This window comes from Canis lupus, chromosome 11, assembly GCF_011100685.1.
Source record: "Canis lupus familiaris isolate Mischka breed German Shepherd chromosome 11, alternate assembly UU_Cfam_GSD_1.0, whole genome shotgun sequence".
In the NCBI taxonomy this organism is placed as follows: Eukaryota; Metazoa; Chordata; class Mammalia; order Carnivora; family Canidae; genus Canis; species Canis lupus.
Window position 1 is genome coordinate 48,290,893 of NC_049232.1, and position 144,179 is coordinate 48,435,071.

Below are 144,179 nucleotides of genomic sequence, written 5' to 3' on the forward strand. Positions count from 1 at the left end.
GTCTTAAGAGGTCTTAAGATGTCTGTAAGATGCCTGCTCTAACTCTGGAGTAGGCTTCCGGGCAGATCCAGCTGATAAGGTGTATGGAGTCCTGGGAGGTACCAGGATGACTAGCTTGGTAAGAAGGACTGGTAGGTTGCATTAACGACAAATACTAATTGGCACAACCACATTGCTGCAAACTAATTTTGTAATTCTAATTATGCTTTCCTAATCTAAAACCCATTTTGATTATTTATATTATTCTTATCTCCTCACCTTTAAATAATGTGCCTAAAATTCTATTATTTAACTTATGAAATTTAACTTAACTGATCGACTCTCCAGAAATAGAAGATGAGAACTTTCAGTTCACTTGTAATACTCCAGCAATGTTTTACACATCCAATTACATTCCTAAGTTATTGTTAAAGTATGTAACCAGATTGAAGCCATGACTCAAGTTGTCTAATCTGTTAGAGCTTCTTCCACAATTAAAATAATAGCAATGTGACATAGTATCCAAAATAATATCAAAATTACAGAAACTCTTCATTTGCATGTTTCTTTTTTTTTTTTAATTTTTTTTTATTTTTTTTTATGATAGGCATACAGTGAGAGAGAGAGAGGCAGAGACACAGGCAGAGGGAGAAGCAGGCTCCATGCACCGGGAGCCTGACGTGGGATTCGATCCCGGATCTCCAGGATCGCGCCCTGGGCCAAAGGCAGGCGCTAAACCACTGCGCCACCCAGGGATCCCCATTTGCATGTTTCTAACACCAATAATTTTATATCACATGGCAATAGTTCTAAGAATTTTCTTTTATCACTTATTAGTTTTTATTATACTCCACATCCATCATAGTACCTCTTTTATCAAACTCTTTTACCCACAACTTAATTATGTTTGTTTTGGTCATACCTTGTTTTCTTATTTTATTTTATTTTATTTTATTATTTTATTTTATTTTATTTATTTTATTTTATTTATTTTATTTTATTTTATTTATTCATGAGAGACACAGAGAGAGAGGGAGAGGCAGAGACACAGGCAGAGAGAGAAGCAGGCTCCATGCAGGGAGCCTGACGTGGGACTCAATCCCGGGTCTCCAGGATCACACCACGGGCTGAAGGCAGGCGCTAAACCACTGAGCCACCCAGGGATCCCCATTTTGTTTTCCTTTTTAAAAGCCAGTATCTCCCCAAGGTCAAACCTACACACCATTTTTCACTTCTCTACTAACTTCTATTTCAGTTTTTTTTTTTTTTCCTATTTTACTTTTGAAACATGTCACTGCTAACTACCAAAGAATAGCTAGGCATGGGCCCCATAGAAGACAGGTAAAGATCTATATCTTTTATAAGCAGAAAAAAAAGAGAAAATTTAATATATCCACTCAATGATAATAATGATCAAATCACAAAGATAGTATTATATATTATATATAATTATATTATTTAAACATTATATATTATATATTATATGAATATAATATATATATTTAGAATGGCCATCATCAAAAACAAGAAATAGCAAGTATTAGTGAGGATGTGGAGTAAAGGAAAGCCTTGCACATTGTTGGTGGGAATATAAATTGGTGCAGCCACTATAGATAATTATACCATATGATCCAGCAATTCCACTTCTGGAAAAGGAAATGAAAAGACTAACTTGAAATGATATCTGCACCTCCATGTTCATAGCAACATTATTTATGATAACAAGACATAGAAATAACCTAAGTGTCCACCGGATAAAGACGGTGTGGAATTTTTGTACAATGGGATATGATTCAGCCATAAAACACACACACACACACACACACACACACACACACACACACAAGGAAATCCTACCATTTGTGATAACATGGATTGGCCTTGAAGGTATTGTGCTAAGTGAAATATAAATTAGACAAAGACAAATACTATATGCTCTCACTTATATATGGTATCTAAAAAACAACAAAAGAAACAAATCAAACAAAACAAAACAAAACCCACCAAACTCACAGAAGAAGAGATCCAGATTTGTGGTTACCAGAAGTAGTATGTGGGAAGAAGAGGAATTGGGGGAAGATGGTCAAAAGGTACTAACTTTCGGTTTTAAAATAAGTAAGTACTGGGGATGTAATGTACACCATGATGACTACAGTTAACTCTGCTGTATGCAAGTAACTTGTTAAGAGTAAATCCTGAGTTCTCATCACAAGGGAAAATATTTCCTCTTTTCTTTTTATTGTATCAATATGCGAGATGGATGTTAATAAAGCTATAGTAATTATTTCACAAAATATATAAATCAAATTATCCTGCTGTATGCCTTAAACTTATACAGTTATATATGTCAGCTGTTTCTCAATAGAACTAGGAAAAATGCCTTTTTTTTTTTCTTGTTTTTCTTCATCAGTGACTTTCTGGAGCTTGCTTACAGATAGTAAGTTTTCTATGGGGAAAAAAAACCTCAAGAGGTTAAGATAATTTCTCCTGCTTATGAAAATCTTCATTGTTCTTCTTGACTCTGATTACTATACAAGTTTTTCATTAACCTCTAAAAGTGGAAATCATGTTATTTTAATAGTTTCTGATATTAATCATTTAATTTTTTTTAAGAGAGAGAGAAAGCACGAGTGGGAGCAGTAGAGAGACATGGGTGAGAAACTCAAGCAGACTTTGCACTTAGCATGCAGCCCTGCCCATGACCATGAGACCACAAACTGAGCTGATAACTGAGAGTTGGACACTTAACTGACTGTGCCACCCAGGCACCCCTGATGTTAATCATTTTTTTTACTTTCTTTAAAAATGTTTTTTAAATCTATGGATCCATGTCTTTCATTCAAGAGGAAAAAGCTTTCTTTCTGGTTTATTTTGGTATGTTACCTTCAATTTTTCTATTCACTGGGTATATAAATTAGGTGTGCAGAGATTCTTCTTTATCTGTTTTCTATATCTATTTTTTATCCTATTTTTTTTTCTTTTCAGTGAACTTGGCTTTATTTGCCTTGAGTCCTTCCTCTGTGCTTCTGATGTTTTAGGATGTCTTTGCTTCCTTTTGACGCTTCTCATGCTGTATTCATTTTGTTTTTACTTTCTTTTAAATTTTTTCTAAGTTCTATAATTCAAATTTTTCTCTCCACTTTGTGTACTAACTAACCTTTCCTGCTTGATCCTCCCCCCTCCTTTTCTGGATATGTTTTAAAGAGATTTTATTTAAGTTTTCTTTATTTCATAGTAAAATATTTATCCCAAATTAACATCTGTTCTCAGAAAATTTTCCTTCCACTTGCTATGTTTCTTCCTTTAGAGTAGATTATAAGTGGGAGCATTATTTAAGGACCAATTATATGTTGAATGAGAGTGTATGTGGGCGAATGGAACAGCCTCACAACTTAGATTTAAATTAGATATCTTATATACTATCTTACAAACTATGTACTGCTGTGTATCTAGAATATCTTATATAGTGATTTACTATTATTTATATCTATGACCAAGATACAAGTTTACAAGCTATCGGTACATTTTCTCTCTTGTCTTTTCATATCTATAGAATACAAAGATAATATATAAATATGTCATCTGTTAGCTCAACCATTTATTTCTCCTTCATATTTTCAGTAAGGAATCAAGTATATTTGGACAGCCTACTCTAACATGCTGGCATGGATTTTCAAGCAATGGGTTATTAAAATGAGTCTCCAAAGGCTTCTCATATATATATATTTTTAGAGGAATTTTCCTGCTTCTGGTGAGCTACAAAGGCAAATATGTAGCCTTAGCCAAGTTCAATTTTTACTGACTTTAAAAGCTCTTCTTGGGGTGCCTGAATAGTATAGTCAGTTAAGCATGCAACTCTTGGTTTCAGCTCAGGTCATGATCTTAGGGTCGTGAGATCAAGCCCTGTGTCAGGTTCTTTCTGTGTTCAGCATGGCATCTGCTTAGTTTCTCTCTCTTTCTGCCCCTCTCTGCCCCTGCTGTCTTTCTCTCTCTCTCTCTCTCTCTCTCAAAATAAATAAATCTAAGAAAAAAGCTATTCTTTTTATATCGATTTTTAGTATCTGGATGTTTTCCAATTTTCCCAAAGGTGTCATTTGTTTTTCTTTTATCCTAAATGTTACCAAGGAGAACAAGGGAAAGACATCTTTACTCTAAATTCTTTAACAGGAATACCCCAGTAAGTTGTATAAATGTCAGTTAGCATCCTAATCAGAACAGACTCCATAGTTTGGAAGGAAATGTACTAATTCTAAGCTAAAAGTTATTTTTTCAGATTTAGGAAAAAAAAAAAAACAATAACAGGAGAGGTATAAAATGCTATATTCATTGATAGAAGAGTGGGATTTAGAGGGACAGAGAGAATGAAGTCAGATATTTAAGTCCTGGAAGTAAAAAAAAAAAAAAAAAAAAGAAAAATGCTTAGCAAAGTCTTGAAAGCTGTACTTTGAGAAGCCTGATGTGTTAATTAATATTCAAATGGGCTAGTAATTCACACAGTCGAGTTCAGTTTGACATTTTCTTTTATTTTTCTTAAAGATTTTATTTAATTATTTGAGAGAGAAAGAGAACAAGACAGAAAAGGAGCATGAGAAGGGGAAGGGGCAGAGGGAGAAGCAGACTCCCCACTGAGCAGCGAACCTGACTGAGGCTGGAGGGTTCTGGGATCATGACCTGAGCTGAAGCCAGACGCTTAACTGACTGGACCACCTAAATGCCCCAGTTTGACATTTTAAATTAATTTGTCTTAAGTGAATTTAAATATAACAACTTGTATGTTAGTGACATTTATTTTATAAAGCTGTTTTGTAAATATGTTACATAAATATCTTCTCTTTAGAACAGAAATTTAATTTATGTATTTGGCCCTAACCTCAATCTATGTAAATAATCAATATCAATTAATGGGTAATGTATTACTAATCAATTATTAATCAATGTATTATATTCATCATTATAAAAGAGCTTCCTAAATTCAGGGCTGTCCAAATATCGAATGCACTGTACATTTGTCAGAGGTTTTGTACAGAGTATTACCAAAATGACAGCCGGTTTTGAGGAGATTCAGATACCGAGTAGGTAATATGTCTTACAATCATGAGATGATATGGATTATTATTTTTTAGATTTATTTATTTATATATTTATGATATATATATAGACATAGAGAGAGAGAGGCAGAGACACTGGAGGAGGGAGAAGCAGGCTCTATGCCGGGAGCCCGACGGACTCGATCCTGGGACTCCAGGATCGCGCCCTGGGCCAAAGGCAGGCACGCTAAACTGCTGAGCCACCCAGGGATCCCCGATATGGATTATTTTTGCTGTCCTATTAAATATAATCTCTCCCTGGGAAAACTGAGGTACATGGAAGTTAAGTGACTTGTTTAAATTTTGTAAGACTGACAGATCATAAGACAAATCAAGCTCTGAGGCCACAGCACAAAAATTAAAGTGTCATGAGATTCATGTTTCCTAAATCACTTTTAAAATGAATTGTATTGCAAACTAAAAATACAGATTACTAACTACACAGAGGTTTTAAAAATATTAACATGCTAAGCATTCCAGTTTGCTTAAAATAATGCTTTAAATGGAGGATTAAAACAAGATTATTATGAACAAAAATTTAGGAAAAACAAGAATACAGTCGTTTTGATATATTTTGAAATTGATACCATTCCAAGTTTTTTTTTTTTTTCCTTAATGTAGTTTAGAATCCATGGTTATAGTCAATTGCTACTACAGGCTCAATTATTACCAGTTATATATTCATCTATTCCTTTCACTGATCCCTGGAAAGCCTGGAAAGTCTATGTCAAACTGACCTGTTTTGACTATTCTTAGCCAGTAGGAACTGGACTTTCAGAAGTATTAAACTTCTCTTTCATTTTTAAACACCATTTCAAATATGAGTTTTAACCTAAAAGACAAGTTTGTCCTTTTTTTTTTTTTTTTTTTTTTTTTTAATGCTCTGCAAGGAATAGTGATTCTATCACAATCCTCAATGCAATAGTAAGTTTACTTTAAGGTAACCACACACATTTTCATTACATAGCATTTACTGCATGCCATAGCTCTTCATAGTCTTTTACTCATTTTTTCTAAATCCAGTCCCTTTTTGTTCCAACCATCCATTCAAGTGGCATTTCAAAGATTTGTGCCTAAACTGTAAACTAAGAAGTAAGTTTTAAGCTTTGCAAATGATTTACGAGTTATGAGGTAAAATAATGCATATTATTGTGTGAAGAGTTCAGGGAGGACTACTTTTGCCCAGTTAAGGACAAACAGGTATAATTGTTTCCTCACGCTTTTGTCTTTTTTTTTTTCCCCTTAACCTTCTGAAAGTCATTCTGTAATATTTTAAAACCTCTCTTTTGCTTGAAGAAAATTTAAGTCATATAAGTAGGTAATAACATTCAAATTATTGAACTTTTTTCTCTGTGTGATTTATAATGGTTCATGAATGGGGTGCCTGAATGGCTCAGTCAATTGTCTGACTCTTGATTTCAGCTCATGAACTCAGAGTCATGAGATGGAGCCCCACATCAGGCTCTGTGCTCATGGGGAGTCTTTTGGAAATTCTCTTTCCCTCTGCCCCTCCCCTGGCTCAGGCATGTGCTCTTCCTCTCTAAAATAAATCTTTAAAAAATATTGCATGTATCATAATGTGTACTTCATCAAATATGATGCAAGATTTTATGCCAAATGTAGAATTTATTTCTTAAACTTTTAATGGGGGAAGAAAAAAATGATGGTTGAAAGTAGAACAAGTGTCTCATAACTTCTTCATGGCATCTCCAAAAGGTATTTCTTACTTTCCATTTTTAAGCTACCAACCTAATTATATTTTTAGCCTCATGCAGAGATTAGTGCAGGAATCAAGGTGTTATGTGTTCAGTTTATTCTTCCAACAAACATTTTCATTATTACTACTATTGTCATTCTTACAATCACAGTACCATACAATTTTCAGTTCCTTGACAGTTTGAAAAGTTGACACTTTTCAATGACAGAGTTTTATTGACTCTGGATGGAAGCCATTGCATCCTTTAAGTAGCTTTCATTGACCATCTGAACAAAAAGGAATTACCATCCTTTGAGCTCCTATGGTCACTCATTCTCATATGACTTTTGCCATAAACTAGGCCAAGTAGTACTTTAGTTGTAGGTGAAGATTATGACACACTTTTAAGGGATTCCATAACAGAATATACAAATAATGATGATGCCAATATAGAGGGCAACCGCCAGGAGTGAAAATTATCAAAGATCCCTTGAACCATTATACACATTTGTTAACAATGATTACTATACACACACACACACACACACACATATAGGTGGGTCAGCATGTTTTAAAATACATCTCTATTGAAGTGTAATTCATATGTCATTTGGTGAACTCGCTTAAAGTATATGACCCAGTGGTTTTTAGTATGTTTTCAATCCTTAGACCAAAATGAACAAATTTCTGCCAACCCTCTGAATGAACAAGGAGAGGGCCCCTTCCTTAGAGCATCCAGAATGGAACATAACTTGCTAATCCTTTGATTTTAGACAGTGGGACCACTGAAATAGATAACTGTAAGACAATGTATTTGTGTTGTCTGAGACACAAATGTGTAGTAATTTATAACAGAAGCTCTCCTCTGGCCTGCAAAGTTTCTGTTGAAACATTTATTGACAGTCTTAGGGGTGTTCCCTTGAATGTAACAAGTTGCTTTGCTCTGTTGCTTTTAAAATCATCTTTAACTGTTTACAACTTAATTATAATATGTATTGGTGTGTATGGATTCATCTTTATTTATTTTTTTAATAATAAATTCATTTTTTATTGGTGTTCAATTTGCCAACATACAGAATAACACTCAATGCTCATCCCGTCAAGTGCCCCACTCAGTGCCCATCACCCATTCACTCCCACCCCCCACCCTCCTCCCCTTCCACTACCCCTAGTTCATTTGCCAGAGTTAGGAGTCTTCATGTTCTGTCTCCCTTTCTGATATTTCCTACCCATTTCTTCTCCCTTCCCTTCTATTCCCTTTCACTATTCTTTACATTCCCCAAATGAATGAGAACATATAATGTTTGTCCTTCTCCGACTGACTTATTTCACTCAGCATAATACCCTCCAGTTCCATCCACGTTGAAGCAAATGGTGGGTATTTGTCATTTCTAATGGCTGAGTAATATTCCATTGTATACATAAACCACATCTTCTTTATCCATTCATCTTTCGATCGACATCGAGGCTCCTTCCACAGTTTGGCTATTGTGGACATTGCTGCTATAAACATCGGGGTGTAGGTGTCCCAGCGTTTCATTGCGTCTGAATCTTTGGGGTAAATCCCCAGCAGTGCAATTGCTGGGTCGTAGGGCAGGTCTATTTTTAACTCTTTGAGGAACCTCCACACAGTTTTCCAGAGTGGCTGCACCAGTTCACATTCCCACCAACAGTGTAAGAGGGTTCCCTTTTCTCCGCATCCTCTCCAACATTTGTGGTTTCCTGCCTTGTTAATTTTCCCCATTCGCACTGGTGTGAGGTGGGATCTCATTGTGGTTTTGATTTGTATTTCCCTGATGGCAAGTGATGCGGAGCATTTTCTCATGTGCATGTTGGCCATGTCTATGTCTTCCTCTGTGAGATTTCTGTTCATGTCTTTTGCCCATTTCATGATTGGATTGTTTGTTTCTTTGGTGTTGAGTTTAAGAAGTTCTTTATAGATTTGGAAACTAGCCCTTTATCTGATATGTCATTTGCAAATATCTTCTCCCATTCTGTAGGATTTATCTTATTTGGTAACTTTGGGGCTTGCTAGTTCTGGATCTCCCAGGCAGGGAAATTTATAGCCATTATTTCTTTGAAAAAGCTTTCTGCTTTCTCTCTCTCTCTTCTTCTGGAATGCTATGGTGTGCACAGTGGTCTATCTTTTGGCATTCAATAAGTACTTTAAGCTCTATTTATTCTTTTTAAAAATTTTTTTGCCCCTCTAATTGGATGACTCCCAGCATCCAACCTTTGAACTCACTGGCCCTTTCATCTCATCTAGTCTAATGTTGAACCTCTGCATTGAATTTTTCAGTTCAATTATTGTACTCTTTAGTTCTAGGACTTTCATTCAATACTTTATATTTTTTATGTCTTTAGTGAAATTATCACTTTGCTTATGCACTAGTATCCTGACCTCAGTAAGCATCATTATGACTGTAATTTTGAACTTGAACTCTCTATAGAATAAATCACTTATCTTTCTTTTATTAAGATCATTTCCTGGAGAATTATCTTGTTCTTTTGTTTCAAACAGAGTCTGCTATTTTTCATTTTCCTTGATTCCTTGTGTTGGTTTCTACACATTGGATAACAAAGCTACCTCTCTTAGTCTTGACAGACTGGTCTTGTGCAGGAGATGAATGTTGTCAATCAGCCCATCCTGAGCTCCTAGTTGTTTAATTTTTTTTAATTGTCTAAACCATCATCTTTGTTCTTACTGGCTTCCTGAGAGCTGAGAATGTGCCAAAACCTGTCAGTGTCCCAAAGTTGAGAATATCAGTGGACATCTAGAAGCAAGCTGATTAGAAGCTGGACTCTCCGATAGCACTTGGTTAAGTATATGATTAAGTCTCTTGCAGGTAGAAACTGGGAGATGGCAATTTTTTACCTTTGCCCTTTAGGCTGGCCCTGATGTATAGCAGGAAGGGAGGTGTGGGGTTTGAAGTTTAAAATTGTATCTTTGTTTATATAGTGTTGTGGGACTCGTGAATGTGAGACCCTTTGACTATCAACCAGAGCTAGGTGATTTGACAGGCCATCTTCGCTTGGATGTTAACTTAAGACTTGTCAATGTATGGAAAGCTCCCTCTATAGAAATATTAGCAACTTGGTCTTATTGTTGGAGTGAGCCAGAGGGAGAAGGTGGGAGAAATGCTTCCTGGCTCTTTCAGGCTTCTGAGAGGATTGCAATAAGCCCCATATGCATGCTAATTAGAAGCCAGATCCTCTGATAGCAGCTTGTAAAGTGTGCCATCCCTTTCAGCGAAAACTAGGAGATGCACATTTTTGCCTGCCTCCTTTGCATTGAGCCCTGGCAGGCTAAAGCTAGGACTCTCATGCCCATTAATAACCACTTTTTTGTTCTACTCCTATGGGATCTGTAAAGGTAAGGTCCCTAAGCTATCAGAGCTAGGTAATTTGGGGGCCCAGTCCTTTGGTAGCAGCTATAAGAGTTGGGGCACTAGATATTTGGACAAGCTACTTCCAGGGAGATGCTGGCAATATAGTTTTATTGCTAGAATGGGCTCAAGGAATAATGCAGATAAAGTGGTCACCAACTCTTTCAGGCTCTAGGGAGAATCACTGTCAGTAATCCTGGGATCTGGGGGCTCCCACCTAATCGTCTGGCACTGTACCAGGGGTGTGGTTTATGGCAAGGGGATGTCTTAGCCTTTCCTATCCATTCCAATGTGGGTATTTTCTTATTTGCTTGATGTGTAGAATTCATTCAGCTAGTTTCTGAATTTCTTTCAGAGGGAATTGCTTTCTGTATAGCTGTATTTGGTGCATCAGTAGGAGGAGACAGTCAGGAAGTTCCTGAAGGAGGCTCTCCTGATACCTCATGAAGCCTAGGTGGTGATATTCAACACTACTGTATCTTTATATTAAATTCTTCTTTTTGTTTATCTTAGTTTAAATTGAGATCTTTTTTTAAGCAAACAGGGTTTCTGGTTATATGACAGTCACTTTCATTGACATCAAATATGGAACTGAAGGATTAGAAACACTCTATTATGTTAAATGGGATGTGCACCCTATTTAGTTGAGACATTGCTTAACCTTAAAAGAATGATTGGTTCTGATAATAAAACACCTGGTTTGCTGATGAAGATGATAAATATTGCTTATCTAATTATCATTTTATCAGCAGACAAATAACTCTGGCCAAAACACTTAAAATTAAATCAAATGCTCAAGATATTTCAAGTGTTCTGAGATTAGGACTCTGCCATTTCATAACTAAATGTCATAGGCAGCTAGACTATGGAAATGAAACTCATATTAAAGGAAAGTTTAGGTTCTGGATTAGTAGAATATTTAACTGTGATTTGAGAAACACTCTTGTGTGACATTTGAGCCCTCTGTGATATATATAAGCCACATGTGGTTAATAGAGATTCCATTTTAATGCCTCATAATATTGCCCTGAGTATGTGGCAGTATTGCTATATTTAGTTGTTAATCTATTTTAATACATCAAATTTGAATATTCATTAAAACATGTCAACAAGATAAAATGCAAATAGATAAGAATTTGAAAGGGTGTTAATAAATGGATGACACTGGTAAAATAACATGAAATTTATTAAATTAAGCTTAGATCCAATTAAAATCTTTCTAAGACTTTCAACTTTGCTTTTCAAGGTATTTCTATATTCAGGAGTATGCAAACAGATTTTTTTTTTAGGTCTCCATTTCTTTCTGAGATCCTGTCTTAATATCTACAGTACATGATGCCTTTAGGAAGAATTTTTTATCATTATGGGCTATCATTATACAGAAAACACTCAGGTTTATGTCTCTATTTGATAATTTAGCTTTGGCAGCAGATGATCTGATTCAGAGTCTGTCTACAGTGAATAATTGAATGTCAGAAATGTTTTAAATTAAATTCTGACAAAGATGAAATGCTTTGTGGGGGAATCTAAATGTTTGTTAAGTTCTTTGTCCTTTTTTTCATGGCCTCTTAACGGTAGCAATCTTGTATCTGCTTTTCCAAAGAAGTCTGTGTGCTATTTAAGATTCTGTGTGGGGAGACTTCAGTCACATTAAATCTGTTCTTCTGTATTCTTTCACCATCTTAAATATATAGTAAGTATAAAATAAAAAGAATAGCAATGAAAGAGTTTCTGACAGGATGGCATAGTTAGTGTCAATGTATATTTCACTTCCTGTTAACAGTTATATATATAAGAAATAGGGCTCACAAATGGTCTTGAATTGATAAATAAAAAGAAAACTTTGGTTGAATTTAAGAGTCACTGTCCTCTGACGTACAACTGGATTACAGATTAATTATACTGCAGAACCAGTAAGAAATATTTAAGTTTTCCTGTATATGGTTTACACATATCCCCATTTTTTAATTTATAGACTCAATATGGACCCTTAAGGAATTAAAATACAGGGGAATTCCACATTTTCAGGCATTGATCTTGGTAAAACAAAGACTGTTAGAGGAATAACTCCAATTCCATATTTCTTACAAAGCTAGGACATAGTATTTTATGAAACTAGAGAAGAAAAAAATCTAGAAATAAAGGTATATTCTGTTTATTGAAATACATGCAAAGGGATGCCAATTACACAAGAAGAAATGCTACTGAAGACAGGAGAAATTGTCGATTCCCTATGACTAAAGATTCTGGATCTAGCATGTGTTATTATTCCTTTTGTAACTAAAGAAGATTTTCAAGAAGAAAGTTTGCCCCGCTTGCTCTTCTTCATCTGTTCCTGTTTCCCTCCTCTTATCAAGACATATGATCCAATAAGCATATCTTTATTGTATAGATAGAATCTCTGTACATACTTGATGACTACTAAAATGAGAGTGAATATGCCTTTTCTCCTAGACCCCACTATTTAATGTCTAACCTCTTATTACTTACATTCCTTTACAAAAACATCATTGCTGTAGAGAACAAAATTAAACTTCAAGAGTCATTTTCATTGTCAAGATTTTAGATGTAAACTATGTACTTTTTTTTGGGGGGGGGGCTTCCTTATTTTAATTAACAAAGACTGGTAAGTAAACCACCAAACACACACTGATCATTATTGTAAACATCTCTGTATTTTCTTCCAGTGAGCATCTGAAAATATATTTGTGTTTAAAATCAGGACATATAAAGGCACCTGGGTGGCTCAGTTAGTCGAGCCTCTGACTTGGTTTTGGCTCAGGTCATGATCTCAGAATCCTAGGATCAAGCCCCTCATAGGTCTCTATGCTCAACGTGGCATCTCCTAAAGATTCTGTCTTTTCCTCTGTCCCTCTTCACTGCTTGCTCTCTCTCTCTCTTTCAAGCATATGTGCATGCTCTAAACATAAACAATAAATCTTAAAAAAAAAAAAAGAGGTCAGGACATATAGAATCATTTTACCTAAGTAAAGATATAGGAGGAAGAAAAGATCCCTAAGTAGTAATGGGTACTGTGCATGATGATGATGATGATGATGATGATGATGATTGTTCTTCTGTATTTTTATTTTAAAAATATTTGCTATTTTTAAAAAAGTCTTAGACTACTTAGCAGAAATTTGTTTTACTAATCAAAATAACTAACTGCAACACTAAGATAAGAAAATTGAAATGAAAATTCTCTACAATGGTAGCTGCTTTCACTATCATTTCCTTGTATTTTAACTTCCCTATAATGAGCATATAGATTGCCTTATATTCCAAATAAGTTTGATTTTAATAGCAAGTTTTATTTTATCATTATTTATCTGGTAGATATATAATAATATCTTAAATAAATTAGATTCAATAATGTCTTATGATGATTCCCTTCCCATTAACTAAATATCAAGTGTCAGAACTATTATGAACCTTGGCATGTCCTTGCTGTTCACCAATAATTACACTCAGATTCATTATACAGAATATAGATTCCAAGAGCCAATTATCTAACACCAATCCCAATGTCACTACCACCTAGTTAGCTACCTGCTTTACCTTCCATAGTAGTTATCTGCTATTGATTGCAATCAGTATCAGCAATGAGAGGTCTTTAATCCCAGAGCCAGACTGAGACCAACACCAGTGTCATTTCCAGAGTTATTCTTAGCTACATCCAGGTCCTAGAAACAATACGGATGAGGACCCATGGAGAAGTCTTGATAGTTTGGAGTAAGTGATCTGTGTACAGATTCTGTGGAGTCTTCTTCAAGAGTGCCTCACGGATTCAGGATTTTTTTTCAGTATTATTGCATTTCAAACTAAACCAAACCTGACACTCCAAAAGGAGTCCTAAAAGAAACCATTTAGAAGTAGAGAGAGCAGCCAGCTAGAAGTGAGATTGGTGGGACTAAAACTCTCACCTGTCCCCAGGCTCTCCTGGGTAAACCTCCCATGCCACCTGGTTCAAGGGAGTTCCCATATTAGTATTTCTTTTTAAGTCAGACCTGCTCAAGGTTTCTGGGTCTGGCATTCAGGAACAATTAAGAACCTGCCTGGAAGTTAAAAAAAAATAGCAGGAGAAGAGATATGGAATTTTATAGCCCTCTGTGAAGAAAGCCTATGGTATCTGCTGGATCCAATGGCAATGCCACAGCTAAACTGGATCTGTCTATGAATTCCAGGTCTTGAACTGGGCTCTGAAAAGGTACAGAATGTGCAAAGTTCATCACCCCAATAGAGTGTTTTGACAGCACTTTTGGCTAGGTCTTTACCATCCCTGGGCAAAGCCCCACAGATCCAAATACATCCTAGAGACCCTGTATTGAGAAAGGCTGTGAGCACAGCTCACCCATTCCTCTGGCAGGTGCTTCCCAGCTCATCCCACTTTGGACCCTTTCAGAACCTGGATTGTAATATGGGACCTCTGGACAGAGTTAAGAAAAAGCTGTACTCAGGGGCATCACAATAGATCATAAAGTAAACCACAAGGATTAGAACTATGTCACATTCTCTTACCTGTATACTTAACTTTGAGTCTGTATTTAAAATTTGTTTTTACTGGTGAAATTAAATTGAATAAAGCCCTCCTCATCATTTGCTCCAATATTTGAAATTATTAGTACACTTGAGTCTCCTTACAGAAAATGTTTTTGTCCCTATTGTTCTTTTTGTCAATTACTTGGACTAGTAACTTTCTTTGTAGTGAGTTACTTTTATAGTACATGTATGTATTTGATAGGGAAAGATAAATTCTAGAATCAAATTTCTAGGTTCCATTTTCAAAAGTCTTTCAATTTTGTTTACAAGTTGATTTAGAAAGAACAGGTATCTTTACAATGAGTGTTCTTTCCCAGACACTCAGTATGTCATTCCATTTTTAAAATCCTCTTTAAAAGCTTTTACAGATTTACAGATTTTAATCACAAAAGTCAAATTCTTGGTTAAAATATTCAGTATATATTTATATTTTGTTGCTATTAAAATATGGCATTATTTATGTCCAAAATCATTGTCTTTTTAAAAAAATGTGTTTGATTTTTAAATGGGTTATACATGCTTATTGTAAACTTTTAAAAGTGCTCTCCATTTAGATCTTATATTCTGATATAAATGGGATCTATCCTTTCCTTCTTTATTCAAACTCACTGTCTGTACATTTGAAGCTAATTTTTGTATTTAAATTTAAAGTCTCTACATTGCTTCCTTCTTTGTTCTAATTGCATTTACTATGCTTTCCAGTAGAATATTCAGTATTTTTTTAAACTTTTATTTTATTATTTTTTTAAAGATTTTTATTTATTTATTCATGAGAGACACACACACACACACACACACACACAGAGGCAGAGACACAGGCAGAGGGAGAAGCAGGCTCCATGCAGGGAGCCCGACGTGAGACTCGATTCCGGGACTCCAGGATCAGGCCCTGGGCCAAAGGCAGACACTAAACCGCTGAGCCACCAGGGAGTCCCTAGAATATTCAGTATTAACAATGAACATCCTAGTTAATCCTCCTGCCTTTTGTGGTAATTCCTATGTTACTATACATGAATCTGGGTTATATATTAATATATGTTTATAAATCCATTATTTTTATTTAATTAAAAGCTTTTAAATCAAGAATACCTTTCCTTTTTGAACTTTATAAAATAAATTTTCAAATAAATGATTTAATGAATTTTGTGCGACCTCACAGTTTACTATGTTAAACTCTTAATATATTTTCTTATATTGAACCATGTTTGGATTTCTGAGATAAAGCGGTTTGTTGAGTTTTTCATAATAATTTTTTCACCAATATTAGTGGCAAGATTTAGTTTGGTATTTTATCACTGTAGGAAGTTTATGAATGTATTATTAATGTTTTCTGATTTCAAAAATTAATTTTGAGGCTTTTAATTATAATTTTCCTTAGAAAACTCTGAAAATATTGGAATTAAAGATTCTTAAAAGTTTTGTAGAATTTCTCTTATTAAACTGTCTGCATTTGGTGACTGTTGAGCTGTTATCCAGGGCATTTTAAACCAAAATTCTGAAATGTAAGTTTATGAATGCTGTTATAAAAATATGATGGACATAATATTACTATCATTGCCTTGTTATATTTTTAGCCTTTAAAAATTATTTCTCCTGTCCATTATCTCTCTAATTAATATTAAGTCAGTTTATATAATTTATAATTTCTTAGGAAATCATTCATTTAGATCCTCAAAAAGTTTAAATAGGACTTAGCAAATAATTTACTAACTGTCTGTAAACCAGAAGCTTATCTCTACTTATTTCAGATGTGCATTTTTATAAATGGAATAACTTGGTGTGCTATTTTTATTTTACTATTTGGTCACTGAGTTTTATAATTAATGAAAGTTTCTAATTCTGTCAATTATTTTTTCATTTTCTGTTTTCAAAGGTATTTTGGTAGAAATTGAAGAAAACTTTTTTAAAGGCTGTTATCCAGAGCACTTTTTAAAAAGTTAGAAATGGAGATTTATTAATATTCTTATTAAAATATTATGGATACAATCATAGTAGCATTGGTTGCCTTTCTCATGCTTTCTAGTCATAAATCCAAGTCTTAATTCTTAAGCATGCTATTTAGATATACATTAAATGAGATTATTCAACTATAATTATTTTCATCTAAAGTATCAATATTAGCTTTAATGCTTATTTTCATGTGAATTTTAAAGTCAAAGTCATTGAATTTTATGGACTTTCAGTATGTATATTCTTCTCATATTTATTCTAAATAAATCTTGATTTGCATTCTACCTAGAACATTTTAAAGTCATCCTCCTCAAAAGGAAGTTACACTCATACATTTACTTGTATCTCAAGGAGAAAATTTTTAGAAAGGAAATAAATTGCAGGAATCAATGCTATTTTTGAAACTACAAAAGAGAAATCCTAGAAATTCAGGATTGAATATAATAGTTCTGGGTTACAGATGTATCTGTATAGATTAATTAGCATTTTTTCTATTTTGTTCAATAAAATTTTTGAATATCTATCCCAAAACAAGATGTAAAAATAACACCATGATAATACAAGTTTTAGGAAGATTTGTACAATTTTAAACTATGCATATTTGTAATTTTTCTCTCTTTTATTCCCTTAAAAGTTGAGTGTTTAATATGATGTCATTTTGGCTTATTATTATTTAAAGAATCTTGGCCAAAGATATAATAGACTGACTTGAGTCTATACCTCAAATTATAAAGCATAGAACAATTAAAGACTGACAGACGAGGAACGGGCAGATAAATGTCAGCCCAGAATTGATATGCTTTTCACTTCCTTTACAACAGATAAATGGATATGTTAATTTCAGTCTAGGACAGTACTCTTTGCATGGTATAAACTCAAACATCTTTATGTTTTCAGTAACTTCCTTTCTGAGAGATAGGAATGCAGCAAACTTGTAGAGGAGGTCATTTCAAGCAGGGATGAACTGATGTGCATTTACTCCAGGTGGTTATAATTCCTTCAGTTCCTACTCCGATAGGAAACCAATTAGCCAATTTTAATTTTTTCCTCTTCTTTTCAGATGTTATCTAACTTTGAAGAAAACGTGAAAGGTACCTGAACAGTCATAAGTTCAGTCTCTAAACTGTCCCACTAACAATCCTAGAATAACTACATAAGCATTTGCTATATAAAATGTGTAAAAATAAATATATTATTATGCATAAAATATATGAATTTATGTTTCTCATTTCACTTAGACGTTGACTCCTAAATAAATTTCCATTTCTATAGATTCCAGGTGCCTCACCTATATATGCTCCAGGATTGAGCTATTTCCATTTACTTTAGGAAATTATTTAAGAAGCCTCTTTAAATTAGTGTCCAAATTCAACTAGAGAGATTAAGAGATTTAGAGATATTGAAATTTTCAAGCCTGGCTTAATTTATAAAGCCAATTTTTTTTAACCTTACAACCTTATTTATACTTTCTTGTTATGCTGTGCTATCTAAGCACAGTTTGTTAATACACGGAGGTTTTCTTGCCTGTTACTTCGGCTTAATTTTTTTGTTCATGATGGCATAGGTGTATACCATCTAGTAAGAATCCTAGATATTGTGCTCAGAGTACTATTTATAGCTACTTTCCTAAAATTCCAGCAGATCCAGTTGGTTAAATCAATTTCTGGTGAAGAAAAGAAATGGTGTGAGTTACTGGTGCCCATCACCAGCACACATATGACCCATGTGCTAGCTGCTGATAACAGCGACTAACCAGGTGAAACAGTTTTTTTTTTTTTTTTTTTTTTAATCTTCAGGTCAGTGGTCACTAAAACAACCCTGAAGCAAAAGCAAGTGTGATTCCAGAGTATTAGCTCCAGACTACCATTAAACTAAACAGGTTCCCACACTGATTAATTTAATGTCATCTTTTCAAGATTAATGCTATGCACTTCTTTGTGAGTGTTCTTCTTAAAGATTTATTTATTTATTTATTCATAGAGAGAGAGAGAGAGAGAGAGAGAGAGAGAGGCAGAGACACAGGCAGAGGGAGAAGTAGGCTCCATGCAGGGAGCCTGACATGGGACTTAATCCCAGGTCTCTGGGATCATACCCTGGGCTGAAGGCAGCGCTAAACTGCGGAGCCACTGGGGCTGCCCTGTGAGTGTTCTTCTAATCACTTATATGACCCTTACTAAAAGTAGAAGTTAAAATTAAATTTTATTACAGATCCTAATAATGCTCAGAGAAATCTAATCTACTATGTTGGTGAATGCTTCCTGGTATTTCAGTAAGTACATAATTTGTTTTTTTGGAAATTCTATAGCATATATCGAATACTCCAATACAAAATGCAAAACTCCATCTGGTGGCATAATATTCAAACCTAGGTTATAAAAGATTTATTCAAATTGTCTAATATAATTTAATGATGATGATGACACATTTGGAAGCCCCCCTACCTAAACATCACTATTTAATCCTGGACTCTGAAATATTAATACTTCTCACAAATATCATTGGCTTTTAAAAACCATGAAAATAAGACTGATCTTTAAAAGAATATTGTCTATGATAAAAGAATGCTATTAAGGTTAACAATTTGGAGAATCAGAACAGGCGTGTAGATGACTATATTTCACAACATGAAAAAATTAACCAGAGGAAGGTTTATGGGATTTTTATTATGCTTGTGCAGTTTTCAAGTTTTAGAGAAAGCAGTCAAAAAATATCTTATCATTGGCTTGGATTAAAATTAGCTCTGAATGTAAGTATTTTCACTCAAAGACACATCCTTCCTAACACCCAACCCCCTGATTAACTCTGAGTATGGTTAATTCAAATCCATCCAATAATGGATTTTAAGAAGTGACAATGTTAGAAATGTGCAAATTTCCAGATACCTCTGGCATAAGAAATATCATACACATGTTAGTTTATTAAAGTACCTGTTAAGTTTGAACACTGGACACACTATTTTCACAGCGGCTGATAATTACTTTTTAGTGTCATACTAACTAGTAAAAAATGCTTTAGAATAGTACTGAGTTATTGAAATTGTTTACTCCAATTTTGACATGGTGTGCAATATCATTATACTGCTTTACAATCAGATAATAAATGAAAAGTGATCCTCTAAATTGATTTTCGAGACTGCATTCTCTATATTTGCTGTCAATCCTCATTATATGAGCAATTTTTCTGGTACACTGGCAAAATGACAAAAATGACGAAAATAATACTTCCTACCTGCTAATGACAACTTTCTTCCATCTCGAGGAAGAACAAATACATATAAACCAAAATTAGCATGTTAAAAGAAGATGCAGGATAATAAATGACAGTAAAATAAAAGGAGAAAGAAGTAAGAACAATGTGGATGGGAAAAGTGCGATTTAATATTATGCTCTAATACCTGACACATCAAATTGCAAACATGAAAACAAATATTAAAATGTCTTCACTCTAATATGAAATGACAAGACCCCGTCTTATGAAAAACAGCAATTTTAATCATTAAATCGAACTCATAATAGCTCTTCTAAATTCCTGTTATTTTTTAAAAAATGTTCAATGTAACAGTTATTACTAATAGAGCCAGGCTAAGGTATACTGATGCTAACCTGGGCAGCCTGGGTGGCTCAGTGGTTTAGCGCTGCCTTCAGCCCAGGGCATGATCCTGGAGACCCGGGATCGAGTCCCACATTGGGCTCCCTACATGGAACCTGCTTCTCTCTCTGCCTATGTCTCTGTCTCTGCCTCTCTCTCTCTCTCTCTGTCTCTCATGAATAAATAAAATCTTTTAAAAAATGCTAACCTGTTAGTTTCTACATATTAGGAAAAATTGAGGATATCTTTCGTAATTCTCCTGACAGATATTTTGGTTTTAAGCAATTATTGGTATTTTAGTATGTTTTCAATACATGTTTACATATTAATTTCTTTTATGAATTGTTCATTTACTTTGCATATCTATAGAGTATTTTACATACAAGTACTCATACTTCATTTTCGGACATGTTCTATAATTTTAGGATGGTAATTTTAATATTATTGAAAATTCTCATTTTTACTTTTCTTTTGACTTTTTTTCAAGTCACATAAAATATATTCTCTCTATGAATTAGTCAAGACTTGGTCAATTTGCTCCCTTACTGATTTCATGTTTTTATATGAAATTTTTATTTTAAAAACTAATTTAAATTAATCATGGGTGAAAAAAAGTAATAATTTATCACACTAAAAAATAGTTGGGCAAATATTTGACTTACAACCACCACTAGATCACTGAATAAACCTACCAGACAGAATCCTGAAAATTATTTAGTGTTTTGTTGTCAAACTGTTGCTTAGTGACATGAACTGTCACTTTCTAATCAATATCCTAAAGCTATGACAAAATGAATTTTGTGATCATGAAGCTACACTTACCTTAATTGTTTTTTACTACTCTGTTTCTAACTCTTACTTGAAAAAAAATTTCTCAAGGCCTGAATGCTTTAACAGCTTTTGAAATATATGTCCTAGAAGTTGAATCATTCTTCCCATATTTATATTTTGACACCCTAACACCCAATATGGTGGTCAGAGATGGGTCTTTTGAGATCATGGGGTATAGATGAGGTCATGAGACCTTCCTGATGGGATTAGTGCCCTTCCAGGAAGGGGCATCAGAAAGCTTATTTTCGCTCTCTGTCTCCACCTGCATGCACTAAGAAAAGGTCATGTGAGAACACAAATGACTTCAACCCAAGGAAAGAGCCCTCAACAGACAATGATGCTGATGCCATCTTGATTTTGGCCTTTCAGTCTCCAGAACTGTGAGAAATAAATTTCTGTTTCTTCAGCTATCCAGCCTATGATATTTTGTTATGGCAGCATGAGCTGACCAATACAATATACATTTATTCTAAAATCGTGGAAGCACCATTCATATACTACTGCATCTATTATAAGGACATTTTTAAAAATGTCTCATTGAAGTTATCTCTTAACTAACAACTCTAGAACTAATGAGATATGCAGTAGTTTGAAAGATCCTATGGGAATTATGAGAATGGGTTGTAATTGTCAACTTATATAGCAACCAGTGAGAAAAACTATATTTATATAAATTCTGATCAAAGTTTCAATTCTTTTTACTCTATCTTCATTTGGAAGTCAAATAAGATAGATAATATACATATGAGTATGTACATACTCCCATGTGCATATACTCACTTTAGATTTTAATTCCACAGAAGTCATTATTTCTTGTAGATTTGTTTGGATTATTGATGCAATTATTCTACAGCTCTTAACAAAAGTTTTTTTTTTCTTTTTTCCTAGTTTTTATGTCAACCAGTCTTAGTTATTTTAACTCCTATTATAATCTCTATTTCATATAACTATTAGAAAATTGAGTAAAACAGATGAGAAATTATTGGCCAATATTCCCATATACCTGCATATTATTTAAAAAAAAATACATGAGTTTGTGCTTACATCATAATCAGAACATATCCTTTATGTGTCCACCCTTGTGCTTACAACTGCAAAAGATACTACATAATGATAATGCTTAACTGCTACAGTTAAAGATCTTACAATTTATTTGAAAAAATAAGGCTACATAATAATTAAATTCTAAACTTCCATCTAACAAAAATTATAATAGTGACATAGGGAATGGAGAGTTATTAGATGCCTGGGCTATAGTAATTGGAAAAAATTTATGTGGAAGAGATATAACACTGAAAATGCAATGTTTGAGGAAGATAAAAGGCAGTATTTATGGTTTATAACCTCTCACACTTTTAGGGAAGCTGTGATCAATCAGATATTTAACAATCACATATCACAGGCACAAACAATAAAGAGTAGAAAAGGAATCTTGCTGTGCTAGGTTTTATTTCTTTGGTTCCTCAATCAATTACTTGATAATGTTAACAAATTTTATACAACTCTGGCTAATCTCAAGCAATGTACAAATTTGAACACATGTCCTGTGTCAAAACCAACATAAAATACTAATTTATTTCTTGTAACAATAGACATGGTTTGAATCATTGCTCATGGTTCCATAAAATTGATTGGATTGAATAGGTTAAGTCATATTTTATATGTAGGACTTGCCATTTCATTATCTATTTAAGAGCAAGAAAATTATATTTGATGGAATATTACTCAGCCATATAAAATAATGAGATCTTGCCATTCATGACAATATGGATAGATCTAGAGGGTATTATACTAAGTGAAATAACTCAGACTAAGAAAGACAAATAGCATATGATTTTAAAAAGTACAAATGAATAAAACAAACAAAAAGCAGAAATAGACTCATAAATACAGAGAACAAACTTATGGTTGCCAGAGGAAGAGGTGGAGAAGATGAGCAAAATAAGGGGAGCATGGAGATACTGGCTTCGAGTTATGGAATAATAAGTCATTGGGATAAAAGGGACATCATAGAGACTGTAGTCAAGATGGTATCATATCAGCATTGTATGGTAACAGATGAAAGCCACATTTGTACTGTGCATAGCATAATGCAGAGACTTGAAATCAGTAAGCTGTACACCCAAAACTAATGTAACATCATGTGTCAACTATAGTTCAATTAAAAAAAAAACAAAAATAAATGAAAGCCATCGTTCAGAGATCAGGACAAAGTGCCACTAAATCAGTCACTAGTTTTATAAATTGGTCATTTTGCCAGGCATCATACATACTTTACCCTATTTTGTTCTCAACACAAACATCAAATTGGAAATTGTCATATCTGTTTAAAAATAGGGGAACAGTTTCAAAGTAAAGACCTTGACTTGTTAATATAGAGGCATGGTTTATATCCTATTTTCTGGACTCCAAAGTCATATACAATAAAGAAAAACAATACAATTTGATTAAGGGAACTTTCACTTTTTGTTATTCAGACCCATTTAACTTGGAATATCACCTTGGAAATACTTACATCATCTTGGAAATATTACATCACGTAATACATCTCTCATTGAAATTAACTGCTGTTCTCCCAGACTTGCTTATTCTGTCTTAAGACAGCATTTGATAATTCTACCTCCCACCAATGCCCAAGGAAAAACACTTGGTATCAAAATTGATATCTCTTTGTCCACCATTTTTTACTATGTTTGCTTAATTCTAACTCCTATCTTTCTCATCCTTAAAGTAAAAATAAACAGAGACCAACCTTGAAAGTTCCCTGAGCAGACAAAATCAGTTAAATTACATGAGCAAAACTTAATTTAACTATTTTGCAAGACTAACTTCACCCGGGTCATTTCTTGTTTATGCCTCTGGAAATCATAAGCAAAACTGAAACTGTTGCCCCAAAATAATATGAAGTAACCTCTAACTAATTCCCTATCATTTAAAGAAAACTTAACATTATAACCAATCGCTATGAAGAACAAACAGCCACTGCCTCCTCAATGTATAAACTGCCTGAGAACAACATACCCGGGAGCCTCACTCCATGTTCAAGTATTTCCTGTTCTCCCAGCTGTCTTTTTGGTGTGTGCACAATAAACTTTTACTAATTACTACTTCGGTGATTCACTGGTTTTACTTCTATTATTTCTGAACTTTTGACAGTTCAAATAAAGCATTTCTTAGTGATAGTCAATAGCTCTTTAAAAGCTCTTGTGCAGATGCTTGGAAATCAATTCCCTTTTCTGTTTTTCCAAATGTAGTACACCTGTACCAGGCTGATACACTTAGCTGACTAGAGAGATTCCAATTTGCAATTCTTTTATCTTTGTTCCTCTAACAGTCTATTACTTCTATCTAATATTATCACGTGGCTATAAAATTTCTATTCTAGTTTCTATATGAGTATCTACTGCAAAATATCATAAATAGTTCAACAGCAGAAACACAATATGAAATTTATTTCAATTTAGCCATAAATATTTATGCCCCAAATAGTGGAGAAAAATATGGAACTTACTTGTCACAGGTTGGTTTTCTTGAGAAGTAGACTCTGGGAAAGAGGAGCAGGAGATTTATTAATGGATTTTCCTGGGGTCAACAGCCTTGGATGAGGGGAAAGGAAGTTGAACCAGAGGAAGAAGTCAAGCTGCAAAACAGCTTCAATGAAATGGCTCAGCCATCTTTTCAAGGAATGCTGAAGATAGGAAGATTCATCAGAGACATCCAGAAATGAGATGAAAACAAGAAAGCAGGATATCTTTACCTATTGTTGAGCAATGACTGGATGTGAATCAATCAAGGATGAGGTGTCATGAGCTTTGGTGATGATTTGCAACTGAGGCAATCACACAACATCAAGAAAGTAATCCCTGATAAGGGCTGACAGCTGATGCTGGATGCCAGCAGCACTCATAGCAGCTGGGCTAGTAAAAACTTTATTTCTGGAGAGGAAGGAATAAAGGCATTACAGCTCAAGATTATCACACTGCTAAAAGAAGTATTTATTGCTCAAAATAACATGGTAATGTAAATAACACTTAATAAACTATTTCTAAATTAAATATATAAAGTCCACATACAGGTATTTCTTTTGAAAATTCATCTGTCAACCTTATGATCACCTATTTGAAGATAGGATTGAGATTTCTCTGCTTTTCAATTTTTTTTTTTTTTAAGCAATTTACAAGAATTTTCCTAGGTGTTTTCTTTGCACTCATCATGTTTGAGTATTGTAGCTTCCTCTGAATCTTTGATTTTTTGTTTTTGTTTTTATTGTTTTTTCCTGCTTCACTCCACTTGGCATTTTCTCCTAGTACTTTAATCAGGATAGTTGGCACTTTCATTTTTGTCCCAAATGTTTCTTATGCTCTTTTCTCCATTTTCCATCATTTTTCTTCCTGGCTATGCTAACTTATCTTATAGTTTATTAATTCTCTCTTTTTGTGTTTCCAATTTGCTGTTAAAACCATTTATTGAGTTATTAATCACTGTACTTTATTTTCCTATTTCTAGATTATTCAATTTATTATTTTCCGTGTTCTGCTTCTCTAAAGAAAGTTTTCATCTTGTTCTGTACAGTGAGTTACAGCTATTTTAACATTTTTAATAACTCCCAAGTCTTGATCATATGTGGGTCTGTTTCTGTTGAATGTACTTTTGTTGGTTTTAGATAACTTAGTACTGCATTTAGATGTCTAGTAGTTTTTCATGTAGTGATGGTCACTGTATATAAATAATTTTATAGTTTCTGACTGTTGTATTCCTCTAGAAAGTGTTTAATTTTTATCTGACAATTGTAATAGTTAGCTAGAACCTGAAATTCAGACTTCATGAGTCTGGTCGATTTATGTTTCTTTACTAGTAGTACATAGTTTTTAGGGGGCTCAACTAGAGGCCCAGAATACAGATTAGAAGTACTCATACTGAGCATCTTCAGTACCTTTTAACACCAAATTCTATAAGACAACCAAAGATTCTGCTTAATTCCCAAGGATCTTAGCTTTCACTTTGTCTGCCATCTTGGCCTTTTATTCCATGCAGATACAAAATATGAAAATGCCACAAAAGGATAAATGGAATTGAGTATTGAACTGTCCTTTCTGTTCTCTTTTCTTTAGAACCTTGGTCTTTAAGTTTCTACCTATTTTTGATGCCCTGGCATTCAATGTTTGTACCCCTATGATGGTACAAAAAACTCTAGGCTTCTATTTCTTCTTGGTCTGCCAGCTCTCTGCTGTTTATAGATAAGCAAATTTGCTGGGGGGGGCGGGCAGGGATTGACAGAAAATGTCTGGTGTATCTTAATGAACCTCCCACTAAAGAAAATAAATATTCACTTTTGAGCTCTTCATGAGATGAGCATGAGGGTTTGTGACCTATCTGGCTTTGAATTAGGAACAAGTAATATAAAACAGCAGTGAATACTGAAAGAGTGAGAGTTAGAGCAACAACCAAACTATAGGGCAAGATTATATCCATCAATTTTGGCAGCACTGTCGTAATTCCAGCAGAGATGATGAGTGTCTAGTGCCTCTAATATTGGGTCAGCTGAATCTAGTGCTCAGAGTTCTGAGCAGTGATGTGCTCAATAGACTCATTCTATGACACATTTTGCTTGTGGTTCTGATGATGAGTAGCCTCCAAACTACTCTAAAAATTTCCAGCAATTTGGTGTGATATCCAGTAAACTCTCAATAAATTACTTTCTGCTATTTGTGCAGAATGAATTTTATTGCATTCAACTAACTTGTATACTCACTAATAATATATGACTACTTCCCAATACTCTATTATTGGACATTTAGACTATTGTCCAATGAATAGGTGGAAGACTACATTATTGTGTTAATTTTTATCCAATTAAAAATTGAAATGTGAGTTAACTCAATTGCATTTATGTATTTTATAAAAAGTCACCATTTATTGATTGCTTATTATATGTAAGGATTCAGTGAAATATTTTACATTAATCTTCCCATTTAACATTCATTAAAATCTTTTGATGCAGCATAATCTAACATCATCTCTGTTCTACAACTGAGAAAACAAATGTTTGGAAATATGAAGTGTTTTGCCCAGTATACTATAGCAAATGAGTGGGGAACTAGGATTTCAACCCAGGTAACCTGACTACATAGTTTAGGTACTGAGCTTCAGTGGTTCATTTAATATAAAATAACTTTATTTATTCTTTGTACTGATGGGTTATTTTTTCATTTTATTGATTTATAATGATCATATTTTAAAAATAAGAACACATAATAAAGATAATTTCATTTTATAATTATAATGGAGACAATAAAATTGAATTATTATTATAGAACCTTAAGTATATGATTAATGGATAACAATTATATAATATAAAAAAGTTCAAATTAATTAGAAAACTAAATGAACATATAAATACAATAATAGATAAATTTGGTCTAATATTTTAATATTAGAATATTTAATATTTAATATTTAATATTTTTGGAGTGCCAAACTAGTAAAATGTATAAAACAAATACATAACTGCTAAATACCAATGTTTTCTAAACCAATTTTTCTTTATATATATTTAGAAAATGTACTTGTGTATATATTCACCCAAATATATTTGATGTATGCATGCATATATGTATATTTATATATATTTTGGCAAATCTTTTGAACTATAATCTTGTAATCATACAATTAGAGTATGTTTTTAAAATACTAGAAACAAAAAAACGAATGAATGAATGAATAAATAAAATTATCTTAGCCTGAAAGGATTTCTTGTGGACTAGGCTTGAAAGCAATGATCTACTCTGCTAGAGAAACAAATCACAATAGTAATTCTTTGGTAAATGAATCAAGACTATAGATCCTCTATGTCGGAACCAAATAAGAATATGTTCTCTGAAGATATCTCCAATCTCTAGTGAATTATAGATGCTATTCATGTTTATATGTTTTATGTATGCCCTAAAGCCATTTTGGGGTTACACTGATGCAATGTAACTCATTATTTTTCCTCAACTTAATGTTTGTCCATTGTTAAAATTCTGAGCATAACATCCAGAACAAGATCTCAGTCTTATCATTCCATTGTTTTCCTTTCCTTGAACATATCTTATCACATTAAAACTTTCTATTATGACAAGCACCAAAGCTATGTAATGTTTGTAAATGGCTTATTCTTTTGAAAATATGACCATTCTTATTGCCATGAACTATGTTCTTACTCAGCCTGCTCCTTCATATCCACCATATGTGAAGAAACAAAATAACCTGCCAACTAGCAGCAAACTAGCCCTTCTTCTCAATTCATACATTACATCCATCTTTACTTTTTACCAGAATTCTACCAATATTTTAGTTTTTAATGAAAAGAGAAAGTGGTGAGAAAACATGATTCTAACACACTACTGGATGTGGAAGGAAACATGTTTTCTATTTCTTTTGAGTATAACACATTTCTGTCTTCCTAAGAAAAGACTGATTGCTTTTGGCCATAGCAATAAGTAACAACCTGAATCAGTTTTAAGCCCATCATATTTGATCAATGACAACTTCCTTCAGTAGTACATTTCTTAGTAATCAGCCAAGCAGCAATAGCCTTTTTCCACAGTCCAGCCTTTTAAAGCGTCAGCCAATTAGAAAGACACTCCACTTGATAATATACTTTCATAGCTAGGGTTCGACCAATCCCTAAACATTCCCACTTCTCAAGGTCTGCCAATCTTTGAGAGCCTCACTTCCTTGAAGTCTATGTAAGATTAGCTCTTGGGTTTTCCTTTTCTTTCTAGGAAAGGAAACAAAATAATACAGCTTTTCTTTCAGGCAGTGAGTCTCTTCCCTTCTGTACTCTTCAATTAAATTATAACTAAATATTCTCTACTTTCAATGTCATACTGTGCAAGAAAAGGTTATGGGTTCCTTGATTGAAGATATCCACTCCTATACCTAGATTTCTTCCTATATCGTTTGGCATAACTTATCGTACATTGTGGGCTGTAGGTAATTCAACTTGTTGAAAAATGTTTGAGTCTCAAGGTATCTTAGGTATCATATAATCCAGTGGTGTCCAAATTTTGGATTTTAGCAAAAGTTTTCTTAGAAGAAAATTTCATACCAAAGTAACTTCTAACTTAGAAGGCATAATGTCTCTGGGAGAACTATGGAAGAGGAAGCTAATCCTCTCCCATATGTTCTGTTATGTATTCTACCTCTGTGGGCTCTAAGAGACTTTGCTGAATAGAGTTTTAACCATTGATAGGTTTCTGTCCCCTCAATTTACAAATATAGACTTTCAGGCCCCAGTGACTTCCTCACAACCACATTAATTACATACAAATAAAAATATTTCTCTCTTGTGCCTGATAGAATATCCATTTCAGGCAACTCTTTTGATGATGCCTTTCTAAAATATGTGATCATTTTTATTCATATGGATTCATTGATGTATATGATGTTAGGTATATTTTGCTTAATGTTATCCTTTGAAACCATATTTTAAAAACCATAATAATCAAAACAGTATGGTAGTTGCATGAAGATAGATCAATAGAATAGAATGAAGATCACGGAAATAAACATAGACATATATGATCAACTAATATTTGACAAGGGAGTCAAGAATACTCAATGGATAAGAGATAGTTAAAAATATAGTGCTGAGAAAAGATAGTTAAATAAATAGTGTTGGGAAATGTTTACATAATAAAAAATAAAACTAGACTCCTACTTTACACCACTCATAAAAATTAACTCAAAATAGATTATAGAGTAAAAGGTAAGACCTGAAACTGTAAACCTCTTACAAGAAAACATACGGGGGAAAGCTCCTTGACATTGAATAAGGGCCAGGTGGCACTAGATAGGAAGAGCTAGACAGGTGGTTATTGATCAGGCTCACAGAAATCCAAAAATGGAGAGATGTAAGGAAACCAGAGAAAGGAATAGACCATACCACCTGGCCCCATATGTTAGGGAGTATTTTCCTTTGGTGGCTACAGTGTAATTGCAGAAAATAACCAGACTACAAAGAAGTCATTATGGGTGTTATCAATAGTCCTTGCTCAAACTAAGATGACACAAGAATCTCAAGGCCACAAGCTCCCTGGTCAAGTTTTCAATAAAATACCAGCCTAAAAAACCTTAAGTAGCAACCTTGTCAGGACCCCACTCACTTCTGAGAGGTTTCTCTCTATTCACTTAATAAACATCTACTGCTTTATTCACTTTCCTTAGTCCGTGAGATTCATTCTTTAACTCTGTGAGAAAAGAATGTGGCTCTTCTGATTCAACATTGGCCTTGACCTTTGTGGACATGACACCTAAAGCAGATACAACAAAATAAAAAATAAGAGAGAGACTATATTGAACTAAAAATCTTCTACAATGAAAAAGAAATAATCAACAAAATGAAAAGACAACTTAGGAAATGGAAGAAAAATTTTGCAAAGTACATATCTGACAAGATGTTAATATCCAAAATATGTAAAGAACTTAACAACTCAATCGCAAAAAAACAAAAAGACAATTTAAAAATTGACAAAGGACCAAAGAGAAGCTTTCTCAAAGAAGATATATGAATGGTAAAACAGGTACATGAAAAGGTGCTTAATATCACTAATCATCAGAGAAATGAAAATATGAACCATCATGAGGTATTAGAATGGCTGTCATCAAAAAGACAAGAGAGAATTGTTGGCAAGGATGTAGAGGAAAGGAGATTCTTTTGCACTGTCAGTGAGTATGTAAAGTGGCACAGCCACTGTGGAAAATAGTATGGTATTTCCTCAAAAAGTTTAAAATAGAACTACCATATGATCCAGCAATTCCACTTCTGGGAATATAGCCAAAAGAAATGAACACATTGGCTAATGTATATTATTATCCTACATATTACATATATATTATTACATATAATGGAATACTGTTCAACCATAAAAAAGAAGGAAATACTACCTGCCATTTGTGACAACATAGATGAATGCTGACGGCATTATGCTAAGTAAAATAAGTTAGAGAGAGAAAGACAAATACTGTATGATCTCACTTTTATGTGGAATCTAGAAAAAAATGAATCCATAGAAACAATAGATTGATGGTTTCCAGAGGCAAGGCCTGAGGTGTGAGGAAAATGAGTGAAAGTGGTCAAGAAGTACCAATTTCCACTGATAAGTAAGTTCTGAAGATGTAATGTATACTAAGTGACTGCAATCAACAACACTGCATTGCATATTTTAAATTGCTAAGGGAGTATATCTTAAAAGTTCTCATCACAAGAAACAAATTTCTAACTATGTGAGGTGATAGAGGTTAACTAAAATTATTGTGGTGATCATTTCACAAAATATACATCTATCAAATCATATGGTCTACCCCTTAAATGCATACAATGTTATATGTTAATTATATCTCAATAAAACTGGAAAAAAATGGAAAAATGGAATACATCCTAGAATATTTATTTACTTCCTCTATTTACTCACATATTTTAAGTAAGTTTATTGTGATTTTCAAATCTTCATTCATATTATCTAAAATTAAAATTGATAATAATTTTGCATTGTATCTCTGTTAAATCTCATTGTATTGAGGAAAACATCACAGTATTAATAACAATGAAAGTTGAAAAAAATTGAATCACATTTTGTTTGTAATTCCAGTAAGAAGTATATCATTTGGTATATGTATTTTCATTATTTTGAAAAAACCTGTATTTTTCTCTTAGGAGATTTTATCAAGTACTAAATAAATTAATGAATAAATTTTAACTTATGTATTCAACAAATACATATTGACCATATCTCATGTACTAGGAACTGTTATAAGCACTTGAAATATGTCATTGAGCCAGACAGAGGAAACCAGTATGGCTGTGGAGAGTATACAAGGGGGAGAAAATAAGACGTGAGTTGGAAATGGTGAAATGAGGCCAGACTATGTAGCACCAGTCCTATATGCAGGTTTTTAATCTGGGTAAAATGGTAAATGAGTGCAGGATATAGGACTCTGAGCTAAAGAGTGATCTGATATGCTCAAAACTATTAGGAAGTTATTAAACTAGTTGAAAGAGAAGAGATCATTGTAGTACGGATCAGAATGGTCAATAAGGTTTATACATGGGTTGGGTGTAGGGTGTGATGGGGAAACTGTCCAGAGAGACAGAGAGAGGTCAAAGATGGCTTGAGGTTTGTGGTTTGATGGAGTTACTAACATGTGAAGAGAAGGAATGTACAGGTGGATCAGGCTTATGGTGACAAGATTAGGAGACCAGCTAGATATGCTGAGTAGAGGTATTAATTAGGCACACAAAAGGAGATGTTAGTTGACAAACCTGTGTTAATTTCAGGCTGGAGATAACATAAAATGTATGGACAATCAACAGATAAATAGAATTTTTAGTGATAATAATAGACAACAGTAAAAGACCAAATGAGTCCTAAGTAACTCTGACTCCAAGAGGTCTGTGACATCTGGAACTACTAAGGAGACTGAGAGGCAACCAGGGAAAGAAGAAAACCAGAGAGTGAGTGGGTCCAAGAAGCCAAGTGAGGGACTTTTTTTTTTTTTTTTTTTTTTTTTTTTTTTTTTTTTTGTGAGTGACTGTATAAGGATTAGATGTCATAGAAGGGTATACTTGAGAAATATTCACTAAATCTAATAACTTGAATGAATAAATTATCATTGATAATTTTGACAAAAAAAAAGATTTGATGGTCTCATTAGAGAGAATGGGCATACAAATGGTTCTTTCAAGGAGTTAAAGATGATAAGATACAAATGGAAAAATATTAATTTGTCAAGTGAGTTTGAGCAATGCTGTGTTAAATAATATTGAGCACATCTCTTTTGAATAATGCTAAACAGACTTTCCAATATATGAATGTTGTGAATTTCCCTGGAGCTTCTAGTAAACAGTTTTGGTGACACTTACTCAATGGCAAAATTTTTTTGGATTCCAAAACATATGTAGAAATAGCGTTCAATACATTTTGAAATCATAATCTTGTAGTTACTCATGTCTTTGGATTTTAAGAGAATCATATTAAATGAATGATTGGCAAAGCAAAGCCAGTTTAAATACTTACAGTTTTCTAATTATGTTCAATTGGCTATATAAATTATATGTTTTTAAATTACTTGCCAAGTCTTTCGTTCATACCATGGTGTAGGTTTAATTCACCTAATCAATTATACTTATGTCCGTAAATTTCTGAATTTAAATAATACCTCTAGGTATTGCTAAGTAACGGTACATAAGCAAAACAGCAACAACCTGGTTCCTCAGGTGGGAGGATAACTAATCAAATGTCTGACATAATGACATTCCAATGATCTCTTAATTCCATCAGTTCTTCACAAAATCCCTTAAGTTTCATGCTCTCAAGGTCATAGATTTTTTTCCATCTTGAATTAAATATACACAATGTATCACTTCTCATCAGATGTACTAGTTTTAAAATGGAAATTCTATTATTCAAGGCAGGAACTCATAATTGTGTTTCTAATAGCAACACTAGTCACTTTCTGATGTTGGCACTGATCTCTTTTCAGTTCATCTCCCACTCAGTATATGATGGAGCATTTACTATGCATTCTCCTGGGTGTACATAAGTATCAGACTACCTGTTCTCATAGATAATAATAAAACTATGCTCAAGTGAACTTTTGCAGCAAGGCAGCAATCTGTGTTTTCAAGTCACAGATGTTAAAGGGGAAAGTAAAGGATGTGAACAGGATTTCACATGTAGATAAATTTGCCTTTTAGTTATATTTAAGATCCTAGGGAGGGGTTATGCAAATAAAAGAAAATGCAAATTGAGAAAATGAATTCAGAAAACTACCATATACTTTGTTATGCCCAAATATCTCCAATAGAATCAAATTTTTCCAATTTAGGACAATGGAAGGGAAAGCCAGTCTCCATTAATAAAAGAAAGCAGAAATTCACATATTCATTTATCCACATATACATGCATTATGTATGTATGAATTCATCTACACATATAGATTGTCCTGAGGCATAGTAAAAAGCATACTAACTTATGTAATAATCACAATGGCCCTTTCAGGCAGACATTATTCTCACTTAAAATGAAGAAAGGGAATATTTAAATTGTGTAATATTCAACATCAATATTTCAACAGACATTGGTTGCTTAATCTGTAAGTTCATGTCACCAAATTCCTTTTTTTAAAAAATACAACTCTAATTTTGATGAGTTATTGGAATATGTATGTTTCCTGGTCCCTCCCCAGACCAAGGGGTTAAATGTTACTGGAAACCAGTCTTGGTAATTCTATTCCTCTGATCATAGAGATGACATAGCCTAAACTAATGAGATAGAAAGGAGAGTTTTAGGAATATTTTCTTTGCTTTTATAAGCAACACAAAATAAAGGCTATCTTTTAGGCTTTGCACATATTTTTGTTCAGATATGATGTTGAGAGCTGGTATATCCAAGGAGCAACCATACAACACATGTCAAGAGAATTACATAGAAGTTGATCAGACTCTTGTATCATTAACTTACTTTATATTAATTGTATTAACTTATCCTATAACAGATTATCTCTGGACATCTGATTATTTGAGATTATAGGTATCTTTAATATATCATCAGAATTTCTTTTACTTTCCAGTAGAAGCACCTAACATAGACACTAAATGTTGGAAAAATAACTTAAAACAATGACTTGTGATTCAAATTAGTGGGTTCTTGACTTTGCAAAATGTTAACTTATTTTGACATTTAACATCTACATATATATTGAAATGGCATATTGATTAAAATAGGGTTTTTTTCTGATTTTCAGTTCATATACTACAATTAATGAATTTTGGTGCTTATAAAGAACATACATATGAATAACCCCAGGCACCTCTATTTAACTAAAAGAAAACTTATACCCAAATCTAGTTAGTTGAAAAGCCACTTCTTTTGTCCCTATGTCACTAAGTAAAACTTGGGTTTAAACCACAGTGCTTGAAAAAAATAACTATGGTTTATCAGGTAAAAAATACTTTTATCTTTTATCCATATCATTATTAAGTTCTAAGTGGGATAAATAATATATTATTTGATGAGATTAAATGATATTACACATATAAAATTACTGGCACATATTAGCTGCCAATAAATATTATTTTTATATATACTCTTTTTTATGCAAAGAATGTTCTACAAAATTATAATTCCAAGAAATGGGCTTGAGGAATGGGTACTACGGTTCAATATATTTGCACTAGACAATGCATTGTAGGTCTTTCCTTTAGAATTAAAAATCAACATGTTAGGAGAACCTGGGTAGCTCAGTTGGTTAAGTGTCTAACTCTTGATCTCTGCTCAGATCTCAAGCTCTTGATCTCAAAGTCCTGAGTTCAAGTTTCCCATTGGGCTCCACATTGGGTGTAGAACCTCCTTAAAACAACAACACACCAATATTAAAGTCTCTGAGAAGTTTCAGAGTACCAGTATCTGTATTTATTATCTATTGCTGCATATTTTTGTTACTTCAAAACTTAGCATTGAAAAACAATAAACGTAATATCTCCCACAGGTTCTCTGGATCAGAAATCTGGGAACAGTTTGGTTAACTGGTTCTGGATCAGTCCCTGGTGAGATTGTCACCTGAAGGCTTGACTGAAGCTGGAGGATCTGATTTCAAAATCGTTCATTCACTCATCTGGCAAATCTGTGCAGATCATTGGCATAAGGACTCAGTTGTTACATGGATCTCTCCACAGAGTTGCTTAAGTTTTCACAACATTATAGTTAAATTCTTTGAAAGCAAGCAATCTATAGAGTGAAGCAAGGAGGGAGCTACAATGTCTTTTATAAACTAATCTGGGAATTTACACATTTTTGTCATATGCTATTCATTAGAAGCCAGTGAACTCAGTACAATCCATTTTGATGAAAGCGAGTTTTAGCCCCACCTCTTAAAGGGAATAATAGAAAAGGATTATGGAGATTAGATAGATAGATGATAGATAGATAGATAGATAGATAGATAGATAGATAGATAGATAGATAGATAGATTTACTGAGAGGAAAAACACATTAGTGGAGGGAGGGGCAGAGGGCTAGAGACTCTTAGCAGGCTCCACTCCCAGCATGGAGTCGCCTCTAGGGCTCCATTTCATGACCAATAGATCATGACTTGAGCCAAAATCGAGAGTCAGATGCTTAAACAACTGAGCCACCCAGGCACCTCTAGAACTCTATTTTAAAATGACATGGTTCTAAGAATTCCCTCTAGGTACTATTGACCTAACATAATTCTTTTTTTTTTTCACTTTTAAATTGTGTTTTACATTTTATTATTTTTATTTATTTATTTATTTATTTATTTATTTATTTATTTATTTATTATTGGAGTTCAATTTGCCAACATATAGCATAACACCCAGTGCTCATCCCATCAAGTGCCCCCCTCTGTGCCTGTCACCCAGTCACCCCCACCCCCTGCCCACCTCCCTTTTCACCACCCCTTGTTCGTTTCCCAGAGTTAGGAGTCTCTCATGTTCTGTCTCCCTTTCTGATATTTCCCGCTCATTTTTTTTCCTTCCCCCTTTATTCCCGTGAACTATTTTCTATATTCCCCAAATGAATTGGACCATATAATGTTTGCCCTTCTATGATTGACTTATTTCACTCAGCATAATACCTGCCAGTTCCATCCACGTGGAAGCAAATGGTGGGTATTTGTCGTTTCTAATGGCTGAGTAATATTCCATTGTATACATAGACCACAGCTTCTTTATCCATTCATCTTTCGATGGACACCGAGGCTCCTTCCACAGTTTGGCTATTGTGGACATTGCTGCTAGAAACATCGGGGTGCAGGTGTCCCGGCGTTTCACTGCATCTGTATCTTTGGGGTAAATCCCCAGCAGTGCAATTGCTGGGTCATAGGACAGATCTATTTTTAACTCTGAGGAACCTCCACACAGTTTTCCAGAGTGGCTGGACCAGTGCACATTCCCACCAACAGTGCAAAACGGTCCCCTTTCTCCACATCCTCTCCAACATTTGTGGTTTCCTGCCTTGTTAATTTTCCCCATTCTCACTGGTGTGAGGTGGTATCTCATTGTGGTTTTGATTTGTATTTCCCTGATGGACAGTGATGTGGAGCATTTTCTCATGTGCTTGTTGGCCATGTCTATGTCTTCCTCTGTGAGATTTCTCTTCATGTCTTTTGCTCATTTCATGATTGGATTGTTTGTTTCTTTGCTGTTGAGTTTAATAAGTTCTTTATAGATCTTGGATACTAGCCCTTTATCTGATAGGTCATTTGCAAATATCTTCTCCCATTCTGTAGGTTGACTTTTAGTTTTGTTGACTGTTTCTTTTGCTGTGCAGAAGCTTTTATCTTGATGAAGTCCCAATAATTTTTGCTTTTGTTTTCCTTGCCTTCATAGCTGTATCTTATAAGAAGTTACTGTGGCCAAGTTCAAAAAGGGTGTTACCTGTGTTCTCCTCTAGGATTTTGATGGATTCTTGTCTCACATTTAGATCTTTCATCCATTTTGAGTTTATCCTTTGTGTGTGGTATAAGAGAATGGTCTAGTTTCATTCTTCTGCACATGGCTGTCCAATTTTCCCAGCACCATTTATTGAAGAGACTGTCCTTTTTCCATTGGATAGTCTTTCCTGCTTTGTCCAATATGAGTTGACCAGAGAGTTGATTCTCCATTCTGTTCTATTGATCTATGTGTCTGCTTTTGTGCCAGTACCACACTGTCTTGATGATCACAGCTTTTTAGTATAACCTGAAATCCGGCATTGTGATGCCCCCAGCTATGGTTTTCTTTTTTAATATTCCCCTGGCTATTTGGGGTCTTTTCTGATCCCACACAAATCTTAAAATAATTTGTTCCAACTCTCTGAAGAAAGTCCATGTTATTTTGATAGGGATTGCATTAAACGTGTAAATTGCCCTGGGTAGCATAGACATTTTCACAATATAAATTCTGCCAATCCATGAGCATGGAATATTTTTCCATCTCTTTGTGTCTTCCTCAATTTATTTCAGAAGTGTTCTATAGTTTTTAGGGTATAGATCCTTTACCTCTTTGGTTAGGTTTATTCTTAGGTCCCTTATGCTTTTGGGTGCAATTGTAAATGGGATTGATTCCTCAATTTCTCTTTCTTCAGTCTCATTGTTAGTGTATAGAAATGCCACCTATTTCTGGCATTGATTTTGTATCCTGCCTCACTATCGAATTGCTGTATGAGTTCTAGCAATCTTGGGGTGGAGGCTTTTTGGGTTTTCTATGTAGAGTATCATGTCATCTGCGAAGAGGGAGAGTCTGACTTCTTCTTTGCCAATTTGAATGCCTTTTATTTCTTTGTGTTGCCTGATTGTTGAGGCTAGGACTTCTAGTACTATGTTGAATAGTAGTGGTGAGAGTGGACATCCCTGTTGTGTTCCTGATCTTAGGGGAAAGGCTCCCAGTGTTTCCTCATTGAGAATATTTGCTGTGGTTTTTTGTAGATGGTTTTTAAGATGCTGAGGAATGTCCCCTCTATCCCTACACTCTGAAGAGTTTTGATCAGGAATGGATGCTGTATTTTGTCAAATGCTTTCTCTGCACCTATTGAGAGGATCATATGGTTCTTGTTTTTTCTCTTGCTGATATGATCAATCACATTGATTGCTTTACAAGTGTTGAACCAGCCTTGCATCCCAGGGATAAATCCCTCTTGGTCATGATGAATAATCTTCTTAATGTATTGTTGGATCCTATTGGCTAGTATCTTGTTAAGAAGTTTTGCATTCATATTCATCATGGATATTGGTCTATAATTCTCCTTTTTGGTGGGGTCTTTGTCTGGTTTTGGAATTAAGGTGATGCTGGCCTCATAGAATGAATTTGGAAGTATTCTATCTCTTTCTATCTTTCCAAACAGTTTTAGGAGAATAGGTATGGTTTCTTCTAAATGTTTGATAGAATTCCCCTGGGAAGCCATCTGGCCCTGGACTTTTGTGTCTTGGGAGGTTTTTTTTTTCTTCCAGTTTTATTGATATAATTAACATATAACATTGTAGAAGTTTAAGATGTACAACATAATGACCCTATATATATATATATATATGTATATATATATATATTACCAAATTTTTACCACAATAAGTTAATATCCATCGCTTCACCTAGTTACAATTTTTCCCCTTGTCATAAGAACATTTAAGACCTACTCTCAGGATCCCTGGGTGGCGCAGCGGTTTAGCGCCTGCCTTTGGCCCAGGTCGCAATCCTGGAGACCCAGGATCAAATCCCACTTTGGGCTCCGGGAGACCCAGGATCGAATCCCACGTTGGGCTCCCAGTGCATGGAGCCTGCTTCTCCCTCTGCCTATGTCTCTGCCTCTCTCTCTCTCTCTGTGACTATCATAAATAAATAAATAAAAATTTTAAAAAATTATTAAAAAAAAAAGACCTACTCTCTTAGCAACTTTCAAATATACAATACAATATTGTTAACCAGAGTCATCATGTTGTACATCTCCAGGACTTAATTTATCTTAAAACTGGAAGTTTGTAGCTTTTGTTTGCCTTCACCAAATTCTCGCCCCACCCCCCACATCTGGCAACCACCAATCTGATCTGTTTCTATGAATTTGGGTTTCTTAAGATTCCATATGTAAGTGAGATCACACAGTATTTGTCTTTTTCTGTCTGACTCATCTCACTTAGCATAACACCCTCAAGGTCCATCCATGTTGTCACAAGTGGTAGGATTTCCTTGCTTTTGTGTGGCTGAATAATAGTCCATTGTATATGTATATATGTATACACACACACACACACACACACACACCATATTTTCTTTATCCATTCATCTGTTGCTGGACACTTAGGTAGTTTCCATACTTTGGCTATTGTGAATGATACTGCAATGAACATGGGAGTGTAGGTAGTCCTATTTTTAATGTTCTAAGGAACCTCTATACTATTTTCCATAGTGTCTGCACTAAATTACATTTCTGCTAATAGTGTACAAGGATTTAGATTTGGATCATCTTAAAGGACAGAGGTTTAGAAGCATTTCATTGTTGTAGTAATCCAAACCCATGCCCCTCATTTCTTCATCAAAATCCCACTTACGGCTCTTGCCTGTCAATGAATATTGATGGTGGGGATGGGAGGTATCGGTAAAGAGAAAGGGGTCTTCCTGAGGTGAATGGAATGTGGTGGAAGCAGCTGCTAAAATCCACATGCAGTCTTTACGTTCTGTCTCCCTTTCTGAACTCTGGGAAATGAACTAGGGGTGGTGGAAGGGGAGAAGGGCAGGGAAGGGGAGTGAATGGGTGACGGGCACTGGGGGTTATTCTGTATGTTAGTAAATTGAACACCAATAAAAAATAAATTAAAAAAAATAAAATCCACATGTACCTTCTCTACATAAAGCTCCCCCCCTGGATTTGGCCATAATGGACAATAGCTACTTTCAGCTGCAGGTGGTTCCACTGGAATCTGCTGGGTAAAGGGTTCTGAAGAGTTCCAGGAGGGGGAAAGTCATAAGGCCAGCTGGTCAGAGGAAAAGGATAATTGGGACAACAGTTGTCATTAAGAGAATTTCTCCCCAAAGCAGTGTTTTTATTCCACGTTTGCCAATCATCGTAGAGAAGACTCCAGAAACAGGATGAAGCAGGTCCCCACTCTTATAGATCCAACTACTGGACAGTTTGCATTTCTCATAGAGCTTAGTGGGGCCCAAGGTGGAAGTGGGGTCTGCCAAATGAGTGGTTCCCCCCAAACAATAAGTCTTGGAGAAGAATAAGCAATCATTCAGTGACTTCTGCTGGGGAGGCTTAGCTATTAAAGGTCCACTGTAACTACCAGGCAATTGGACGCCTTCCTGGAAAGACCAAGTTAAAGGTAAACTTCCCCAACTTTGAGTTTCACCTGAAAGAGACTTTGTCTCTGGGCGCCCCTTCAGCTTTAAGGAGACAGAGGAAGATGCTGTGTGTGCTTTCTTCGTTGTTCTTCTTGCCTCGGCTTCCAATTTAGTTTCTGGTTTTGGATGATCGTGCTCTCCTTTTGACTGGAAGAATATGAAGCATCCCTCGTGCCTCCAGAAGTTGGTGACCGGAAGCCCCCATGGCCTCGGCAAGGAATCAGCTTCAGAGGCCCATCACAATTAGGGCAGCGTTTCCTCTGCTGCTTCTGCCGGGCTTTGTCACAGATGGCAGGTCTCAGGTACGTCTTGCGGCCCTCCTCGGCGGAGCAGTCGCGGCTGCACACCACCACACCCAGGCAGGACTTCTTGAGGACGCGGGAGTTGTGGTTGTTGGTGTTGCACATGGCCCAGCTGCTCAGATGCCGTTGTGCAGTCCTGTCCTCAGAGCTGTAGATGTGCTTCTCATAAGAATCTGGCCATTCCTGGAACCAGTCGGTCTTTTTGACATTCCACAGGTTTCCGTCTATTCAACCTCTGGCAGAAGTGGTGGAGAATTTTCCTTTCAAAGGTGTTTCATACAGTGGGATCAATCCGCCCTTGAGTCGAGCAGCTTAGACCTGGAGACTGTATTCTGACATTGTTGCAGGGTGGGTAGGTGGGTGGGTGGGAGTTCTTCAAGTATTTTCTAAATTACTTTCATTTTAGGGATGCTTGGGTGGCTCAGTGGTTCAGAGTCTGCCTTTGGCTCAAGGCGTGATCCTGGGGTCCTGGTATTGAGTCCCACATCAGGTTCCCCGGCATGGAGCCTGCTTCTCCATCGGCCTTCTTTCTGTGTCTCTCATGAATAAATAAATAAAATTTTTCTCAGGTTTCAAGGTTTCCTTGATGCAGTTGTCCTTGAAGAGACTCGAGGTGAACTTGATGAGGCTTGCTTGGAGATTTGGGGCAAAGCAAAGTGCTGGAAAATAAAAATAAAAAAAAAATAGGGAGGAAGGGAGATGGAAAAACTAGAGAAAAAAGTGTTACTTAAATAATTTGGTCAGCTCACATTGCCTAGACCACAAGAGGCTGACGATCTCAGCGAACCTTTCTTTGTTTTAGAAAAATTATTTAGAGCATGTGCTGTCTCTTGCCTTCAGGAGAACCAAAGGCTGTAGTCTAGATCAAGTTATCTTACCTGGAAGGCCTGTCTTGGGAGGTTTTTGATGACTGCTTCAATTTCCTCCCAGATGTTTGGCACATTCATGTTTTCTATTTCTTCCTGTTCCAGTTTTGGTAGTTTGTGGTTTTCCAGAAATGCATCCATTTCTTCTAGATTGCCTAATTTATTGGTGTATATCTGCTCATAATAAGTTTTTAAAATTGTTTGTATTTCCTTGTGTTGGTGGTGATCTCTCCTTTCTCATTCATGATTTTATTAATTTGAGTCTTTTCTCTCCTTTTTAATAAGGCTGGCTAATGGTTTATCTATCTTATTAATTCTTTCAAAGAACCAACTCCTGGTTTTGTTAATCTGTTCCACAGTTCTTCTGGTCTCGATTTCATTGAGTTCTGCTCGAATCTTTATTAACTCTTCTTCTGCTGGGTGTAGGATCTATTTCCTGTTTTTTCTCCAGCTCCTTTAGGTGCAAGGTTAGATTTGTATTTGAGTTCTTTCCAGTTTTTGGAGGGATGCTTGTATTGCGATGTATTTCCCCCTCAGGACTGCTTTTGTTGTATCCCAAAGATTTTGAACGGTTGTATCTTCATTCTCATCAGTTTCCATGAATCTTTTTAGTTCTTCACTAATTTCCTGGTTTACCCTTTTATCTTTTAGCAGGATGGTCCTTAACATCCACGTGTTTGAAATCTTTCCAAACTTCTTCTTGTGATTTAGTTGTAATTTCAAAGCATCTGGTCTTAAAATATGCAGGGGACGATCCCAATCTTTTGGTTTAGGTTAAGACCTGATTTGTGACCCAGTAGGTGGTCTATTCTGGAGAAAGTTCCATGTGCACTTGAGAAGAATGTGTATTCAGTTGCATTTGGATATAAAGTTCTGTAAATATCTGTGAAATCCATCTGGTCCAGTGTATCATTGAAAGCTCTTGTTTCTTTGGAAATGTTGTGCTTAGAAAACCTGTCGATTGTGGAAAGCGCTACATTCAAGTCACCAAGTATAAGTGAATTATTATCTAAGTATGTCTTAAATTTGGTTATTAATTGATTGATATACTTGGCAGCTCCCACATTCAGGGCATAAATATTGATGATTTTTAGGTCCTTTTGTTGGATAGATCCTTTAAGTATGATATAGTGTCCCTCTTCATCTCTTACTACAGTCTTCGGGAGAAACTTTAGTTTATCTGATATAAGGATGGCTACCCCTGCTTTCTTTTGAGGACCATTTGAATGGTACATGGTTCTCCAATTTTTTATTTTCAGGCTGTAGGTGTCCTTATGTCTAAGATGAGTCTCTTGTAGACAGCAAATAGATGGGTCTTGCTTTTTTATCCAGTCTGAAACCCTGCGCCTTTTGATGGGGTCATTAAGCCTATTCACGTTCAGAGTTACTATTGAGAGATATGAGTTTAGTGTCATCATGATACCTATTCAGTCCCTGTTTTTGTGGATTGTTCCCTTGGACTTCCTCTTTCTATTACAGAATCCCCCTTAGTATTTCTTGCAGAGCTGGCTTGGTGGTCACATATTCTTTCAGTTTCTGCCTATCTTGGAAGCTCTTTGTCTCTCCTTCTATTCTGAATGAGAGCCTTGCTGGATAAAGTATTCTTGGCTGCATGTTCTTCTCATTTAGGACCCTGAATATATCCTGCCAGCCCTTTCTGGCCTGCCAGGTCTCCGTGCAGAGGTCTGCTGTTAATCTAATATTTCTCCCCATAAAAGTTAGAGATTTCTTGTCTCTTGCTGCTTTAAGGATCTTCTTTATCTTTGGAATTTGCAAGTGTCACTATTAAAAGTCGAAGTGTTGAGTGGTTTTTATTGATTTTGGGGGGGGGGATCTCTCTATTTCCTGGATCTGAATGCCTGTTTCCCTCCCCAAATTAGGGAAGTTCTCAGCTATGATTTTTTTCAAATACATATTCTGGACCTCTGTCCCTTTCGGCACCCTTGGAAACCCCAATTAAACATAGATTTTTCCTTCTGAGGCTGTCATTTATTTCCCTTAACCTATCCTCCTGATCTTTTAATTGTTTTTCTCTTTTTTCTTGTTTCCCTCCTTGCTATCAACTTGTCTTCTATGTCACTCACTTGTTCTTCCACCTGGTTAACCCTTGTCATTAGGACCTCTAGTTTGGATTGCATCTCATTTCATTGATTTTTAATTTCAGCCTGATTAGATCTAAATTCTGCAGTCTTGAAGTCTCTTGAATCCTTTATGCTTTTTTCTAGAGCCACCAGTAGCTGTATAATAGTGCTTCTGAATTGGCTTTCTGACATTGAATTGTAATCCAAATTTTGTAACTCTGTGGGAGAGAGGACTGTTTTGGATTCTTTCTTTTGAGGTGAATTTTTCCTTCTAGTCATTTTGCTCAGTGCAGAGTGGCCAAAAACAAGTTGTACTGGGAAAAGGAGAAAAAGAAGAGAAAATATAAAAGAAAAAAAAAAAAAAAGAGAGAGAGAGAAAAGAAAAAAAAGGACGGGGGGAGGGGAGCAAATAAAAAAAAAAAAACAAGGGGGAGAATTGTCTGATTCTATATACTGTAAATCCCTCGACTTCCCCTGGAACTTTCCAGTGCTGCTTGGTCAATAATTTGTTTTTCCCCTGTCCTTCTAACTGGTCTTCTGGGGGAGGGGCTTGCTGTGCTGATTCTCAGTTGTGAGCACTTGGGGGAGCTGCTCAGTCCCTGCCTGGTGCAGGGCTCAGTGGGAGTTGCTTATCCTGTTTATCCTGTGAGGCCACTGTGAGGCTCAATGGGGTTTATTTATCCTGTGAGGCCCCAGGAGGAACAGCAAAAGTGGGTGGCCAGCTCTCCAGCCCTGGAGTCAGCTCCCGCAGTAACTACCGCAGCTCGCAGGGGCCTGGATGCTCCGGGGGCGGGGGCGATCTGCACAGCTCCGGGCCGCCCAGCGGCAGGAGCGGTCCTGGGTCCCGGCCTCTGCCTGTCCCAGGGGGAGCACGGGATCCTGGGCTGTGTCCCCCGCGCCCTGAGCTCCCGGGCCTGCGCTGCTGGAATCGGACTCCCGGGCCACGCAGCCCCCTCCGCTCGGAGCTGCCGCCGGAGTCCCCTAGAGCAGCTCCCGGGTCCAGCCCTGCGCGGGCTGCAGCCCTTTAGGGAGCTCGGCTGCGGGGTGTTGGGCGCTCTCCCCAGGCTCAGGTGTCTGTTATTGCCCCCCCGGGAGCCTGAGAGCATCCCCGCCCCTCCTGGGGTCCTGCTCCAACTCCCCCCGAGCCCCTTTCCGCCAGGGAAGATTGGTGCAGCTCCTGCTTTTCCAGGCGGGGCTTTCCTGTCCTGGGGACACTCGCCCTGGCCTTAGCCCAGCTCCTCGCGGGGCCCCTCCCCCTTGGATGCCTTTTGTTTCTTTATTCCTCCCACCTCCCAGTTTTCCTACCTTGATAGAAGCATGAACTCTTCTCTCTGTAGCATTCCAGCTGTTCTCTTTAAATCTCAGGCTGAATTCCTAGGTTTTCAGGATGATTTGAAGGTTATCTAGATAATTTGGTGGGGACAGGTGACTTGGGGACCCTACTCTTCCGCCATATTGCCCCCTCCCCCTCTCTTCTATTTGGTTTAATTAAAAGAAATAAATGAGGAAATTGGTCATGAGAAAATAAAGAGATTGAATATTTCTAAGTTATTTAAGCAGTTTGATTATTTGTTTTTAAATACTTCTTGCAATTATGTTTGTACTTCACTTGCTTCTACTAATTTGTAAGCATTATCATGATCTGAATTATCCATCATGATTTTGAACTATACAAATGGGCATAAAAAGACACATTTTGGGGGCCACTTTCTAACTACAATTTGGCATATATTGTTAATATTTTTAAGTTTTAAATGGTATTATTAAGAACACTGACTAGGGCCATTATTCTGGAATGTGATGGCATTATAGGAGGAGGAAATAGTTATTATAGCAGAGTGATTTTGTTTTCTCATAAGCTATTAGATTAGTAAAATGTGATATTTGTTAATAAAATACACTCCTTACTGCAAGGCCAAGGAATACCCAGATTAACAGAATCCTAAAGATCCCTTACTCCTGTCTGTTACCTAGAATGTATAGCCTGAAGAGTTTCCTTGAAGACTTTATATGTCTACTTCCTGGTGGGGAAGTGCTTAGGAACTTAAATAAATGTCCCTGTCTTGAATAATGAGTTTCAAGCAGCTTGAGTTCCTCATATCTCTCTCTCTCTACAATGTACATATTGACAAAGTCATAGTCACTTGAGATCCAGGATCATTAGGAGATTTTTAATATCTGCTATCATCAGAGGATAATAACTAGAAAAACAGCAAGATGTATCACACAAACATAAACACACACAAACACAGGATGCACTCACAGGAATATAGGGAAAAAATAAAACACAGCTTCACATTCTCTGTTTTTTAGAGAAGACAGAACATAAGAAAACCAATTATTAGACTTTAACTATCCTGAGATTTCAGTTGCTTTCTTTATCTACTGTTTTCTTCCTTACTCAGGTTTTAGCTATTCTGTGCCCCATGTAGCCCCATCACCAAGAACTATACCTCTGGGAAATGACAATTTTCCACAAGAGCAATTTTTATGTCCAAAAGACGAGGGGAATATGAGAAGAATGGCTGTTGCTGTTAAAGTATGTCCTCAGGATTATAAACTGCATTATGCAGTCATGAACTTCAGTATTAATGTCATTTAACCTTTGGCAATATTAGTCTAGAGAGGATCTTGTGAAGGATGGTACATTAACTTTTAGAAGTGATGGGCTGTGATATTCCTGCTGTGATACTGAATGGCAAAGGCTGAACTTCAGCACAGCCTTCTAAAGACATAAGATATTTTCTCTCCACAGGGCAAAGCTTACATACAAGAGGGCAGAGCTGTGAATTCAGATAGTTCGACCTGTCTTTTGAACAGTAGGACATAATGGTGCCATTTCAAAATGGATTCTATAAAATATCCCACTTTCCTGGTTACTGGCCACCATATTTTTAACTCTTTCATCAATCAATTTTTTTATGAACCTGAGAACCCACAGTGTTTATATAAAATAAATATTATTACTGCAAAATTCTAGACATTTCCAAACTATTTAGAAAAAAAAAAAAACACTAAGCAAACAGTTGAAACATAATGAGATTAAAGCTTTAGTAACAGTTTATACAAATTACTGAGAGAATAGAAAAAGTAATTATGTGGTTGGACCAAGGGGTGAAGAAAGCATTTCTTCTAGGGAGATTAATGACCAAACTGACCGGTAAGGCAAAGAACAAGGCAATGAATATGGACCCAGAGTCAGATCAAAATTAAATTACTGCTCTTCTATTTTCTGAATGACTTTTGACCTATTATTTAACCTCATGGAATTTCAGTCAACTCAGACTTCTAACAAATACTCCATTTCTTCGTTTTTATGTCCTGGCAGCAACTTAAAACAGAAATTCTATGTAATTCCAAGAACTGTAAAGTATGTGTCCTAAAATTTCTCTGCATATCTTTTTGTCTACATGACCTATAACTTAGGGCAGACTGTCAGCACCTCACATCTGAGTTAGCACAGATTTCTAACCAGGCAGTTTGATAAAAGCCCTCCTTCTGCCATGTAACATTCTCCACCACGTCTTTCACATGATTTTTCTGAGAAATCTGTCTCATTATATAAATTTTGCATAGAAACTATGAATGACTATTAGGTTTTTTTTCATGATTAAGTCAATACTAACATAGCAAACACAACCATTCCTACTTGATCCTAGTTTTACCTTTTCTCTCTTTTTAAAAGATTTAATAGCTATTATGGTTTAGTTTACTTTATACTTATATATCTGCCTTATTAATTATACGTTAGTCTTCTATTTTTGAATTATAATTTTATAATTAAAAAATAAAACACGGCATATATATATAATATACAATTTAATGAATTTGGACATATGCATACACTTGTGGTAACCATCACCACCCTCATCAAAGTAATAAACATATCCATCATCTCCAAAAGTTGCCTTGTGTCACTTTCCCTCCTCCTTTCAACCACTTCTTTAAACCATCTGCTACAAACATTCCTCACTGTACCAGCCATAATAATAAATTATACTACCATTTATTGTTTTCTCTATGTCAAGTACTCTACTAAATATTTTACCAATTTTTCATTCTTAAAAGGAGTTTTAGGTTAGTGAATATATTTATTCTAATTCCACTGATGAAACCAAAGTGTATCCTTAGCTGTACATCACTGTAAATACACTGATTTGAGGTCCTTTGAATGTCCTTATTTCCACATCCATATAAATTTCATGTGCTCTTCTTGATAAGTATTTACTCAATTCTACAAATATAAACACTTCATAATTGGGCTCAAGTGCCTTCTCTTCCAAAGAGGTTTTCTTTATTCCCTGATTGTGTCCACATTGAGATCTATGCAGATATCTATTGCAGGCTCCTTCATCAGCATGTAATTATCCTGAGGGTAGGGGTGCTAAAGCTTTATCTCTTTATTACATGGAAAAATATCTCTAAATATTTGCTGAATTAATTTAGTAAATGATTATAAAACTTTTATAGAATCATGTTAATTCGTCTGTCCCACATACTTCTTAACCATCTTCTCATGTGTTCTCCAACACCCTATTCAGTCCCTTTTCCATACATATGACTAGATGATCCTTATAAAGCATAAGTCAAATTAAATTTATATTTTTCTCTTGCTCAAAAATTTGCTATGGTTTACTGTTACATTTATAAAAAAAAAAAAATCTACTCAGTCCTTCAAGAGTTAAAACATGCAGCCTCTACCACTCCCTGACCTACTCTTCCCAACTTTTACTCACCTATCTTGAAGACATTCCATTATCCTCAAGACATCCTATTCTCTCTCTGTTCTCTGAACATGCCAAAGTTATCGTTTTTCTGACAACTGCAAAATAAGTTGTAATGTGAGTACGAGATTATCCTTGAAGAATAACTGGAATAGGACAAGTGAGGATAACACACATGGAACATGTTAAAAGTGTGCAAATATAATGGTTAGAATTTAATCACCTATTGATATGGAGAAGGGAGTATTAATGTCAATGATTTGTTTGCCTTGAATGACTAAATTAATAGCATTAATACTGAGTCTTACAGAATTTCAAGAAAAGAAGCATATTTAAGGGCTAGAGTTTCAGGGAGGATACTATTTTAGAACTATTGTGTTCCAAGTGTCTATGAAGCATCCTATTAAAGATAGACAATCTGGACTTGGCTACAGTTTCCTGGAACTAAGAAGATATGGTAAAAGGGAAATGTATCTGAAGCATTTGAAATGGATGTGATTATCCAAAATATTTTTAAAATAAGAACGAAGTTAACAGTAGACATGGGAGAAGTAATAGGAACAACAGAATGAGTGAGAGGTCCCTTTTGAGATATCTTCTGCAATGGTGATCATTCACTCCAAAAGGCAAGTACAAGCAGTGTTCAGAATGGGCAAGAGATAGAGATCAGGACAGATGCTGCCTATGAATGAATGCACACTACTGCTCCTTTGTGCCCAACTCTATGATTTTAAGTCTCAAAGAACAAAGGATCCTGGAATACAGGCAGGATATTGGAGAGCCACTTCTCTCCATCTACTATGCAGGATCCCTGTCTCCTTTCTCAATGTAATTTCATAAACACTTGAAAATTTTCCACATGCCAACCGCAGAACTACATAGTCATCTTTTGCCTTTGTGTAGGCATAGCTCTTATGGCTCCAATGTTCTTTCTCTGTGATAGTTGATTTTTACCATGTATTTTCCAAGTGCCATTGAACTCAAAAATATTTTGGCCCTGGGCAAATGTGTATAATATTGGGCATCTACATATAGCCTCTCTTGAAGAAGCCACAGTTTGTAAAATGTTACCAATGAATTTTACTGTATTATTGTACAATTAGGGATGGGGATGACAGGATATATACAATATATATACAATCATGTGTGGGGTGTTTTTTTTGGCAAAGGATAAATTTAAAAGAGGTTAACAATTACTAGTACTATAAAATGCACAGGAAGCTCTAGCTTTGTGAGGTTTAAAAAATAAAAAATAAAGATCATCTTGAGAAGAAATATATTCTTTTACTTCTGTGTGTTCAAATGTAATCCTCACTGCTTATGAACAACTTTTGCCAAAAAATAAAAAAATAAAATATCCATTGTCATTCCTAGCAATTGTTACAAATATGGTTTTAAGGTTTCTAAATTCAAGTTGAAAAAAAATGAAAAATACTTTTATTAAAAAAGACAAAAATATTTTCAAGTAATTATTTGAAATAAAAGTAGAAATATGTATTATCTGGACAGTATCTGTAGTCCATTACAGAAGTGAAAGCCCAACTTGCTAAACTGCCTTGAATTATTTGAGAGGTTAATATTATTAACTAATTAATATTAACACTATCCTTGGGACCAAAGCTGATGTGCAATAGCTTAATTTGTGACTAACTGGTTCTATACCTTGAGAATAGTTGAACATTTAAAGGGACCAACCAATGCCTTCAGTAGGTAGTGTCTTTAAAGAGTTTCCTGGGACTCAGGGTTCTAAGGGTACAGGAATATCCTGTCACTCATCCTTTGAATGCCACAGAAGATGAAAAGCCAATGTTGACAATACAGATATCATTTAATTTTAAGTCATGCTTTCTTTAACAGATATTATATCTGATCTGTAATGAACCCAGCATTTTAGACTGAGTGGAATTGGACCTAGAGACGAAATTTCAAGCAAATATTTTGGATCATTTGCAGAAGTACATAGGAAGTTCTGAAGTATACCCTCACTAATCACTTGATATAATACCTGGAATAGTGAAAAATGCGATTTTGAAGTTCAGTTATGTTAGAGCACTCCCAAATAAATGATATAAACCTTCAAGAAAAAAAATAAGTAAGGATAATAATAATACATTTTCAGTTTAAGCACTTCATTTTATGACACAACGAAAACTTATTAAATTTCAATGGAAACACCTTAAAAAGTTCCTATGTCCTTTTCCTTGTTATATTGAAAATATGAATTCAGACACACATGTTCAAAAACTAGGTGTACAAAAAATTTTTCATGGCAGTGAATGATTCACTAATTGGTTTTCTGTTAGAAACAACATGAAAATCAGCTTCCTTAAAGTTTAAGGTTCTTTTCCATAAGAAAATTTGACTCGTTCTTCTCCAATAATTTAAAAGCTGGAAAAAATCTTTCAAGACCTAAAGGAGACAGGTAGGGCAATAACATCAACTGCAACTGAAAAATAAAAGTGTCAGGTTGAGAATAGACTGTAAGAAAAAATGCATTATTCTTTGTAATGGAGATCAGCATTTCCTAAATCTAGATTCAACCCATATGAAATGCTCTGACAAAAAAGAGCAGTAAGGGGTTAGTTTAATGTAACCAAATAGTTTTAATAGTAAGAAGAAAAACTGTACTAATTTCCTAGACTATCAGTGATAGTGATCACTGAGTTAAGAAATCAGCTTTATTTTTTAAATTGTGAATTTCTAAGCTTATTTGACCACGGATCTCTCTTTTGTTCATATAACAACTGTATTACCACCCTAAAATTGTATTTGGCAGACATATGTGAGAAACATTAGGCCGCCACATTCAGAAATCATTGAATTCACGATGAAATTTGCTAATGGATTTCCATTTGGTTAGAAGTATATTTCTAGCTTTTTGGACTTATTTCATCAACTCTTTCTGTGTCTTCACTTCATTACCTCCTGTGTCTATGCTTCCCTTTGTGTTTTCAGTATTATCATCTAAGCCTAGACTTGTATTTCCACAAATACAGAATTTTAGTAGGAGCTTAAATGGTCCTAGGTCCCCAAATTATTTCCTTCTCCATCTGTCTTAACCAAAGCTGAAATAGTTACACACACACACACAATCTTCATGGCAAACTCTTGCTCAAAAGACACCAATAGTAACTATTAGTAACATGGTCAAACTTGATCAGTTTCCATTTCAACCTCATCTCCCCATTCGTGCCCAAATAGATAGTGTTAGGAAGCCACAGCAGTCTACTCCTTACACTACGAATATGTCATAGTCTTCCTGAGAAGTTTTGATATACACTTCCTCCCTGTCTTGTATCACTCTTTCAGATCTTGGGGTCCTACTTGCTGAGCTTTTTTTCAAATCTAATTCTGACTCATAACAATGACTTCCTTCTTTGAATCCATCATACTTCTCTCTATGCCAGCTGTGCAGCATTTAAATAGGCTTTGCCTTGCTCTATGTAATTGTTTCTTTACAGTATTTCTTGAATTTTAAAGCACTATCTTTCACTAAATCTATTTCCTGGATTTTACCAATCCAGAGTTTACTTCTTTGTATTTATTCACTAAACAAACATTGAGGACATAGTATATTCTAAAAGTCTGCCAAAAGTCCCCTGAAAATTCACACATAAAACCACCTTTTTCCTACTTTCCGAGAGCTCCTAGTCAAGTAGTGAAGATATAAAAAAACAGATAATTGTATTACATTGTATTCCCTTGTCACAGAGCCACACATAGATGAGGTAATCTATGACTTTATACAGAGAGTGACAAAAATGTATTAAGAAGTCCTTATTTTCAGGCACTGTATAAGGCATTTATAGATAAATAAAGTGATATGCTCAATTAATAAGCATAGTGCCAAGAACATAATGAACACTTCTAAAAGATCTATTTTAATTTGCATTTTAGTTAACATTAATGCTACTTTAGTTATTTCATTCAGCATACCTGTAAGATAGTAGGTGCTTGCATCTTTTAAGATAAGGAAATTTGGCACAGATCTATTTAAATAAAATTACTTAGCCTAAGATCATCCAGCTAGCATTTAACAGATGTAGAATTTAAACTCCTCAGCTTAACTTTAGAATCTGTATTTTTTTCCTGTAAGAACTTTGACAATTGACATTTCCCTCAGTGCCATTCTTAATGTGTTTGAGTAAACACCATCTAATGTTCATATGAGGTAAACTTCTTATAATTTTCTCGGTCTCTCATTTCTTTTTTCATGCTCTGAAAGAAATGTTTCAACCAAGAGGCAGAGAATGAAAATATTGGTATTAGAGTATGGCTACCTTTTTTTCCCCCTTAGAATTTAACCTAACTATAGGGTTCAATCATATAGAGATCCATTTAGTTTGCTCTGAAAATAGTAGGTATCATTTGAGGAAATTTAACAGAGAGGTAAAAGACAAGATTGATTTGAACAGTAAGAGTATCATCCACCTACAACATTTTAAATCAAAACCGTTTATTTGAAACTGGTAGTTTGGCTTTTTAAATGCTGAGATAATCAGCTAATTTTCTTCACATTTTAGAGAATATGTGGATCACATGACAACTAAGGAGATTCCTTGTCCACTTTTTAATAGTGCAACATTCAGAGTCTCTCCAATTAGACCTAAAATGGCAAAAAGCTTTTGCATCCCACATCCTAGCCAATCATTAGTTCCTTAAATATTCAGTATAATCCTCATCAACCACAAAATAAGTAAAATCTGTTTATTAGAGCCACCCAAAAGTGGGTACATATGTCTTTTTATAATTAATATTATCAAATATATATAATTATTATTTTTAAAAGATTCATTTATTTATTTAAGAGAGAGAGTGAGCAAAAGAGAGCAAGCATGAGTAAAGGAGAGCAGAGGGAGAGGGAGAAGCAGGCTCCCCACCAAGCAGGGAGCCCAAAGTGGGGCTCCATCTAGGGATTCCAGGATCATGACCCAAGCCGAAGGCAGACACTTAACTCACTGAGACACTCAGGTGCCCTTATTAATAACATTTACCAACGATGTACTTCATGTCATGCCATGCATTAAACTATATTAATAAGCACTAGAAACGTGGTCTCAATTTTATTAACTCTATGAGGTAGCGATTGTTATTTTTTGTCATTTTATATATACAGAAATTGAGCCTTCATTTAAGATACCTAACCTAATAAGGGCAGAACCTCTTTATGGGCCATGTGTGTTGATACCAGAACCTGAACTTTTATTTATTTATTTTAGATTTTTATTTATTTATTCATGAAAGACAGAGAGAGCGAGAGAGGCAGAGACACAGGCAGAAGGAGAAGCAGGCTCCAAGCAGGGACTCAATCCCAGGTCTACAAGATCAGGCCCTGGGGTGAAGACCGTGCTAAACTGCTGAGCCACCCGGGTTGCCAGAACCTGAACTTTTAACCAGTTGTACATACTACTTACATAGTTGAGAATGTAGGCAGAAAGAATACATAAAAGAGGTTGTTGAAGAAGAAAAACACCTTTTGAAAATGTAGTCTCAGCTAAAGTTTTAGTTCTTACTTATTCCATTATGTTTCTGAGTTACTCAACTGAAATCACCCAGGTAAGCTCGGCTTGCTTTCAGATCCACACTTCTCTTCAGAGCACTGATACACCAGTGAGTGCTAGAGAGCTTTTCCCTAGCTATCTGATCTTTAGGATTTCAGAATCTCTGGTGTGGAGTCAGCTGTAGTTTCATTAGAAATATGGGAAATTTAAGATTTGTTTTTTATCAAATCGGATCAAAGGTATTGAGAAGCATGTCATGTTATTATGTCTGCCTTATAAGATTTGAGTCATTGTATCCAGCAGGAAAAAAAGTACATTCATTCTCTAGCAAGATCTTTTGGGCTTTACACCACACAAATCCAAAACAAACTAAGAAATAAAGTTCTGACTTTTTTTTTTTTTTATCCACCATTATGAGACTTAAACCTTTATCTTTAGAGAAAAGTACCAATATATATTTTTCACTTCTGATGCTTACTCATGATAGAAGTATGTGCCCAGGCTTTCCTCACAGCCAATCTTTAGTTCAAAATAGCTCTAAAGCAAAATGAGTTTCACATGGCACACTGAAAGAGTTGTAGTATTAATATTATTGGAAGTTTAAAATAGGCAAATGACATCTGATTTTTATGTATAAAAAATGAATAGTTACTTTTTCTAAACCACTCAATCTACAAGACTCTGATTTCTGTTAGCCCTATCCCCAACTAAAATATTAAACAATGGAACATGCTGTTCCCAGTGTTTTTATCCTAGTAAGAATTTAAAAAGCACTACCCTTAAATTCCACTCTTATGAAACATAAGTCTGGAAAACTTGGTTTGCTGAAAAAAATATGAATGCATACATTTTTATAGTTTCATGGTTATAAATTCTTTTTATCCCTTTTATATCATTTACTTCTCACAAAGGCTTGTAAGTCAGACAAACATGAATCAGAACCATTGTATAGTCATTACTTAGGCTCAGAGAAGCTAAGGGACTTCCCTAGTGTTTACTAGGTTATAAAAGCAAAGACTAGAATCTACCCTAGGTCTTCTCAGTGCACTTGTTCATCTATTATTCAATATTACTCTTCAAAAGAGTAAATTTTTTGTGTAATGAATCCGTAATACTTACATAATTTGAAATATCAAAATGTTTATTTTAAGCCAAAACTACCTCATAACTTTTTGCATACAATCTATACAGAGTCAAAAGGGTAATTTTTTTGTAGCTCTTTTTAAATTTGAGAAAAATAAGGTCTAGGGACATCTGGGTGATTCAGTGGTTGGGCATCTGCCTTCAGCTCAGGGCATGATCCTGGGGTCCTGGGATTGAGTCCTAGGTTGGGCTCTTGCAAGGAGCCTGTTTCTTCCTCTGCCTATGTGTCTGCCTCTCTGTCTGTGTCTGTCATGAATAAATAAATAAAATCTTAAAAAAAAGAAGGTCTATTTATTTATTTTTCATTATTATTGTTTTTTTAAAGATTTTATTTATTCATGAAAGACAGAGAGAGGGAGAGAGAGAAAGAGAGAGAAGCAGAGACAGAGGCAGAGAGAGAAGCAGGCTCCATGCAGGGAGCCCGACATGGGACTCGACCCCGGGTCTCCAGGATCACGCCCTGGGCAGAAGGCAGGCGCTAAACCACTGAGCCACCCAGGGATCCCAAGAAGGTCTATTTAATATCATAGGGAGAGATAGAATTGGCTGGTTAATTTTTCTATGATGTGGTCACGAACCATGGTTTATTTATTTAAAAAATCATCGACTTATGTTCTACTCAGGAGAAATACATAGCTATTTTGAAGCTTCAGATCCATAATAAATGTACATATTCTTTTTTTAAAGATTTTATTTATTTATTTTAGAGAGAGAGAGAAAGAGAGCGTGTGCACAGTAAGGGGAGAGGCAGAGGGAGAGAGAGAAGCAGGCTCCCCACTCAGCAGGGAGTCTGATGCAGGGCTGGATCCCAGGCCCCAGAGATCCTGACCTGAGCCCAAGGCAGCCACTTAAACAACTGAGCCAGGCATCCCTATACATTTTCTGTATGCTAATTATGCCACAACTGTACCAGTACAACTCTTATATTTTTTTAGTTTTAGAATTTTCTTGATTACTAATGATACTGATTTTTTTCACATATGGTTTATACAGAGTATTAGAAGTTTAAAATAAAATAAAAATTAACCTATCATAATGGTTGTGTTATTTTTAAAATGAAGAGGATATGAGTAAAATAGTCATCCATGTAGGTTGCATTATTTTTTGAGTAATGACGGCTTCCTTGGTTATTTAAATCATATTTTCACTTCAAAATTATTTGTGACCATTGCCATATTCCTAAATAGACTGTATTTTGCAAAATCCATAAATCCATTGACTTGTTAGAAGAGTTTTGAGAGCAATATTGCTATATAAATGTCTTTAAAATACCTATGTATTAAGATATAAAAATATGCATGACATTAACATGATCTTATCTTTGCAGACCTCTTACATATTTTTCTCTTCTATCCACCTCAAAATGTCACATGATTGCTTTTTAGTAAAACTATATATATGATTTTTTCTACTTTCTATTAATTCCTTTTTTTTTTCATTTAGTCTCCAATCTTACATAATTCTGACTCTCCATCTTCTACAGTTATACTTGTATCATATATCCAAAAGCAGGTTATTGGGGTGCCTGGGTGGCTCAGATGGTTAAGTGTCTGACTGTTGGTTTCAGCTCAGGTCATGGCCGTGTGGTTTTGGGATTGAGCTCCATATCAGGCTCTGTGCTCAGTACAGAGTCTGCTTTAGATTCTCCTTCCCTCTCACTCACCTTCTTTTCTCTCTCTCCCAAATAAATGAAGTAAAACCTTTAAAAAATGGAATCATAAAAACAAAACAAAACAAAAGCAAGTTATTTATCTGATAATTAACCATTTAAACTCATTTGCTACACTCTTAAGTTGCAATTCTTCCAAAACTATCTTATCTCTATAATCCTCTTTACAGTGCCAACAGGATGCCAAACAACTGAGATCTGTCTCTTGAGAAAACAAAATATTGAGTAAATCTATAAATGTAGGAACTGAAAAATAAATCTTATTCAACTTAGAAGACTTGATATACAAATTTTAGTGAAAGTAGAATTCTCCCCCCAAATCTGATCAGTCTTCTCCTTGAATGTTCTTCAACTCCTTTACTTGTGTAGACTTGCTATTTTCTTAAGAAAGTATAAATATCACTGGGGAAACATGAAAAAGTTGTATGTAAATTATAATAGTGAAGTTTTAAAAATCAGGAACAATTTAGGTTTATAATCCCAGTGTTAGACACAATGATATGGGGAAAAGGAAATTAATGTTTTATTCCCATATAATTTCCCCCTAACCTTTCATCATTAAAGCCCTTTGAACTAAATGTGGTGGACTAACTAAAGAAGCTGTATGGCTGTGAATTCTTCCAAGCTAGTGAAGAAAAGTAGAAAAAAAAGCCTGTGCCTATCTTTATGGAGTCATAACTATAGAGCTGAGTAATGGATATAGCATATGATTTTGGCACTCAGAAGATCTGCTCTTGAGTTTCACCTCTGACACTTTAGTCCCATATGGCCTTCAATAAGCCCTTACAATTCCCAACCTAAACTGACAGAGTTTAGGGACACATGGGTGACTCACTTGATTAAGCTTCTGTGTCTTGATTTTGGCTTAGGTCATGATCTCAGGGTCCTGAGATTGAGCTCTGTGTCAAGCTCTACTTCAGGCTCCACACTCAATGAGGAGTCTACTTGAGGTTTCTCTTTCCCTTCCCTCCTCCTATCCCCCAACTTTCCCTCTCTTTCTCTCTCTCTCTCTCTCTCTCTCAAAAATGAATAAACAAATCATAAAAATACAAAATAAAATTATTGTCTAATATCAAGATTAGATAATATAACATTTTTAAAACATGTAGTTCTCTAACACACAGCAGGGATTCATGACAGTATTTTATTTGCTTTGGGATCAGAAAGACCGGAGTCCAAATTTTTGCTATTACATATTAGCTCAATAAAAGTTGATATAAACTACGTTAGCCATGGTTTCATCTGTAAATTGGAAGTAGCGGTAGTTCCTAATTCAACCAAATTCCTGTAAGAAATGAATACTATAGTGATAGAAAGCACTTAGCACAATAGAAGAGAGTATGTGCATCAAGCGCTAAATGAATCTTAAATTTTAGTGAAAGTAGAATTATAACTTTATAACTTTGTTATAACTTTACCTCTCATTAAAATGCAGAAAGTACAAAACAGTTCAGTTATTATTTTATAGGAAAAAATTAAGTGGATAGCATTTATTCCAGCGGAGTTGTTATAACTTTACCTCTCATTAAAATGCAGAAAGTACAAAACAGTTCAGTTATTATTTTATAGGAAAAAATTAAGTGGATAGCATTTATTCCAGCGGAGCCTTTTTAAAGAATGGATTCTCAACTCATGATACTAGTCAACCTTTTTGGATCATAATTCCCCCTTTACCATTAAGATGGTTGGATTATAACAAGTAATTTTTAAGAGAAGTTGTCTAAAATACACCACTAAGACAAAGCCTATTATATCTCATAATATAGAGATATAACATCTCCTAATATAGATATAATAGGCTTTGAAAGGAAGGCTAAGCGTATTAATATTTACTTAGCAGACTAAAAAAACTTGAGTGGCTTTTTAAAAATCATAAATAGGGATCCCTGGGTGGTGCAGCGGTTTAGTGCCTGCCTTTGGCCCAGGGCGCGATCCTGGATACCCGGGATCGAGTCCCACGTCGGGCTCCCGGTGCATGGAGCCTGCTTCTCCCTCTGCCTGTGTCTCTGCCTCTCTCTCTCTCTCTCTCTCTGTGACTATCATAAATAAATAACAATTTTTTAAAAATCATGAATAATCAAGCAGAATTTTTAAATACATTGAAGATAAAATAATTTTGAGGAAGAGAAGAGACAAATTTGAAGAGACAATTATGAGTCTAGATAAGCAATCCTGACTGATCACCTTATATTATGTGGTACTGGAAATAGAGATATGGAGATGCATATCAATAATGTAGAGGGATTAGAACCAATAAAACTTACTATAAAAATAAAAGTATAATTCACAAGGGACAAAAAATACCTAATGAATTTCCAGATTCTTGCTTTTGGGGAGTTGAGTGGGGTAGGAAAAATGAAGTAGTATAATGGGCAATGAATAACAATATGAAAAAAGTATTTCAAAAGTAAAATACAATTTTAGTTCAAGTCTTTGAGTTTTTAAGTGTTTAATTTTGGTTCAACTTGCAGGACATAGAACTTATGATAGATTGCAAGACTTGGAACATAATTTTGGATGTTGTCTATATAAGAGGCATGTACTCTTTTAACCACTGGTGAGAAAATTTTAAATTATGATAGAGAAGTTTAAATAAGAGCAAAAGATTTTAGAAATACTTCCCAAATCTACATTGCTCCTAAATTTTCAGGAATCACTTAGTGCAAAGTTAGCACTGTCAAATAAAACAACAGATATCATTATGAAAGAACTTCTGTCTAGTTTAAATATTATTAAAAATCAATACACAACTGGAAAGTATGGCTTAGGTATCTGTAAAAAAATAAGTCATCAGACTTGTCTTAAAAGATAAGTTTGATGAACATATGACATTGGCATATGAATAACTTTCAATGCAATCTATATTGCAAAATACCCAACTATTTCTGATATGGTGTGTGTACTTATTTCTCACATCTGACCTATTTGTGTTTTCCTCTGAGAATCTGCGCAGTATAAATAGACACAACAGATACAATAAAGTACGATAGGGAATACTTAACAGCTCTAAGCATATGGGATTACAAAAAGCTATGTCAAGGGTAACAGGAACAAAAGCTATACCACATGTTACTTGGTCTTTTAAATTAATCTTTATGATGAACCGTTCTATAGGAAAGTTATTTTCTTCAAGATCATCCCTGGCTCTGATGAAACAAGAGGATAGACAATTAGAATTCCAAAAATTACGGGGTTTATCTTACCGAAACAGGTAATAGATATTTGTCAGTGGTCTACTATGCATGGAAAACTATTCAAGACTCTGTAGTTTTTTTTTTTTTAAGATTTTATTTATTTATTCATGAGAGACACACAGAGAGACAGAGACACACAGAGAGAGAGAGAGAGAGGCAGAGACACAGACAGAGGGAGAAGCAGACTCCATGCAAGGAGCCCAATGTGGGACTCAATCCTGGGACTCCAGGATCATGCTCTGGGCTAAACGCAAGTGCTAAAATGCTGAACCACCCAGGGATCCCCAAGACTCTGCAGACTTAACGTTGAGCAAGATGTAATTGATCCCAATTCTCAAGATGCTTGCTTTGGGAGAACAAGGAAGTGCTCACATAAAAAGAAGTACAATTATTAGAAATCATTTTCTAAAGAAAACAAACTGCTATGGACTTAAAGTGTCTTACAGCTTTTAGGATGATATTTAAACTAAGAATTAAGATTAAATGTTGTAATCAATAAAGGAGTTTTAAACTTGAAGAATGAATTTTTGAGAGAACATGTACAATGGCATATTTGAAGACCACAGGTAGGACAATATATTAGAGCTGAATGAGTGAGAATAAAAAAAGGTTAAAAGGGCCAGGGGGAGAGCTAGGAGAGAAAAGCATAAGAAAAATCTCTCAGAACCATGGTAACAAGATTGAATTTTGTGCTAAGCACAATGGGAATTCACTGGTTGATTGTAAATGGACATGCCATGATATCATTTATGCTTTTAAGACACAAATCTGGGATTTCCTCTTACACCTATTATGTAGAAAGCTAGGCAGTGCATTGCTCCTGAAAAAAAACAAAACAAAACAAAAAGATGATTTACAAATTAGAATTTTCTAGAGCTTATCACAGAGTTTAGAACACTGGCTACTCAATTAGTCTGAAGCCCAAGGGCAATGTGATGGTTAATTTTATGTGTCCATTTGACCAGGACACAAAGCATCCCAATCTTTGTCCAAACATTATTTTTGGGTGTGTCTGAGAATATCCTCCTGGATGAGATTAGCGTTTGAATCTGCAGGCTGAGTAAAGCAGATTGTCCTTCCTAAAGTGGGTGCGCATCATCTAATCTGTTGAGGGTGGAATAAACACAAAGAGTAAAGAAGTATTTGTTCTCTGACTGGATGAGCTAGGGCATTGGTCTTCTGCATTTAGACTGACATTTACGCCATCATCTCTCTTGGCTCGCAGGGATTGAACTCAAACTACCCAGCAGGTTTCCTGGACCTCCAGCTTTCAGATGGCAGATCATGAGATGTCAGCCTTTATAATTCATGAGGCAATTCCCTATATATTGAATGACATATCAAAAAATATATATCAAACTATATGACTATAACTGAATGTAACTATAACTGAATGGATGTATGAATGGATTTGTAGATTTTAGAAAGCAAGGGAAACTGCACTATAATAAGGTAGTATATAATAAGGTAAAATATTAATGAATCCTTTGGGGTCACGTGTGGACTGATGTGTCACTTGGGGTAAGCAGGTATCCAAACACAAGAGGACTTTGCATGAATTCACAGTCTCTTTTCCACAGGCTGTCATTAGGTGATCATAAGAAAAATCTACAAGGAAGAATTAGAGAGTGCCTTTCTGTGGTTCAGGTATGAAAATGAATGGCTACCACTTTATAAAAAGCCTGTAAACCCAAACCATCACCTTAACTTCTCTGTCATGTGAAACACAAGCCTCAGTTAGTAGAGAAGTAGAAGGGAACCCTGTAGTTGCTACAACATTGTTGGAATCATTGTGGCTTAAAAAGGGAGGGGAAGAAAAACTTAATCCTGGGAAGAGGAGCAGAAAAGTCTCCTGGGCCAGTCAGAAATCTAATAACATTGGGAGAATAGTAGGAAGGCCCATGCCAGAAACAAACACAGACACAGGAATGGTTTGGCTGCTACTGGGAGATAGTCAGGAACAAAGTCCCATCCTGAGATCCAAGCACAAAGAACCTACTTAAGGCTGAGGCTCTGCTGGCAACACATAGCCCACTTCCATTGCTATAGCTGGAACCTAGCACCAGGTTACGAAGCAGTGGTGAGTGGCTTACCACGAGACATGGAGAGAGACCTACAGAAGGCACAGGCATGCAGAGACAGGTAAAGCCGATGCTGAAGAACTAACTTTATTTTATTTTTATTTTTAAAGATTTTATTTATTTATTCATGAAAGACACAGAGAGAGAGAGAGAGAGCAAAGACATAGGCAGAGGGAGAAGCAGGCTCCCTGTGGGGAGTTTGAAGGGAGACTCGATCCCAGGACCTGAGGATCATGCCCTGAACCAAAGGCAGATGCTCCACCACTGAGCCACCCAGACATCCCAAGAAGAACTAATTTTAAGTTAAATCCTTCAGTAAGCCAGCTCTACGATACATGCAAGAAAATGGTAGCATACTGCCATAAACATGTTAAGGCTATCAAATGTAACCATAAAAATGAAAAAAGTAAAAATCCGTTACTATTTAGTTGACTGAATTCTCCCTAACTACCTTAGAAAAAAGAATGAGGATCCTGAAAGTTGGGATGATGTGTGGGGAAGACGCTGGTGAAGCTGGGGCATTGAGCTCCTAAATTCTGATAAGTGTTTGCCAGTGAAAGAGGCCTCTCTACTCCCATCCAGTGAGGTACCCTCTCCACCCACAGTAGAAGTGGTCTCTCTGCTCCATTGAGGGGATAAATTCTGAAACCTAGCCATACCTCATCTCTTTGCTTCTACCTCTTACTAGACTGAAGTCCCAGCAGGCTCCTAAAAGTGGATACAAAGTATGACACATAAGGAGGTACACTATACTCCAAAAGAACTGCTTGAGTTTCTTAATTTACCAAAGTCATAACAGTACCCCATGTAGATGCTTATCAAAGAGTGACCTCAGCAGAGGAAGATTTTAATAATCAAATGAACAAGATGACCCACTCTGTGGCTACCAGTCAGCCTCGGTCCCCAGCTACCTCTGTCATTGCCTAGTGGGTTCATGAAGTGGCCATGTTGGCAGATATGGAGATTAGGCATGCACTCAGTAACCTGGAAATCTACTCACCAAGGCAAATCTAATTATAAACACTAGTGGGTGCCCAACTGGCCAGCATAGTACCCTACACAATGACACCATTCCCCAGTGTGATCAGCTAGCTACCTGATGGCAAGTTGATTACATCAGGCCACTTCTATCATGGAAGGGGACAATGTTTTGCTTTGCTCTTACTGCAATAGATGTTTACTCTGGATACACATTTGTCTTCCTTGCACAAATGTCTCTGCCAAAACCATCAGTCATAGACTTACAAAATGCCTTATTCACCATTATGTTATTCCACATAGCACTGCTTCTGATCAAGGAACTCATCAATGTTTTATAAGTTTTATGAGTATTTTATATACAGATGGATTACATAAACTCATTTCATTCCTAATAAAGCTGCATGAAATGAGACCTTTTACTATTATAATATTACAATGAGGAAAAACTATGGCAGTAAGTGGTTAACTGATTTGCCCCAACTCACACTTAATATTAAGTATCAGCTGGGTTGGATGCAGAATCCATGCTCTTATAAACTACATCATACTTTTTAAGTAATGTGTTGGCTATATGAATCTTGCATTCCACAGATAAGACTGGAAAGATACTTTGAACCACTTCCATAAACTGGTATTTTGGTCCATAAGTATGAATGAGATATTGTCAGGCCAGAGTGTTTGTAGAAAGTATAAGGAAGCCAACCTCTAAGCTCTGGGCTTAAAATTTAGGTAGAAAAGTGGAGGTAGAAAAGAAGATTAAGAAACAATGGATCCTGACACAAGGGGAAATTGGAAAGTATAGTGTCATGAAATCAAATTAGAGGTATTTCAGGTAGAGGATATTCAACTGGGTCATAACATTGAGAGGCTAAAATAGGTGGTATTACAGCATTATACTAAGCCAGGGGACTAGCACAAAAAGACCCAATGAAAGATTGTTTTGTTGTTCTTGTTGCTTGTTTGGTTTTTTTTCCTGCTCTTATGTCCAACTCTGAGTATGAGTATCCTAAGTTTGCAAGCAGCCCTGTCATCACCCAGGGCACTGCATGGTTCATAAGGGCATTCCATTATGTTTAGGTTGTAGCCAATGGAAATGGGAGAAAGAATGAAGATGCCATACCAATAGCTTTGGGGCCTATATTCTACTTCCACTGGAGCTAAATTACTTATTTAGCTATTTGTAACTACAAGAAAAATACAAAAATAAAGCCTAATCATGTTGCCTTAGAAATAAGGGAGGAAAGATTGTGGTTAACAGATAATCTTAAGACATAGTAACCTGAGAGTGTAGTTTGGTAGAAATATTCAGATATCTAGTCATTAACTTAATCATTATTCACTCATTCATTTAATTGTATTAATAAACATTATCTTCCACCCATTATGTTTCAGGCACCTTAGCAATTTGATTATTTGAACAAATAATATTTGAGGCACTTTCTCCCAAACCCCTTTTTAAAATAAATTGAGATTTCAATAACTGTATTCCCACTTCTCTTCCCTCCAAAACCCCTAATCTATATATATATATTTAGCAATTTTATATCATCAAAAGATAAATTAAAAATTGAAAAAACTACTTCTGTCTAAAATTACATGGGCAATAATATTTAAAGTATACCAGTTGTAACTGCATTTATGATAACATGAAATACCCATAGCAGAGTTCAGCATATCATAAAAAACACAGCAATGCAATTTTAAAGTAATTTATAATAAGCCAAAAAGATATTTATAAGAAAACTAATAAAGATTTCTGTAGGACATGGAGAATATATGAAGAAACAAATGATTATCTGGATGAGACAATTTAATTTTAAAGGCACCAGGTTGTTGTTTTTTTCCAAATTGTATGTATTCAATATAATCTCAGCCAATAGTAGTATAAACTTCACATATAATTTGGTGCTGCTACTATGTTTCCAGGAACCTATATAATAGAGATTCTTATAAAGAACATTTATGTGTGGTATGTGATGTGTGTGCTTGTGTGTGTGTGTGTGTGTGTGTGTGTGTATCCTGTAGCAGTTTATATATTTATCACAGTGGCTTATTACAGAAACAGCCAAACTCATATCATTGCCACAGCATTGAATAACTTACAGCTATTTAAATAACTGAATATAAAATATGTACAATATTATACGTGTATATATAAATATAAAAAAAAAGATGCATAGTAAAAAGTCATCAATTATATAAACGAAACTGGTAGGTGTTAGGTTGTCTCTGAAGAGGGCAGTAAAGTTGCCCAGAGCCACGTGAAGAGAAATTTAACTTTTAAATTCACATGGCTGGAATCTTTTAAACAACACATATTGCTCTTGAAAATTTTTTAAAAACAGATTTTCTGAAAAGAGACAGATAATGTCATTCTTCTTGTGCAGCTATTTGTGGAACTATTTTTTTAGCTTCTTCCAAACTAATGCTGTGGATAAGAAGTTATGACAGTTTAAAACATAAGATGACATATTTTATGACAACAAATATAAAGAATTAGATAACTTCTTTATTTGATCTATAGAACTTATTTGAGGAAGCTTATGGAAGATGAAAAAATATAACCCAGGGCAGTTCATGCCATTTTTTCACTTTGTCTCTTTGTTTATTATATGCTTAGTCAGCCAAGGATGAGAGCCTGTGATCTTATTTTATTTTATTTTTTGGTTTTTATTTGTTTATTCAAGAGACACAAAAAGAGAGGGAGAGACAGAAGCAAAGACAGAAGCAAAGACAGAAGCAGGTTCCCTGTGGGGACCCCAATATGGGACTTGATCCCAGGACACTGGGATCACACCTGAGCCAAAGGCAGATGCTCAACCACTGAGCCACCCAAGTACCCTACGCCTGTGATCTTAAATTGCATCAATCCTATAGATCACTGGATCATGCACCAAAATTAAAAATCAAGAATAATCAAGAGGACCTGCCTTTATTGAGTAGTAAGGAGCTTTTTGTACTCTTCATAGACAACAGCTGGATTTCACAATAAGATTACAACCGAGCTTTATTTCAGAAGAAGCTTCTGCTTGCTCCCCAAAGGCTTCATTTCTACAGCCTCTGCAGCATTTCAGGCCTCTTGCAAAACTTCACTCTATCTATGTACTTCTTTTTTTTTTGTTGTTGTTGTTTTTGTTTTTATTTATTTATGATAGTCACACAGAGAGAGAGAGAGGCAGAGACATAGGCAGAGGGAGAAACAGGCTCCATGCACCGGGAGCCCGATGTGGGATTCGATCCCGGGTCTCCAGGATCGCGCCCTGGGCCAAAGGCAGGCGCTAAACCGCTGCGCCACCCAGGGATCCCTATCTATGTACTTCTATAACAAGCATTCTAAATGCAAATTGAGGCTGGAAAGGGAGAACAAATAATAATAAAATAAAATTATGGTGAAAGAAAAGAAACTTATCTACAAATAAAGGTCAAATAATTAAAATATTGTTAAATAGGCCAAACATGTAGCTTACAATATGGACTCAATATTATTAAAATAGTTGATACTAAAAGTTGTCAAACAAAATTATATTCTTCAGTGGATAGCTTTAATTTTAGATTCTGGAAGTATAATGCACTATATTTAAGTTTGTGGGCCAAGCAAAAGTACTCTCTCAGAAAGTCTGTTTTCTTCAAGATCTGTTGTCTTGTTAAGGTTATCATTATATAACCTCTTCAAGACCTGTTGTCTGTGTTCAGGTTATCATTACAGGTAATTAAAACAATATTTTGCCGCCAATGTGATGATATCAGGAAGAAGCACGTGTGACAGACTCTTCTGGGTTTTGGAACTATAGAGGGAATTAGAAACTCAGCTTAGTAATTCAAATATTTTCCAATATAGGTGTTTGATGCACTAAGTTTTTAAGAATTGTTTTGTTTGTTGGCTGCATCCCAACTATTTTCATTTAGTTTGAAATGGTTTTTAACTTAACTTGAGACTTCATTGATCCATGTGTCATGTGACAGCGTGTTGCATAATTTCCAAATGTTTTGGAATTTTCCAGCTATCTTTCAGGTATCGATTCCTAGTTTAATTTCATTGCTGTCTGAGAACATACACTGTATGATTTCTATTCTTTTAAATTTATTAAGGTGTATTTTATGGCCTGGTAAATGGTCTCCCCTGGTGAATGACTGTTTTTTGTGAGAGCTTGAGAAGAACGTATATTCTTTTGTTGTTGAACGGTACATTCTATAAACGTCAATTAGATCACATTGATTGATATTGCTGTTCAGGTCAACTGTATACTTACTGATTTTCTGTCTGCTGGATATACCAGTTACTGATGGGGGACAGTTCTGAGGTCCTCAACCATGATTGGAGATTTATCTATTTCTTCTTATTAAACTGTGTTGCCTTACATATTTTGATGTTCTGCTGATTAGTGTGTTCCCATTTAAGATAGTTATGTCTTTGGAGAGAATTGACCCCTTGATCATTATATATTTCCTCTCTTTATTTTCAATAAATGTCCGTGTTATAAAGACTGTATTGTATGAATTATTATAGCTATTTTATTTTGTTTAGAAAGTTTTTGGATGGTGTATCTTCCTTCATCCTTTGAATTTTAGTTTTTCAGAATAGTATTTAAAGTGAGTTTTGTCTTAGGCAGCATATACTTGGAGATATATGATACATATATACATATATATTTGCACACACATATCCATTCTAATATATATCCATTCTAATAATCTCTTTCAATTAGTATATTTAAGTAACTCATATTTAAAGTAAGATTTAATATACTTCATATACCATATTTTTACCTGTTTCTTACTCATTCCCAGAGGTTTTCTGCCTTCTTTTGTTTTCATTGAGTATTTTATGATTCACTTTTATCTCTTCTCTAAGTGGATTAGTGATACTTCCTTTAAAAAAAAAAATAGTGGCTGCCCTAGAGTTTACAGTATACAGTTTTAACTAATTTAAGTCTGTCTTCAATTAACACTATTTTGCTTCATGTGTAGTCCAGATACCAAATAACAAAATATTCCCAATTCATCTGTCCTGTCTTTTATGATGTTGACACCATTTATTTCAGGTATTCATACACTATAATCATTCAATAAATTGCCACTCTTATTAGTTTAAAAGAATCAATTGTGTTTTAAATCAATTAAAAATAAGAAGACTTGGGCAGCCCTGGTGGCCCAGCGGTTTAGCGCCACCTTCAGCCGGGGTGTGATCCTGGAGACCCAGGATTGAGTCCCACATTGGGCTCCCTGTGTGGAGCCTGCTTCTCCCTCTGCCTGTGTCTCTGCCTCTCTCTCTCTGTGTGTCTCTCATGAATAAATAAAATCTTAAAAAAAAAGAATAAGAAGACTCAAGTATTCTATTTCACCTTCGTTTATTCCTCCTGCAGTACTCTTTCTTTCTTTATGCAGAATCACATTTCTTTCTATCCAAAGAAACTTGTAACACTCCTTAAAAGGCAAGTGTTCTAGCAATGAGCTACCTTGTTTACTGTCTAAGTTTTTATTTCTCCTTCAATTTTTAAGGAGAATTTCACACATATTCTGGGCTGGTGTACTTTTTCTTCTTTTATCACTATCAGTATTTCACTCTTCTCTCTTGCTCTCAAAGTTTTTGATGTAATTTTGATGAAAAGTCTGATGTAATTCCTATTCTTGTTCCCCTATAGATAAGGTTTCCCCATCTACCTACCAATCCCAGCTCTTATCAAGGTTTCATTTTTATATTCCCTGCACTTTGTCTATGATATGACTTGGTGTAGTTAGTGTTGTATTTATTTTCTGAGCTTCCCAGATATGTGGTGTGGTGTCTGTCATTAATTTTGATAGTTCTCGGCCTAGAGAGTTCAAATATTTTTCTGTTCCATTTTTTCTTTCTCCTCCTTTGGGTATTCCAATGATATACATCACATATTTTGAAACTGATCTACAATTCTTAGATGTTCTCATCATTTTTGGAAGTTTCTATCTTCAAGCTCACTGCTTATTTCTTCAGTCATATTTCATGTTCTGATGAGCTCATCAAAGGCAGTCTACATTTCTGTTTCAGTGTTTTTGATTTCTAATGCTTCCTTTGATTATTTCCTAGAATTTCATTCTCTGATTATATATCCATTTATTCTTGCATGTCATCTATATTTTTCCAATTATAGCTCTTAACATATTAATCATATTTATTTTAAATTCCATGTTTGATGACTCCAACATGTATGTCATAACTAAGACTTGTCTTGATGCTTGCTGTATCTCTTTAGATTGTGTTTTGCTTGTTTTCAGCATGCCTTATAATGTTTTGTTGAAAGCTAGACTTATATTGGATAATAGGAACTGAGGTAAATAGGCCTCTAATGGGGAAATTTATGTTGATCTCACTGGAATTTAGACTGTGTTTAATATTTGCTGTAGCTGTAGATGATAGAGGCTTAAAATTCCTTTAATGTCTTTGTTTTGGTCTCCTCTCCTTTGTGTGGGTTTCACCAAATACTCTTGCCCCCCCCCCTGCCCCAGTGTCTGCCCTGTAGCAATTTTAGATGTAACACACTTTCAATATATTAGAACCTTGTTGATGTGGTTGTCAGGTGAGAGTGAGGGGCCCTGGCTCTGGTCTGTGAACTTTACAAGAGTTTTTTTCCATAGAGCTTTCTCTTCTCCTTCATTTAGTTCAGTCAGGAAGATGTGAGAGGACTGTAGGGAAAAGAGTGCTCTTCCCCTACCACTCTGGGACAAGATTCTGATTAAGTCTTTCTCCTAGAGTAGTAGGCTTTCTATTGGAGAAAAATGTGGGTATACTTCACTAGGGTTACTTTTTTCCCTCTCACTGTCATAGCAGGGGTCTTTTCCAAATTTTCTCTTTAAGAACATGGTGGCATTCAAGGAGATAAAGTGTGACCTCCCCCACCTATGACTGCAGCCTCCAGGAGTTTCCCACTCTCTAGTTCACACTAAGCCTCTAGCAATTTTTCCAAATTTACTATTTAATTTTTCCACTAATTTATTTCTCTAGCAGTATTTACTGTAGGCAAATGGATCTTTGCTCTCTCTAGATTTGCCTGTTTCTCCAGATTTTGGGATACATTTTTGCGTTGCAAAATCAGTTCTTTGGTAGGCCCCCGAAATTACCCAATTTTTGGTTTGTCCTCCTTTTTCTTGTTTTAAGGATGAGAATGACAACTTTCAAACTCTATGTTTTAAAGCTCATTAAAAGTCTAATTTGCTTTTGATGTTAGGAAAGGCCTCGCTAAGTAGGTTCTATTTAATTTCAAACCTTTACGACAAAGCAATTCTAGTCTAGTGACAATAAAGGGGAGGAGTGTTCTATGCAAAGCAAACGTTATACCCAATGCCTATAAGAAGGAAGAGCTTAGCAAGTTCCAAGTCAGTGTGCCTTAGACACAACAAGTGAGTGGGAGAGTATCAGAAAAATAAGTTAATGATGTAGAAGGGGGCAAAAAGAGATAGGTTACTCTAGGTCATGATACAAAATAGATTCTCCTCTAAATATATTGGAAAATTACTGGAAGTTTTATGCAGGGGAATGACATAGTCTGGCTCATCTTTTAAAAAGTGGCTTTGGCTACTTTGTGGAATAATAAATGTTCTAGGGTAAGAGCAGGTGAAGGAAGACTAATTGAGAATCTTTTAGAATAACTTAATGAAGATGAGAATTGAATTAAAGCTATAGCAGTGAAAAAGGAAAGAAAGAGATACATTGAGAACTTTTTTAGAGATAGAAGGAGAATGACTTCCTGACATAACTGACTGGGGAAATTAGGGAGAGGGGGAAGCTAACTGATGAACATTATTTTATGAGAAAAGACCTGAGAGGGCTCCTAGATTAATTAACTCATTGCCACGTTAATCAAACAAATAAATAAAGTGGCCCAGAGAGATTATAAAAATTGCCCAAAGGTACAAAGTTAGCATTATCACTGCTCAAAATTTGATGATCTTCGTAACAGTCAGGCCCTTCAGTCATCATTATACTTTGTTTCACTCTATAATTTCTGAGCATTTTTATTTATGCATGAAAATAAGATATTTCCACCTCAAGCTTATCTATATATAGCATTCCCTTTCCTCATCACTTTTAAAATGAGCTGCAAGCTAGACTCTAGTTTCTTTAGAAGTTTGCAAGTGTTAGATAATCCTTTCATAACTCATACAATAGCATTTTTGCAAAAATTAAACTGAAAATAAGACACTCAACCAGATATAACTTATTAAATGTGATGTCACTGTTATAATGACTCAGCAAGAAAGAGAAATTTTATACTGCACCAGGTAACTGTCTTAAACATACATCACAGTGAACCTTGCCAATTAGTTCATAAAGAACATATCCATAGATCAACGTAAATTCAAAGGCACCTACTAATTATAATTGAATCAATTAAATGCATATGCAAAAGTGAAGGTTTAAGATATAATTGGAATTTGTAATGCTTTGAAAAGTATCTGCCTTTAACTTCTTCTCAATCTTCACACTCAAAAAATAAAAATAAAAATAAAAATCTTCACACTCATTTTGTGGTTTGACCCTATCTATATTACAGTGTTTTAAATAATAAGGTACTAGAAAAAAAATACGTGAATAAATAAAGTCCTAGCATAGTTTTGCCAATGGTAAAGGTCTCCAAGAATAGTCTTTAGTTGTATAAAGAGATATATTTATTCTGTTGGATTGCTGAATAGGCTAGCATAATTTTGCCAATGGAAAAGCCTCTAGAAATATTCCTTAGTTGTATAAACAGAAATGTTGATTCAATAGGATTCTATAGGATAGGTATGCAAGTTACCTCATAACCTGTGAACCTCGTTATCTTAACTTTGAACATAACTGAAGTTTTTGAAGAGTAAGCATTAATATATCAGTTGTAAAAATAGCTATTATGTATTGTGTGCTATTGGCCAGGCATTCTCTTAGGCATTTTACATGAATTATTTAAATCTAACCTATAAGTGGAATTTCTTTTCCACCCTCAATTTATAAATGAAAAATCTGAGACACTAACAGATTATATTACTTATATAATATCACACTTCCAGTAATTTTAGAAGTCAGGATTGAAACCAAAATAATCTGACTCCAGAATCTGTGCTCTCAATCAACTGCCTGCCATACTGCCTTTCTGTTGCATCATACTGTCTTCTCGTTCTATACTGGATTTTCCTCACTTTGTCTTACTATTTTTCACAAAGGAATTGAAAAAAAAAGGAACTAATTTTTTGTTACAATTATTAAATAAGATCAGAACAAAGAAAATATATTTTCACTTATAATTAACCTGTTTCTTCTTTCAACTATTATCCAATCAAAATTTCTTGACTAGCTCTTAGGCATTGTGACGAGATAGGAAAACACCAAGAATAAAGAGAAAATCATTATATTCAAGTAGTTTAAAGTCCATGAGATGTCTACAGAAATTAGCATAATATTGGTCCTTGGACAAACAGTATTAATATCACCTGGAGGTTTGGTGGAAATGCACAATCTTGGGTTCCATCCCAGATCTACTGAATCAGAATTTGCATTTTAATAAGAGCCCTGGGTAATTTGCATGCCCACTAAAGTTTGAGAATAAGTGTCATAAAGATATGTACCCTGAATGTCTATGGTATCACAGACACACTTGCACATAATGCTCATTAAAGCTCCCTTTTGTATTCATCAAGAGATAAGTAATATCTCCTTGGGGACGCATGCGTCCCACTCATATTGGGAATAGCTGATATTGCTTGAGTGGAGAGTATTAGAGCCAGGATAATTTTTGCCACACATCTGTTCTGTTTATATTTGGCTTTAGTGGTCAGCATTTTCCATTATGCAAGATAAGAAGAAAGAAATTAAATGAAAGATATGTCTACTTCTAAATAAGAAGGTATTTGGATTGTTCAGAAAGCCAGCAGAAGACTAATATTAACATTAACAGGGCGCAGAAAATTATACCCAATGATAAGTTAGGATAATAATGACAGATACATAATTAAAATGCAGACTCCAGCACCCCCGGAAATTCATCTCACTCCAAAATAATATGAAATGACTGAGCATGTGTGAAGTCATGCAATGAGCCATTTTAATTACTAGATCTGGTCATTACAGAGTATAGGTTGCTATCTGATGAAAGATAATAAGAATGGATTTTAATGTTGGAAAGGCTTAGATACACAAATTTCTGCAAAAGTTTGCTACTAATACTTTTAGATGTCTTTGGTTGATTTGTTACAAATAGCTATGCTATATGTGTGGTCAAAGTCAATACAACCGATTTTCCAAATTAATCTGGCCACTACTGAATGCTACAACCTTTAAACTAGGACAAAATCTTGAAAGGCAAAACCATCAAGCCTATTCAGGATATTTATTGACAAACTAAACTCTGGAGATATGAATAAACGAAAGTCCCCTCTATGACTCTCAGTCCCCAGATAAGCTTCCACTACTTCTCAGGTATTTCCATAAGATACCCTATCCTCTAACTATGCAAAATTTCTAGATATATATTGTAGATTTATTAGAATTGAAAAGCCAGAAGCTAAGAGAGAGGGGGAATGAAGCACAGTCATGGACATGGGATTTGTTAGAAAATATTTACAGCATGCAGAATGTGACACAAAGTAGAGTTAACAAGAATTTATCTTTTTGTGTGAAATCTGATAATCAAAAACAAATAAAGCTTCACTGCCCCACTAAAGTAAATAAAATTATTTCTGCTAAAGCATTAATAACTTAAAATTCAAACATGTGGGCAGCCCAGGTGGCTCAGTGGTTTAGTGCTGCCTTCCACCTAGGGTGTGATCCTGGAGACCTGGGATCAAATCCCATGTCGGGCTCCCTGCATGGAGCCTTGCTTTCTCTCTCTGCCTGTGTCTGTGCCTCTCTCTCTCTCTCTCTCTCTCTCTCTCTCTGTGTGTGTGTGTGTGTCTCATGAATAAATAAATAAAATCTTTAAAAAAAATTCAAACATGTAGTAACATGTATTTACTTAGCATTTGTCATACCTTGCAGAATGTCTTTACATGCACCACAGATTATTAACTGGGAAGAATAAATCATTAGTTTGTTGTACTGTATTAGCAATTTACCTCAACTATGGAATTTATCAGTATTTTACCTGAAATTTAACTCCTCATTCTGCCATTTTCAGGGTGTGAGATCTTAATTAACTTAGTTTCCTCCTCTATTATCTAAGGTCATAATATCTACCTCCGAGAGTAGGTATTCAAAATATAAACCGCTTCAAAAAGGTTGAGAGACCAGTATATAATGTTCTCTCAGTTGCTCACTCTCACATGTCAATAAAATTATTCATATTCTGAGCTGCCATCTGAATTTTCTCTATCGATTACAATTGAATCCATCAGTTTATTTTCTAGTTTACCTCGGCATGCATGACTACTGCCCTTACTACTTCCTTTTTTTGTTTGTTTTTGTTTTGTTTTGTTTTGTTTTTTTTCTTCCTTTTGTTTCTTCCAAAATAGCAACTGTTTTTCTTCATCACGTAAGTGAACACTGACCTTTGGACCAAGGAAATAATGCTCACTAGAACAACAATTAGTCTGAGTGGCAGTTTCAAAGAATCCAAAGTATACCTATCTGTCTGCCACTAAGAAAGTGGATTACTGCAAGGATTCTTATTATTATGAGTCATGTCAGAAAGAGTTACTGATTTTTTGTAAACAGAAACAAACTCATGTTGACAGCACCTGGAAATCCATTTCATCATTCTTAAATATAACTTTTCCAAATGAAATGTGTAATTGATACAGACCTCACAAATCAGAGAGGTGATGTATGCATCCTAATTTGAGAAAAAACTGTCCTAAATGCTTTCATATTCACCAGTACCATGTTCCTTGCTTTGTAATGTTCTATCCCATGGATAAAATATAGTGACAAGGAGAACTTTTGGTTTAGCTATGACATGTGAATGTGTATACATACACATGCATACATACATATACACACATCAACAAATATACATATATGCATACACAGCCATATGTACATTATATTTATAAAACAAAAGTGTATTCATATATTCATTCTCTAATTATAGTATATTTTATAAAATTAGAACCACAAAGATTAAAACAGAAAAGAAATAAAAGAAATTTTATTACAAAAATATGGGCTCATCTTTTCTGTTCCCCCATCCGAAGAATAAGATCTAGCCTACATTGAGCTCCCTATTCTGCTATTTTGCTGCTACCATCCAAGTATATATGTTTGATTATAACGTAGTCTTTAGAATAATACATTGTATACCTGGCCCTGTGATTCGGGGAAAATAACATTGGTGAATATATATACATTCCCTCCATTTTAAGAATCTCAGAATTAACTGAATCTTTTTAAAGTAAATTAACTGAATCTCCTTAAAGAAAATGTCCTATATTGGTATATGTGTGTTCTTATTATTATTGCTAGTTTTCTATTCTAATTATTTTATGTTATCTCATTATTTCATGTTCCTAGAAAGTAATGTAACAATCCTTATAAATATATCTAAGATAAAAATTAATACAGAAGAACAGGTCAGATATATAATTAAGCTCAACTGAGAGTGGTAAATATTTGCTAATTACCTGGAATAAAGTAATCCCCCAAATCTGTTCACACTCCTTGTGGAGTCCTAAGAATTAAAAAAAAAAAACAATTTATGAGAAATTATTATTAAAAGCTCTATTTTGAAGAGCAAAAAGGTCAACCACAACATTAATAAAATCTTTAGCTACCTTCAAAATGTATCTGATGTACATAACACTCTTTGAAACTCTTTGTGCTATTTATCAAATTAGGCAAAGCCCCTTCTCTCAAAGAGTACTGAAGTTTAAGCAAGTCCAAAGTATTTAAAATATTGCTAAGAATATTTTCATAATTCATAAATGAGTTTCTTCAACTTTGTGCTTGTTAGTCACAGTGGGTATTCCTAGAATGATCACACTAGCACAGCATGTCCTCTGGGTTTATCTAGCACTAATTACTTAAGTGACCTTCTAACTCACAAAGTCAAAATGTCACATTAACACTCGTACTTCCTTTGATGAGTTTGCCAGACTTGGAAATGCACAGTGTTATAAATTGTGCACAAACGTGCTGCTACGTACCCTCCTCCCAGTGGCAGAGTGGGGACAATTTTCTGACACATTTGCAAAATTAACTAATAAAAGCATTCACACAAGTCCTCCAGATGTAAGACAATGAAAGGAAATGAGAACAACACATTTTAAAACATCTCCTTTTCCTGAAGAACAGCTTTCCAGAGCATATACCAGAAATAATCTTAAACAGGAGTATGATAGCTAAGAAAATTGTTAAATCCTAACCTTAGGAAATAGGCATTGATTTCTGTATAGAGATTGAGACTATAGCTTGCAATGCAACCCCTTTTCCTTTCTGGGGGGCAAACATGGCTTGGAGCATGGTACCATTTTTAGTGCCAGTAGACATCTATATAGGACATTTTGCCAAAAGAACAAAAGATGTATTCTGCAGTTGGAGTGAATTTGCTATTTCACTCTAATTGTAAGGTGATGACTAAATATATCTCCCCCATTACAAGTCAGAATAGTTGAAGAATTCACAGGAAATTTCATTTCAAAGACTTCATGGAGGATGGGTAACAGTGAGGTGGGTGAGGAATTGTAGTCATCACGGCATTCAAAATGCGACAAGATCTCCCAGTGGGATTCTAAGACGTGATGGCTCTAATTTTACAGCAAGTCATTTTAAAGTTAAAGTCTTCATTATTCATTAGAACTTTGGAGTTTCAAAATGTGAACTTTGTGCTTCTAATCACCTATTTACCAGAAAAGTACTTGCAGATAGATTTTTTAAATTTAAATCTTTATTTTTTTTTAAATTTAAATCTTTAGAGCTATAAAATAGATACCCCAAATGTTACCCCCAAATATACGCAGTTCATATTATATATATAGGATCCAAATATTAAGGCAGGATTTCTCTCTCTCTCTTTCTATAACAATGGAACAAACTATATTACCATCAGCTTTTAGAAAATCACTCCAATTACAGTTTATAAAAGAAAATTGTGGAAAGGTGGAAGAATCAAAGGTGAAAAGATTAATATTGAACCCCTCCCCCCTTTTTAAAGATTTTATTTACTTATTCATGAGAGACACACAAAGAGGCGGAGAGACAGGCAGACAGGAGAAGCAGGCTCAATGCAAGAAGCGCGATATGGCCTTGATCCCCGGACTGCGAGATCACGCCCTGAGCAGAAGGCAGATACTCAACCTCTGAGTCACCCCGGCATCCCTGAACCCCTTTTTTAAGTGGAATCTCCAGGCCTAACATTTTGCATTCAGAGGAAAGATCAGAGTAGGATGAAATAGTTTTGGGAATAGAACATGTGTCTTTTGGAATTTGGGGGATATATATGACCACAGAGACCGACACCTTCTTCTTGTGTAAAGATTTATGAAAATGAAAGACCGCCAAGCAGAGTACCTGACAGTAAAGCAAGCATCATGCATAGCATAGATGGCCTAGGTCCATGGCTGTTCCAATCTGCCTCATTCTTAGGCTCTAATGCTATTTCAGAAAATATGGATTTCTTTGGTAGTTCTTATAATTCCACGTGTAGTATCTTAGAAGAATGTGGGAGCATATGTAAGACTGGTCAGTTAACTGCTGATAGTATACATAGTAAGCTATCCACTGATTCATTTTTCTAAAAGTTCAAACAATAATATTACATGTGAATGCATATTTTTATAATAGAAGTATGAAATCACCAGCTCTATACATAATTCATCATAGCGATTGCCTCTAGGGAGAAAAAGAGAGCTCTGTGAAGAAAAAGGTAACATAAAGAACCTAACATTTATACCCAATGTTTTATTTTTTAATAAATAGTATCTGCATCAATTACAATACAATGATAACATTTATTTGGGGTGGTTGCAGAATGATTGTTTGCAAGTTTATTCTTGATACACATTGACTTATTAAAATATAAATGATAGGGTATGCTTTTGGTTCTGGAACAAAATGATAAAGACTCACAGTTCTTCCACTTTAAATACAAATTAATACTCTAGGACTAATCCAACAATCACAGAAAATAGAAAGGAAGAAGTAATCTAAAAGCTGGAAAGAAGACAGTGGACTGACTAGGAACATTGACACTTAAAGAATAATACTGTGGTGAGTTCCATAGGGTTTTAAAATCTTCCATATAGTACAGACTGAGCATCAGAGAGATCTGCAACCATGAATGGCCAGCAGGCATAGGAGAAAAAAAAAGAGGGAGAGAGATAGAGAGGGAGCAGGAAAGAGTGGGAAGGGGAGAGAAAGAGAGAGAAAAAAGAAGAAAGGAAGAGTAAAGGAAAGGAGGGAGGAAAGATGGAAGGAGGGGAAAGAAAGGAAAAAAATGAGAAGAAAAAGCCTTTACTCTCTAGCCAAAATAATAGGAAAGAGGAATTGAGGAGGTGCCTAATGGGAAGATCTATAGCTAGTGTCAGCAGTACCCTGAATTTGCCAGAAGAACAAGGGCTAATATTTGTTCCAAGATGTTCCCACAATAGTACAACAGTGGAATTGGTCAGGCTGATTCAACCCATGCCTCACATCGATAGACAGAAGACAAGCTCTTCTTATAGAACTGGAGATGACAACAGGCCCAATACCTCCTGAACCTCTATCCGCTTGCCAAAAGCAACCTTACACTGGTGTCTGCCAATCCTCTATGTTAGAGTAGTAGTCAGACACGGTAATGTCTGCATTCTAGCAGAAGCAAATGATGATTCAGGTCAAGCACCACCAACACTCCACTCAATGGCAGAAGCAATTCCTTCCATAATCTCCTGAACTTCCACCCAGTAACAGAGAACCATCCAACTCCACAGCTCCTGGTCCTCCATCTGGTGTCACGCTTTTCATGTGCATGCTTTCTTCCCTAGTACTACTGGTAAAGATAGAGTAGAAAGACCATCAGCGCTGGATGGCCAGGGAAAGGTCAGAGGAAACACTCTCAGTCATGAATTTCTGCAATCTATCAGCACCTTCCTATAGCCTAAGGATGATGTGGTTCAGGAAAATACCTTCTTTCCCACAGGATGCACCAGCAGAATCTCATCTGAGCTCCAGTGAAACTAGATGATAATAGCATTGTAAGGGCCCAATAAACTAAATTGCCATCAGAACTATAGCCCACAAATTAAGTCAAAACCAACATATTAAATAGGCAAATGCCTGCTAAAATTAAAGATTAAAATAGAACTAAGAATCTCCTAATATAATATATAAAATGTCTAAAGTATTTGAAAATCACTCATCAAACCGAGAACCAAGAAAATCACAGCATGAATGAGAAAATACAATCAACAAATGCCAATATTAAAATGAATCTGATACTGGAATTATCTAACTAAGACGATCAAAAAAAGTGCTTCAACAATAAATTACGTGTCCTTCTGAAACAAATGAAGGGGGGGAACCTCTCAAAAAATAAACAGAAGTTTTTAAGAGAGAAATAAATGAATACTGCAGGATTAAAAAATACTAATTAAATTGCCAAAATAAAAAATTTTTTGGATGGTTTAAATTCTAGAATGGAAATGACAGAAGACTCAAAAAAATTTATAATGATCAATATACTTACTTAATTTTAAGGAGAGAAAGAAGGTAAATTAAAAAGAAAATTAACAAAGGTTCAGGGTCTTACTGAATATAAGAACTAACATTTATACTTTGGTGTCCCAAAGGACAGGAGAGACATGAGACTGACAAAAAGGATGAAGAAACACGGCTAAAATCTTGATGAAGACAAATTGAAGACATAAAGACAGAGGCTCAGAAAGCTGGAAGAACTGCAAACAGGATAAATCCAAAGATATCTATGCCAATATACTCAATTAAACTTGTGGATTAAAGACAAAGAAAGAAATGTTAAAAGGAGCCAGAAAGAAATAACATATTACCTGAGGGAACATGCTAACTTAAATGACATCAGATTTCTCATCTGAAACCAAGCTGACCAGTAGGAAGTGAGACAATATTTTTCAACTGCTGAATAAAAACAACAGCCAAACGGAAATTATTTCTTTGACAAAAATATGCATTTAGAAGTAAAAGAGAAATAGAGACAATCTCAGAAGGGAAATTAAAATAATTTGTCACTAGCAGATCTTCCCTTAAAAATGTCTAAAAGAAGCTGCCTAGTCAGAGAGTTGGAATGGCAAAAAACAAAAAAACAACAAACAAAACCCCAAACTAAAGCCAAACCAAACCAAAACAACAAAAAAAGCAAGCAGAAGATTAGGGACTAGAAGGATAAATATAATAGAATATTCTCTTCATGAATTTCTTAGGTCATATTTGATGGTTAGAGAAAATCATGACATATATTGTGGTGTTCAACGTATTTAAGAAAATATATTGAGACAACTGCATTTAAGAAATGGGGACAGGAAAGGAACCTAAGTGGACATAAGATCTCAACATTTACTAAAAGTTGGAAAATGTCAAGAAGAATAGGCTGTGATAAGTTATGTATTATATCCCTAGAGTAACCACTAAGGAAACTCAACATAGTGCTATATTTAGAAGCACCATAAATATAAAAAGATGGAATTCTACAAAAATTCCCAAATAACCCACATGAAAGCAGAAAAAAGGAAAACAAAGACATGAGAAATAATGAAACAAGCCAAACAGATAAAAACGTGAGACCTAAATCTAACATATCAATAATTACTTTAAATGTGAATGTTTTAAATACACCAACTAAAAGAAAAGAAATTGAAACAGTATATTCAATACTCCACTCAAAGTAACTGATGGAACTACTAGGCAAATAATTTACAATTCTGACACCACAAGAGATTATATTCTGGTTCATGAAACAAATTCCTTTAAAAAAAAAGATTTTATTTATTTATTCATGAGAGACACACAGAGAGAGGCAGAGACATAAGCAGAGGGAGAAGCAGCCTCCCTGTGGTGAGCCCAATGCGGGACTCGATCCCAGGATCCCAGGATCATGCCCCGAGCCTAAGGCAGATGCTTAACTACTGAGCCACCAGGCATCTCAACAAAACATGTTCCAATGAGTATTTTTTAAAAAATGAAATCATATAAGGCATGTTACCTAAGCATAATTAAATCAATCAGAGAAACAGGAAATTTTTTAAGCAATTGGAAATTAAACAACACATCTCTAAACAATCCGTGGATTAAGAGGAATTCTCAAAGATAATTTAAAAGATATATAGAACTAGGGACACCTGGGTGACTCAGTCAGTTAAGCATCTGTTTCTTGTTCAGGTCAGGATCCCAGGATCCTGGGACCAAGCTCCACTTCAGACTCCCTGCTTAGTTGGGAGTGTGCTTCTCCCTCTGCTCCTCCCACCCTGGCTTGTGTTCTCTCTCTCACTGAAATAAATAAATAAAATCTTAAAAGAAAAAGAGACACACAGAACTAAATATAAACAAAAATACAGAGAGAGTACACAGGTTGAGGAGACAGAGGGAGAGAGAGAATCCCAAGCAAACTCCCCAGCGGGTGCAGAGCCCAACACGGGGCTTGATCTCACAACCCTGAAATCACGACCTGAGCTGAAACCAAGAGGCAGAGGCTCAACTGACTGAGACACCCAGGCACCTCTCCCTTTTCTTTATCATCTAATCCATTACTAAATTAGCCATTTCTTCCTTTGAAAGATTTCCTAATTAGATTTATTCATTAAAGCTTCCCTTCTTTACTCCATTTCTCCTTAAAGCTCAGTTCTTGGTTTTATTACTTTATGTTTGCACTGAAAAAAGAAAAATACTAATTATCCTCATTGAATACTGCCTTGTGCTATACCCTAAAATAGTCATACAAGCAGCACACTAAACTTAAAATGCTACTCCTCTCCTGTCATTCTACTCAAATGTAAGTACAGAGTTCCTCCTCTCCTTGATAACTATATTATATCCAAGCCATCCCATCTCCTCTCATTCTATCACTTAGCATTATCTTATCACACAAAATAGACTTCCTCTGTTCTTTGTATCTGTTCCTCTTCTTGGTACCACGTAAGTATCATTACTCTCAACCGTTGTGCCCTCACATTGCAAATCATAACCAACATTCCCACGAAATTTTCTATTGTTTCTTTCATTTATAAAATTACACTTCATATATGAGATAGTAGCTGGCATGAAGCTCTTACTTCAGGTCCTTTAGCTACAAATATCATGCTCTTCCTTCAATTCAACTAGCTAATAAAACATAATAATAAGACTTGGTAACTAATTCCATTCTTTTAAACCTATAAGCTGTTGTATTACATACTCCTTTGTTCTATGTTAATGTTCTAATTAAAATCTATCTAATTTGGAGGTGCCTGGGTGGCTCAGCCAGTTGAGCATTTGCCTTTGCCTCAGGTCATGATCCCTGAGTCCTGAGATCCACCTGAATCAGGCTCCCTGCTCAGCAGGGAGTCTGCTTTTCCCTCTCTCTCTGCCCCTCCCCCTGCTTATGCTTATACTCTCTCCCCCTCTCTTATCTCTCTCAAATAAATAAAATCTTTAAAAAAATCTATTTTTGAAAGCTTGTTGTTTCTATTAAAACTCTCTCCCTCTAGGTGTGACAGAAATACATTTCATAGGAATTCAGACTCTCCTACCCTAAACCATTTACTTCTTTTAACTCTTAGCAAATAGATTAGACATCCATACAAAACGTGTTTTTAAATTGCAAAGCCAGCACACACGCGCGCACACACACACACACACACACAGAAAACTGAATTTGGAAATGATAGATCTATTTTGCTTCTTCTAATTTGATAATTTGCTAGATATAAAGCACAAAGTGCTTAAGCATTTGATTCAAATATAAAGTGCTTTATGGAATTTCAGCTTATCTAACTCTAAGCAATAATTTCTTTTATATACATCATCGTTTATTAAGAAGTTGCTTTTTAAATCAGTATTTCTTTTCCAAATCTAGTGGAGTGATAATTTAATCATTGGTCATTAAAAAAAATTTAGAACGAGATTCATAATGTATTTTATTTTATACATTTTGTATTGATTTCAGTTAAACTAGTTTTTTCCAATATATGATTCATTCTCATTTTACATAGATGATACTTTGTAATCTAGAATGGGTGTTATGTTGTCTTACACCTTAAAATACTTTTATGCAAGTATTTTTATACACTTATTTTATCTTATATGAGTTAAAATAAACAGACATAAAGCAGTTCCATATAACACAGTATTTTATAAATGCAATAATATATATAATGCTTATTCCATTTAGCACACCATTTTCAAGATCATTCTTCTTATAGGTCTTTATTGGCATGTTAAAAATTGCTTAGTTCAAAGATAGCATTAAAGCTCTGAAACGTTTTTTATGTTTATGCAAAATTAAAGAGCATTTCATAGTGATAGAGGTTGCCATTTGATTAGAATCCAGCAATTCTATGATCTGATCAAAACAAGAAATAAAAGTTGATGCTGCAAATCAAACTTAAAATCATACTGTAGATTGTATGCTAAGAACTGTGCTAAGGTGATTTTTTAAAAAAACTTTAAATATTATATCATATTAAGTTGAAAAGCTAGGTTTTTCTTTTAATGTGGATTTCCATGTCATTGCACAATGACTATAAAGAGCTCTAAACCATATTGGAGTGCTTTTATGCATTGATACTGTCTCCATTTACACACATCTATGATTATATCATGTTATAAAGTTAAAGAAATTATATAGAATTGGGTCATTGCAATGTCTTCTATTACTGAAAGCAAGAATTCTGTGTGTGTTTTTTTTTTTTTAAGATTTTATTTATTTGAGAGAGAGAGCACAGGCTGGGGGGGGGTGTGGGGAGGAGAAGCAGACTCCCCACTGAGAAGGGAGTTCCATATGGGGCTTGATGCCAGCCAGGATCCTGAGGTCAGGACCTGAGCTGAAGGCAGATGCTTAACTGACTGAGCCACCCAGGTGCCCCAAGGATTCTGTTTTGTTTGTTTGTTTAATGCAGATCTCAGTATGGGTGTGACTAAAAATAAGTTTCAAGAACTCGTTTTTTTTTTTTGTTTTTTTTTTAGTTTTAATTATTTTTTTTTATTGGAGTTCAATTTGCCAACATATAGCATATCACCCAGTGCTCATCCCGTCAAGTGCTCCGCTCAGTCACACAGTCACCCCAAACCCCCCGCCCATCTCCCCTTCTACTACCCCTTGTTCATTTCTCAGTTAGGTGTCTCTCACATTCTGTTATCCTCACTGATATTTCCCACTCATTTTCTCTCCTTTCCCCTTTATTCCCTTTCATTATTTTTTATATTCCCCAAATGTATGAGACCATATAATGTTTGTCCTTCTTCAATTAACTTACTTCGCTCAGCATAATACCCTCCAGTTCCATCCATGTCGAAGCAAATGGTGGGTATTTGTCCTGTTTAATGGCTGAGTAATATTCCATTGTATACATAGACCACATCTTCTTTATCCATTCATCTTTCTATGGGCACCAAGGCTCCTTCCACAGTTTGGCTATTGTGGTATTGCTGCTATAAACATTGGGGTGCAGGTGTTCCAGTGTTTCATTGCATCTGTATCTTTGGGGTAAATCCCCAGCAGTCTAATTGCTGGGTCGTAGGGCAGGTCTATTTTTAATTCTTTGAGGAACCTCCACACCGTTTTCCAGAGTGGCTGCACCAGTTCACATTCCTACCAACAGAGCAAGAAGGTTCCCCTTTCTCCACATCCTCTCCAACATTTGTTGCTTCCTGTCTTGTTAATTTTCATCTTTCTTACTGGTGTGAGGTGGTATCTCATTGTGGTTTTGATTTGTATTTCCCTGATGGCAAGTGATGCGGAGCATTTTCTCATGTGCGTGTTGGCCATGTCTATGTCTTCCTCTGTGAAATGTCTGTTCATGTCTTTTGCCCATTTCATGATTGGATTGTTTGTTTCTTTGCTGTTGAGTTTAATAAGTTTTTTATAGATCTTGGATACTAGCACTTTATCTGATAGGTCATTTGCAAATATCTTTTCCCATTCTGTAGGTTGTCTTTTAGTTTTGTTGACTGTTTCTTTTGCTGTGCAGAAGCTTCTTATCTTGATGAAGTCCCAATATTCATTTTTGCTTTTGTTTCCCTTGCCTTTATGGATGTATCTTGGAAGAAGTTGCTGTGGCCGGGATCCCTGGGTGGCTCAGCGGTTTAGTGCCTGCCTTTGGCCCAGGGCGCGATCCTGGAGTCCCGGGATCGAGTCCCACGTCGGGCTCCTGGCATGGAGCCTGCTTCTCCCTCTGCCTGTGTCTCTGCCTCTCTCTCTCTCTCTCCATCTATGTCTATCAGAAATAAATAAATAAATAATAAATCTTAAAAAAAATAAAAAAAAAAAATAAGAAGTTGCTGTGGCCAAGTTCAAAAAGGGTGTTGCCTGTGGTCTCCTCTAGGACTTTGATGGGTTCTTGTCTCACATTTAGATCTTTCATTCATTTTGAGTTTCTCTTTATGTATGGTGTAAGAAAACAGTCTCTTCAATAAATGGTGCTGGGAAAATTGGACAGCCACGTGCAGAAGAATGAAACAAGAACTCAGTTTTCAAAATATACTTGTTTTGTGGATGTATATATCCATATAATTTTATCTTTAAAAATCTATTCCATTACTTTGGTTTCCTATTTTGTAAAAGTAGGTGATTAAGCTCATTTTGTTCCTTTGTGATTTTATGATTTTATGGTTGTCTACTTTCATTGATTTACAGGGAAAAACACAAAACAGTTTTCTAAAACTCAAAGAATGGACTTGATTAAGGAGTATTCAGATATGTTGCAGGCTCATGAGCATATTCCAAAACTGGAGGTCCATACACAAGCAGATTTAATTCATAACAGTGAGGTTGGACTCTAGGTTTCTGTTTTTTCAGCCTATCTTACTACAGCTCTATTTCTCTCATGCAACTCCCATTCTTGGAAACTTCTGATTTACAAATGTATACTATCCAATATCTATGTGCCATGATTGTCTTGACAGAATTATTTTGTGATGGATTTATATGAGATCAAATTTTAGAAATGCTGTAATAACATAGCCTTATAGTTCTGAAACTGCCTCTTTTACTAATATCAGTTTAGCTGGGAGTAAATGTCCATCATTTACATTGATGGTATAATTCGGAATAGACTAAAAGATTCATCTAAGGACTTGCTTGATATCCATTGTCTTAAATATGTTCTTACAGCAGACTATGCTCTTGTACTTAGAGAACAAAATGATGCCTCTAAAGCTGGTAAATGCGGAATACGAAAACACGAGGAAAAAGCTAATCTTTCATAATACCTGTAATAAGAGGTCAAAATTTAACTGTTGAAAGCATTTCCAAGACTGGACATTTCCAATTGCTTCAAAGTAAATAAGAAGTTGTAAGTGGTTAAGTCTGTGAAAATGACTTTGTGTGTTCTAAATAAAGTAGATTTAGAAGTTACAGTTAAAGTATATGTTTCAGAAGATGAGCCCTCAACATCCTGGAAGTAAAGAAGCATTCAATAGAGAAATGAATACAAACAAGCACACTTTCTGACCTTAAACATCTAAAATGTTTACGTAAATTTAGTGTAAAGTTTGTACCAAGTTTGAGAGTTTGCAAAATAGTAAAATCATTATTTAATATTTTATCATGCTAATAAATTATACATCAAAATGAAACTCAGGTTGATAAACTATGTAACAAAAAGAAATGAAGTCCTAACTATTCTGCTTCTTATCTTGCCTGTTACAGTTTTCATTGACTATTTTTCGTTTTTTGTTTTGTTTTTTGGACCTGGAATCACATTGTTCCTGTTTCTTCACTCGTCTAGTAATTTTTCATATATACAACATATGGTGGGCTGTAGACAGTCCAGATACTGCTATTATCCTCTGTAAATCTTTTATTTCCATTTTAATGGGTGGTTACCTTGGCTGGATCTAAATTCCTAATTCTGGGTCTTCTGCTCAGTATTTTCCACCTTTGGACTATAACTTTCTGTGATACTTCTTATAGTTTTCTTCACTCATGAACAGTATAAGGGTCAGCCAAAGTTCTGTACTTAGTTCATATAAAGATTCTGGGGATATTTCCTCTGTAATATCCCTTCCTAAAGTACCTCCTCCCTACCCACCCTTACTTTCCAGATACAGTTTTGTACTCTGTTTTCTGACTCCCTAGGTAGACTGAAGCTTTTCATTTGAGTTTCAGGTATCCCATACCAAAGATTTTTTTTCATACTTCACTAACTTCAAATAGTTGGGTGTTGTTTTCCTGGTTTTTGTTTTGTGTATATTTTGTCCAGTGTTATAACTAGTATGTGAAGGAGAGTTAATGCATTTCATAATCTGACTTCCCTTACTTTCATTGTTAGCTATTTCAATAATCTGGAATTCTGGACTGACATTTACTTTTCTGTCATCATTTGAAAAATATGATACCATTCTCTTCTGACCTCCCTTGTTTTTTAATAAGAAGATAATGATACTCATCATGGTGTCTTGGTATATCATATTTTCCCCACTCTGCTTTTAATATCATTTTCTTTATTAGTTTAAGAATTTTGACTATGATACGTTTAGGTACATTTGAAAAAGATTTCTGTCTCTAAGAATCCAGCTTCTTGAGTTGGTAGCCTTAATAAATTTGAAAAATTACTGTCATGGGCTAAATTGTATGCCCACAAAAGGCATATTTTATGGTCTAATTCCTAGTACATCAGAGGTTACTATATTTGGATACAGTCATTAGAGTGTGCCCTAATACAAGATGACTGGTGCCCCTATAAGAAAAAGACATCAGGACACAGACGCAGAGGAAAAGGCGTGCAGAGACACAGGGAAAAGATAGCCATATAAAAACCAAAGAGAGGGGCAGCCCCGGTGGCACAGCGATTTAGTGCTGCTTACAGCCTGGGGTGTGATCCTGAAGATCTGGGATGGAGTCCCATGTCAGGTTCCCTGCATGGAGCCTGCTTCTCCCTCTGCCTGTGTCCCAGCCATTCTCTCTAAATAAATAAATAAATAAATAAATAAATAAATAAATAAATAAATAAATAACATTAAAAAAAAAAAAAAAACAAAGAGAGAAGCCTCAGAAGAAACCAACCCTGCTAAAACTTTGATTTTGGACTTCTAGCATCCAGAATTATGATAAAATAAATGTATATTGTGTAAGCAACCCACTCTGTAGTACTTTGTTAAAGCAACCCAGAAAACTAATATAATTACTTTCAAATATCTGTTAAAAATTTTTAGGTCTATTCTCTTTTCTCTCCTCTGGGGCATGAATTACATAGTGTGGTTTAATTCCTACTGATAACGCATTTACTAAGACTTTCTTCTCTGGGCCAGATCTGATCTTTTCCTTCTTTCGTTCCTTCCTTTTCCTTTTTAAAAGCTTGATTAGATATAATCTACAAACCATAGAATTGATTGGATAAACATGTACATTTTAATGTTTTTTTTAGTATATTCAGAGTTGTAAAACCATAATAATCAAAAATTTTTAAATCGACCTCCTAAGAAACAATGTACTCATTGTCAGCTACCCCCCATTACCCTTCTACCTCACAACCATAGGCATCCACTACTCTTATTCTTTCTCTGTATATATGTTTATTCTGAACATTTTATATAAATGGATTCATAAGATATGTGGTCTTTTGTGGCTGGCTTCTTTCAATTAGCTTGATGTTTTCAAGGTTCATCCATGTTGTAGCATTTATTAGCACTTCATTCTTTAAAAAATTTTTAAAAACGTTTCATGACTGGGGGGCCTGGGTGCCTCAGTCAGTTAAGTGTCTGACCCTTGATTTTGGGTCAGGTCATGATCTCAGGGTTGTGACACTGAGCCCTGAGTCGGGTTCTGATAATCCATTGTAGCAATACCTCTTTATTTTGTATCTATATTGCATTGTTCCACTTTCTATTATAAATAATGCTCCTAAGAACTTTCATAGATGAGTTTTTATATGGACATGTTTTCATTTTTCTTGGGAGGATAATTAAGTGTTGATATGCTGACTGCATGAAATCCAATGTTTAACCTTTTGAGTAACTGCCAAAGATTTTTCTAAAATGGATGCACCATTTAATTCCTAGCAGCAGTGTATAGGATTTCTATTTTTTCTTAACTCTATTTATTATCTTTCTTAGTACAGCCATCAAAGAAGTTGTAAAGTTGCATGTCATTATGGTTTTTATTTTTATTTTCCCAATAGCTAAAGATATTAAGCATCTTTTTATATGGTTACTAAAAACCTGTATATCTTCTTTGAAGAAATGTCTAACATTTTGCAAATGTTTTAATTTTGTTTAATTTTTTTTATTTAAATGCAATTTACTTAGCATACAGTGTATTATTATTTTCAGGGGTAGAATTTAGTGATCCGTCAGTGCTCATTACATTAAGTGTCCTCCATAATGCCCATCACCCAATTACCCCATGTCCCTGTTCACCTCCTGTCCAGGAACCCTTAGTTTGTTTCCTATAGTTAAGAGTCTCTTGGGGCACACATGGCTCTGCATCTACATTTGGCTCAAGTCCTTGAGCCCCTTGTCCTGCTCCCTGCTCAGTGGGGAGTCTGCTTCTCCTTCTGTCTCTCCCCCAGTCATGCTCTCTCTCTCTCTTTCCTCTCTCTCAAATTAATAAATAAAAAATCTTTTTAAAAAAGAGTCTTTCATGGTTTGCCTCCCTCTCTGTTTTCATCCTATTTTATTTTTCCTTCCTTTCCCCTATGTTTATCTGTTTTGTTTCTTAAATTCCACCTATGAGTGAAATCATATGGCCTTTCTCTGACTGACTTATTTCACTTAGCATGTTTTCTTTTTATAACTGAATTCTAAGAGTACTTTTTATGTTTTGGATACAAGTCTTTTATCAGATATCAGATTCATGAATTTTTTTCCCAATTCTGTGAGTTGTTATGATTTTATTGTTAGTATCTTTGCAGCACAAAATATTTTAATTTTGATGAAGTCCACTTTATCTTTATCTTTTTTTTCCTTTGTTGCTTATCTTTTTGTGTTGTATTTAGAAATGCTTTGCTTAATCTCAAGTCATAAAAATGTACTCATTGGCTTTTGTTTAAGTGTTTTATAACTTTATAAACATGATAAACTTTAATAACTTTATAACTGTCCCATTTTTGTCTTTTATTATTATTATTTATTATATGGTGTGGAGGTTCCAACCTCATTCTTTTACATCTGCTTATCAAGTTGTTCCAACACCATTTTTATAAATAGAATAAAAAGAAAAACAACTATCCTTTCCCATTGAATTCCTTGGCATGGGGTTTATTCCTTTTATTACGGATTTCACTTTCTGGAATTTTCATTTGTATTCTCATTTACATTTGTGCCAATTCCCCTCCCCCCCCATATATTCATGCATGATATTCTCCTTTTCCAAATAATCCTATGATAGATTTATAATAGTTATTTTAAAGTCTCTATCTGCTAATATTAACATCTCAGCTATCTCTGTATCTGTTCTTACTGTTTGTTTCCTTTGTTAACCATGTGCTAGATATTCTTGCTTCTTCACATGTCTCATTATTTTTTATTTATGCTAATAAAGTAAGTAAGTGAACAGCTGAGATCAAAGTAAGTAATATTTATCTCCAGAAAGTGACATTCTGTCTTTTGTCAGCCTTCTAGTATGGGTGAACAATTACTTTCATTAGTATTTTTCTTACTTTGTGTTTTTCTTCATCTTCAGATGGACTTATTTTTATATTGGCTTTAGACATGTAGCAAGATTATACATCACTATCCTTTCAGATGTGTTTGGGATCTGAATATCAACAAGACTCTAGAAATCAGTGTTTCTCCTCTCAGTCTCTGCTTTTTGCATTTTTTAAAACCCAGTTTTCAGCTCTTTGGATCACAGATGAATTTTCTTCACTATCTAATCTTATTCCAGCTTTTTGACCACAGAATATCTTATCATCTCTTGCTGTTTTGTCCCCAGCTATCAGAAACTGTTAATTTATGCTTGGTTAGGGACAAAGTTGCATTGATGGGATTTCTGAGACCTTTACTGCTTTGCATACAGCCATTATTAGGCCACTGTTTTGCACTTAAGCAAGTTCCTACAAGTTTCCAATGTTTTTTGTTTTTTGTTTGTTTGTTTGTTTTTAGCTCTTCTGTGCAGAAACTTTCAGAATATACTAAGTCAATGAATGGGGGAAGAGTTAGCAGATAGGTGCAGGTTTGCTCTGTGATTTGTTGCCTTAGTAAGTCAAAAAAAAAAAAAAAAAAAGAACTACAATACTGTAGCTTGTCCAGATTCTTTATATGGTAAGAGGTAAAGTCTCTTGCAACATTATACATTCCTAATTAAAGTAGAAGTCTAAATCATTTAAATGTTTGAAAGCAATGGAAAACTTGTTTTCTATTATACCTTTCAATAAATATGCATCTCTTTTCATTTTGGTTGTATTTTTAATAAGAATAACTTGTATATCTTCAGCATAGGTATTAAAATATCCACCAGTTCACAAGTAAGGATAATTGGGATCCAAGGATTCTGAGAATATACTTCACTCTTAATATAGAATTTTTTTTAAAAAAAAGATAGTTTAGAAAATTTAGTTTTTGTCAAAGCTTTGAGATGACTAAAAAAAGAGAAGCAAGCCTTGAGAAGTGGAGACATTTGGAAATATATTTTAAATCATGATGCAGTGACTCAAAGTGATAAATCATAATAATGAAATTGACTGCAATTGGGTACTTTTCTGAATATTACAGATAAATTGAATGGCAGATCATATAGAATCTACATTTTTACTTCTATAATAGAAACTCATGTTAGCTTACACACAAATTTTGTTCATTCTAAGTTATAGATATAATTCTAATGCGAATTCAAGGCTAATACTAAGGAATCCTATTCTACAACCCACTGGATGGTTCAGACCATGGGGTTGACATAATTGTGGTCATCGTCCTAATCAAGGCCCAATTTAATCTAAAATAGAAATGGACTTAACTTGGTTATTTATATTTTTATTGAACTCATTTGACTATTAGAAGACATTAATTGTAGTAGCTACTAGCATATTATCTTCTTGTCCATAGCCAATATGTGTAAAAAAATGGAGAAAAGCAACTTGAGGAAAATGAGATGTTTTAAAGAACAATTTAACTGAAACATAATAGAAAATATAACCTATTTTTCCACTTTTCTACCTTATTATCAAAAAGTTGAGAGCAATATGGTTAAGCATTTGTTCAACTATGTAAGCATTATATTTGTACCTATTTTTCAGAAATGTTTAGATGATTTTTTTCTTATTTCTAATTTTTCCTGTCTTCCATTTTAAAAGACTTTATATAAAAAAATAAAAAAATAAAAGACTTTATAAATTTGATACATGGTCAGTTTTTCTCAATCACAAGTTCACAATATTTTAAGCATGTATTTTGTGTATTTACCATTATTCATTAATGTAAAGGTAAAGTCACTTATTTTATGTTAATGAACATTTGACTTTCTAAATATTTTTTCATAAATTCATCTAATAATAAGTAAAAGTAAAAAGGTAGGTAATACTTCTTTATAAAACAAATAGTTTCAAAATTCAAATGCTTTCCATTTATATGACCCAAAATAATCAGCAGTGAAAAAAAAATAAATAGTGATTAGTTCAACCAAACAGGCAACTCATTATTTAAATCATAAACTATGTTGTTACTTCCATTCTATCCACAAAGAAATTTTTAAAGTTGGTGTGTAGTATATACTGACTAAAAATGAAAACGAGGAGAGAAAAAAAAAAAAGAATATACAACCAGAGACTCCAACTGGGATACACTTTCCCAGAAAACATGAATTCTATTTTAATTACAGAAAGTTTGTGGATTAAAGGATTATCATTATTAAGCACTATTAATTAACAAGCCTAACAAAATATAGTGGTAAGAACAGATCTTTGGAAGGGTTTTCCGTCACAAAACTATCTGTGTTTTTCACTGATGCTGAATTGAAAGAAATATTCATCTTGAGAAAGCCTACCTAGTATTTCTGTCTTATGATTACCGTTTGAGTTCTCAAGAAGGCCCAGTTCTAAAAAATCTTACGAATAATTTGAATACCAAGAGCAGTTTAGGAGAAAATTATAGGATAAATTCTCCACTCTAACATTCACATGCAGGTTTCCAAACACTTTAAAGAGATAAAAGAAGAAATAAAGAAAAATGTCTTTCACATTGTGTATCATTACAAAGAATTTCCATCAAAGTTATTTTTTGTTGTAAATACATGAGTTGTTTTAACCAATGTTTCTAGATCATAATTTTGTCTAACTACAAGGCAGATAAGTAAAATGCATCAATTTTAAATAGACAGTCTCATTTTTCACCTATTTTCTATATTCAGCACAAATAAAGTTTTACTAGAAGTATAAAAAATAGACAAATATGTTCTTGCAAAGTGCATCTTGCAAAGTTCATAAATCTTAAATTAGTGCACAGCTTTCAAAAAGCTGTAAAATAGGCACCTAAGTTTTAAAGTGCTGTTATCATCAATGAATTGATTATAAAAACCTGCCTCACAAAATCTTCATCGCCACATTTGTTGAGAAAGTAACTGACAATAATAATTGCATAACTCTTTACTCATTTACTGGTAAAACTGGATTCTTCTTAAATACCTGGGATTGCATACTCACCTTAGAGTCAACATTTGTTCCTTTGGCTTCAGCCAAATTGAAAGCATTGGAAATTCAAAGTAATATGAAAGCAAGATATATCACCTATATTGTATTTAAATGTTGTCTCTAATTATAGTTAGCCCAAACTAAAAAACAAAAACAGTAACAAACAAGTGAAATCTAGATGAATAGAGCAAATGGGTTGGGAAAAATTTAAAAAAAAATGTACTGAAGCTATAGAATGAACTACGACCACGTATAGTAAATAAAATGTTGAGTACATGAAAAGTAGGTCAGGCAGCCAGCTACATTTCAGAATCTCCTATCATCCAGATTTATGGAGATACTCTAACTGTATCCAGGCCAGCTTCATGAACACATGACCTATGCAGGCTCTTGGCTCAGAAATGTCTCACACTGTGTTTCTTGCTCTGCTTTCACTATCTTTAAATTCTTAACAATTTAATCTTTGAACTGTGTGTTTGTCAGTGAAGTCTATTGGGACAGTGAAACAAGAGCATGAGCAGAGGAGATATGTACAGTAACTGTGTCTGCCACAGTAAACATAACTTGTAGTTACTTCCTTTTCTATTCTGTCCTTCTTTATTCACCAGTGTGCTGAAGGTAGAGAGTGTTGGTAGAATTTACATGAATCACATAGTGAAATATAAACTGTTGAGTTAGTTTTGTTCAGCATTTCCAATATACTTGTATGCATGAGCTACCAAACACAAATTGTGTAATTTGGTTATTCCACATTATAAGCAAAATGCTCTTATATTTGCATTTAAAATTGGAATTCCACAATATAAGGATGAACAGTAAAATTCATGCTAATTATTTACAATTTTAATTTTCCATTACTTTGAATGATTTTAAACAGCAAGTAAAAAGCAGCACAACAATTTGAAAGATAGAGATCACTGAAGAAAGGGAAAAAAGCTTTATTTTGTAGTATTGTTAACAATATTTTTCTTGGATTTTAAAATAAGGGGCTCAAATTTTTATTTTGGACTGAGTCCTGCAAATTGCATAACCAGCTCCCAAACTTATGGCTTGTGTTGAGAGTTTGGCTAAACTCCATAGTATTACTGTCTCAGTATTCATTTTGTTTGGCCAAAAGGCCTGCAGGAACTTTACACTGACACCAGCCCTCTCACTCAAGAGCATGCCCTGCAGAGGAGACTGCAAAGTCACAAGCAAATGTAAGATCATGATATGACTTCCCCAACAGCCCTTGTGATCAAGTCTCTCCTGCCTCCCAGTGTCTTCCTCTTTTGCACCTTTTAGAGTTTACCAAAACTCTGCTCTCTTTGGTTTGAGTTGACCAATCCAGTCAGCCCAGGAACCCAAAAGCACTCCACCCAACCACAGACCTCAATAAAGGTATGTGCCTCAGATCCTATCTCTCTCTGCCTGCAACCTGCCTTGACCTCCTGGAATGGTTCCTCAAAAGGTGCTGTGTACTTCCTCCAGGACCTGTGCCTAATAAACTTGTCCATTTCACTTTCTCTCGCTGTCTGTTGTTGAACTGCATTTTCTCATCCAGCACCTCATGCTCCATGTAATTAATGCTAATTCAAAAAAGTTATAACAACTTGTTTTATGGTTTGTAATCCCCCTCTGTTTATTTATTCATTCAATTTCCAAGGTAAAACATGTCCCCATTCTTCATTTCCATCCTAATGTTAGTGTTTCTTTAAGGACAATTTCAAGTTTATGGGTATTTCTGGACAAGTTTCATTTTACTTTTTTTCTGACTTTTTTCATGGACCCTGTTCTACTGCCTGACACTCAAAAATGTTTCTTTCACTATCCTGGCCTTGTGCTTTTCTATTTTTCTAAATAACCACACAGATTTATTTTCCACTCCCATGACCTCAACTGTATCTTGTTCCTCCACGTATGCTTATCAAACTTATCCTTATTTCAAACTTCTATGCCCTATTTAACACTCATAGCTTTTGATTTACATTTTACTCTTCCAGAATCATTATTGCTAATATTTGTCTATCTCTTTATTTATCTTATGTAAAAAAAAAAAGCCTTTTGCATAACGGTATGGGTAACAAAATATTAGTAGTTAAATACCCTTCCCTCAATAATATATAGATTTAATGCAATCCTTGTCAAAGTACCAGTGCATATTTTCTGTGAAGGTGATTTCAAAATTTATATGGAAACAAAATGGTCTAAAAATAGCTAAAACAATATTTAAAATGGAGACTAAATCTGAAAACTTTAGATTACCATATATCAAGATTTATTGTAAAGTTAGCATAATTAAGATAATGTGATATAAAGATAATCAAGGTAGACCAAATTAGGAAAATTTTTATTTTTTATTTTATTTCATTTATGATAAAAAAAATAGGACTGTAGTGCTAGTGTCTTTTTCAAATGGAAAACATGAATTTTTTTTTTTTTTTTAAAGACTTGACTTATTTATTCATGAGAGACAGAGACAGAGAGAGAGAGAGAGAGAGGCAGAGACACAGGCAGAGGGAGAAGCAGGCTCCATGCAGAGAGCCTGACATGGGACTTGCTCCCAGGTCTCCAGGATCACACCCTGGGCCAAAGGCGATGCTAAACTGCTGAGGCACCCAGGCTGCCCGAAAACTTGAATTTTGACCATGAACCTTACTTCATGCATCACCAATTCCGAACTGATATTAGATCCAAATGAAAACATGATAAGTTTTCTAAAAGGAAACATTAGAAGACTACCTTCCTACTCTTAATTTTCTTACACAAGTGAAACAAGACAATAACCACAAAGTGAAAGATAACATTCCATTAAAATTTAAAACTTTCAGTAAAAGATACCACGAAGAGAGTGAAAATGAGTCTCAATATGTATAAGTATATTTGCAATAGAATAAACAACAGAGGACCCATATACTAAAATATAAACAACTGATACTGATGAAAGAGAGAAATAATTTTTCTGTAACACATGGTGGATTATTCTCTTGTTCTACCTCTCACCAACCTGTCTTAAGTAATCAAAGAATTAAAACTGACACTGATTTAAAAGGAGAGTGGACAAGGTAATCACTGGAAATAAATAGATTTATAGTGAGAGAGAATTGTAGATAGGTAAATACAGAAAAACGTAGACAGATTATAAATTGTTAATAATTAGCTATTAATAAAATTGGTAATTATTAATACATGAAATTATTAATAGTTTAAGGCCATTACTTATTCTTATGTCATCAGTAAAACTTTAATATAAAGTAAGATTATTAATAATCTTAAGGTAATTACTTATTCATGTGCATTGCTGAAGATATATATTTTTTTAAGATTTTTATTTATTTATCTGAGAGAGAAAGAGAGAGGGAGCATGAGCAATTGGAGGGGCTGAGGGAGAGGGACAAACAGGATTCCTCCCTGAATAGAAAGCCCAACTAGGGGCTCGATGCAGGGCTCCACAGGGGCTTGATTCAAGGACCTCTGGATCATTACCTGAGCCAAAGGCAGATGCTCAACTGACTGAACCACCCAGGTGCCCCTGACATATATTTTCTAAGAATCAAAAGCTTGAATCTAATTTCTACATATCAAAGAAGTCATTATTGTCTTTCTAGTTTCCACCTTGTACCTGTGTTATTGAATTAGTGGTACTTGATTTTGGATGGTAGAATGTTGAATATTTATGAGTAAAAACACGTGCATTACTTTTCCCCTTAACCTAAATTTGAGACTGTCAGTATATGAACTATTTTGAAATATTCTTCTCAGTGCTCCCCATGTGTATTGGAAGTTACACACACACACACAAACATTTTTGAAGAGAAAATTCATCCAATGAATAAAAAGGATTAAATATTACATGCAACTCAGTATCTGTGTATGTTCCCTAATATTCTCCATTTTCCAACATTTTCTACTTTCTGCTTCTTTGGCATTTTAATGTATGATGATTTGATCCTTCTTATTCCACTCCGTGAGTACATATTGGTGGATACCAGTGCACACAACTGTCAACTGAAAATCTTACTGTACCTTTGTGCCTACACTCCGAAGACTAACTGCTTTCATATTATGCAAAAGTCCCTCAAACAACCATGTTTATTTAGGAAGTACTGTGTGCAGAGCCCTTCACTATGCACTATTAAAATCTACATTTAACTAAGGCTAACCTGGGAGATAATTCATGTGAGTTCACAAATAATACAAAATACAATTCATCAACTATTTAATGTTAAGATCTTTTCCAGCTGATGTCATCCATTTCAAATTCCATAGTTTTATTTATTTCAGGGAGGAATACTGTTTTTTAAATAATAAATTTATTTTTTATTGGTGTTCAATTTGCCAACATACAGAATAACACCCAGTGCTCATCCCGTCAAGTGCCCCCCTCAGTGCCCGTCACCCATTCACCCCCACCCCCCACCCACCTCCCCTTCCACCACCCCTAGTTCAGGAGGAATACTTTAATCTTTTAAAATATAACTCCATAGTAATATTCTTTTTGGTCTGTTTTCAAGTCGAGACATGACTTTAGACTCAGCAAAATTCTTTCTTTTTTTTCAACTTTTCCTTTCATATATTTTTCAAAAGTTCTTTGGAATATGATTTTAAAAATTGAAATATAATTGACATCTACCATTGTATTAGTTTCAGGTGTACAACAGAATGATTTGATATTTGTGTGTATTCCAAATGATCACCACAGTAAGTCTAGTCAACATTCATCACCACAGACAGATTCGATTTTGTTTTTCCTTCTGATAAGAACTTTTAAGATCTCTCTTAGAAATTTTCAGACATATAATGTAGTATTAGTAACTATAGTCACCATGTTGTTCATTATATCCTGGAACTTATTTATCTTATAACTGGAAGTTTTTACCTTTTGACCCCCTTCACCCATTGCACCCACCACTCATCCTCTCCTCTGGCAACCACCAATTTGTTCAGTTTATCTATGAATTCCTTTTTTGTTTCTATCTGTTTAGGTGAACTAAGAAAATATATATTTTTATTGACACTGTTAATGACCATTCAAAGTATAAGGAACATCCAAGTTCACAAGAGCGACCTATTGCAGAGTTTTGTTAGGGGTGTAGATAAAACTATAAGGGTGAACATCCAGTACAAATAAGAATATAATATTTGGGGCACGATGTCTTATACCTAAATTTCAGTGTCTTAAGGTTCTCAGGAGGGAACCCACATGTTCCCATGTGCTGGTTATATGCAAATGTTCACTTTGTAAAATAAATCACATATAGGTGAGATCAAACAACATTTGCCTTTCTCTCTCTGACTTATTTCACTTAGCTTATCTTCAAGGTATATCCATGCTGTCACCTGGCAAGATTTCCTTCATTTTATGGCTGAATAATATTCCACTGTAGATATATACCACACTCTCTCTACCCATTCCTCCAGTGATGAACATTTAGGTTGCTTCCGTGTCTTGGATATTGTAAATAATGCTGCAATAAACATGGGGGTCCAGATATCTTTAACATATGAAATACTTTCTTAGGTTTGTCTATGTTTTACCTACCATCCTGTTCCTTCTGGTTTTTTTTTTAGATGATCTTATATTTATAGAATTATTAAGAATTAAAAATTTTTTAAAGGAATAAAAATACACAATGTCTTTTAAGTTCATAAAGAGCATCTTACATGTTATACTTCATTTAATAATCCAGCAGTTACTCAAGTGGAAAACCACTCATCAGAAAATTTTATTTGTCCTTAACAATTAATATAAAAAATAATGTTTATGGAAAAATGGTCAATTATTTTATTCCTTCTGTGTATTGACTAATCTTTCTGATATTTTATATTATATACAATTTTGTTTTGGTGTAGCTGACAAAAAAGTTCAGGAGCTTTATAAATCTTCTTAAATTGGAAAAACAAAGGTTATTATGCATATTTATCTATGCAGTATTTTTTATCTTAACACATATGCATTAACATTTATTTAAATCTAATACTTAAAACTCATATAAGCTAAGAATCTACTATATGTTTTAATACTTAATATCTCTTATAATTTAATTTCATCTAAAAAGTTAGTCTAGAGGTATCTTTAAAGAAAAAGTTTTTAATGTTTCATTTTGTTGCTAACCTATCTCTTTTGTTCTGCCATCTGCAACATATCCCTGGACTATAATGGCATTCAATTCTTTAAATTACAAATATTTATTTACCTGTCATTCTGGACTTCTCTCTGAGCCTCTTGAGAGCAGGAAAATGAATGTTAGTTGGGTTTTCTTAACTCACACAATCTTGCATAGTCTTCTGCTAAGTTTTGATTAATGAATGAAAGAATGCATGAATGGGAATCAATATCTGTCCTCGCCTATGGGTTTGCATAGTATTTTTATGTATATTAAATTGAACTAAAATTGTCATAGGAAATTTAAAGAATTATCTTTTTGGTACACTCTATGAAAGTGTACCAGATATAATGTCATATTTATCCAAATATATAGCATTCCAGGAATGCTAAACTGATTTTGTATCTTTTAATTCTACCAAATGTATTCTTGCTGTTTTTTTTTAACTTAAAATTCGATTTCTTTTTTATATACACAAAAGTAACTCAGGCTATTGGCACTCAATATAGTGGTTATGGGAAGTTGGAGGAAAAGAGTAGCATGAATTGGATGACATACAAAGCCATGGTCTGGGATGCTGCTAATACTTTGGATGCTGGTTACATGCAAATGTTCACTTTGTAAAATAAATCATCATGTAGAATATACTTATAAATTGGGGGCTTTTCTGTAAATATAGTTTAATAAAAATTATAACAAAAAAGTGTGGCCTTATGTCTTTAAAAAATACAAGTCATTAGATGTTGATTTTTTAAAAATGTTCTCATAATGTTGCTTAGACATAGAGCAAATGCTGTTATGCAGAGAATAAACATTAGTAAATTAACTAATTGGGAATAATTACTACAATTCCAATTTCTACCAGAAAAATTTTCTTCCTCAAACTGATGGCTACTCAGCTTATTGCTGACAGCTTTTTAAAAATAATGCAATTTCATTTCTCAAATGTTCACTTATACTACCTGCTTTTTAATCTACAATCAATATCTTAAAATAATTTTTGTTTATTGACAAAAGCTTTTGGGTTTCTTTTTTTTAAAGATTTCATTCATTTATTCATGAAACACACACACACACACACACACACACACACACACAGAGGCAGAGACATAGGCAAAGGGAGAAGCAGGCTCCATGCAGGGAGCCTGATGTGGGACTCGATCCCCAGACTCCAGGATCACGCCTTGGCCCAAAGGTAGGCGCTAAAACCACTGAGCCACCCAGGCGTCCCAAAGTTTTTGTTTTTGTTTTAAATTTTTATTTTATATTGGTAAGAACACATAATCTTTCACCAAAGATCTACCCTCTTAACTATTTTCTAAATGTACAATACATTATTGTTGACTATGGGTACAATGTTGTGCAGCAGATCTCAAGAGCTTATCCATCTTAAGCAAAACGTTGCAGTCACTGTGAAAAACAATACTGAAGTACCTCAAAGAATTAAAAACATAACTGCACCATATGACCCAACAATCCCACTTCTGGTTATTTATCCAAAAGAACTGAAATCAGAATCTCAAAGAGATATAAATGCTGCCATGTTCATTGTAGCACTAATTGTAGTATCCAAGATGTGAAAGGAACCTAAATGTCCATCGACAGATAATGGATAGAGCAAATGTGATATTTACTCACAGTGGAAAACTTTGCAGCCTTAGAAAAAAGGAAAGACAAATATTTTACTTTATGCCACAACATGGATGAACCTTGAAGATGTTTCACTAAGTGAAATATGCTAGTCTAAGAAAGACTACACAATTCCATTTACAAGAGGTATCTAAAGGGGCACCTATGTGCCTCAGTCAGTGTTGATCTCAACTCAGATCTTGAGCTCAAGGTAATGACTTTAAGCCCCATGTTGGGAGCCCACTTAAAAAGAAAGGGGTACCTAAAATAGTCAAATTCATAGAATTAAGAGTGCTGTGGTGGTTCCCAGAGGCTAGGCAGAAAGGAAAGTTGGATAGTTACTAAGCTATCAGTTTTTAAAACTCTTGACATATTTTACTGTTCTTGTGCTCTTTATAATTAGTACTAGAATAAATCAATTTGTTCCTGTTTACTCCCTTTTTAGAAACAATCTAATTATCAATTTTCTTGTACATTTCATCATCTTATAAGTAAATGAGAAATAAATACAATTCTAGTTCTAGTCCTATGCTTATGTTATTTCAATGATAAATACATCAGTGTTACTAATTTTAAATGTTCATTCTGGCACAAAACAAGGATAATGCAAACCCAGAGACTATCACTTGTGAAATGAATGTTATTAACACAGGTTTCTTTGCATAACTACTAACATATAATTGAGAGTATAATTTTACCTGCGAAAATTGCTTTCTACTACTTGTCATAGTTTTACACATATACAGGATAATTACATCATTTCTTTCCAATGAAAGGAAATTGTAAAAATGCAGGAATGAGTTCACTTTGGAAGTTACAATCACTTAGAACAATTTAATCCAAATTATACGGATAAATTTATGCATTAAATGTTCTATTATATGTGAATAAAATGTTTCTTTTGACAGTTCTGGGTACAGAGATTGTCCATAAACATAACTTCAAACACACACATACACATGCAAACAAAGAAGCATAAAGTAAATTGTTTAATAATAGAAAATATATCTAATATTCTATCTTAATTTTTTTCACATCTCTTTGTACATTCGTTTACCATACTTATCCAAAATGACCTTTGACAGCTACAAATTTTCCTCACAGAAGTAACTCCTACCTCTCATTTTCTCAGAATAATCATATATTTTTCTGCTTTGCTACTGTACCTCACACACACTTCTATGATTGTGCAGAAATACAATAATGACATATCAAGTGGAATTCATGTATAAGATACACCCTTGATATTGGAAGCACTACTAGGAGGTGATAAATCTCTTCTTATTTATATTCCTAGCTCTAAGGACAAAGCTTGGCATACCTGTTCAGTATGTATTTATTGACTAAATACAGGTTCACTCTAAATAAAATAAATAACTTTCAAAAGTCAATTCTATCAAAAATCAAATTCATATCACTTTATCAAAATTATGGTATAGTATAAATACATACACATTAGAGTAATACAAACCCAAGGCACACATGCTACATATCCTAAGTACATATACAAATTTAATCAAATATGCAAAATGGGGCCTTCCACTCTGTTATCACTGATCCTATCAGTACTGGGAAAGGTCAAAATAGCACAACAGGAGAATTTACTCATCTGAAATTAATTTATAAGGTAAGACTCTAAGTGCTTGTTATGAAAGCAAAGTGTTTATTTTCTTTAAATGAAAATAACTGATTCGTTGATTCACCATCTCATTTTTGTACTCTTTTTTAAAGTAAAAGTAATATATAAGTAATATATACCCACTGATAAGAAATGTACACAATATAAAAAAGAGTAAAGAACCAATTTTAAAAATCAACTGTACTCCTACAAACATAGGGATATACATTCCAGTGTAAAAAAATATTGGTGTATTTCAATTCAAACATTTGTGAATAGGTATATGTCTGTTTATGTGTATTCACAAAAAGTGCTGGTATAATGTGAACCATATGGAAGATAAAGATTTTAGTCTGTTCACTGTGTCTTATTATCAAGTCTTTATTTAAAAGTAAAAATAAAAAATAATATAAACATAAAGCTAAATGTGAAATTTTAAAGTATTTTAAAATTCTGTGATTATTATATTTTAATACCTGTATTATAACTTATTACATGCATGAACCATAGGTTAGTTAACTGACTCCTTTAATTGGATTTAGAGCATACTTTTAAACTATATTTGTTTATAAATTATTCTGTTAATAATCTTTGCATTAATCTATGCTGAAATTTCTAAGATAATCTTTTATGATATTCAGATTTAAAGCTATCTACATTTTTAAGGATAAGATTTAAGGATATCTACTTCTGCAGTTATAAGATTCAATGTTTTCACCACATAGATTAGTGAAATTCATTACTTGACTAAGCATGTGTTATGATGTATCAGAATTCTGCAATGAAACCTGAGTCCAAAAATTAATGAAAATGTTTTACTGATGTTCGATATATTTCTAATTGTAGACTAAATTAAATAAATAGTATGTTTTGCAGAGTCAAAGTTTGGAAGTCATAAGAAATGCTGGGTATGGGAATCAATATATCAGCCTTCTTTTATCACTCAAATATAATGCAGTTCATTATAAGAAAACCTATTCATTTTTATTTCCTGAAAGCTTAATGTACATAGTATGAATCATTCTAACAGCAAAATACATAATAGGAAGTAACAAAAAATACATTAAGTATACAAGAATAGGGCACTGTGTGAGACACATAATGTTAGTGGGTTTTCTTGTTTGATTTTCTTTTATTTCAGTTTTAGTGCCTCTTTTCTTAGATTTTAGAAACTGTTTCGAATAGCAGGAAATTGTAAAAACAGAATCTTTATTTGAAACCTCTCAATACATAATGACATGAAAAGCACCCTCATTTTGTGATTTCGTGTTAGAGAGATTAAGTTGTTTTTTTTTTTTTAATTTTCTTAAATCCCAAACTGGAATATAATAAAAGAATGAGAAAAAGATTTTTGAGGGACTGGTGAGAACTACACAGCTTTTATTAAATAAACAGATTGATAATTGCATAATTCAATTGCTGTTTTAACAGAAGAACAATACAGATTATCTATTACTTTGTTCTAAGTAGTTTTCATAAGAGATTATAGAACAGAATTTATCTCAGAGACTTGTCTTTCTAAACTACATGCTCACTACATCTATTTCTTAATACATATAGAAGATATGAATGATGGAGCCCTGAGTAACTAAGCACATTATGTGAAAATACAATTGAGTTAAAAATGCATTTTTCTTCCAGTTTTAAAATTACTTCTAATGTTAAACTATTGGGAAGCAAGGCAAGCAATCCATGTCCAATTGCACAGCTCTTTAACGTCGTGGAAAATAAGTATTAAAATTAGATCCAAGCTAAACAAGGACAGGTCACTGGAGTGGAGTGAGCATTTTGATGCAAATGGAAAGAGAAAGACTTTCTGTAATAGTGAAAGAAGCAATGAACCCGAGCAAAGAATGACCGTCTATGAGAATCCTGTACTCACATATAGAATACACAGCTCCTATCTCCTCTTAGGCTCTGTTCAAACTCATTAGAAAGCTAATTGCAACTGTCTGTTCAAATACTGGAGAACAGCAATTGCTTTTTTCCCCCCTTTCTTCCCTATTCCATTCACAGGTAATCTCTGTACTATGTCTGCTTATGATAAGCGAAGAACATGCAAACCTTGAATTCCCTGTAACCACTGGACTATTCACTGCTAGAATGAAATAGAATCTATTATATTTAAAGTAGATTTAATTTTTTAAGGCACTGTAATTCTTGGTGGGAGTTAGGGTATATTAATGGTAAAACTTTTAGGAGAGGATTACTTTTCTGTCTGAGAAGCCAAATCAATGCAAGTCATTTCTAAATAGTCTGGGCATTCACAGAGTTAACCCTTTAACATGCTCCATTGCAAAAATTTGTTTCTACCTTAGATATTTAAGGGCATATTCTTCACAGATATTATGACTGTAACTCAACTGTCATCATCATGACAACTGTAGTTTTATTATTAACTTTCTAATACAATTGTCAGCATTATCCTAAGTTAATTTTATGTATCCTAAATATGTGATATGCTTAGCATATTAAACTAACATGTAAATCTAACCTAAAGGTATGTTCCTTAATACAAATTAAAGTTGATAGGAGAGAATACGCACAGTTTTGAAGTTAGAGTCCTAGCTCTGATACCTTCTATGTGATAGTTCATCACCTTTCAAATGAAAAGAAAATACCAACAACACAGAATTACTTCAAATAATAATAATATAATAAATAAGGCATTTCCAACAATGTAAGACACAGAGCGATTTCCTATGATATATATTTTTATATTTTTACAAACATGAAGCCCTTTCTCAAACTTCTGTTTCATGTCTCAAATTTTGGTTCTTTTCCTCCTAGATTACCATGTATATTTATGTTCTTTAGGCAGTTGAAAACATTTTTTGAAGATTTCAAATGCCATCACCCTTAGTCAAAGGACTTTTTTCCTACATTAGATTCCATAGCTTATGGTAAACCAGATAGAAAAAATGCTTATTTTCCCCATAATCTGATGGGCATCTTTTAAATAATTTTATCCCCCCAAACAACCATAGATTACTTATCATCATAGCATATTGTATAACCACCAAAGTTGAAATCAAAGGAAACATTAACATAACTGTAAATATGATCTTCAAGGCTTTAATTCACTGATTACTTTATAACTTATTCAGGATAATAAATAACTTTTATTATTTAATCTACATTTTCATGTACAACTCAAAGGTCATTTGCAAGTTTCAAGACTATTATTATTTACCTTCAACTAATTTGTCCATATATTGCTTTCTTGTTTAACTAACCCACAATTATATCAAATAGCAGAGGATAAACCAGCTTTCAAAGTACCTGTTGCAGTCTTTTTTGTTGTTGCTGTTACAGTCATTTTAAAATATCAAATGCAATATTGTTTTGCCTTGCACAAAAGTACAACTATTTTTAGAAGATTCCTGATCCTAATTTTAAGTCATTATTTATCAGGCTTCAGTAGAAGATCAAAAATAAAAAATAAGACAAAATTAAAAAACAAAAATATACTTGCTGATTCTTGTGATATTCATAGATATTAATGCTATTGTGAAATACTTGGATTATTTATGAAGCCCAATTTGAGCCCTAATCCAATAGAAAACAGTTAGTAAACATTTATCAATGATGTAAGGCTCATTTTTATACAGTGTCACTAAGAGCTTTGACAATTGTATCATGTTGTAAATATTTTCAGGTATAATCAATAAACTTCAATATGTTGTAAAATTGTAGAGCAATATTTAACAGTGCCATGTGTTTAAACTTCTCATTTGGTGGATTTTTTTTTCTTGTTTAAGTAAATTTTATTCTGCTGTAAGCGAAAAATGTGGTACTTAAACCCCAAATTCCCTTTGCAAAGATGATTCTTTTTTTTTATTTATTTATTTTTTTTGAGAGAGAGAAGGGGAGTGAGCACAAGCTGGGGGTGGGGGGAGGGAAAGGGAGAAGCAGAATCCTCTGCTGAGCAGAGAACCCAATGAAGGGTCTATCCCAAGACCTTGAGATCATGATCCAAGCCAAAGGCAGATGCTTAACTTACTGAGCCTCCCAGGTGCCCCTGCAGTAATGATTCTTAGAAAAATAAACAAATACAGACATGTAATATGCTTACATGTGTATGTCACACTTGTCTTCACCATTTAACTTCCTCATCTATGAAAGATAGACTATCCATACATCTGTAGCAATGAAATGTTAAAGATATTTCTTACAGTATTTGCAGCCTCTTTATAAAAGAAATTTCCAGTCAGACACATTAAATGGAAATTCATTTTGATACACACTTAAGTAAATTGTAAGGATTTATATTTTATGAAAATTAATAATTACTTAAGAGATTCTTTTACATAATTCATAGGTTTATTTCTATTATATTTTTGGCCCTTGTGATTAATAGATAATTTAACAGTTTAATGAATCCCTCAAAAATCACATTTCTTATTTAATAAAACATAGAAACTTGCAGATAGTGATATCTGTGATGGTACTTCTTTTGATAGGATATTTTACTTACCAAAATTATTAACTATGTAGACTATTACCATTTTTATATTGGAGATATCCAAGGCAATATAAGTTGTAATTCACAGAAATCATGTTTCCTCTAATTTGTACCTACGTCCAGAAGGATAAGAATATTCACCACTAGTGATAATAAACAAACACATGACAGAGACATGAAATCAGTAAGAAAATCTGTGATAATAATTAAGTCCCTGAAAACTCATGTCCTATGGTGACTTAACATGCCTCTCCTGACGCTTATCTTGTTTTGGTTAAATACAATCTATTCTTTTAGCCATTTTTATTTGAGTTGGTACCTATCACAATCTGTGTCAGATGTTTTATATCATCTATATGAGTACTGTCCAATATGGAACAGTCCAGGTCTATGAAAATGGAAATGTTCAAGATATACTCTTTCCATTATGACAGTCACTGGTGACATGTGGTTGTGGAGCACTTGAGATGTGGCAAATGTGACTGAAGAACTGAATTTTCTAAATTTTACTTAATTTAATAACTATATTTAAATAGTTATATGTGTCTTATTTCTCCTGCACTGGAGAGCTTAGATAGAGGGTTCTTCCTAAAACCAATCACAAAAGTCTAGATGTGATATGAATAGTCCTTATGCTAGACATATCTCTACATTACTGTGTTATAAGTCAGTTCTCTGTAAGCAGACACTGAGAAGTTTGGCATGCTGGATATTCATTGGGAATTAATAACTGCAGAAGGAAGGGGGAATAAGGTTTAGGTAGATAGAGTAGCCAGCATGTGACGTCTGCTGGAGAAATAAGTCCTAAGCCAAACCACCGAGGAGTTCTGGAGAGACCATTTCTCTTTCTATTATTCAGATGCACTTTTTCATACACAATCAAGGAAAAGGATCTACAACATTCTAGTTTCCTTGCTCCCTGTGGGAAACTAAGAAAGCTGGTGAGAAAAACCACAACCCCATCACTGACACTAGTCTTGAGGTGTCAACTTATATTATTTTCCATTCATTCTAGATCCCTTTCATTATCAGCTAACATTTTTATTGGTATTTGTGACCCAACCAGTGGCACAACCTAGACCCTCCAAGCCAAACAGTCTGTGCTCCTAGTCATCATGCCTATTTAACACCAGGGCTGCTGCACTTGCTCATTCATACTGAAAACTGGGCAATGATCACTTGAATATCACGCATATTCTTGTGACACGGGTTTGGCTGCACTGTCATTTGGTGGACTGTGGTCTTCTAACGGGCTCAAAAGCAAGCAAGGGTACTTTTAAAAATGAATATAGTTTTGAAATCATCCTAAACATCCCAGAAATTGATCTGAAGGCTGACAGAACAAACTCAACAACTAAAGGGAGAGAAGAGGCCACGTCAAGGAAGATAGGAAGTATAGAGATGTAGTTTAGGGGAAAAGTGGATTGCTTTTGCTGTGGTGGGGAGGGAGCTGTGATCATGGAAAAGGATGAGAGAGAGGAGCACACAAGGAAACTCATAAGGAGAACACTTCCCTAAAGTCATTGGCTTAGAAAAAGAGAGGGGCTGAATTTCATGAGTTCTTGCAACCAGCAGGGTTTAAAGCCTGGAGTTTTAAAGGTCAGTGGGATTAGCTGGGATAGAGTCTAGAGGGCACTGCACAAGGGAGAGGGCACTCTCCCTTGCTCTCTGCCCCTCCATCATTTGTTCTCTCTCTCTCTCTCTCTGTCTCCCTCTCTCTAAAATAAACAAATAAATCCTTAAAAATAAATAAATAAAATAAGTGTCTTTCAGGCAGCGTATAAATGGGTTGTTTTTTGTTTTTTGTTTTTATTTTTGTTTTTTTTTTTTTTTAATTCACTCTGACACTATCTTTTGACTGGAGCATTCAGTCCATTTACATCCAAAGTAATTATTGACAGATTATGTATTTAGTTCCATTTTATTTGTTTTGTCATTTTTTCTGGAGAGTTCTCTGATTCTTTCCTGTCTGTGTCACTTTTGGTATCTCTTTTGCACTCTAAGAGTCCCCTTTTATATTTCCTACAGGGCTGGTTTTGTGGTCACAGACTCCTTTAGTTTGCTTTTGTTTTTGTTCTGTATTTTTTATTTATTTATTTATTTATTTATTTATTTATTTATTTATTTATTTTCTAGGAAACTCTTTATATCTCCCATTCGGCACTTTGAATATATCATGTCACTCTTTTCTGACTTGCTATTGAGAAACTTTGATGGATGTTCTCTGTGGCTTCTGAATCTGGATATCTGTTTCCTTCCCCAGATTAAGGAAGCTTTCTGTTATTATTTCTTAAAATAAATTTTCTGCCCTATTTTCTCTCTTTTCTTCTCCTAGCACTCCTATAATATAAATGTTATTACAGGTGATGGAGTCACTGAATTCCCTAAGTCTGTTCTCATGTTGCATAATTCTTCTTTCTTTTGTTCAGCTTCATTATTTTCCATTATTTTGTCTTCTAGGTCACTAATTTGTTCCTCTGCTTCTTCCAGCCTATTGTTCATTGTCTAGCCTATTGTTCATTGCATCAAGCTTGTTTCCAATCTTTATCTTTCATTGATTCTTTTTTGTTATGAGCCCCACCCAAGCAATAGTCTTTCATGTGACCCAGTATATGTGTTGAAATAGTATTTCAATATATGGGATATGCTGCCTCCAGAATATTAAAAGCCTTATTGGGTATTATATTTACTATACTCTGTCTTCATGGAAGGAAATTCAAGGTATAATAAATTAACTCATACTTTGAAAGGGATGTTCCAGTTCATATCTGATCATTGGACCCTTAAAAATTTTATCGATGCTGCAGGTTACTGATTTTTCATAAGGATTATCTTTCATTTCTGAAATATATATGTCTTATCTAGTTCTCCACTTTTTGTTCATCTAACCTAATAAGCATAATACCATGAAAGAGGCTGAGCAATATAATGTTCTACAGAATATTCAGAAAGTTCAGATCTCTTCAGACTCTATTATGACATATAGCTGGATAATTAACATACTTCTGGGATAAAATCATACTTCTGGGATAAAACTCCATGTGATTGCAAAATTTCTCATCTCTTTTTCTGACCTGAATAAAAAAATAATGCATTTTTCAAATCAGTGGCCACATGTTATGTGCCTGAGGCATTTTAAATCTAGCAGAGTGGCTTCAACTGTGGAGGAGATGTGGTAAGGGCTTATTTCATTGAGTTTGTAGGCTGCTGTCATACTCCAGTATTCATCTGATTTTGAAGGACCAGAGTTGTTAATAAAATGAGGATATAATGAGGATAACCACCATACATCATTAGATCTTTAAAGGTGACCCTCATTTCCAGAATCTCCTGAAGGTACGTTATTAATTTTTACTTACTATAATGACCAGAGATAGCAGTTTCAGAGGCTTTCACATGCTCTCTTCAAACCCTTACTTTGAAGGCCATGAACCCAATGGGTGGATTGTGTCAACTACCAAGTATGTGCATTCCGGAAATGAGTATGTAATCATATGTGAACCAGACCCTGTCTAGAACTCCAGATATTATCCTGCTCTAATTTGTCCCAAATTTGAGAAGGGCCATCAGTAGTATCAATGTCAAATCAGACTTATGTTTCATAATCCTCAAAACCTTTGGGTACTTTATATTGCCCTTGTACAGTTACCTGAGTAAATGTTTTAACATCTCTTTAGGAAGGACTGGGAGATAATTCTAGCATATACCTCTTATGATGTTATAAGGTCCTTCTTCCTAGGACTCAGTTTCTTTTTAGTCAAATGGGTTTTGGAATTGAAAACTGACTCAGAACTAGAAATTGGGCAATGGAGCAGCACTTCTTATTTTGGTGACTGTTCCAAGGCTCTTGGTTATGCATCCTTGTATCTTCTGATGACAAAGTTGAGTTATAACTCTTTGGAGATCACTATATATTTGGTCCTAGGGATTTTATGTTCTCTTAACCATGTCCTTATGCTTTGCAGTTCTTTGTTTTTAATTTTTTAAAATTTATTTATTCATAGAGACAGAGATAGATAGATAGATAGATAGATAGATAGATAGATAGATAGATAGAGAGAGAGGCAGAGACACAGGCAGAGGGAGAAGAAGGCCCCATGCAGGGAGCCTGACATGGGGCTCGATCCTGGGTCTCCAGTATCAGGGCCTGGATTGAAGGTGGCGCTAAACCACTGAGCCACTCGGGCTGCCCTGCTTTGCAGTTCTTGATTATTTGGTTATCACTCCAACTATGTCATTTATAACAATTAAACAATTATATCCATCTGACTTCTTAGGTTAACAACATGGCCTCTGTAATGTTAGGGTTTTATCATTGTCATTGCTTTCAGTGACTCTTGTTTTGTAATAGTCTCTTCTACCTATAATCTTGCCACAGAGAAAAGAGCCACCACTAATTATTTTTTACCAACAAACACCTTATATACTTTGTAAATAAGGAATCCTCTGTGCAGTCTGGTGTGTCTTCTAGACTTATATAGTTTATCTGTTTTATAATGGCCACTTCTTGGACATTTTAAGTTTCTTCCTCTACCATCTTCCATTGTGATCCTGTTATTTCAACTTTTCTGACAATATGCCATCATCACTTTTTTCATCTTCTAGGATCTAGAGTGATATTATCTCTTAAATACTGATATATTCTTTCAATTCTGTCTCTTCAGAGAATTATCTCCCCTATTTTATATTTGGGCTTCCTTCATTAAGCAATTTTAGGTTTTGCTACACATGCACCCTCCTGCTTCTTCAAATTATGATGCCCAGGCTTTTATACTCCCTTTGAGTATAGTTCCTTTCTTCTGCTATTAGATCCAACACATTAAAAGCTAGGTTTTCCCCAAATGATCACTAATTATAGCCTAGTGAATATGATGGGAAGTAATAACAATATACTATATTATTACTTACAAGTAATAAATACTATGAAGGATTGAAGAATAATTTTAAAGAAATTTAAAAAAATCTATTCTTGATCTTGTTCCTTTCAACAGTAGCACAACTAATTTGGCAGAGAATTCATTCTAAAAATATTTGTGAGTGAGAAATGAAAAAGGAAAAAAGCAAATGCACTAAAAATAGATTGGCTTGCTAAAATAGAAACATTTTTCAAGTTTAGTAAAACTGAAGTTAACAGCCTTCTCATAGCAAAGGAAAAAGACAACCTATGTCAGAGGAAAAAATAATATTTGCAGACCATGTATCTGATAACAGGTTACAAAACAAAAAGTAAAAAAAAAAACACACACAAAAACTAGTTACACAATTAAAAACGGGCTGAAGGACATATCTTCAACAGATATATGAAAAAATAGCACCAGTAATCATCAGGGAAATGCAAATCAAACTACAATGAGAGATCCCCTCCTATCTGACTGGATGTCTACTATCCAAAAAAAAAAAAAAAAGTAAGCATCGGTGAGGATGTGAAGAAGTTGGAAACCTTGCACATTGTTGACAGAAATAATAATAATAAAAAAAACAGTGCATCTCCTACAGAAAACAGTATGAGGAGATCTCTCAAAAAAATTAAAAATACAACTACCATATGATCCAGCAATCCCACCTCTATATATTAGTCCAAAAGAATATTTTTTTAAGATTTTTAATTTTTATATTCATGAGAGAAACAGAGAGGGAGAGAGGCAGAGACATAGGCAGAGGAAGAAGCAGGCTCCATGCAGGGAGCCCGATATGGGACTTGATCCCGGGACTCCAGGGTCATGCCCTTAGTTGAAGGCAGATGCTCAACCACTGAGCCACCCAGGCATTCCAATCCAAAAGAATTTCAAATTAGAATCTTGAAGAAATATTACCATACCGATGCTCATGGTAGAAGCATTCACAATAGCTAAGGTGTGGAAACAAATGTTCATTGGCAGAGGAATAAATAAGGAAAATGTGGTATGTACATACAATGAAATAGTATACAGCCTCAGAAAAGAAGAAAATTCTGCTATATGTCACAACATAGATGAATCTCGAGGACATTATTAAGTGAAATAAGCACATCAAGGAAAGAAAAATACTACATGATTCCACTTATGTGAGGTATTAAAATGGTCACATTCATGTAATCGGGGGTGGAATGGTCATTTCTAGGTAGTAGGGGGAAGTGAGAAATGACAAGTTATTAATCAATGAGCATAAAGTTTCAGTTGAGTGAGATCAATAGCTCTAGAGATAGGCTGTACAACACTGTACCTATGGTCAACTATAATGCATTTTACATTTTAAAAAAATTAAGAGGATAAATCCCACACTATGTCCTTTCCAACATAAAATAATAAAAGGAAAGTTAATAGGAAAAAGTATTACATACAAAAATTGAATACCCAGAACAGTAAATATGCAAGTGAAATATGGAGGCACACGACTATGAAATACAGTCAAAATCATACTATTGTTTCCCTATAGAGATTCCTATACATCTGTTATACAGAAGAACTTCTTTATCCCTCTTCAGTGAATAAGATAGGTAGATGCATGATGCTGAAAATGTTGATAAGTCCTCTTCCTTTTAAATTCTGAATCTTACCTACTATATAGGGATTGTATCTAATATCCTTAAAGGCCTAAAATATCAGCTATAAATTGTCACACAATTATAGCTTCCTGTTCCTGTATAAACTAGATTATCTTCATTCAAATGACTTGCAACTGAGGAAGGCTATAATATTTCATAACTTATTTATGGAAATAACTATTGTCTTAGTCTGCTCTGCTACTTTAAGAAAATACCTTATATTGGGTTACTTAAACAACAGGCATTTGTTTTTCACAACTCTGGAGCCTGGGAAGTACAAAGTAAAGATTTCACCACTTGTGAGGGCCCTCTTTCTGATTCGTAGATGGACACTGTCTTACTGCCCTCACATGGAACAGAGAATGAGCTCTGGTGTCTTGGTTTTCTTATAGGGACATAAATACCATCATAAGCCCCATCCTCACAATCTCCTCTAAACCTTATTATCTCTAAGTCCCCACTTCTAAATATCAGCATACTGGGAATTAAGGCTTCAGCATATAAATTTTGGGGGAACACAGACAACCACGGATTAAATAACTAATACTTAAAAAAATAATGATGAGGAATGACATCAGCCTCATGGCCAAATAAGGCAATCCCTTGGACATGACCCTCATCTTAGCTACAAAAAAGTGACAAACATCCATGGACAAAAGTGCCCATGTGAGATCTGTGGGATCCAGCATCATATGCCAAAATATCAGGAGAAGTCTTGCCTAGCTGTGTGTCAGGTAGTAAGCATATATATCTCAGTCCCGGCACAGGACTGTGCAGTGGTCCACAAACTGACTTTGTTTACACTGGAGAGGGCCAAGAGGAATAGTTTGACTTTACTCACATCACCACCATCCAAAGGTATCAAAGCTCAGGGCTAAGGACCTTCTTGGCCAGTAAATCTCCCTTTGAAGGAAAGAGAATGTGTAAGTGAGCATCAGACTTACTCAACAATGTGAAATGCTGCCAAAGGAGCTCATTTCTTTCTCACTCCATCAAAATTACTGAATCACTGGCTTCCAAGACTGAAGAGCAGTAACATTGACTGTCAGATAAGATTCTCAAAAGGTATGAAAGGGAAAAAAAAGTATGAAAGGGACACAGAACCTATGAACTATGTCATAGATTCTATCAGGAAGCATTAGTTAAGTCTATACCTATCAATATTTATTCTAAATGTAAATAGATTGAATTCTCTATTCAAATGGCATAGAGTAGCTGGATGTATTAAAAACAGAACAACAACCACCACAATAAATAACACCCAACTATCTACTGCCTAAAACAGACTCATATCAGCTTTAAGGACACACATAGGCTCAAAGCTAAGACATGGAAAAAGATATCCTAAGCAAGTGGAAAACAAAAAAAGAACAGGAGTAGATAAACTTATATCAGAAAAAAATAGTCTTTATTTTAAAGATTTTATTTATTTATTTATTTATTTATTTATTTATTTAAGAGAAAGCACATACAGGGAAGGGCAGAGGGAGAAAGAGAGAGGGGATCTCAAGCAGATTCTGTGCTGAGCACAGAGCCTACCCGGAGGCCTGATCTCACCACCCTGAGATCATGACCTGAACAAAAATCAAGAGTCAGATGCTCAACTGACTAATGTACTCAGGTGCTCCTCAGGAAAAATAGTCTTTAAGCCAAAAACTGTAGCAAGATACTAAGACATTTTTTATATAAAGATAAAGGGATCAATCCATTTAAGAATATATAACAATCTAAATATATAAGTAACATCAAAGCACTCAATTATATTAAGCAATACCAAGAGATCTGAGTGGAGAGATACACAACAATCTAATAATATTGGGGACATCAATAGTGCACTTTCAAAAAGAGATAGATCATCTAGACAGAAAATCAATAAGGGAATGTTGGACTCAAGCCATATGTCAAACCAAATAGACCTAACAGACATATACAGACCATTCTATCCAACAGCAATGGAACACATTCTTCTCAAGTGCTTATGGAACATCCCCCAGGACAGGTTTCTAATATGTCACAAACGAAGTCTTAGCAAATTTAAGAAGATTGAAATCATATCAAGTATCTCTTCTCACCACAATGATGTTAAACTAAATATAATGTAGAAAAAAGCTGAAAAATTTCAAATGTGAAAATTGAACAAAGTACTCCTGAATCACCAATGTATTAAAAAATCAATCAAAAGAAAAAATATATTGAAACAAAAATTGAAACATAATATACCAAATTCTATGAAATGTAATAAAAGCAGTTCTAAGAGGGAAATTTACAGTGATAATTGCCTATTTTAAGAAAAAAAAAGAAATATCTCAAATAAACTAACATTATGTTTCCACAAACTAGAAAAAGAACAATCTAATCCCAAATTTAACAGAAGGAAGGGAATAACAAAATAAAAGCATAAATGAATGTAGTTGAGACCAGAGAAACAATAGAAAAGACCAATAAAACTAAGAGCTGTTTTTGTAAGATAAAATTGACAAACTTTTAACTAGACTAAGAAAAACAAAAAGAAGAATCAAATGAGTATCATTAGAAATAAAAGAGGAGATATTACAACACAAAAATATAAAGAATCATAAATGATTACTATAAACAATAATAGGTTAACAAACTGGATAATCTTAAAAGAAATTATTAAATTGCTATAAGCATACAACCTACTAAGGCTATTCAAGAAATAGAAGATCTGAACAGACCAATAATGAGGAAGGAGATTACTCAATAACGCAATAATCCGAAATCTCCCAACAAAGTAAAATCAAGGACTAGATTTTTTCTCTGGTGAATCCAACCAAAGACTTAAAGAATTTACACCAATCCTTCTCAAACTTTCCCAAAGAAATGAGGAGGAGTGAACACTTCAAATTCATTTTAGGCAAGTAATTACCCTGATATCAAAACCAGGTAAGGACACTATGAGAAATAAGGGTATAGGCCAATATTTCTGATAAATATAGATGCAAATATTAGCAAACCAAATTCAACAGCACATTTAAAGGATCATACGCCATGATTAAGTGGGATTTATCCCTGAGATACAAAGATAATTCAGCACAAAACTGAGAAATGTCAAATATCATAATAAAAGAATGAAAGATAAAAACCATATGATTCAACTTATTCAGAAAAAAAGAAACATTTGAGAAAAGTCACCATTTTTTCAACAACTTGAACATAAAAGAAATGTATCTCAACATAATAATGACCATATGTGATAAGCCCACAGCTAATATCATACAAAGTGGTGAAAGGTTAAAAGCTTTTCCTCCAAATCAGGGTAAGGGTGCCCACTCAACACAGTATGTAAGTCTTAGCCAGAGCAATCAGGTAACACAAAATAAATAAATAAAAGGCATTCCAAACAGGAAAAAAAAAAAAGAAGTAAAACTGTCTTTGTTTGGAAATGATATGATAAGTATATAAAATCCTAATAAACCCTCCATCCAAAAACCGCTAGAACTAATAAAAAAATTTCAGGAAAGTTGTGGGTTACAAAATCAACATACAGAAATCAATTGCATTCCAACACATAAAAATTAAATATATGAAAAAGAAATAAAGAAAAACAATCCCATTTACAATAGCACACACACAAAAAAAACCCTAGAGATAAATTTAGGCTAGGAGGTAAAAGTTCTGTACATTGAAAACTATAATACCTGGCTTAAAGAAACTGGAGAAACAAATACATGGAAAGATATTCCATGGATTGGAAGAACTAACCTTTTTAAAATGTCCAAGCTACCTAAACTCATCTATAGATTCAATGCAATCCCTATAAAAAATCCCCATAGCATTTTTCACAAAAATAGAACATACAGTCTTAAAATTTGTATGGAACAAAAGACTCATTGCAAAGACAATGATTTAAAACCTGGGCAGAGGAAGTAAATAGATATTTTTTCAAAGAAGGTATACAAATGGCCAACATTTATGTGAAGTGATATTCAAGATCGCTAATCGTCAGGGAAATGCAAATCAAAACCACAATGAGTTATCATTTTACACCAGGTAGAATGGCCATCAAAAAAGAAAAAAAATGATAAGGGACAAGTTTTGGCTGGACATGGAGAAAAGAGAAGTCTTGTGCAGTGTTGGTGGGAATGTGAATTGGTGTAGCAACTATGGAAAACAGTATGGAGTTTCCTCAAAATAAAAACAGAACTACCATATGATCTAGCAGTCCTACTTTTGGGCATTTATCCAAAGGAAATACAATCACTATCTCAAAGAGATATCATATTCCCATGTTTATTGCAGCATTATTCACAATAGCCAAGCTGTGGAAACAACTTTAGTATTCTACAGATGAAAGGATAAAGAAAACTGATATATATAGATGATATAGATAGATTATAAATATAGATATAGATGATATAGATATAGATACAGATATAGATATATATAGATCTCATTCAGCCATAAGAAGAAGAAAATCTTACCATTTGCAACATGGATAGACTTTGAGCACATTATGCTAAATAAATCAGACAAAGGACTAATATGGTATGATCTCACATATATGTGGAATTTTAAAAAGCAGAACTCAGAATGAGAAAGTGGGATGGGGCTTGCTGGGGTTGGGAGTGGGGAAAATGTTGGTCAAAGGGTGTAAACTTCAAGTTATGAGACAAATAGGTTCTGGGAGCTAATATACAGCATGGGGATTATACTTTACAATATTATATTCTTGAAACTTGCTAAGAGAAGAGATCTTAAATGTTATAACCATAAAAAAGAAGTGGTAATTGTTATTATTATTATTTTTAAAGATTTTATTTTTTCATTCATGAGAGACACAAAGAGAGAGGCAGAGACACAGGCTGAGGGAGAAGCAGGCTCTCTGCACGGGGTCTGATGCAGGACTCGATCCCAGGACCCTGGGATCACCACCTGAGGCAGATGCTCAACTACTGAGCCACTCAGGTGCCCCAAGAAATGGTAATGATATGAGGTCATGGAAATATTAGCAAATGTTACTCTAGTAATCATTTCAGAATATCAAATCAAAATGTTAGACAACTTTAACACAATATTATATGTGAATTAGATCTCAATAAATCTCAAAAACATTAATGATACATTGAAATATTAATAATGCAAATAACATCTGATGACTAGAGACAATTTAATCATAGTAACATCCCTCCAGATATGATATATTGAGGTCCTATGATATTTTTAATGTAAAATTTGCACATTACCACACTGAGGGCACTAGAGTATTCGAAATGCACTCTGTATCTAATGCGTTATTGGGATCTTATTCTTCCATCCCAATTTGCCACAATCTTATATTCACTTCAAATTCTAGGAAGAATGAAATATAACACATAAAGAGGGCATGTATACACAAGGAATTTTGCACAAACTGACAATGTGTACATCTAATTATCTCTTTAAAATGGTCAAGTCAAAAAATAAAAATAAAAAAAAAGAAAAAAAAAAAGAAAATGGTCAAGTCAGATTTAAAAAAAAAAAGTAACAAAATGTCAGTACTAAAAGATGCCCTAGGCTGTGTTTCAAACGGGAGGATAAAAATAGTGATAGGTCCAGATTCCTGCTGAAAGATTTGTTATTTTCCTCTGTTGAAACATAAACAATCTGCTCATAAATAATTGTGCAGGCAAGCTATAAAACTTTATTCTTCAGTCTTTTTTTTTTTAAGCAGGGCTTTAAAGAAATGATTTATACTCACATTGTACCTATCACTATGTCAAGACAGTTTACCAGGAATCTCCATTATTAACTGGTTATTTTAATACAACACTGAAAAGGCTGATATGTATTTTATATATGCCTTAAAAGTGCCTATTGAAGAACTAAAACTTCTAATATCATCTACTTCTTTACTGTTGTAATTTTATTATATAAAATAATGTAAAATACAAATGTAGTTCTAATGCTATATTGGAAGATGAATCCTTTTTTTTTTTTTTTTGGTGTAGGGTTTACTTCCCTCATGTTATTCAATTAAAATAATGCACATTATTTTATCTGTTATCTGCTACATTACATTTTAGAACTCCAAAGATGGTTTTAATAGTCTCTTGTGCACATCTGCTGTCCCTGATATTTTGACATTCATACGCAGTGCATTTACTCACATGTTTTTGCTTTGCTGCTCAAAAAATTACTTTTATACTTTAGAGTTTTGCATCATGACTCTCAAGTGGCCTTGGACAAGCCTGGGTAAATCACTGCATTGGCACCATCATAAAGATAAGTGTTTTCTACCCTCAGAGTGAAAGATCCTATCAAAACAATTACCTACCTGTGTTCTGAAAGAGAGAAAGAAACATGATGATGGAATCTGAGCAGCAGCTGCCATGTTAATCCCTGTCAATTTTCCTATGGGAGGAATAGTGGTGAGATGCTTATGCCATTTTTCTTTTTGTCAGACTGTCTCTTCATGCACATTTCAGCTTCATTACTTATTAACTGTCCTTCTGTAAGTTAATCAATATCCTTGAGTATCTGGTTTTCAATAAAAGTACTCTATCACTCCTTTCATCTCATGTTATCTGACCAAAAAAATACATACACATATTACTAAATTAATAACAAAAAATTGAGAAATTACAAATATCTAATCTCTCTGTGCTTATTTACACTAGGACAGTTTTGAACTAATGGGTGAAATTGCATATCATAATGTTCATGACCATTAACCTAGCTTGCCTATAAATTCTACTATGCTTTTTTTGGCTTATGAATTAAAAACTGCAATGGCTATTACACTCTTAGCTGCTTTTCTTCAAATCCCCATGTATGCATCTCGATCTCCACCCTATGTCTCATATTGGCACAGGATTGTCTAACATTGTACTCTCTATAGAAATCTGGAGCTGTTTGATGCAAATCCTCTCAACCATCAGACATGTAAGTATAGTGATATCTATACTCAAACTATCCTATTTGTTTAAACACACGAATGCTCATCAGTTGAATAAAGGTTTGTAAATTTTACTAGTATTTTTCTTAGTAACTTTGTCTTGTTAATATATGTACAGTGTTTCTATTTTCTATTTCATTATGTTTTGTTTTCATTTTATTATTTCCTTTTGATTTATTGTGGTTGTTTGCTTTTATTTTTCAAGTTTCTTAACATGGTCTTTTAGGTTTTTTGTTTCTTTCCTTTTTAAGTTGAAAGGTAATTAACATATAATATCCTATTAGTTTCAGGTGTATATTATGGTGATTGAATATTATTACACATTATGAAATGATCCCCATGATAATTCTAGTTGCCATCTGTCATCAAAGTTATTACAATATTATTAGCTATATTCCCCATGCATTATATCACCATCATTTATTTCATAACTGAAAGTTCATAGTTCTTAATCCCCTTCATACATTTTGCCTACCCTCCCAAACTCTCCACCCCTGGTAACCAAAAGTTTGTATTCTGTGTTTCTAAGTCTGTTTCTGTTTTGTTTTGTTTTGGCTTCCATATATAAATGAAATCATATGGTATTTGTCTTTCTCTGATTTATTTCACTTACCATAATACCTTCTAGATATATCTATGTCATAAGTGACAAGATTTCATTATTTTTAATAATGGAGTAACATTCCATTGTTTATATATACCACATCTTCTTTATCTATTCCTCTATCAATAGACATTAGATTGCTTCCATATCTTGGCTATCGTATTATAATGCTGCATGAACATAGGGGTGTCTCTGCGTTTTGGTGTTTTGTTTTTTGTGTGGGTTTTTTTTTGATGTAAATACTCAGACATGGAATTACTGGACTATATAGTAGTTCTATTTTTAATTTTTCTGAGGAACTTCCTTAATGTATTCCATAGTGTCTGAACCCATTCAATTAGCAATTTGAAATTTCTCTTTTCTTTAATATAGCTAGTTTAGATAAGTATCCCTATTAGGATTGCTTTAGCTGCATTCCATAAAGTTTTAGTATGCTGTGTTTTGTTTTCATTAATGACAAGTAAGTTATCTCCTAATTTCTGTTCTGGTTCTCTCTTTAAACTGTTGATTTTGTTTTGTTTTATGATTGTTGTCTTCAACATCCACAAAACTGCGATTTTTTCAAATTTCTTTCTGTTATTTTCTAATTCTCTTGCACTGATGCCTAAAAACATACTTTGCATGACTTCAAACTTTTTAGACTTGAAATGTTTTTATGTCATCATATATAGTCTATCCTGAAAGAAGTTCTGTGTACATTTGACAAGAATATATATCCTGCAAATGTTGTGAGGGTATTCTATATGTGTCTGTTCTCTCTAATTGTGTGATAATATTGTGTTATTCCAGTCTTCTACTTTGTTTTTATCTATTTATTCTATTAGTTATCAAGTGTGATGTGTTTAATTCTCTTATATTGTCTGTTTTCAATTCTGAAGTTCTGCTCCATATATTTTAGGACAGCTGGTGTTAACTGTATTTATATAGTTTACAGTTGGTATATCTTCTTGGTTGACATCTTTCTCATTTGAAACATCCTCTCAGGGCACCTGAGTGGCTCAGTTGGTTAAGCAGCCATTTCTTGATTTTGACTGAGGGTTGTGAGATCAAGCCCCACATCAGGCTATGTACTCAGCAGGCCATCTGCTTAAGATTCTCTCCCTCTTCCTGTGCCCGTCCCCCTGCTGTGTGCTCTCTCTTTCTAAAATAAACAAGTAAGTCTTTAAAAACAACCTCTGAGTATATAGTAACAACTTTTAAGTCTATTTACCTAATATTAGCATCATTACTCCTGCTCTTTGTTTTGCCTAATTACTGTTTGCAGGGTATGTCTTTTATCACTTTAATTTTCAAACTATTCATCCTTGAATCTAAGTTTGTCTCTTATAGACAACATATACTTGCATCATTTCTTAAATCTATTCTTTCAACCTCTGCTTTACTAGCATTCAATATGTTTTAATTTAAGGTGGATTACAGATAAGGTAGTGTTATGACACTATGCTGTTCATTTTCTTCCTATTTCCTCTTCTTTTTACATTATTCCACAGTCTTCTTTATCATTAAAGATATATTCTACAATGTACCCATTTAATTCATTTTTTACAATAGTTTTCAGTTATTGTCTTAGCAATATACCTGAACTTAATCTTTTAACTTATAGCAATATAATTCAGATATATACCAACTTAATTTCAATGATATACAAACATTTTGCTCCTGTATAAGTTCCTTTCCCTATTCTCTCCTTTGTAGAGTTACAGTGAAGTAAATTACATCTTTACACTATGTATGTATAGTAACACATACTCATAATCACTGCTTTATGCACTTCTCCTTTCACATACATAGGAGGGAATAAAACAGGGGAATATATACAAAAAATATATTTGTGTTGTCTTTTATATTTACCTATATAGTTGCCTTTAACTGTGCTCTGTATTTCTTTACATAGTTTTGAGTTATGGCCCAGTGTTGTGTTTGTTTCAGTCTGAAAAACTCCCATTAGTATTTCCTGTAAAATAGATTTGCTACTAATAGTTACAGTTCTTGTTTTTCTTTTCCTTTTTTTTAAGATTTTATTTATTCATGAGACACACACACACAGAGAAAAAGAGAGAGAGAGAGAGAGAGAGAGAGAAAGGCAGAGCCACAGGCAGAGGGAGAAACAGGTTTCCATGCAAGGAGTCCAACATGGGACTCCATCCTGGGTCTCCAGGATCATGCCATGAGCTAAAGGCAGCACTAAACCGCTGAGCCACCCGGGCTGCCCACTTCCTGATTTTCTTGGAATGTCTCAACTTATCTTGCAATTTTGCAAGTTTGTTTTGGTGGATATAGAATTCTTGGTTGATGGTTTTTTATCATAGCACTTTGAATATACCATCCCACTGCCTTCTGGCCTCTATGGTTTCTGATGAGAAATTCACTGTTAATCTCAAAGATTCCATTTACATGATGAGTTGCTACCCTCTGGCTGATTTCAATATTTTCTTCCTTTTCTTCTTAGTGTTTGAAGTTATACATATTTATGTATTTCTTTAATTTTATTTTTTTAAAATTTTGATTCCAGTATAGCTAACATACTGTGTTATATTTTTTTGAGGTATATACTATAGTGACATACCAATTATATATGTTACTCAGTGCTCATCAAGTAAGTGTACTTTTTAAAAAATATATTTATTCATGAGAGACACAGAAAAAGAGAGGCAGAGACACAGGCAAAGGGAGAAGCAGGCTCCATGCAGGGATCCAAATGTGGGACTTGATCCCAGGACTCCAGGATCACCCTGAGCAAAAGGCAACCACACTTAACTGCTGAGCCACCCAGGCATCCCAAGATAAGTGTACTTTTAATCCTTTTATCTTATTTCACCCATCTCCTACCTTCCTCCCTCTGGTAATCATCTATTTGTTTTCTATAGTTAAGAGTTTGTTTCTGGGCAGCCGGGTGGCTCAGTGGTTTATGGCCACCTTCAGCCCAGGGCGTGATCCTGGAGTTGGGATCGAGTCCCACGTCAGGCTCCCTGCATGGAGCCGGCTTCTTCCTCTGCTGGTGTCTCTGCCTCTCTCTTTCTCTCTCTGTGTGTCTCCCATGAATAAATAATTTTTTAAAAAAATATGAGTGAGATCATATGGTATTTATTGTTCTCTGATTCACTTTCCTCAGCAGTATACTATTAGCTCTATCCATGTTGCTGCAAATAGCAAGATTTCATTCTTTTTTTATGACTGAATAAGATTCCATTGTGTGTGTGTGTGTGTGTGTGTGTGTATATACATATCTCATATCTTTATGTATTCAATCTATAGACACTGGGCTGCTTCCATATCTAGGCTATTGTAAAAAATGCTGCAATAAACATAGGGTTGCATGTATTCCTTTGAATTACTGTTTTTATATTTTTGGGGTAAATACTCAGTATTTACCTAGTGATTACTGGATCACAGAGTAGTTCTATTTTTAATTTTTTGAGGAACTTTCACACTGTTTTCCACAGGGGCTGTACCAGTTTGCACCAACAGTGCACAAGGGTTCCTTTTTCTCCACATCCTTGCCAATGATTGTTGTTTCCTATGTTTTTGATTTTGGCCATATTGACAGGTGTAAGGTGATATCTCACTGTAGTTTTGATTTTCATTTCCCTATGATGAGTAATGTAGAGTATCCTTTCATGTGTAAGTTATCTGTATATCTTCTCTAAAGAAATGCCTGTTCATGTCTTCTGCTCATTTTTAAATTGGATTATTTGTGTTGAATTGTATAAGTTCTTTATATATTTGACATACTAACCTTTTAATGGATATGTCATTTGCAAAATCTCCCATTCAGTAGGTTGCCTTTAGCTTTGTTGATAGTTTTTGTTGTTGCTGTTGTTGTTGTTGTTTGCTGTGCAGAAGTGTTTATTTTGATGTAGTCCCAATAGTTTAATTTTGCTTTTGTTTCCCTTTCCTCAGGAGACATCTCAGAAAAAATATTTCAACGTCCAATCAGAGAAATTACTGCTACTGCCTCTACTCTCTTCTAGGATTTTTATGCTTTCAGGTCTCACATTTAAGTCCTTAATCCATTTTGAGACTATTTTTGTTTATGGTGTAGGAAAGTGGTCCAGTTTCATCCTTTGCATGTAGCTGTCTAGTTTTCCCAACACCATTTGTTGGAGAGACTGTTTCTTTTTTCCATTGCATATTCTTGTCTCCTTTGTTAAAGATTAATTGAGTATATAATTGTGGATTTATTTCTGGGCTGTCTATTCTGTTACCTTGATCTATGTGTCTATTTTTGTACCAGTAGCATATGTTTTGATAACTATGTTACTCTATATTACTATATTACTCTTTATAATATAACTTGAAATCTGAGATTGTGATGTCTCCAGTTTTGCTTTCTTTTTCAAGATTGCTTTGCATATTCAGGGTCTTTTGTGGTTCCATACAAATTTTAGGATTGTTTGTTCTAATTCTGTGAAAATTCTGTTGGTATTTTGATGTAAGTTGCATAAAATATGTATATTGCTTTGGGTGGTATAGATATTTTACCAATATTTGTTCTTCCAATCAATGACAATGAAATATCTTTCCATTTGTTTGTGTTGTCTTCCAATTCTTTCATCAATGTTTTATAGCTTTCAGAGTACAGGTCTTTCAGTTCCTGGGTAGGTTCATCAGTCTTTGGTTTTGAGAGTTTGATTATGGCATCTCTATGGTATGATTCTTTGAATTTATTCTACTTGGGTTTTATCGAGTTTCTTGGTTATGTAGATTAATGATTTTCATCAAATTTGGGACTTTTTAAGCCATTATTTCTTTAATTTTTTTTCAGTTACTTTCTCTCTCATTCTTCTGAGACTCCTTCATGCCTTTGTTTGTATGCTAGCTAGTGCCAGTTAGGTCTCTGAAGTGTTGTCTTTTTTTTCTTTTTTCTTTTCTCATTCTTCTCTCTCAGTTTCTGAGACTGAAAAATATATACTGAAATATATTCAAGGTCACCAATTCTTTCTTCTGTTAGCTCAAATCTGTTGAGTACTCAATGAATCTTTTCATTTTAGTTACTGTACTTTCCAACTTGATAATTTCTATTTAGTTCTTTTTTATAATTTCTGTATCTTTATAACATTTTATTTGTTGAGATATCATTCTCATATTTTCCAATAGCTCTTTAGAAATGGTTTCCATGTTCTTAAACATATTTAAAACAGGCAACTTAATCTTGTTTTTGTTTTTGTTTTGTTTTGTTTAAATTAAGTCCAATATTTGGACTGACTTTAGAATAGTTTCTGTTGACTGCTTCTATTCTCTGTGTATGGGCCATAATTTGTTTCTTCATATATCTAATATCTTTTTTATTGAAAATTTGCAATTTTAAATAATATAGTGTGACAACCCTGGAAGTCAGATCTCTCTTCTCTATACGGTTTGTTGTTATTGTTGTTTATTTAATTATTTCCTTTCCCAAACTAATTCTGTACAGTCTATATCCTTTGTTAGCAGTAGCTACTGAAGTTGTAATTCAATTAGTCTAGTGGTCAGATTATGAGTGGATAGAGATTACCTTAAATGCCTCAAATAAATAAGTCTTCTAGCATTTGCCAAGGGACTCTGTTAGCACTTTAAGGCATATTTTCATTGCTTAGGAATGCAGTTTATGGCTTTGGTTAGATTTCATTTTTGACTCCACAGAGACTCAAAGTCAGCTATAGTCACAAGGGCCTTCTTAGCTTTCCTTAGGATACACACATCTCTGGACAGGCACAATCTTACACATGCATGTAGTTTTCTAGATTCCCAGGAATATGTTGGAGCTTTTCAAAGTCTCCTATGGACATCCATCTTACCTGTGTTTTTTTTTTTTTTTTTCACTTTTTAAATAAGTGTCAGTCTGACATTTTCCCCAACTTTTATTACTGTCTGAGGCAGCTGCAATGTTAACCAATTGCTGCTGATTGTTGCTGAGACAGCACTTAGGGTAAAAGCTATTTGTTAGCTCAGGAATGTCTCTGAGAGAGATCAAATAAAGACAAGTCCAGTAAGTAAAGTTTTCCAAAGAAGTTCCATACAGGTCTACTAATGATCACTCTCTGGATGAGGCATCAGAGGAGATTAAATCTGTTTATTATTGCCTAGGCTTCTAGGCTGCTGGTTTACAGAATAATTTCTGGCTGTTGGTTTTTAAAGCTATCCCAGAACTGAATTAAAAAAGGATTAAAGTAGAAAAAGTTACAGTGCCACAAAGCTCACTGTTCTTACTGAGATTTAACCTAAATGCTCCCAGGATTGCTGCAAGTTTTGATTGACTTCGTAAGTTCTGAAAATGTTGGTTATGACAATTTTTGCCAATGAATTGCTTTTTTTGAGAAGAGTTTAGAGATACTTGCTCTACCATTTCCACTAATGCCTGTATCTCCATCTTTTATATCTTTACATGTAATATATAAGTGTTAGTTTACATTTTTTGTTTTTTGTTTTTAGTTCAGGAACATAAGTTTTATACTTATTTTATATTGTAGTTCTCCACATCTATTATCTATACTACAATTATTATATGTCTCTTCTTTCCCATTTAAAGTCTTATAATTTTCTGACTGTATTTGTGGTCAGTTTGGTTTTTTATTTCTAATTTCCCATTTAACTCTTCTTAGAATTTAAATTTTAAATAAATATTTATATTTTCACCTTCACTTTTTTAATCCCTCTTTTCTCAGAATCTGTTTTGAGGTCATATACTCTTCGAAAAAAAAAATTAACCTGGAATTTCTTTGAAATTTTAGAAATATTTCTCCTGAACTCTACTCTTGTTTCACTGAAAACAATCTTGGGAAAAATATTTTTATCTGCCATTTGCAATTGTTTGTTCCTGCCTTTTGTCCAATATCAATATATAAGTTTCTAGAAATTGTTTTATCATTATTACTCATCTTTTGAATGGGGTTTGTTTTCCTGAAAACTATTATGATGAAGACTGAAAGAAAAAATGTTTCAATTCACACTTGTACTCAACTACATCTCACCAAATATGATTTCCTTTGCTCTCTAAGTTCACCTTCATTCAGTTTTAGCATTTAATATTCACTGCTGTTTTGGAAAAGCTTCTTATAACCTCAAGCACTTGATGTTATCTGGCCTTTGCTACCTCATCTCTTCTTTTTTCACTTTGAGAAAGTCTGGAAGTCTGACCCACAGACTATTAAACATGGCATTATCTCCCATCCACAATCACATATTCATGTAAATCTAGGTCTCTGAATTGGGGTTTGTCTATGCCCCTTGATCTCACTGTTTTAAACAATAATTTTTGGATACATATTTCTGTTTTTTTCTTTTCTTTCTTTTTTTTAGAGGGCGGGGGAGGAGCAGAGGGAGAGAGAGAGAATCTTAAGCAGACTCCCTGTCCAGCACACTCAACATGGGGCTCTATCTCACAATCCTGAGATCATGATCTAAGCTGAAATTCAGAGTTGGATGCTTAACCAAATGAGCTATTCAAATGCTCCTTGATATATATTTCTGTTTGGTGACATTTAATTGTATAATGATTGGCTTTAGGGGTGCTTAGGTAGTTCAGTCAGTTAAGAATCTGCCTTCAGCTCAGGTCATGATTCTAGGGTCCTAGGAGAGCTCTGCATTGGACCCTCTGCTCAATAGAGCCTGCTTCTCCTTCTTCCTTTGCACCTCCCCTTTGTTCATGCACTCTCTCTCTCTTTCTCTCAAATGAATACTAAAAAAATAATTGGCTTTACTGTTTAATATCTGAGAAAGTATTGTTCTATCTCAATATTTCCTTCATTTTGACCCATCTATTCCAGTATATGGCACACACAAGTAACACTTTGTGATTATGGATGACAGCTCTTTTCCTATTTATTAAAACATGAAAATTGTTACTCATTCCCTTTCTTCCTCTTTTATGGTTTCCCTCTTTCCTTCCTTCTTTCTTTATTTCTTCATTTATTTGTTGCCACAAGTAAATTCCAAAAAAAAGAGGCTTAAGGAAATGATATCAATATCAAATTATCTTCAACTTACCTTTATCAAGAAGTTTTCTTTAATAACAATGAAAAATATTAAAGAAAAGGAAAAAAATAACTTTCCATACATCAGTTATCTTTACCAAACTCATTTTCAGCCTTTTATTAAGACTTCTATTAAGACTTCTACTTCTGATACTTCTCATCTTCTCACTCTTCATAACACCCCACATTCAATATCATCCCACTGAAATATATCTCCTTAATTTTGACTGTTTTCTACATAATTATAACATATAGATTACCATAGTTATATATATATAATATATATAATTATATATATAATTTCACCTGACAATTTAGCAGCATTAAAAAATGTTTGACTTTTCCTTTCTCTTGAAATGTTACCCTTATTAGATTTCAAGAGATTAAAATTTATAGGTTATTTTTTTCTATTTTAGTAACTTTCTTTTTAGTGTTTTTATCAAGTCATATTTCTCTTACTTTTTGCCATCTTAATAATTCAGATCAAGGTCCTCCTTTCTCTTATTCTGAGCACTTTTGTTAAACGGTTTAAAACCACATCCATTTTTTAGGCGAATCATTTATATAATCACACAGACCAAATTTATATCCTCATTTCAAGCTTTTCTGAGTCTTACTTCTCTAATATGTTTACTACATACTTTTCCACAGATACTTCAGGTTTAATATGACCCAACAAACTCAGTATTTGTCTAAAGAAGAAAAATTTATTGGTCCTCCTGATATATTCTGAGTGAGTAGTACATCTGTGAACATAATTTCACAAGTGAGAAACCAAGGATAAAAACAAAGCCTCATATGTGGTATTTTTGTGTATCTCATTAGACATCCACCCATTGGTATCATTTATCCATAATTCCTATATATGTTTGAATTTATTTTTTTTAAGATTTTATTTTTATTATTTATTCATGAGAGACAGAGAGAGAGAGAGAGAGAGAGAGAGAGGCAGAGGGCAAAGAGGGCTCTTTATAGGGAGCCTGATGTGGAACCCAGGATCACACCCTGGGCTGAAGGCGGCTCTAAACCACTGAGCCAACCAGGCTTCCCTATTTTTGAATTCCTAAAACTAATGGCAAATATTCAGAAAAGTACATAAGTTTATGTGGCTGGGTTAATATTCCCAAATCGACTAAATTGTTCATGAATTTTGTCAGATGTTTTTGTCGACGTCTATTGAAATGTCCATAAATTATTTTAATCTCTTCCTATAATGAAAAACAATTCATTTATGAATATTGATTGCATCTGGCATTCCTAGAGTAATCCTGACTTTATCATTATATGTAATCCTTCTTATAAATTTCTCGAATTGATTTACTATTACTTCATTAATGATATTTATATTTATGTTCATAAGGGATATCAGTCTACTGTTTTCTTTGATTATATTTTTGTCTAGTTTTAGTATCAAGATAAAGGAAACTTATGCAATGATTCAAGGAGGTGTTCTTTTTGATTTTCTAGAAATTTTTGTGTAGAATTTTTTTTTTTTTCAAATGTTTGGTAGAATTCAACACTGAAACAATCTGGGCAGTGATTTTCTTTATGAGAATGTCTTAAGTTATGTTTTTAAATTAAAGTAAATATATAGTAGTAAATAAAGGGGTTATCAGTTTTTTTTCTTCAATGAGAGGGGTAGAGTCTTTCTAGGGATTTTCCCATTTATCAAATTTATTGGTATAAAGCCATTCATAATATTATTTTGTTTTTTAATATATCTAGGATCAATAGCTGTAAGTCATATTTATTTCTTGATAATGGAAACTCTTCTTTATTTAATAAATTAATTGTAAACAGCTCCAAGATTTTAAATATAGCTTTTCATAATCTTCTTATGTTTTCATCAGTTTGTTAATTAATTTTTGTTACTGTTCTGGTATTGAAATGATTTGAAATTTATTTCTGTAAGTGCAATGATTTACAGTTATTCCTCCACCATCCCTAATAACATAGATAGCTAATTGCTAGGAAACAATATATATGGGCAACATGGGTGGCTCAGCAGTTTAGTGCCAACTTCAGCTGAGGGCGTTATCCTGGAGACCCAGGATTGAGTCCCACATCGGGCTCTCTGCATGGAGCCGGCTTCTTCCTCTGCTGGTGTCTCTGCCTCTATTTTTCTCTCTCTGTGTGTCTCTCATGAATAAATAATTTAAAAAAAAAACATAATATATTTTTTCAGACTTTATCTTCTCTTCATTGATTTGAGTAGCTTACTCATCATATACCATATTTGTACACATGCAAGTGTCTGTTTCAAGATATATGAAGCTAGTGCATTGACATAATGACCCATTGTATTTCATTACCACATGAATTTGTTCATTATATCTGAATATATTTTTCTTATAGATCATCCTTCCTTTTTTATTTTTTCAAATTGTCTTGACATTTTTTTAATCTTTTCTTTTGCTTCCTAAATTATTTCTAGAATTAGATTGTCAATTTTACACATGGGAAAAATTCCTGTTATGATTCTAACTAGGTTTGAACTGATAAAACAGATTAGTTGAGAATTATTGATATTAATTCAATGTTTTATTATTTTAGTTTATTTTTCATATTTTTTAAAGATTGTACTTATTTATTTGAGAGAGAGAGAAAGAGAGAGAGAGACAGTGAGAGAGAGCACAAGTATGGGGGAGAGGGAGGAGCAGGCTCCCCGCTGAGCAGGGAGCCCATTGAGGCTCAATCCCAGCACCCTGAGATCATGACCTAAGCTGAATGCTTAACTGACTGAGCCACCAAGGAGCCCCAAATGATTTTTCCATTTAAACCACTTGGAGGGATGTCTGGGTAGCTCAGCAGTTGAGTGTTTGCCTTTGGCTTGGGGCGTGATCCTGAGATCCGGGATTATGTCTTACACCGGGCTCCCTGTGAAGAGCCTGCTTCTCCCTCTGCCTGTGTCTCTGCCTCTCTCTCTGTGTGTCTTTCATGAATAAATAAATAAAATATTAAAAATAAATAAATTAAAAAAATAAACCATTAGGATATGTTTAAGGCATAGCTAGTTTTTCTGTATTAGGGGCAGTGAGTTCTCTCTCATATTCTATTACAGCTTATATTGCTTTGTATTGACTGGTCCTAATACACTTACTAGGAATACATCAGTGTATATTTTAATATTAGCAGTTATACTGGTTGTAATTTTCATAATTTTCCTGAATAGTTTGATTTTGGATTTGATTTTGGATCCATGCTTTTAACAATACTGGTTGCTGTATACAATGTTGGGAGGGCAAAACGAATCAGTTCTTAAATTACCACATGTTGTTGCAAGAAGTGAATTTTATCCTGTAGGACTGAATCATCAGGTACAGTAGCCAGTAACTATATTTGTCCTTTGAGCAATTAAAGTATAGACACTGTGATGGAGGAACAGAATTATTAACTTTAGCTTACTTAAAATACATTTAAAAACTGAAGAAATGTAATTTTAAGATTTTATTTATTTATTCATGAGAGACACAGAAAGAGATAAATGCCTAACAGCGGGAAAATATTGAGATTTTACCAAATATATAGCAAATATTATAAAAGATTCCTTTCAGCAAACAAAAAGCATTGACAAACTTATCTAAAATCAAAATTAAATATTCAACAAAAAATTTATTTTTTGTTTCTTTTTTTTTTAAGACTTTATTTATTCATGAGACACACAGAGAGAGAGAGAGAGAGAGAGAGAGAGAGAGAGAGAGAGGCACAGGCACAAGGAGAGGGAGAAGCAGGCTCCATGACAGGGAGCCCAATGTGGGACTCGATCCCAGGTCTCCAGGATGATGCCCGGGGCTGAAGGCAGCGCTAAACCGCTGTGCCACTGGGGCTGCCCTCAACAAACAATTAAAAAATAATGGTTAATCTGATCTACTCTTGTAACTTTTGACAGCTATAACATAGTTTGAATTCTTTCATAAAAATGAAAACATTATTCGATGGTGTATCAGTCATGGTTCAACTAGGTAAAGATTAGACGATGTGTGTGTGTCTGTGTGTGTGTGTGTGTGTGTGTGTAGACAGATACATATGTCATTACAGAGAAAGAGAATAGGAATAGGAGACTGACTGATGATTTAAACAGGCAAAATAATTTCCTTATGTAACTGTGAGAGCTGGCTAAACAAGTCCAAATCCAAAGGTAGGCCAGTCAAGAGGGAAACATCAGCAGACTGGAACTTAACAACTACCAGTATAGGTAAAAACTGCTGTCTACAGGTAGAATTTCTTTGTCTCTTTTTCTGTTCTTTTCTGTCTCTCTTAGGGAAACTTCAGACATGTTTTAAGGTTTTCTAACTGATTGACTCAGGCTCAGCAAGATTAACCAGGCTAACTTCCTTTAAAGTCAACTGATCAGTGACATTAATTATATGACATCTGCAAAATACCTCCACAGCAGCTACCAGATTGTTTGTTTGAAAGCTGGGGACTTAGCTTACCTAACCTGTCACATATAAAAAGACCATCATCTTTACAAATATAGAGATAGTAAAAGAAAAATGCTATTTCAGTTACAAAAATTTTGTTAGAAAATTCTGCAGACTTTTTAAAAGTAGAATATCTTCAATAAGCCGCCAAACTATTTTTCACAGATTATGAGTTTTCTAATAGTTTCAAAATCCAACAAATTCCCAGTATGAAAAAGAGTAATTTTTTTCACTTCGAATTTAAATGAGTTAGGATATGACAGACGTTGCTCCATTAATCCTTTGGATATACATGGTCTTAAGGAACTTACAAATTTATTAAAAAATGTCATGGATTTATAACCTAAATAATTGAATGGATGTCAGAGATATGTTTTAATTTTTTACAACTGTCAAAAATAATTGTAACTTTGTGAAAAAAATCTATCACAATGGCCAGTGTTTTAGCTACAGTAGGTAGAAAATCTGAATAAATTTTTAAGCAAGAGACTAATGCTTCCATTATTGCTATTTTATACCATTTGGTATAAAATTTTGAAAACCAAACATATTTGTACTTATTTTTTGAATTAGACTGTGAAAAGTGACATGGATACAGATCTTTAAATTGTTCATAATAAATAAATAAATAAATAAATAAATAAATAAATAAATAAATAAAATTTTAAAAGTAAAATAACAAAAAAAATAAATTGTTCAATATGTACATGCAAATGCAAGAAATAATGTCCAGTTAATGAAACTGTAGAAATAAAGAAAAGCTTAAAATATCTTAATAAGCTGTGAGTTTTGTAAAACTGTTACTGCACTGTTTACTCCAATTTAAGATTTTCTTGAAATCAAAAAATGCATGTGAAATATTAATCAAATGAAAGAGGTTAATGGTAATGTAGTTTGTATTTTTCACTACTACCACACTGCTTATGAATAAGCTAAATCTGAATTTCCAAGGAAAGGAATGGCTTGTTTGTGATTCTAAGTTAGAAAAGTACAGAGATAGCAGCAATGTCCACAATAGCCAAACTGTGGAAGGAGCCTCGGTGTCCATCAGATGAATGGATAAAGAAAATGTGGTATATGTATACAATGAAATATTACTCAGCCATTAGAAATGAGAAATTCCCACTATTTGCTTCGACATGGAGGGACTTGGAGGGTATTGTGCTGAGTGAAATAAGTCCATCAGAAAAGGACAAACATTATATGGTCTCATTCATCTCTGGAATATAAAAATTACTGAAAGGGAATAAAAGGAAAGGAGAAAAAATGAGTGAAAATATTAGTGAGGATGACAAAACATGAGAGACACCTAACTCTGGGAAATGAACAAGGGGTAGTGGAAGGGGAAGTGGGTGGGGGGTTGGAGTGACGGGGTGATGGGCACTGAGGGGGGCACTTGGCAGGATGAGAACTGGGTGTTATGCTATATGTTGGCAAATTGAACTCCAATAAAAAAATAAAGAAAAATAAAATACAATGGGTAGATTCAGCAAAAAAAAAAAAAAAAAGAAAGAACAGAGATTTACGTTGACATTAATTTTTTTATAATATAAATCAACAATAAAGTTCTTATAGGTTATTCAGAAGATCAAACTACAGACAATTTCATTGTACTAAATGGAATTTAAAAAAATTGACTACATGCCTAAAGGAAAAAAAAATAAGAATGTTTTGTTGATAGTAATAAACTTAAGTTTTTCAATTCATATTTGTCTAGGTTTAATGTTAATAATATTTTGAATTGAAACAAGAGTTAGTGAATTTACATATAAAGGTATAGTTTTGAAAGTGGTATGATTTTGTTTCAAAGGTATAGTTTTGAAAGTGGTATGATTCTGCTTCAAAGTTCAATCTACTCTTCTAAAACTGATAGGCTACTTTTATGAAAGTGGAGCAAATATCAAAGAATAATCTTATATACTCAATCCAGTTATTAGGAAATATGTATCTTTCTGAAACAACTTAGGAATGTAACTGGTTTTTCAAATGTAAATTTTTTAAAAAATATTTTATTTATTTGTTTGAGAGAGACAGAGAGAGAGAGCAAGTGGAGAAGGAGAGAGGGACAGAGGGAAAGACACTGAGCACAGAGCTAGATGCATGGTATTCAGTCCTACAACCCTGATATCAAGACTTGAGGCAAACCAAAAGTCTCATATTTAACCAACTGAACCATGTAGGCCCTCTACTATTTTTTCAAATGTAAATTTTATGAAATCCAAATACAGATACACTATTTCTATTGAGTGTTTAATGTTTAAATTAAAATGTGTTGTAAGTATACAATACACATGTCATAGATTTAGTATGAAATATAATGTAAAATAATTCAGTTGCTTTTATATGGATTATATATTGAAATTAAAATATTTGGATATATTGGAGTAAATAAAATCTACTATTAAAAATAACTGGACCTGGGGATTCCTGGGTGGCACAGCGGTTTGGCGCCTGCCTTTGGCCCAGGGAGCAATCTTGGAGACCCGGGATTGAATCCCACATCGGGCTCCCGGTGCATGGAGCCTGCTTCTCCCTCTGCCTATGTCTCTGCCTCTCTCTCTGTGTCTCTTATGAATAAATAAATAAAATCTTTAAAAAAAATAAAAAAATAAAAATAACTGGGCCTGTTATTTTTAACATTTTTAATATGTCTACTAGCAAACTTAAAATTATATATGTAGCTTGTATTTGTACTGGGCAATACTGCTCTAGGCAATTGTGATCTGCAAAGAAATTTCAATTCTCTGTGCTTGAAAAGTAAAGAATTCTTGTGAGCAGAAGACCAAGAGAGGCTCCTGAATGTCCCTTTGCATTTTTATTCAATTTTGTCCCTAAAGATATTTAACTTCATTTTAAATTCAAACATCATTCTAAGCCCCTGCAGTTATCAAAGTATTGTGTTATAAAAGTGGAAAGAAACCCAAAAGCAAAAAAAGACAAATGAAAAAATACACATCCCCACACTGAAGAACTTTGTAATCTTGCAAAAAGAGGTACAGAATGAAACACAGACACACAGACACATTTAAAAACAACTAAAACTTCTGTCTCCCGACAATGAAATACTCTTTGAAAACTAGTAACTAAAAGAAAATCTGATACCTCACAAATACGCTTTTGTTTTTAAAGCTCAGACTTTTTAAGAGGTTGGTCTGTTCTCTCAAGAACAGTTGGGAGCGTGGTTACAAAATAAACAGCCTAATTAAGCCCTCACTGTATGTATGCTTTACTTATGTGGTACCATTTCATAAAAGCAGATGTCTTTCTGAGGAAAGAAAACACAATTAAGGACAGACCTTCTAACTGAAAGGCGTAAAACTATGGAGACAATATTGTACTTGCAAAACCAAAATTGTACTTGTAAATACACATAGGGCTATAAAATGAGGTTTAACACAGTGGGGATTAAGTAGGAGCACAGTATGAATTGGCACTCCCCTTGTTTGCTTCTAAAAATGCCTGCTATTGCGTCAAAATGTCATTAGACATGAAGTTTCACGGGGTTGCATTCTTGCAAATGACTCCAAAGATTAGATATAACTCCTCCTTTTAAAACATTTTACATATTTTAGGGAAAAAATACATTATATATATATGAAGGTTGTATAAAGCCAATGAAGAGTTTTAAACAATATACTAAAAGTGAAAATTCATTAATAAAAACATTCCTTTAATACTCCAAGTAACTTCCCTACTCCCTAGGTGTGACTACTATTGCACGTCATTTGATAATTTCCTCCTTAGTTTTCTTTTTACCTAAATGGTTTGTGAATGTTTCTCTACATCACATTGTGTAATTTGCTTTGTTCTGAACATTTTATGAGCCAAATCATACCATTCATATTCTTTTTACTTTTGACTCTTTTACTCAAATTTATGTTCATGAGATTCGTTTAATGTTCTTGTAGGTAGCTGTTATTTCATTCAGTCTCTTTACTTGTAGTATTCCATTGTACAAACACATCATGATTTATTAATTTTGTCATTATTGAACATTTATATTTGCTGATAATTTCACTGGCATACCTTGCAACTTCAGTTTAAGTATGATGTTTTAATGGTTTTATCCAACTTATTTTTGTTTTCTCTGTATTCCCAGCTATAATTAATAAGGTTATTTTCTCAGACTCATACATTTTTTGTAAATTAATAGATAATTTTATTATGTGATAATTATAAAAAGGGAGATTTTCAAAATAGAATATACCTAGTAGCTCCCAGTCAGTAACTCATAACTTCTCACTAAAAAAACAGCTTATAATAATGCTGAAATCTATATTCGCAAATTAATAGCAAAACCTAGGGGAAACTGAAATTACTTTTAAGAGAGATGGAGAACATTCTATGAATATTCAATTTTTTAAATATCCTAAATTTGATTCATGAATAAGGTGATCTAAAATAAGAAGAAAATTCATTTTAAAATGAATTTAAAAAATTTTAAAAATTCTTTCCATCTTAGAGAGAAAGAACAAGTGACTGTATCCATTCAATAATGGAGTGGCCAATACTTGTATCTATGCAAACCTGACCTGTGAAGTGGCTGAAGTAATACTTGGCTCTCTTGTTTTGTACACATAGATACTCACATAAAAATTCCATTAAAGAATTCCATTAAGCATAAATTGCAAAACAGTATTAATTAGCAAAGAAATTAGTGAATTTCTTATAATTAATTCTCTCCAAAGATATTTATAGATTATATATGAGAGATTTCTTGTCTTTCAAGGAATACTAATAACAATCTCCCCAAGGAATGCATAACCTATCACAGAATTAAAAATCTTATAACAGCACCAACAATTAAAATATCAGGTGATGGAGGATCCATGTATTCAAATTCTAGTGAAATAGATATAACTGGCAAAAATTAATTGAAAAAAATGAAGTCTCTTGGAAATTATCTTAGAAGCACAAGACAAATGAATAACATTTATTAAAGATAATCTAGTAAATCTTATTAAGAACTGTGAGGTCTGTGGCACTAGGGCTATGAGTTGCCCCCCTTCACCCACCCCTACCAGCCAGTGGAACAGAAGCTCCATTCCCAGCAAAGGTTGCCAAGAAGATAGGCCTACAGTCTCCCCACATCCAATCCATGGCTATGGGTAGCTTCCTGGGATGGACAAGCTATCAGCATTTCTCATTATCCTTTGGTCTGGGAAAATCAAAGGCTACTACTTTCACCAGCATCCTGATTATCAAGTAAAGATGTTAGTATGAGAGAAGGAAACTACCATTGACATACCCAATCCAGAGCAGTGACTAAGAGATTTGGCCCAGGGAGAGAATAAGTACAACAGAGTGCAGGAAACTGAAGCCTAAGAGTGCCTCAGAAACAATGGAGATGTTGATGCTAAGTAATTATTAGGATGCTGTTAGCTTGATGAAAGCAAGGAGCTAAACTAGGCTATTAGCTTACCAGAGAAACTGGCCAAATAGCCAAAAAGAGATACAGAAAAAAAAAAAATATATATGAGTACACATACATACATATGTGCGTGTTTGTATATATGTATATATGTATACATATAGTATTTTAATTCTTAGAAATAAAGAATAGAAGATGGTTGCCAGAGGCTGGGGATTAGGGAAATAGGGAGATGCTGGTTAAATGGTACAAAATTCTAACTACAAGATGAATAGATTCTGGTCATCTAATGTATAGCATAGTGACTTTAATTAATAGTACTGTATTATATATTTGAAAGATGTTAAGAGTAGATCTTAAAACTACACACACACACACACACACACACACACAAATGGTAATTATGTGAGGTGACTAACCTTATTGTGATAATCATGTCACAGTATATATGTGTAGAAAATCAGCACAATGTACACCTTAAGCTTACATACATTACATATTAATAATATCTCATAAAAATGAGAGAGAAAAAAGAGCCATCTTGAAATCAAACACTGGACTCAAAATCTGCAAAACCGTCTGAATTAATTGGATAAGACTGTTAAAAAAATAGAGTGATCAGCTGAAAATCAGAAGAATCAAATAGCTAAGTACCATGCCAACAGAGGCAGTTTTTAACAGAAAGATAAAGAAAACATACATCAAAACTGATAAAACCACTGGAATCCCAGGTGACTATATGTAGGCCAGGCTCGATCTTCTAAAGACAGACATCAAAAGCTTCAAAATACCAGAGATGTGGATTTAACATAAAAATATCCGCCAAGTCACCAGGCAAATAAACAACAGCAAAAGAACAACAACAACAAAACACCAGGGTGTGCGTTTCAGTATCCACAGTTGCTACAATATATAAACTTAAATATTCAATTTTCAGAAAAGAAAAATATGACGTATGTAAAGGAGCAGGAAAGCATGATCTATAGGAAGAAACAAAACAAAGCAGAAGCAGAAACTGCCTGCAAAAAGACACTAATGCAGGATCCCTGGGTGGCGCAGTGGTTTGGCGCCTGCCTTTGGCCCAGGGCGCGATCCTGGAGACCCGGGATCAAATCCCACGTCGGGCTCCCGGTGCATGGAGCCTGCTTCTCCCTCTGCCTATGTCTCTGCCTCTCTCTCTGTGACTATCATAAATAAATAAAATTTTTTTTAAAAAAGACACTAATGCTATATTTAATAGAAAAATACTCTGGTCAACTATTATAAATATGTTAAAAATTATGGAAAACCATGCTTAAAGGAGTAAATAAAGATACAATGACAATATCTCATAAAAGAGTAAATAGAGACAGACATGATTTTTTAAATGGAAATTAGAAAAAGATAAAAGGTAAATTTAAACTGGCAAATGGGGGGATCCCTGGGTGGCACAGCAGTTTAGCGCCTGCCTTTGGCCCTGGGTGCAGTCCTGGAGACCCGGGATCGAGTCCCATGTCGGGCTCTCGGTGCATGGAGCCTGTTTCTCCCTCTGCCTCTGTCTCTGCCTCTCTCTCTCTCTCTGCGACTATCATAAATAAAAAATAAAAAAAATAAACTGGCAAATGAGCAATCAGCAAACCTGAAGCCAGAACAATAGAGATTATCCAATGTAAAGAAAAAAAAAAAAAAACAGAAAAAGAATGAATAAAAATGAACAGTGCTCCCAGAGAAATGTGTGACACTGTTAAATATACCTACATATATATGTAATGGAAATACCAAAAAGGGAGGAGAGTAGGATACAAAAGAAAAATTTGCAAAAATAATGGCTGAGGGGCACCTGGGTAGCATAGCTGGTTAAGCGTCTGACTCTTAGTTTCAGCTCAGGTAGTGATCTCAGGGTCATGAGACTTAGTTTCAGCTCACGTAGTCATTTCAGGGTCATGAGATCAAGCCCTGCATTGGGCTCCATGCTGAGTACAGAGTCTGCTTGGGATTCTCTCTCTCTGTTTCTGCCCCTCTTGCTCATGTGTGCATGTGCTCTCTCTCTCTCTCAAATAAATAAATAAATCTTTAAAACAAATAGACTGAAAAAAATCCTTAACAAAGTTAAATGTTACACTAGAAAATATTTCGTTAATGGAAAAGGAAGAAGTAAAGGAGAAACAGAAAGACATGTGGAAAACAAAATGGCAGACATCAATCTAATATTTGTAGGATTATTAAATGTGCATGGTTTATTTTAATTTTTTATTTTATTTTTTTAAAGATTTTATTTATTTATTCATGAGAGACACACAGAGAGAGAAGCAGAGACACAATTAGAGGGAGAAGCAGGCTCCATGCAGGGAGCCCAACGTGGGACTCCATCCCAGGTCTCCAGGATCACACCCTGGGCTGAAGGCAGCGCCAAACTACTGAGCCACCAGTCTGCCCAAATGTGCATGGTTTAAACAATCCAATAAAAATGCAAAGTCTGTTAGAGAGGATTAAAAACAAGACTCAACTCTACTTTGTAGGAGACACATATTAAATGCAATACTATAAATTCTAAAGAATGGCAAAAGATAGCATGCAAACAGCAAACACAAGAAAAGATCAAATAGTTCTAATATCAGACAGAACAGACTTTAAGACCAAAAATGCTAATAGCGATATAGAGTTGTTTTCAAATGGTAAAATAGTCAATCTATAAGAAAGATACATTATAAACATATATTTTCCCAACAACTGAATTTCAAAATGCACAAGGCACAAACTGATAGCACTAAAAGGAGAAATACGCAATTCAATCACAGTGGCTGAAGATTCCAATAATCTTCTTTAAATAATGGATAGAACAACTAGTCTTTATATCAAAAAGGAAACAGAGGACTTAAAACACATCGCCAGACAAGAAGACCTAAAAAACATCACACAGCAATCTGCCTGACACAGTATTCTCTTTTATTTTTAAAGATTTTTATTTACTTATTCATAGAGACACAGAGAGAGAGAGAGGCAGAGACACAGGCAGGGGGAGAAGCAGGCTCCATGCAGGAAGCCTGACGTGTGACTCGATCCCGGGTCTCCAGGATCACACCCCAGACTGCAGGCGGCGCTAAACCGCTGCACCACAGGGGCTGCCCTGACACAGTATTCTTTTTTCATGTACATAAGGGAACTTTCTACAGTATATGCCATATGTTAGGCCATAAAATAGTCTTCAATTAATTTGAAATTATTAAAATCTGCAGTTATTTTCTGTGAACATTAATTAAATTTAGAAAACAATAACAAAGAAATTTTGGAATTCACAAATATGTAGAAATTAAATAATACACTCTAATCATAAAATAAATTATGTTGAGATAAAAATAAAAACAGAAAAAAATAAAAAAATAAAAACATAGGATGCAACTAAGGATGAATGCAGTGCTTTATAGATATAAATGTTTATGCTAAAAAAATGAAATATCTCAGGTCAATAACTTAAGTTTCCAAATTAAGAAATCGGAAAGAGAAAAGTAAATTATATCTAAAACAAGCAGATGAAGTTAATCATAAATATTAACGTGGAAATTAAGGAATTGGAGATTAGGAAAAGAATACAGAAGATCAAGAAAACTAAAAGTTAGTTATTTATAATATCAACAAAATTAACAAAACTTTAGCTAAATTAATCAAGGAAAAAGAGAGACAATATTCAAATTACTTGGGACGCCTGGGTGGCTCAGCGGTTGAGCACGTCCCTTCAGCCCAGGGTGTGATTCTGGAGTCCTGTAATCAAATCCCACATCGGGCTCCCTGCATAGAGCCTGCTTCTTCCTCTGCCTGTGTCTCTGCCTCTTTCTCTGTATGTTTCGTGAAAAAATAAATATCTTTTAAAAAATATTCAAATTACTATAATCAAGACATTGTTGATTTTAGATATACAAATGACTATATAAGACTACTTTGAACAACTGTATGTTAATAACTTGGATGAATTAGATAAGTTCTTAGAGAACACAAACTACAAAAATTAACTCAACAAGAAATAAAAAATGTGAATAGACCTCTATCAGGTACAGAGACTGGAGTAGTAGTAAAATTATTCACACATGAAAAGCCCATGTCCAGTCAGCTCAATGGCAAACTCTACCAAATATTTGAAGAATAATCAATAGTTTTCCATACATTGTTCCATAAAAATTATAAGAGGAACAACAACACTTTCCAACTCATTCTGTGAGGCCAGTGTTAGCCAGGTAATAAGCCAGAGAAATATATCTCAAGAAAAGTACAAAGTTCCCATATTAATGCTTCACAAAAATCCTCAGTAAGATTCCAGCAAACAAACCCAATGACATATAAAAAACAATATATACCACAATCGAGTGGCATTTATCAAAAATAAAAGGCTAACTTAACCTCTAAATATCAGTTCACATAATATACTATATGACTAGAATAAAGGATAAAAATCACATGATCATCTCTATATTTGTGGCTCAAAATTGTTCTCAAGCTGAAAGATAGTAGCTAGAGCTTCA

At 34.3% G+C, this 144,179-nt stretch overlaps 1 protein-coding gene across 1 annotated transcript; it reads right to left on the reverse strand.

Annotated features, from left to right (window-relative positions):
- Positions 1–40,053: 40,053 nt before the first annotated feature.
- LOC100855832 (chorion-specific transcription factor GCMa-like) lies at positions 40,054–110,756 on the reverse strand. The gene is given in 6 exon segments (XM_038553285.1): positions 40,054–40,238; positions 40,391–40,549; positions 40,552–40,659; positions 40,662–41,132; positions 41,135–41,461; positions 110,660–110,756. Coding segments are annotated over 6 exon segments (1,347 nt in total).
- Between the last annotated feature and the right edge of the window lie 33,423 nt (positions 110,757–144,179).